This window comes from Rhipicephalus microplus, chromosome 10 (assembly GCF_043290135.1).
Source record: "Rhipicephalus microplus isolate Deutch F79 chromosome 10, USDA_Rmic, whole genome shotgun sequence".
In the NCBI taxonomy this organism is placed as follows: domain Eukaryota; kingdom Metazoa; phylum Arthropoda; class Arachnida; order Ixodida; family Ixodidae; genus Rhipicephalus; species Rhipicephalus microplus.
In genome coordinates this window covers 31874614-32003584 of record NC_134709.1, presented here as the reverse complement: position 1 = coordinate 32003584, position 128971 = coordinate 31874614, and the positions used below count along the sequence as shown (strand labels likewise).

At 45.1% G+C, this 128971-nt stretch overlaps 3 protein-coding genes and 1 long non-coding RNA gene across 8 annotated transcripts in view; 3 read left to right on the top strand and 1 right to left on the bottom strand.

Annotated features, from left to right (window-relative positions):
- Positions 1-7653: 7653 nt before the first annotated feature.
- Positions 7654-12014, bottom strand: LOC142774679 (uncharacterized). Of its 2 annotated transcripts, XM_075875382.1 has the most exons (4): positions 11867-12014; positions 9176-9361; positions 8558-8719; positions 7654-8346 (listed from the first exon to the last, which is right to left on the bottom strand). In XM_075875382.1, the coding sequence occupies exons 1-4, from the start codon at positions 11871-11873 to the stop codon at positions 8252-8254; spliced, it is 450 nt and encodes a 149-aa protein (XP_075731497.1). In that variant the 5' UTR covers positions 11874-12014; the 3' UTR covers positions 7654-8251. The 2 variants fall into 2 exon arrangements, 1 of the variants encoding a protein (XP_075731497.1); XR_012886493.1 differs by lacking the exon at positions 11867-12014 and adding an exon at positions 11251-11854 and having other exon boundaries at positions 7654-9361.
- Positions 12015-15234: 3220 nt separating this feature from the next.
- Positions 15235-87589, top strand: LOC119180908 (uncharacterized). 3 transcript variants are annotated; one of them, XM_075875380.1, is made up of 17 exons: positions 15235-15362; positions 17843-17965; positions 22592-22625; positions 25389-25459; positions 31853-31904; positions 34428-34477; positions 40365-40407; positions 41098-41147; positions 41822-41858; positions 49851-49915; positions 50805-50874; positions 51858-51922; positions 56469-56622; positions 69790-69870; positions 77960-78200; positions 87114-87222; positions 87310-87589. In XM_075875380.1, the coding sequence occupies exons 1-17, from the start codon at positions 15343-15345 to the stop codon at positions 87437-87439; spliced, it is 1395 nt and encodes a 464-aa protein (XP_075731495.1). In that variant the 5' UTR covers positions 15235-15342; the 3' UTR covers positions 87440-87589. The 3 variants fall into 3 exon arrangements, with proteins under 3 accessions (XP_075731495.1, XP_075731493.1, XP_075731496.1); XM_075875378.1 differs by having other exon boundaries at positions 87111-87222; XM_075875381.1 differs by lacking the exon at positions 15235-15362 and adding an exon at positions 15694-15831 and having other exon boundaries at positions 87111-87222.
- An 818-nt stretch (positions 87590-88407) lies between these two features.
- Positions 88408-89188, top strand: LOC142774202 (uncharacterized). The gene is made up of 2 exons (XR_012886355.1): positions 88408-88447; positions 89003-89188. It is a non-coding gene; the product is annotated as an uncharacterized LOC142774202 (long non-coding RNA).
- A 7341-nt stretch (positions 89189-96529) lies between these two features.
- Positions 96530-128971, top strand: part of LOC119181458 (putative RNA-binding protein 46) — a 39558-nt gene continuing 7116 nt past the window's right edge. The window contains exons 1-8 of one of the 2 annotated variants that reach the window (XM_075875377.1): positions 96530-96807; positions 101648-102611; positions 115814-115988; positions 117096-117327; positions 119961-120060; positions 121631-121756; positions 122655-122784; positions 127142-127358. In XM_075875377.1, the coding sequence (XP_075731492.1) occupies positions 96764-96807; positions 101648-102611; positions 115814-115988; positions 117096-117327; positions 119961-120060; positions 121631-121756; positions 122655-122784; positions 127142-127332 (1962 nt within the window). In that variant the 5' untranslated portion in view covers positions 96530-96763 and the 3' untranslated portion in view covers positions 127333-127358. The remainder of the gene's footprint in view (positions 96808-101647; positions 102612-115813; positions 115989-117095; positions 117328-119960; positions 120061-121630; positions 121757-122654; positions 122785-127141; positions 127359-128971) is intronic. The other variant, XM_037432713.2, reaches the window with a different exon arrangement.

Below are 128971 nucleotides of genomic sequence, written 5' to 3'. Positions count from 1 at the left end.
TCCCCGCATGTCTCTTGCAGCTATTCAGACTTGAATTTTTTAAATATGCTAGTGTTCCTCTGAATAGCTTTAACAGAATGTGAAGACAGCTTCAACTTGTGCATTGACTAAGGTGAACTAGGCTAATGTGCTTTGTTATATTAGATCATACACTCAGTCTTTCCTGTTGTATTACTTCTGAAATTTCTTATTCGCAAGCAATCTTTATAAACAAATCCATTTTCTATTTTTATAGGCCCCCATTTATGTTGATTGTGTACAGAATGAAACAAGCTTATCACACAATATACTGTGACATTTTACAATGATGTGATGCTTTCCTATTTAAATATTTATTATTCAGATTATGTTGTGATGGCAAATGTTTTCACTGGGATAATAGGACCACGGTGAAACATACAATGTGCTTAGCAAGCTAAATTAAATGGACATGGTTACGCACACTTTACTTTGTTGGCTGTTCAACAGTCGCTGAACTGGCTGAGTGTCCATTAAATGGATATCGATTGCATTTAGTGCATGCTCATTTGTTGTATTCTGTTTGTTACTTTAGTGCTAGTGAAACATTTACACAAGCCAAACCTGGATTTTTGAGACATTGGCCATATGTCATGGAATCCAAGTTACTTGGTACTTTGATTCCTTGATTTATTTACGATAGCCTATCAGTACTTCAAGCCTATTATTTGTCAGTACTTTAAGCCTATTAGCGTAGTGAGCCCATTCATATGCCGATCTTGTAAAGTGCAAACATGATATGGTGATAGGAGTTTGCAAGCTGTCCTTATTTAGCTTACATGTGTTAATTAGCAATTAATGGCATATCATACAATGAAGCATGTACAAAGTTAACTTTTATGGTGCCTGGTAACCTCACGTTTTGTGTCAGTGCTTTTTTTTGGTGGTGCGACGTAAGTGAGAAGCCTTAGTGTTCAAGCAACTCGAGCATTGCGACCAGAGTGTTCAGTTTAGCCACTGCTTTTCTACATTGAGCTTGTCTAACATTGCTGTTTTTTGGCTGAGTGAGAGTTTATCAGTTTATTTGCAGTTTACTTTGGCACATTATGGTTTATGCGTTTATGATGCAATCCAGACAGATCCCGGTGATGGTGAAGTATTAAAAATAGATCTGTGAGCGAGCTAGTCATGTAGGCAATCTGATGTGACTAGTTTGGAATGCCTCCACTAACACTAAGGGTGGGCGATTAAGTTTGGGAGTGGGGAAGGCAACGCGTATGTGTGTTATGTAACAGCTTTCCTTTTTCGAATCTATTTCCGAGGCTATAGTGTTATTAACTTCTAAAACTGCACCTCGAACCCCTTGATTTTTTTGTAAACGCGTGTTCATGTTTGACCTTTTACCCATTTCACATTTTATTTATATATACTGATATGAATGACTCCCCATTAGGCAACCACAAGATTGAAGGTATTTGAAAGAAAAGCTACAATCCTGTCACTGAAGCAGGCAAACTTGCTTTTGGCTTTACATAGAAAATTTAAGTCGATGAAGTTGTGTCGGAAGAAAAACCTCTTGAAGCTGTGAATTGTGCATAATTTCATCTGTGTTATGTTGAATACTTTCTAATCCCACAGCCTGTGATCATTTAAAGCTCAGTGGTGCATTTTTTTCCCTTGATGGATATGATGTTACTGCTTTATGACTTATTTCTTTCTACACTTTATTATAGTAGCACTTGCTTCATTTAAACAATAAGGAAGGGAAATGGTGAGCCACTGCAAGGCCTCACTGTTTTTTTTAGAAGAGTTACTGTGTCCAGTGCACACAGAGTGGTTGGGTTAGTGTTAAAGTGATGCTAAATAAAAGTTGAGTTACATTTATAGATTATATGTGTGCAACGCCAATGTGGCTAGCATCATGAGCACTGTTTGGCGGACTGGAAATGGTGAAAAACATGTGAAAATACAGATTATGACATCACATTGAACTCCCTGTCTGAGTTTTTTGTTGCCCACCGTTATCATCGATATTATTATTCTTTGAGGTTAAGTTACTACTCATCAGAGAAAATAATTATGATTCAAATTGGAAACACTTATCTGAAGGCCCTTGAGAATTTCTGCTGTTCATTAATTGCAGTTGTCACAAATGTTGCAATTTCTGCAATTACAGATTATGTGCGGGTGCACAGAATCCGAAAGGTGAAATCTGGGTGTCATTTTCCACTAATTTCAACGTTCTTCAAGCTGTGTTCTATAGTTATTGGACAGTGCTGACTTAATGTTCCCGGTCAGCGTAAAAGAGACTGATCTATTGACAGAATAAGTTATTGTTGAAGTGGTATTACTGGTGCATGGTGGCTTCAGTTTATGTGTATGCGAGGTGATGTGAAGTGTGCGTGTAGTGTTTTCATGTGCTATAGTATTTATTTTTACATGTAGCAATGGTGGAATGTTAGAAGTAATTTCCACAAACATTTGTTATCTGTAGCCAACAGATCTTTAGTCAAACACCAGCGCCTACTGAGGTGCTCGGTTACTTTTCAAGGAATGTTCTGACGAAATGGAATGAGCTAAGCACGTTAACCAGATACCTAATTGTGTCAGTTCAATTCACTCAGCTGCAAGCTATTCCAGGCCATATTTCATGAAGTAGTCACTAAATAGTTTTGTCTACAACAAGTTTGCAAGCTCCTAGCCAGCACAATTGTTGCTTTATGAAGCTGAAATTAATAACAAGATCATTATGCTATTGTAAAGAAATGCATTGTGCACCAAGCACTAGTAATTAAAGATCTCGTGGGTTGCCACGATTTCATATAGAAGCATCTTATGCAACAAATGAACTGCTAAGGTTTATACATTATCAAGCAAAATAAAGTGCAGCGCCTATAAAGTCGAGACCCCTTTGAGCATTGCTTTTAGTCGCATATCTGTGGAATTTATTTTTCAATTATAGAGGCTACAGATTATACAGTGAAGTATTGAATTAAGGCAAAACGATGCAGTGGATTCCCGAGCATATTCATACAAGATGTGACACAAAAGTGTTTTTGGCCATGTCGTCATGAGTGGGTGCTGCAAGGAACGATTCCCCTCGCCTACACTGCTTCTTTGGGAGGTTGCTGCAGCAGTTGTTGGTGCTAGCATGTTGCTGGCATGAAGCATCAGCTTCATGATTTTTGAACACTGTTCTGTTTTTGCCGACACTAGCCGGGTGCGCGCTTTTTTGCTGAGCTAGCAAAGAAACTGCTTTGTGTTTAAAAAGTCAAGCGGGAACTATATGACAAGTTCAAAATTTTGTGCTGTAGTACACGCAGATGTGCACAGGCTTCTTCATAATGAGGGTGAAGGTGAAAAATTACACCTTGGTGGCCCCACTCCCTGTTTCCAAGCCATTCCGCAGAGGCCCTTACATGCAGTACGCAGCCCAAAGGCAAGGTACTGGCCATGGAGGGCGACCGAACCCCCTGTTTATGGCTATTACATTTGCCATCTTTGGGTGTAGAAGGAGGAAGTGACCGAGCAGGCAAGTGACCGAGTAGCATGAATTGTTGGCCCAACAACAAACGCTTGCTTTGGGCGAGCTGTTTTATGCTGAGTATCGTAGCTACCTGTTTTCCTTGTTGCTTATGTTGCACTGTAGGCACGATATGTTGCCGCGGTGTTGCAAATGTAGCCATAATGATTCAACGTTATAGCATCATTCATGCTACTAGGGGAGTGTACAAGCAGTCGGAGCACCCATACAAGGTTTAATTCTCCCTGCTTTACTTTTCCGAAACAGAAAATTCCCCTTCTAAACTCAGCGGTGTGCTGGCAGAACACCCTTTTCTGTAAGCAAGCACCCATCCGAAAGACTCCAGCATAGATCTAGCTAGGGAGGTGGGAGTGACTTAGATATTTATGCCTTAGTTGTAAAACGATTGGCGATTAGCAGCCAACTTGTGCCACCGTGTTCTTTGCCAAAGCATGCACGCAAGCAGCCGGCTTGCAACTTGCAGTCGCTGCAGTCTCTGAGGCCCGAGTAAGTCTTCAGACCTGCACGCCGACTGCATTATGTTAAAAGAAATAGCAAGGCAAAATAAAGTCCAAGTTTCTCATCGAACACGAATAGTGACCTTCCACGTCTACCATCGTCCTGCAGCGTCGGCGTCAACACACTGATGGCGCCACTGATTGACGGAAATTGTGACATTATCATGGCCCGATGCGGTTACGTCGCCGTGTGATTGTCACTTGGTCAAATGCCGGCCGATCACAGAAGCAGTGCGATACCAAGTTAGGTGCAGAAATCTTGAAACGCCTCTAATGCTGGATGGAGGCCATGTGAAACCACATTACAAGCAAAAATCCTTCAAGGGGTATAGGTGTGCTCAGGGCGGAATGCGACGTTAGGTGAGTTGGGTTTATTCTAGTGCACACCACCGCTTCCTATGAGGTGAAAGTATGGGCAAACATTGCGCTCCTCCGCCCTTTTTAAGTGACATTGACCACCCCCCCTCCGCCGTGCGCACGCTTATGTTGGCAGGGGACATAGGCGTACACACCGTAGCGGCAGAGGGGGGGGCGCAAAGCCAGCACCTTACATTGACATAATAGAAAGGGGGCGCTGCGGATTGAAGAGAGGGGTCATGATGGACATTGATGGACATCTGCGGTAATGAGAGAGATAGGTTAGGTTTCAGATTCAGTAAAGAAAAATCAGCAGTCATGATTTTTAATGATAATGAAGGTTGTGAGCTTAGGATACAGGAAGTCAAGCAAGAGATAACAGATAAATACAAATATCTGGGTGTATGGATAAGCAATGGGACTGAGTACCTAAGGGAACACGAAATGTACGTGAACACTAAAGCTAACAGAAATGCAGCAGGGATGATAAATGGGGCACTGTGGAATTACAATAAGTATGATGTGAGAGGAATATGGAAAGGGGTCATGGTTCCTGGTCTAACGTTCGGCAATGCGGTCTTATGCATGAGATCAGAAGTTCAAGCAAGATTAGAAATTAAGCAACGTGGTATAGGTAGGCTTGCTTTAGTAGCTCACGGGAATACACCAAATCAGGGAGTACAAGGTGATGTGGGATGGACATCATTTGAGGGCAGGGAAGCTAGCAGCAAGATAAAATTTGAGAAGCGATTGAGAGAAATGGGGGAGGAGGGTTGGGCTAGGAAGGTATTCAGCTTCTTGTACATGAAGAATCTCGATACAAAATGTAGGTAGCGAACCATAAAATTGACTGGTAAATACTTGGAAAACAGCAAGGGGCCAAACCAAAAAGAATTATCAATTGAGAAGAAGGTGAAGGAAGCTGACACCGATATGTGGAGAATCGGCATGATTAAGAAGTCCGCACTAGAGATCTATTGAACTTTTAAGCAGGAAATTGCCAAGGAAAGGATCTATGATAATATTCGGGGTAGTTCTCTACTGTTTGAGGCGAGGACTGGAGTATTGCGAACCAAAACATATCGAGCCAAATACGAAGGGGTAGACACGGTATGCAGTGCATGTGGAGAGGAGGAGGAAACTGCCGAACACTTGATTATGTTCTGTAAAGGGCTTCACCCTATAGTTCAGGATGATGGCGCACAGTTTTTCAAAGCACTGGGGTTTAGGGACAGGGAGGGCAAAATAGACTTCAAGCGGGTAGAATTAACTAGAAGAAGGTAATCTGATTGGTGGCTAAAGTCAAGGCACGAGTGAAAATTAAACCCTTCAATGCAAAACACCAGTCCTGAACTTCACCATTTGAAGGGGCAAAAAAAGATAAATCTAGTTGTTAGTTCAATAAGTATACGGCTAGGTGGCGTTAGCCGCCGCCCGATCTAAAGGGTACAGCCACATCCATCCATCCATCCAGGGGATCGCGAAGTCAGCCCCCATACATCACGTGCCATACATCGACTTAATAGGGGAGGGGGGGCGCTGCGACTAACTGCCACCCCCCCTCATGAACAATTGTATCGGGCCAGTTGGTAAGGATCCATCTTGCTAGGAAGCGCAGCCACTATTACAACGAACACACAACCACCTGGGTAAGCGCTTGTGTTGTGTGTTCGTTGTAATAGTGGCTGCGCTTCCTAGCAAGATGCCCCCTCATGAGGTACTTTGCGCGCGCATATGGCCGAGGAGGATCAATATCAACTGAGAAGAAGGACTCGTCTTCGAGTCCTCTTAAACGAATGCATAAGGGCTTGTCCATACGCTACCCGCCCAGCCGCAACGCACGTGCCGGGGCACCTGCCACACCCACACGGAGGCTGAAAAAGCGTCGCCGATTCGCCCTTTGCACCCTGTCGTCGAATGGGGGCCACCGCTCTACGCAGTTTAGACCTCGGCCGTAAACGTGGGCAGTCCAGCAAGCTCGCGAGGATGCATTGATTGATTGATATGTGGTGTTTAACGTCCCAGAACCACCATATGATTATGAGAGACGCCGTAGTGGAGGGCTCCGGAAATTTAGACCACCTGGGGTTTTTTAACGTGCACCAAAATATGAGCACACGGGCCCACAACATTTCCGCCTACATCGGAAATGTAGAGGCTGCGTTGAGGCAAGACATTGACGTTTACCCGGGGAACACCTAAGCCCAGGTCGCATTAAAGCTTGCCGAACGTTCGTTAAAGTGTTATCCATCCATCCACATTTCCTAGATCTACTATAGAATATTCCTAAATGCAAGGCAGAACCATCCTCCTCTTTTAGGTAAATAGGCACGTTCGCACGCTATTATTTAAAAATATACGAATATAGCAAAGTAAAATACTAAGTGGTCAGAAAAAACAACTTCGAAACCAAAACTGAGAGTTAAATTTACATATTCAAAGTGTTTTCATACTCGCCCCATATTTTGTCAGTCACCCGGATTTCATTGGCGATAATAAGTACTGACACATCATGGACATCATGATGTTAATTTTTAACGAATGTATATTTAATATTCGACCAATTCAAACAAAAACGCCAGGCCTGTGCGGAAGGTGCAGCTCAGTCACAGCGAAAGCTAAAAAAGCAGCCTTTAATTTCTAAACACTCATTGGGTCACTGCTGCAAGCACACTCGCTTGATGCCCACTACGGCATCAATAATCAAAATTTTAGGGTTGTAGGCCGGCATTCGCTATGCTGTATTTTGCCATTCTTCTGAGAAGCATGGAATCTGCTAAACTATTGCGAGGAATTTTGTGCCAATTGTTCATGCAGTGGCTGACTACGATGAGCAATTATGCCTGAAGTGGGTATGCGCCACAGTTACTAGCTGAACAAAAACAAGCTTTTGTAATGGATTCGAGCATTGGACGACCCACTTGTTACGCTATTAGCATTGTGCAATGACTGCTTGTTCTTTCTCTGCTTTAAAACGCTTTATGAGTCGTATTACTGCGATTAATTTCCCGACATCAAGCATGCCTAAGGAAAGTTTGCCAACAAGTCCCAAGCACCGGAGTGGCTCAGTGTTAGAATACTGGGCTGGCAACCAGCGGACCCGTGGTCCCTATAGGGACCACGGGTCCCTAAATGATCAAGTTTGGTCATCTTTCCAACAGACCGGCGCAACCGAAAGGCCGCGCCGGACATCGGTCCGAAGACCTCACTAAATCATTCAATCGGTAGTAGCGACGGGCGGTGTGTACAAAGGGCAGGGACGTAATCAACGCGAGCTTATGACTCGCGCTTACTGGGAATTCCTCGTTCAAGGGGAACAATTGCAAGCCCCTATCCCAATCACGAAAGAAGTTCCACGGGTTACCCAGTCTTTTCAGACAGGGATAAAGACACGCTGCTTCCTTCAGTGTAGCGCGCGTGCGGCCCCGGACATCTAAGGGCATCACAGACCTGTTATTGCTCTGTTTCGTGCGGCTAGGAGCCGCTTGTCCCTCTAAGAAGGTTGTAAGGTGCTGGGAACCCCGCACCTATTTAATAGGCTAGAGTCTCGTTCGTTATCGGAATTAACCAGACAAATCGCTCCACCAACTAAGAACGGCCATGCACCACCATCCACCGAATCAAGAAAGAGCTCTCAATCTGTCAATCCTCCCAAGCGAGTACTTAAAGCGAGTACTTAAAGAAGCGAGTACTTAAATGCGTGCTGACATTCTCAGTTATCGCAGGTCAGAAGCATGTCATATGCTATTTGACATGACATTTTGGAAAGGAAAATGAAAAGTAAATAGAGGTTAACATGGAGTTATTAACCAGTTTGCCACCCTGCATAGGGGTGTAGAAAAAGGGGTTGTAAAGAGGAGAGATAAATAAAATAGCAAGAAAAAAAAACAGGATTTTATCCCAGAAGCATATCACCTTCATGTTCCAATGACCGTGGCTGGGTGGGCAGTGGCCGATTCTCTAAATTTCTTGGTCGCTTGTGTTTTCTCCCTAAGAAAGCAAGCCAGAATCAGCATTTCACAGCCCTAAAGCCAGATAACCCAGTGTTACTTTTGGCGGTAGATAACAGAAAACAGTGTGAGCAATTCCGTGGGGCTATCATTGTAAAATAGGCATTGCAGGATGTAAAAAGATTCAATACTATTAAAAAACATAAGTACAAGCAGTTCACTTTACGTAAAGTTCAAAAATGGTGTTATACGTCTTATCATTGAAGCTGGAGGTGATGGTGCCCCTTCATCATCTTCAGACTCATAGGATCTCTTATTTTTTTTTCTTCTGCCTTTCCCAAGTTCTGCCTCGCCGTCCAAGTTGGATCCATTTTCTACCCTTGGCAGATTTGCCCGTGCTTCGGCATATGTATCTGCAGAAAGAAGGGCAACAACTACTAATTAAATGATAAGCATGATCATTTCTCAGATCTGTCACACATAACAAGTAGAACTCCAATTCCTTTGCATAAGTCATTACCAAGCAGGTACTAAGAGTCACCCATGATATTAAAATGGATCATTTAAATTTTGCTGCAATGACAGCTGACATGCAAGTATTCACAAAATATGAGATACTTGATTTCGCATAATTGTTCTTTTTTTCCTGATATTCTCGAAGCTATCTTCTGATATTCTTCGAAGCCATCTTCTGATATCTTTTCCTGATATTCTCGAACCCATCTAAACTTTTAAGAAGTTACTTTGATCTAAAGTGGCAATTAGAGTTACAATGCTGAAATTGCAGTTTATTACATACCTTTTACTTCATTGCTGACCAAATCGCTGAAAAACGTGCAGTAAAACAGCATAAATAAGGAATAATTTACCAAATTCTCGGACAACAGTGCAAGGCACTTCTATCCAGTCAGCCCCTGGAGTCGCTTTCGCCTTCAACAAACTATGTACATATTTAGTTTGTCGAGGCCACAGGCAGCCGTCGCCTTTCAGCCAACTTTTGAGGATGATCCCAGATGTATCATCCTCTTCTGGGAAGAGAACGACAACGTATTGACCTTGCAAAAGAAAGAGAAGCCAAATTCAAATTCTGTATACATTCTGACACAGTTGTGAAAGTTTATTACATGTGCACTGTAGCATGCAAAAGAGGGAAAACAATGCTTTTCCTTTTCAAATACACTTTCAGGCATTTCTGTGAGATGTTCTTCAGAGGCCAATACCGCAGACTAGAAGGCTGAGACACTGAGTAAATTCCCAGTATGGAGGAAGGGCATGGCAGAGAATAAAAATCTTCACACTTGAGGAACTTCCTTCCAATTATGCATGGCTCACCGCACGGGAGATGAGCAAAATTGTCAATAACGACGATTGACCCATCACTTAGCCTACAGCACCCATTTCTCTTTTCAGCTCTAAGAATGACATTGCCAGGCAATGTTACTTTTTTAAACTCGGGGCCTCGGCATGGAGCAACAAGTGGCCCGTCAGCATGCTCTGCAGCAAATACGACATGGCTTTCAGTTTTCTTATGCCTCAGAGGACGGTGTGCCTGCTCAGCAAGCCTGTTGCAAAGTTGCTCCAAGGGAAGGTCTGGCTTTCTCAGCATTCTCTTTAACGAGGACATATGGTTTTCAAATGGGAAGGCACTCCATGAGTCCAAGGGGCCAAGGTGTGTAACATCATCTGCCAAATGACACAGGCCATGCACATTGTGTGAAACATGCTCTTTGCCATAAATGCTTATGAATGTCCGGATAAAAAACTTGAGCATGTTTCCGGCATACTCTATCTCACTTGCAGGTGCAGCTGGTGTGGAAAGAACAGAGATCCCCACATGTAAAGCTAAGAAGTTCTTGTACATGTGTGCAGGAATCAGTGATGACAAAACAACGGGTCCTCCATATAAAAGAAAAAAGCGAAACTCAGTCGCTTTCCACCGATCAAGTTCAGCAATGCTCCTCGGCTTTCGGCTAAAATCACATGGAACACACCGTGCAATTTGAGAATTTTTTTCCGACATCTCAAGACGCACTTTGCTTCCAAGTCTGGTCACTTTTGGGCCACGTACCCACAGTGTCAAGAGCTTGTTCATGACACCCAAGCACACAAGGTGCATGTAATCTAATGGTATATCTTTCACTAGGTCAAAAGGAAGTTCCTCAAGAATACTTTCGCCTGTGTGATGCTCCTCCTGGACTTTTAAGCGAAAGCTGTCATCTGTTCGCTTGCGAGCATTGACGTTTGGGAAGCACACCCTGCCCTCACAGTAGACACCTTTTACGTCACATTTGGTGCAGCTGTAATAGCCTGTGTGGCTTCTGACATATAATACAAATGCCTTTGCTGGTGCATCACATATGAGGGCATACAAGCTAACAGGAATTGCAGTTTCTCCAATGGTAATCCCTGTTGTGATAGCAGCATTTATGTCACAAACAAATGGTCGCAAAAAATCATTCGCGTTGTTGGGCTTGCTGCTTCCGAAAAAAACACCCACTATAAATGGTGCTTTGTCCTCCAAATTACTTATGCGTCCCAGTATGCACCAAAATTGGCCCCGTGAACTTTTTGAAACCGGCAGACCGTCAATGTTGAAGCTAAGCTTCAAAATTCTTGGTAGTTCTGCACAATCTTGCAGCACTCGCTGTAGGCCTGCACTGAGGCCGAAATGATGGTATTTCCCGCCGGCCAGCTGCAACACTTCCAGGCACTTCTTGGGCGTCTGTAACAATGCCCTTGCAGTTGAAGGGAGCGCGCTGAAGCATTCGTGGGACTGTAGTACTCTCAAGAGCGATGTAACTGAAGTGTGCGATGCGCGAGATTGTAAGGCCCACGCTTGCAGTCTCTCACGAAAGGCCAGCAAGCTGTCCACACTGCCGCGTTCACAAACTTGCTCTTCGTTACTCCCAGTCGGTGCCAATTCGAAAGAATCCCTCTGCCTCACCTGCGAGGTCGCCGAAGTCGAAGCCGCAGCGCTGCTGTCATGGAAGGCACGCCGTTCGAAGTCTGTGTGATCGTGAGGCACAGAAACACTGCAGCCGCTGGGGTAGCACGCGTCGCCAGAAATCAAAACGTGTCCTTGGGGCACATCCGTTTCTGGAACGATCGAGGAGTGTGCCGAAGGCCGTTCTCTGTCATGAACACAAAGGCGACGATGGCCGTCTTCGAGGTCGACCGCACAAGCCTCGGAGGGCAAGTCGCTCTCTCTTTCGGCGTTGCGGGAATCTCGGTCAACGTACCGCGTGTCATTTATGACATCGGCCTCACTGTCAATAAGCTGAAAACTAGCATTGACGCGCCGATTAATTTCACGCCGAAATTTGCGATCCGCGCTCTCAGCCATCTTGAACAGCACAGAGCACAGTAGAATGGTGGCTAGACCAAAGAACACCCACCACCAGAACACGTTGTTAGGCTAGTCAGTTGGTTTGTACATACATACATGAATAAGCAGTAAAGATATACAGCGCGAGGCTGAAAATCAACTGTCCTCTCTTTTTTTATTTATTTACCTTTGCGGCTTACAACTTCAATATGAAAATTTAACAGAAGACACTCACCTGGCATGCTTACGATTCTTTGAGGGCTTCTGCGAGAAGCTTCCTCTATGGCGAGAAGTGTTGTATTGGAATGTTGACTCGACCAATGACTCGACTTGACTTACTGCAGGCCCATAATGATGATGATGATAGTTGCGTCACTTTAAAATGGGTAAACAGTGTCGTAGACATCCAGATTTAAAAGCACCTTGACTGCGCATGGTGACCGCATTAAGGTACTGCTTTTTTTTTGTTAGCACCACCACAACTTCAGTCGCCCATTCGTTTTCCCACAGCGTTCTAGTTCCAATGCTGCTCTATTCACGATAACCTAGGCCAGCCCAGTCGTCAGCATGGTCAGTTGTCGTCTGCTCGATGGGACCGTGCGGCATTGCAACACTGGACACTCGAGAATAACGTGCTCGCTATTCACAGTTTTCACGCCTGCATTCATTTTGGAGCCGACACCGTTTATACTCGCACCAAACTTGGTCTGCCGCACGTGCGTTCATTGGGGAAACGGGTCAGACCACAGTCAGTGCGATATAATTCCGTATGCACGTCGGCGGTAGATCACGACCAACGAAAACGTGCAGGCAGAAAGTTTGGCCTACGATCACTTACAAAGTAAATAAATAAATAATAAATAAAAGAACACGTCTTTCTCGTGTTGGCTTGAAGTGCTTCCTCGTGTAACTATCTCATTTTAATGATCGAGAAGTACTTTACTATTATGACTCGAAAGTAGGCATACGAAATCCCGTGGACTTATTCGTTAACAGCCAGAAAATTAACCAAACACGAATTGCGAAAGCTGCATGCACCTACGAAACATGCATATCCTCAAAACGTCCTCGAGCAGACGATATCAGGACAATTCTTCGTCCTTAAAAAGGTCTCAAAGGGGCATTTTGGGGATAATCCTGCAAGTGTCGACTAGAGGACCAAATGAGGACGTCCTGAAACTGCCGAGGACGTTTGTACCATATGAGGACGACCTCAGGTCGTCGAGTGTTGTCTGGGTATTTAATTAATCCTTTCATACACTACAATACACTCGATTCAAGATTAATGGAGTGAGAGCAAACAATTAGAAATGGCGCGGGATACTCTGTTAATCGAAAGCAGGCAACTTTAATGGCTTCTATTAGTAGCATGAATAAGTGTCCCGATCGGCCGTCATATCTAACCCGTCATCGACCATTGGTCGGAGACCCATTATCGTTTCGAACGAACATTTTTCGCCATGTTGATGAGTTTCGGATTGACTGGTTGCGTCGCAACCTCCAAAACGTCTATTAGTGTCTTGGCCTGCAGCCCTTGGTTAGGAACGATGAACGCGTGCACCACACCTGGCACACCCGGACGCTTGAAGTGGGTCGACCTGTGCACGTGCACCTCGCAGGAGTCCGGGCAGTCGTAGTTCACCACAAGTCGCGCATTCTTGAATTTCAGTTCCTGCGAAACCGTGTCGGTCGTCACGAGCACGTTGTCCGCCCCGCTAGGAAAATATAGACACGACCCAGTCGCGCTCCTTCTGTAGCTGCTTGCCGTGAAGTCCAATAGCGGGACAGCCACGCTGTCGCAATTCGAAAGCGATCTCGCCGACCTTCCATTTAGTGTCCGTGAACACCACGGCTCTGTCTGTCTTGTCCTTGAGTACGTTTCCCAGAAGTTCGGCCAGTCTCTTTCTTATCCTCCTCACGGCACACGTCGACGGACATTTCCTTGGTTGGCCCAGGTTGGCGGTTCTCGCCTGGGCAAAACAACCAGGTGGGCCCTAATGGGAGCACATTGATAGAGGAACGCCCCCAGAGACGGGGCGTTCCTCCGTGCGTCCTGTCTTTTCCTATGCGAGTTCACGCGTTAACCCTCCTCCCGCAGCCATCTTGGATTGCACGGCGCGCCACACCTATTCCCCGTGGAGGGTTGAAGGAAATGTCGACGATATCCTTTATGCACGCGTTTGCACGATCTTGGCAATCGACACCGCGTGTTCGGAACACGACAACGGTGTCTGCAACTCAACGTTACTTCTGCTCAATTATTAGCAATTTTGAGAAGCAGTTCGAAGCAATGACGTGGCAGGGTTGCTCCAACACACCAGTTTTTAAACTTCGCATGCGTTTTATTTATCTCAATCAGCACACACACCATTAACCAAAATCGAAAAGGTGTGATCGTTGATACGCTGCTTTCAATCGGAAACACAACCTAATGAATTACATCCTTGGTGCGTTCTGCATTGCACAGGATCACTCGCAATGCCGAATAAAAACGTTCTTATTAAAGGGGCCCTGCAACTGCAGTGTGCCAGTACTGCAACAGTTTTTCAAGTAGCCATGGTATTATTGGATTCACTAAGGGAGCTTATTGCCTCACGAATTCACACACAAAAAAAATGACACTTCACATTCTCATACTGCACGTTAGCACTAATGAAATCTTGTAGCTAACGCGAAGTAGCACCTTCGGGCAACAACGGCGTCAACAATCACGCGCTTTCCCGCTCTAAACAAGTGCCGATCCGTCTGTTTACCCACGATGCCCCAGAAAAAGTCGCCAGCGACGAAGTTTGCCCTCAAGACTTTCATCGCCGGCGTAACGGGGACGACTGGTGACACCGGTGACACTCACACTTCGCGCGTCTGCGATAACAATATGGAGAAAAAAAAATACTTCCATGGATGACATCATGGATAGATGACACTACCAAAAAACAACCAAGACACTCATCATCATCATCAAGAATTGTTGGCGCTGCAATTTACCAGTTTTAGTAACGTTGATAGTGACGATAGTTATAGCGCGAGAACAAAACGACGACACAAAGACAAGAAGGACACGAAAGAGTCTCTGTGTCGTCGTTTTGTTCTCGAGCTATAACTAACGTCATGCCATACCAACTAGCCCAAGCTGCCACACTTCTAAGTTGATAGTGAGTTCCGTTTTCGTTGCATGCAGTGAGCATAAACATGGCCTCAAGATCTGGATAACTATAAGAGCAAAGTTATACTTTAGTTTACTATAGCAGAGTGCTGTCGACGCCAGAAACACGCAACTTCAAAAGAAAAGTCATAGCTTGAAAAAGTATAAATATTGTAAATAAAAAGTGTCAATTTTTTTTTAAATTGCGGAGCCGCATTTATAACTTTTACTCTTCAAAAGCAAGAAAAAAAGTGACCAATAAAACTCACTGTAGCAAATCATATGTCGTACTTGTTGTCAATTTTATTTCTAAACTAATCTTCAAGATTGGCTTTAGCGCCATTCATATGAGGAGGTCATCATCATAGAGTTAACAGACAGACTGTATATTACCTCTATAATCATCATCATCACATGTCTTACTCAACGCCAACGGCAAGGGCGGCAATCGCAAACTTGGGCAGGTATTCAGTGCTTAGGCTGCGAGTTCCGACCAAGGTGAGCGCATTGACTGCGGTGACTGCTTGTGGCTTGCGTAACTGAAAACACGTCTCGAGGTTAGCGGCCGGATGTGTGGGCTCAACAAATGGTAGTGTATGGGTGTTCTTTGGCTCAACCGTTGTGGAGCGTCTGTGTTCCTAAGCGTCTCATGTTACGTGACAGCGTGAAACACAGCGCGCGAACTTGAGAGAAAAAAAAAAAAAAAAGGTCGTCACGAACCAAAGCAAAGCCCTATCCCTAGCTTATACGAGAAGTAATGCGAAAAAAAAAACCGAAAAAATAGACCTAACACTTGGTGAATCCCTTGCATTGGGTAAGAGCCGTGAGAAGAGTAGAAGAAGAAGAACTCACCCAAGCCTCTTCGCTCGCGCGTCTCGTGCTACCCTGACTGTTCCTGCGACGTGCGATTTCCGTGTCCTCGGCGTTGAAAGACGGCCGCCAGAAAAACGTACGTCGTGTTAGCGAGAACCCACGCTTTCGTTTAGCAGTGACTTCCAAGCATTTTACAGCTCGGACACGTTTGGAACAGAGACGCCTCGCCCGATTCGAACTGCTAGGTACGTTCTCTTTACTTTTTCGTTGGCCGTGAATACAGTACAGGCATTCTACCGTTCGTAGATATTGTGCGGACAGTAGTAGCTGAAGTTGCGCCCGTAATGTGTTCCCTTGGCCCTCGTGATTTGTCGGTGTCCGTGGTTCGCTTGCGTCACTGGGACGTCAGTAACCTGCGCTGTGCTGCGTCGCGGTTCTCGCTATCTTATGTCCTACTACTGTCACGATCGGGAAAGTCGGCGAATATTGCATAGTTTTATACTTGGAAGCATAGATGCCTTCCCCTTTTGAGCCAATTAAACCTTCTTGCTTTGCAGCCTTTCTTGAAGCTAGAGGATTGCCTGTAAACCGAGATCAAATAATTCGAATCTTCTCCGATTAAGCTGCTTCTGTGTACTGAACCAGATTTAATGACCATGAATTGTTTTTGTTGAAATATTTCTTGATTCACTGAATATACTTATTCCCCGTATTATTAGCGTAAAAGATGTTATTCGTATAAATTAGCTGCATAACTGACCAAAAATTGTTTCACAATGCTATATGACCACAAGCTTTTTGTTGTCCCACTAAAGAGTACACGTGCTAATGTGCTCACGAAAACAAGGCAACAAAGTGAAACAAAAAAAAAACAATAAAAAAATCTGATACCATGCAGGATAAGTTTTTGCACCATGCTCGTAAATGCACTATGGACGACAAAATTGACGAGTCTTTTCGTTTTCCACCAATTTACACTCACAGTGTGTGTAACATGACATCGCACAATAGTAATTAGAACTAACAGACAATATTGCCAGGGTAAGTATAGAAGATGCTGTTATAAATGTAATGCAAATCAGAAGAAACAAAGTGGATGAAAAGACGGCTTGCCACTGGCAGGATCTGAACGTGCGGCCTTTGAATAATGCTGCTCCATCACTGAGCTACGGTAGCAGTTGTCCCGCCATCCACTTTATGGGGTCTATATGTGCATTTAAATGTGGGAGTGTGAGTCTGTGCCACCTGTTGCCATGGTGGCGAGTGCGGAACACTCTTTTTGCTTGTTTTGGTTTCGCGTAGTGTGTGATCTTATTACAAGAGGGTGCTGACCAATAATCCCTTGTATACCACCTCAAGGCATCAAGTCTGCCAAAACGAGCCCCCCGCTATGAATGAAAAAAAGGGTAGATTTAAGGGCTTGTTTTTCTTCGTGCACGACATACCAAGATGGTGACCACCGGTAGTGAATGAGGTTTATAGCCGGCGACTTCTAGGGCTCAATTTTTACAAAAAAAGATCAAATGAATCAATTTTAGTTGGAGCAGACATGCAGTCGGATTACGTTGGAAAATAATGCCATTCATGTGAGAAACCCATTGACGCTTTGAGATTTCTAACAAGCAGCCATTAGTAATATCTGTAAGCAAATATATCCGACAAGTTTCTCTGGTGAAACCGATATACCAGAATAGCTCAAAGCTGTGATAACATGACACAGTAAGGTGATGAGTTTAATTTGGAAGTTAGAATTTATTGGCATTTGTGTTGTCCTAATCTACTAATTCGTGCAGCATTCGTCTTCTTGTCCCTTTGTCGTCATTCGGAGCTCGCACTATAACAATCGTCATGGCCTGATAATGTGCATTAAGAATCCTTGCAAAAACAATAGTTAAATGTTCTGCCCGCCTTCAATCTTGCAGTAATAGTGTAGTATATGTGTAAGAACATCTGATAGGATGTCTGAATTTTTATTCCACTTATTTTCCTGCATTGCTTTATAGATGCTACTGTTCCAAGGCTTTGCAAATATGTGGTTTGGATTTGTTAGAGTTGAGGCCCATGGACTCAGATTTGGGCGCACGTTTAAGAACTCAAGGTGGTCTAAATTTCCAGACTTCTCCACTACGGTGCCTCTCATAATCATATGGTGGTTTTGGGATGTTAAACCTCACATATCAATTGTCATTCGTTAGAGTTATATAGAAGCAGTGCAGCTGTAATGAAATTGTGCTTATGTCAGTTTTCATGTTTCAGGATCTTCAAAATGGAGAAGTTTGAGAGTTTAGAAAGAAAGGTTGCTCTGCTGCAACGCTTCGACAACACAGCCAAAGCCCACACCAAAGCCGTGGAGGGTTTGAGAGATACCATTGTAAAAAGGTGACCCGGCCTATTTATTTAATTTGAGAAGCATTGTTGAAATAAGATTCCAGGATTCTCGCAGCAATTATTTTGTGTCAAGACAAGGTCCTGTATAAGAGAAAAGTTCATATGGAGAGTCTGCATACGTATAGTGCAATTAATATCGCCCGCATCAAGGGGAAAGAATGTCGGATAAGTCTTATACAGTCGTTGTTTACCGCTCAACAGATTGTGCTGTGGATTTTTGCTAAACATTTTTCAAGAATGTAAATGTGTTTGCAGAAATTGAGGCAACTTCACATGAACTAAGAGTTACCTTTTGTTTGCTGTTACACCCATGCAAAACGGGCACGGGTATGCCTTAAAATTTTGTGCCATTTGTCTGGTGCCTAAAGGCAAACCTAAGCCTTTATGGCCTACATGAGTATCGACATCAGGATCATCACGTTTATAAATGCATAAAATTTACATAATGTGATGTCATGTTCTAGAGGCACAATTTAAAGCTATTGGTAGTGCTAGAATAAATGGCATCGTGTGTTATAGCGACTTGCAGTTACAGCACAAATAATCATCTAACTATCGTTCAGTCAGTCATGCCATACTTCTTATAAAAGAAATTCAACTACCCACTCAAACTGCTTTCAATACTTGTCAGCTGGCAGAAAGCATTTCTAAATAAAAAATAAGGGAATTCCTGCCAAAATGCCCCTATTTTCGACATCTCATTGAATACCATGCTTCCTTCTTCTAAATAAATGTGTGTAACAAGATATTTCACTTAGAAGTAATGTGAAGGATCTTTGGTAACAAGAATGTAATACTGTAGTATTATTAGTTCAGTGTTTATGCTGTCTTCCTTTTGGATAACGCACCGTAATGGTAAAAGCAAGTCTCGTGTCATTACAAGAGTGCCAAGTCACGAAGGACCAATGTCGTTTGCAGGGCTTCTGGACCAACGTCTTTGAAGCCCTTGAAAACTTTTCAAGGGCTGTGAAAATGTACTTTTCAAAGTAAAAGTCCTGGAATTTTTTTCTTGCCTTGAAAACCCTTGAATTTTGATATCAGTGCAGTCCAAAGTTTACAATGCAATCTTCTTAGCTTAGTATTGATTCACCAAAACTTTTCATTTAGGAAGCAGTAGGCCAGCTTGATAGCCCACCTGTTTCGATTTGCAGGACATTGACATAAAATGAACTGTTAATGAAGCAAAAGATGCTTAATGGCACTTTGTGCTAGCTCCCTTACGGTGGTACACTGCTTTATTCAATTGTTATCCTATCGCTCGTCTCACTCCCATCTGTTTCTCTTTCTCTCTACTTACCTCTTGACTGCTTCACTCTGTCTCCTGCATCTATGCTGTATTTTTTTGCATATCAAGCAAGTGGTGTAGAGAGTGGTACACTGTAACGAGTGTAAGCCATGCTAATGCTAGACAATGCTCGGCAAATATTCTGAACATTTGCTTGTTGTGATCTACTTTAGAAGTGATCAAGGCTAGACATTAGTGGAGTGTAATAAGAGCAAATTGTAATGGAGAGTGCAAGAGACAATGCCTGCATTCCAGGCTTGCTGTTTTTTATCCACCTTCTTTCTCTGCCTCGCTCGAACTGCCCGCGCTAAAGCCCCGACGCCGCTGCTGTTAGTCATCACACTCTGCCATGACTGCGAGTGCGTGGAGGCGCCCACAGTTATTTAGGTGGTTGGGGTTGGCTGCATCGTGGTGGTTGGTCTTTACAACGCTGAGAATGGTCTTGTGATGCCGCCAGAGGGCTCTCTGGAGAGCGAAATTGGGAGTGACATAGGGGTCATCGGATGTCAATCTGACAAATATACCGCCTCGGTTTGGCGATATGATTTTGATTTGTGCTTTGCGAGTCGGTCTGCAAAAGACCTGGGCAACACGGTATGTGTGGCAGCTCTGACTGACTGCAAGATGAGGTCGTGATGCGACGCAGCAGTTTCTTCCATGCTGTCATTGTGCACTTTTGTCGTGCGGTCACGGGGACGAAATATGATCTCTCGTGACTTCACCTGGCGTGTGGATGCTTGAACACAATCTTTACTGGATTCTGCGCTGCAGCAGTTGTTCAATGGAACTTCGTTGCATTGGTCAAGCTGGACACTGCCCGAACTTAGAGCCTCGTAGTGACCTACGAGCTCACAGATCATGCAGCCAGAATTGTCTATACAGGCACCGTCTACCTGGGGTGCATCGATAGGCTCGGCCATGTTGGCGTCGGAAGATCTGGACGAAATGGGCGGATGTTGGACAATTATGACTTCAGTTGCACTGGCTTCTGAGGGTGAATTGCTTGCATACTCGGCCAATGACAGCGGTGAAGCTTGCACATGTGTCACCGACTGGCCAGACACGACTTTTTTGCTATCTGCAGGCAGGCCGTGTTTCTGGGATGGTAGTCGTACATCTGCTGGGAGCTCCACATCTCTGAGCAGTAATATGCGTGGCATCTGCGACTCTGACAGCTGTAACTCTGCGGTGGTGAAGGCTGTGGCGGTGGTGATTTCTGGCAAGAAAGTTCGGGAACCGAGTCCTGGCGCAAAACCACAGGCCTGAATCACAAGACCCACGTTGTGATCTGTTTCGGTGTCTTTGGCACGTCGTTCAGCCCAGATGTCTCTAGAAGTATTGCAGGTCACTTTTGTATTCCAGGCTGGCTGTTCTCTATCTATCTTCTTCTTCCTCTGCCTCTCTCGAACTGCCCACACTAGAGCACCGATTCCACTGCTGTTAATAATCACAATATCTATATATTAGGGGCAAAAAGACTGTCAGAATTTCGAAATGTTTTAAAAAAATTATTCTTGTGATGGCATTCATTAATCTCTGAAAAACCTGTGATGAAAGTCCTTGAATTTCCTTCCTTGAAACCTGTACGAGTTCTTTATTGGCCTGAATGCAAGTCACTGCTTATTGAATTTTTAATGGTGTACTTGGCTGCAAAATGTGTACTCTTAATGCCTCAGCTCATGCATTGCCCTACACTGGGAATATTTAAAATATCATCTATTGTATGAAAAAAATACTTTATGTATCACCTCTTAAAAATCTCATGATAATCGATAATTACTTAAGTTCATTTCGGAATTGCAAGGGCTCTGACACAACATGGGTCGTGTTTTAAGTAGGCTTCGAAATAAACATGCTGAATTGCTGTGTTCACTTTGCAACATTGTAAAAGATGGCAACAAAGTCAACCATAGTACGCTTAGCTTTACATCTCACCTGACTTTCATTGTGGGAAGCGCATGTTAATTTTTGTTTACGTGCTCATTTTTTTAGGCACTCTTATTCGCATTATTTGGTCTTAAATTTAGATCTGAAAAAGTGGTGTTTAGTAACTAAGGCATCATCCACTTGGTGTCATTTTTTTTTTGGTGGCCATTTGGCACGGCTACGAGTGTGAGCTTGTTGTTCAGGTGAAGCCAATGGATCTCAACATTTTAACAAAATTAGCGAAATAATGGGTGAAATTTGACCGCCTCTGTTTTCTGCATTACTGTAAATAAATTTTTTTTTAAGCGTGGTGGTCGTGTGTTCACAACTTCCCCTATTGAATTTGGCGCTCCCATTTCATAAAGACGTAGCCTTAGAGAGTGGTGTATGTTAGTCTGATTAAATCGCTGCAGGGTATCATGCTTTCACACAATCAGGCTCATGTCCGAAAGCCATTTTATTATCAGGGGCATAGCACCAGGGACTGCATGTATTGAGGATGCACTAAATCTTTGGGCTAGTGGTACAGTGTTGCACTGATGTTTCATTTCATGCCCGACATTCCCCTTTCTATGGTGCTTCAATTACTTATGTGCTAATTATTAATGTTGTACTGTCTAAAGTATTTGAGCGTAGCCTGAATTGAAATTTTCGTTTAAAGTTTCTCTAACTGTACTGAGATTTTACTTCTGTGCACAATGAAAAAGTGGATCAGCCAAAGAAAGTGTTTTGACGCACAGCAATAGTGCATCATTGTTTTCAGAAAACAGTTTATGTTGTTACCAGTGTTGGGCCTTAATTGGCCTATGAATTGATCGTGAGTGTAGCCAGATTGTGAGTTCAGCCCCTTACCCCCCCCCCCCCTTCCACAGATAATTTTCAGTTATTTATAGATGGCTTGCATGTGGCATCATGGACACGGCTTCTTAATGTACCGGCACTCCACAATGGTGGCTTCAATGACAAACGAGCTGCTCACAACCTACATTAAGGTGACGACACCGGAGGAATGCCTCTGTGCGTAAATAACGAACAAACCTGCGTGTGGATGCTTTGATAGCATTAATGTGGTATCGCAAACTTCGCGTTCCCCCATGCTGGTGCTCCAAAACAAAGTCAATTCAGTGGCATCAATGCAAGTCATCTACATGCACACTGCAACCTCGTAACGACTAATCCGGGCATAACAAAATATCGGTTTTAACGACGTGAGAAATAAAAAATAGTCTTCTAATAGATTAAGTGTTAGAAATATACCTTTATAAGGAATTATCAGATATAACAAACGTATATTGTGTAAGAAGGTTCGAGTGTAGCTATAGATATGTGCATGCACATACATATAGGGGCCCCCCATCCCGCTTCATGAATGCAATTGCAACAGCTGATTGTACTCTCTGTTTCAGAGTTGATGAATTCCTCCAGTTCAACCAGACACACGTGAGACCCTCTTCATTGTTTTTTAGCATAATGCATTTTAACATGACTGTGCGGCTAGCTGCAGTAAGGTATTTTGGAAACTAGCCAAGGCTGCGCACTGTCCGTACAAGAGAAGCCGACAACCTTTTAGTTGATGCAGTTCTTGACTGGCTGTGGAATGGAGACGTATATTTAAGGGAGGACGTGGCACTTGGAAGTCGAAAATCGGCCCGAAAATTGAATTTTTTCTCTCATCATCTTCGCGTTCCCGATGTCCTTCCGCACCTATCAGCAAAGTTTGCCTTCGAAAATCCACTTATTTCTCAAGTTATAACCCATAAAGAGAGCAGCTTTGCGCATGTGGACCTTTAAAATTGAAGTGTAAACTAGCTGTACTTCAATTGCCGACGGCATGCGAACTACGCACTCCATCAGCGCCATTTTGGTCTTGTTGGAAAGGTCGTGTTTCTAGCTTTTTTTCTTTTCCAGTACACAGCTATGTGCCCCTCGCAAAAGCAAAAAAAGTGAAGTCAAAATTACGCACAGCGCGTGATTCCATTAGTTGCTTGACACATGTGACCAAAATAGCGCTTCTCGATTGGCCAGGAAAACTCGCTGGCAGTGTTTGCTGCCATTTTTAAAAGGTATCACCCTTGCGAAGGTGTCGTGACTCATATCCCTAATGTGCTTGTGCATCTTGCTATGCCCGGCAGTGCAAAAAAAGTTCCAAACGCAGCATTATTTTCGTCGTTCACGGAAGAAAGGCGGAGAGCGCATTAGTGCTGGTACTGTGTCGCAGGAGCAAGCGCCGGCGTTGTTTGATAACGCCATCCTAACCGAAGACGATTCCTCATGCGTGCGTGGCGTAGATGCTGGCCTCCTGTGTACTGAAGATGCTATCAATGGAGTAGTGTGCGAGACAGCTTTTCCAGATAGCGGACGCTCTGTGAATTGGGGCGGCACCGATGCTATCGGCAACCACGGTGCTTGAGGGTCTTTCGTCGGTGTTGGCAACAGTGCGAAAATATGAGCGCTTTTGGGAGTCAAGTGGTGTGGCAGCGAGGCAAGATGCCAGCAAGGCAAAACTCAGAACGCACATGAAATCATCCAATTCGTCATTTGGAGTTTGGTATCAAATGAGCAGCAAGCTTCTCTCCTTGCTGTGCAAGCTGCTGCTGCAGAAGCTGTGCTGTGCTTCAACACAGGCATTGTCTATACATTCGCTGCAATTCTAGAACAGCTGGACATCACAATATTCAGCAGCACATCCCTGAGGGCTAGGGAGAAGGACTGTCGTCAGAGTGCAACCTCAGATAAATAGACAGAAGCGTCCCAAAGTCTCAGAAAGCTGGTCAAGAAGAAGCATAAGGATGGGATACATCCAGATTATGGCCCTGGTGCATTTTTATAAGATTTTATCAGTACTATTTTTTGAATAAAGGTGTTCTGAAACTTTTTTTTTGTTTTCTCAAAACATTAATTTTGGCACTTTTGCCAAGTTGGAGGGAGAATAACTTCTGTTTCGTTTGAGCTATCATTATAATTCTTTTTTTTGCCAGAAAGATAAATGCACGAAGTGCGCAATATGTCTATTTGGAAGGCAATATAGAGATAAAAAAATGTTTTTAATTAGCTCACATGGGTGACAGGTGAAGGTGGCTTATTTTTCTTTGAACATAGATGTCCTCTAACTTCTGTTGAAATTGGCCCAGCAAATTTATTTATAGCATATTGCACTCCCTAAACATCCTACATTGTTTCTACACCGTCACCGATGTTTTGGTGCTTCCTGCTTAGATGCTAATTAGGCTGCAAACAAAGGACCCAGGTGTTACATTGATTGTGGAGTGTCTTGAAAACTGCTTGGTCTATCAAAAAGTAATTGAATTTTTAGAATCTGCACATCTAAATACACAAACTGTAAAAATTTTGTTCAGATTTATACATAAATAAACAAGTTGCCCATTAAGTTTAGCCTTCTTCCTTAAAAGTGTGGCAGCTTGGGCTAGTGGGTATGGCATGACGATAGTTATAGCACTAGTGTCTATAGCGTTCATTTCGCCGCTGTTTTAGCGCTCGTGTCTTTCGTGTCCTTCTTGTGTCTGTGTCGTCGTTATGTTCTCGCGCTATAACTATCGTCTCCTTCCTTAAACATTTAAAATAACAAGAAAGCTCTGCTGAATTGAAATTCATCTTGCAAATTGGCAACATTGATAGGGTGTGGCTAGTGAGAACATTATAAACTACACTGAAGTAGATGTTAATTTATAGAAATTATCAGAAAAAATAACACAAGTTGTTGTTAAAAAAGTATAAAAATTACCAATTGTCACCACATTCATTTGTTTCAAGTTTGTGCGAGTTCTTTAATTGCTCATTCTAACAAGGTCACGAACGCGGGCATAGGTAAACCACTTGGCAAGCTTAACCGGTGAACATTGTCTGCTGCTACATTCTGGCTTTGCCAGTAAAGAAACTGGCCAAAGTGGCAGTCCTGTCTATATTCTCACTCTTCAGAGTACCTTCAGTTGGGTTCGAATCCCGGCTGCGGCGGCTGCATTTCCAATGGAGGCGGAAATGTTGTAGGCCCGTGTGCTCAGATTTGGGTGCACGTTAAAGAACCCCAGGTGGTCGAAATTTCCGGAGCCCTCCACTACGGCGTCTCTCATAATCATATGGTGGTTTTGGGACGTTAAACCCCACAAATCAATCAATCAGTACCTTCAGTTTGTTCGAATGCCATTGCATTAATGGTGCCGCTGTTGCTTTTCCTATTCATTACAGTCAGCAGACCTGCTGCGCAGTACGCAGAAGCTCTCTCAGGATAGCCCTCCTGACAGTGGGGAGCGACCCAGGTAAGCCTTCACTGATATATTGCTTCTTGGAATCCTTTTGAAGGGGATCTTTTGCTGTATGAATTATTTTAATTAACAGTGGTAAGGAAAAAGGAAGTCCTACCCAAAAAGCGAAGCCCTGCTGTGGATAGCAATGTGATGAGCAGTTGTGTAATTTATTGATCATAATTTTATTGGCTTTGTATTTTGTACCAAAGATTTTCATATTTCTCGGTGAAGCGCGTACACGTCACTCAAGGTGTGCAAGCACCGAAAGGGAACAAAGTGGCGCTTGCGACAGGAGAAGTTGAAATGATACATGACACCAACAAGGCTAGTCAAGCACACTGGTGTGAACGCTGGCTTTTCGTGCAGGTTTCATGAGCAGCCTAAAACAGGTGTGGAACAGCTGCGCCATTGTGCACCAAACTTGCTCATCTGCACCGAACCACCCCTGCTGTGTCAAACTCGTCTATCAGCGCCTTACTGCACCACAGCACCAGAATTTTAGCGCTAAGTGCGAAACCCATCAAGCTCTGTGCCCAGAAACGTAGCTGAAACGTTATATTTTCAATTTCATCGAAACGGTTCTAGTTTCGGTTTCGTAAGGGCTGTGGTCGTTCCAGGAGAAGCTGTGAACTTTGATCCTAAAGGTGTGGTTGCGATCACTTTGCATTTGCAATCACGGCAGAGTCAGCGGGAAATAGCTCGTGAACCCTCGTGTGCCGTGCTCTCAACGCATAGAGACTGCATGAAGAGAATCTCTCTCTGGCATTGTTACTCCAGCATTTTGTAGAGTTAGGCGATATTGGATTAAACAAAGCTGGCTGCCAGCCTTACAATTTGTTGCTATCGCATTCATTTTTTCGCCGGTTAAGTGAAACCGTCTTTTTCTTTATAACATGATGGCAGCGTACGAAAAAAAAAAATAAAGGATGACAGTAACAGTAACAATGTTCAAACAAGGGGGGGGGCTCCTGTTCTTGGAAAAGCCTAGCAAAGACTGGTGCACATGACCGTTCGTCCAGCATATGTGCATTCTCGTTCATTTCGCCGCTGTGTTGGAAAAGCCTAGCAAAGACTGGTGCACATGACCGTTCATCCAGCATATGTGCATTCTCGTTCATTTCGCCGCTGTGCTTCACGCTTATCAGACGCAGTCTCCTCGTGATGAGAGTGCAGCACATAGAAGTGTATGCGAGTCGCCTGATGGTGGCTGCCGAGCTAGTGTGGGCGCCAGCGATTGCAACTACGCCTTTAGAAGTGAAGTTCATAGTTTCTCGAGCGAAACCTTCCCCACCCTTCCTCTTTTTCTTTTTTTTCACGCTCTTCCAACAAGGGTGGTGTGCTTCCTCTCTTCTTCGTCTAGAGGCCTCCAGAGTCGAGGTATCGGATGGTAATGTACTCGCAGTCCAAGCGGCGGAGATGGGCCGGATCATTTCATTTCCGCTTCAATCTCGTTCTCGCCCCCGCTGTGCGCTTTCACCCACGGATAAAACATACAATGCACAGGGTTATATTATCAATTTGGAATTTATACAAGACATGACTGCAATGCAAAAACGCATCATGAAGGTCTGTTATTTTTATCGCAATAATGAGGCTATGCGCAATCCAGCTGAATGTTTGAAAAATGCAGAATTGAACAAATTTTTCTTCACAAGCGCTTTGAACGGGGCTGAATCTGCTCTAATATGTTTACTGTTCTAAACTTGCTCGAAAAAGCCCTTCTGGCTGCTCCAAGTCTGCTTCAAAACATCTTTCTGACTGCTCCAAGCCGGCTACAAAAAACACTTTTGCTTGCTCACAGGACTGCTCCCAAATCCATGTACCCTGTTCCACCCCTTCTTGAGAGGATGGGAGCAAATGCTTTGGGTTGCATCTTCTGAAATAATTTGAACTGCATCATGAGGCACGTAAATACAGTGCACACAAAATTGCCAGCCATCTTGGCTCACTCAGCTAATGGATCCACCGCACATTGTGCGCTCCGGCTTTCACAGCATTGCTGCTCGAGGAAGCTCCCCTTCCCCTGCACTCTTCCCGATGTGTTATGTTGCATTCCAACTGCAGAGCCAGAGAAAGTTTTTCTGCTCTTTTTGGAGCAAATGTGTTCCAACGGCAGAGTGAGGGCGGGTGTCAAGTGTTCCAATGAGAGAGTCTGAGGGGATTCAGAGTGGGAGTGACTCCGAGGAGCAGGAAAAGTTGCTCCGCCAAAATCGGCGGAGTGGAACTGAACCCTGCATGACCCACTTCCTTTTGACACGTTTGCCCACTTGGTGGCACCACAGAACACCTACATACGTTGGCACCGCCACCGTCGCGTGTTTCGCGACAGTTCCGAGTCGGGAAGCTGCAGTTCCTTCACGAGCAGTTGATCGGATCATGGCGCGACTGAAACTGCTATGTATGAGTGGTAGTCCAACAGAATTCGACAGCGGAGTCAGCGGATTGGAATAACTACACGGGAGGTATTCTGGGCAACTCGGGGACTTTCGCTTGCTCCTTGCTTCCATGCTTGCTCCGGCGGTGCGGACTGGGTTCCAAATGCGTATTTGGAGGCGATGCTCTATGCCAGAGTGGAGTGCTCACTCACAGAGTCTATCGGCTGCTCCGAATCTGCCATTTGAATTCAACATTATTTTGTCCTTTGTCTCCAGGTTGCACTATAGCTCTTGTCATGGCTATAGACTAGCCCAAGTCTCCATAATGGGTGGAAGCACAAGGCGGCGATGTCTGGTCGATGCAGCGCCGTGGGGCCTGAGAACAAGAAGGAAGGCTCAAGAACTTATTGCCTGTAGAGTTCCCACTAGATAGTTATTGCTCGTTATACTCAAGTGACGTCCTGGTGACTGAAGAGCCATCTATCCGCATCTTGCTTTCACCCGTAGACAGCTCACTGCATTCAAGTGTCACTGAATATGGGCATTGGTCTTCTCTGTGTCAAAGACACGTCGCAGATGACCTCGAGAAAGTGCAGCGAATTGGGAATGATTCGGCAGATCTCTCGGTGTGACCCTTTATGTTTGAGATTTCTGGCTACATCTCGCCAACTACACCATCATATTTCTGTGCGAGACCAATGTCTACCTTGCAGTAGTGGGTGTCACCTACTTTGGCTACCATTGGCTACTATTCATTCCAACTCCCAGCATGGTCGAGATTATCTACCAACTCAAGATAGTCGGTGCCACCTGCCAGAAACATTTCATAGCCGACCTTGACAAGCACCGTCTTGGGTGCTTGCATGGTGAGTGCCGCAGTAGAGTACTGTGTTGCAATGTTTGTATGCACGGAAGCAGTTGTCTTCCGTGCATACACGGAAGCATTGGTGGAGTGGTTCTGGCTGGTTCTGGTTTGGCAGAAGTGCGCGCAATCTTGTGGCCTCTGGAACGGCAAAGCAGAGCGAAGACACCCTGCTTTGCCGGAAGAAGGTGTCATTTCTTTTTACATTACCTATTTTTTCCAATCTATTACATAGCGACAGTTTATGGACTATAGTAGTGTTTCTTTCTATAAGGCAGAGTTACGTGATGGAATTGAAGCAAAAATGCATAAGGAACAGAGGTGCAGGCATGATTGCTGTACTAATTTTACAATGACTTGCATTAATGAAACAGGTCAAGACCAGCCAACAGCACTAAAAGGCTGGACAAAAGTAACTATTGTAGAGAGGATATCTGTATGGCAGATATGCTTATGTTACCTCGATGATGTTATCGTATTTTCTCCTGATTTCCCTACCCACGTCGACCGTCTGCGCACCATTCTTCAGCGTCTTACCAAGGCAAACCTCCAGCTTAACCTAAAGAAGTGCCGCTTTGGGGCTCGCCAACTTACTATACTTGGTCACGTTGTGTCAAAGGATGGAATTTGCCCCGACCCAGACAAACCTCGAGCCGTAGCCGACTTTCCAAAGCCGACTTCACTCAAAGAACTTAGGAGCTTCATCGGCTTGTGCTTCGTATTTTCGTCGTTTCGTCCACAACTTTGCAACAATAATAGCCCCACTTACACAACTACTGAACGGTCCAGCTAATCTTTCTAACTGGACCCCGGCATGCGACGAAGCTTTCCTTACACTGCGCCGCCTACTTACGTCCCCACCAATTCTACGCCATTACGACCCAAGTGCCCCCACTGAAGTGCACACAGATGCCAGTGGCGTTGGTCTGGGAGCAGTACTCGCGCAACAAAAGCCCGGTATTCCAAAGTACGTCGTCGCATACGCAAGCCGCGCACTCACAAAAGCGGAGATGAACTACTCCGTAACTGAAAAAGAATGCCTCGCAATTGTTTGGGCGTTAAGCAAGTTTCGTCCTTACTTGTACGGACAGAGTTTCGACGTTGTGACTGATCACCACGCACTTTGTTGGTTGGCGTCGCTAAAGATCCTTCAGGTCGCCTTGGACGTTGGGCTCTTCGCCTACAAGAATTCGACATTCGTGTCGTCTACCGCTCAGGACGAAAACACTGATGCGGACGCCCTCTCACGATCACCAGTGAGATCCACTGCAGACCTGCATTCGGACACCAACTTCTCCATCGCTCCCATTTCCGTCACAAGCATGTCGTCTGAACAGCGGAAAGACCCATGGATAACATCTCTCCTTAACATTCTTTCCAACTCTTCAACGTCTGCGTACCCACGCGCTCTTCGCCACCAAGCCACACATTTCGCGATACAGGACGGGCAACTATACCGCAGAAACTACCACGCGGATGGTTGTAAATGGCTCGTGGTTATACCACACCACATGCGATCTGATGTCTGTGCGTATTTTCATGCCGACCCACAACATGCTCACGCTGGTGTGTTAAAAACATATCAGTGGATCCGCCAGCGTTACTACTGGGGTGGTATGTACACTTTTGTATGGAAATACATTCGGTCTTGTTCATTATGCCAACGACGAAAAACAGCTGCCCATTCACTCGGATTATTACAACCTCTACCGTGTCCGGCGCGCCCTTTCGACCGCGTTGGAATCGATCTATATGGTCCCCTTCCTTACACTGCCACTGGAAATCGATGGATCATTGTCGCCGTCGACCATCTGACGAGGTATGCTGAAACAGCTCCACTACCTACGGCTGGTGCACGTGACGTAGCCAATTTCGTTTTGCGACGCTTCGTACTGCGTCACGGGGCACCACGTGAACTACTAAATGATCGAGGGCGTGTATTTTTATCCGAAGTTGTACAACAACTCCTTCAGGCATGCCGCACGGTGCACCGCACCTCTACAGCCTACCACCCGCAGACCAACGGTCTAACTGAGCGCTTCAACCGAACGCTAGGAGACATGCTCGCCATGTATGTCAATTCCGACCAATCAAACTGGGATGTCATTCTTCCATTTGTGACCTATGCGTACAACACCGCGACACAGTCAACCACAGGCTTCTCACCTTTCTTTCTTCTATATGGGCGTGAGCCATGCTCCACCCTTGACACCATTTTGCCGTATCGTCCCGACGTCTCAGAGTTCAGCCCTCTTTCTGAAATTTTGCACCACGCTGAAGAGCGTCGTCAGTTGGCCCGATCATTCACCTCGGACAAGCAAGCATTCGAAAAAGACCGCCACGACCGCGACCAGCAAGTCTAGACTTTTGCCGTGGGCTCGCTTGTCTAGCTCCGACTGCCCTTCCACTCCCCAGGTCTGTCCGCTAAGTTTGCCCCCAAGTTTCACGGTCCTTATCGCGTCGTCGAACGTCGATCTCCTGTCAGATACGTGATCGAGCCGGTCACGCCATCTACAAACAGGCGATGCCTTGGTCATGAGACTGTCCACGTGAGTCGTCTCAAGCCATATCACGACCCACTCCTAATCTCGTCACCTTGACTTGCCAGGATGGCTCGTCTTCGTCGCCGGGGTATTGTAGAGAGGAAGAAGAATATGTGCCGCAGTGGGTCACGCCTTTAGCAAGAGGAGCCGAGCGCGAGCTGTTCCCCCAAGCGTTGTGTTTCCTGCGTCGGTTGCTGCCGCCCACTTTCCGCATTATTAGACCTGCTGTGCAAGTACTGCTTGTGCCAATAAACCCCGTTTCACTATACAGACCGTGGCACTGTTTCTTTGTCGCGCTATATTTTAATGTAGCTCTCTTCTCGTAATTCTTGCAGAAGAACATGTCCACATTTATAGCCTTCTACATTTCAACAAACTAGTGTCGCATAACTTTTTTTTGTTAAAAGGGACTTGGTGTAACTATGCTGAGCAATTCCTTTTGTAGCTTAGATGTTGATACTTAGTCTGTTCACACTTTGAGCTAGATGGGTTTCTTCGTACTAGTGGATGATTCAAATGCAAGAGTAGCGAATGGTGCAGCACTGTTCTAGCTGATGTAGTCTAGCGGTTTTCTGGTGCTTCATTTTGTCCTCTCATGCATGTCTTTCTTCTGTTACCATTCCAGCGGGGAGCAGGGAGCGTGCTGCGGCGAAGGGACCCTCCCAGTGGTGGAAACCGTGAGTGGCTTAGAAAGAAATTTGATCAATACTTGTTCACTAGTTTCGACATTAGTTTTATTGATAATGCAGGTTTATGAGCATTATTAGAGGAGCATTGCCAAGAAAAGCAAGACCGACTGTGCAAAGTACTTAGTATCTAAAACATTTGCCTCTTGGTGCAATGGTCTAATAATCCAGCAAGAAATGTCAAAATTAAGACTATTGTGTGTTGTAAAAAGCCAGATGCACATGCTAGTGCAGCTGGATGATGATTGAGTATCGAAATTTAAAGACTCTCTTATACCTGTGCACACACACACACATGCACATACACACGCACACAGGGTGGGGGGCATATGCCCAAACGCCGATTCATTTCTGTGTGACCATTTCATTCTGGGTTGGAAAAACCACTAATTCTACAGCTGTGTGCTTCAGCTGGTGGGGAAAGAAGTTGAATTTTTCTTGAAGGTAAAGAGTATTGATCGCAAATGCAATAGACAACTGCACAAAGTAGGTTTCACAGTTCTAGCACCTCTAAATATTACTATAAGTGGTGACAATTTAATTTTTATGCATTGTATAGTGTGCACACTGACGAATATTAACATATTTAGCTCGATGACTTCAAACTGTGGCTGCAGTATCAAAACTAGCGTGATGAACGGTGCAAGCATAGCAGAGCTCATGAATTACATGCAGCTTCTATGAGATAATCCAACATTTGGCACACAGAGACCATGCACACAAGGTGGCCAGACATGTCTGGTTGTTCAATGTTCGCACCTTCTGGTGCTGGTGCCTTTTACAACCATCTCACAATCGTGGTGTTAGTCATCTTGTTGCTCCCACGACATTTACTAATCACCTATGCTCCTTCTAGTCCTTTCTCGTACATTTACCACATTTGTACTTTATATGTAACATTATAAGGGTGCTAACTGCAAATTTTTCTTACAAAGACTGCGCAATAAGTGGTAGCATGGATGCTTGGTGGTCAGCCTTTTCTAGGCAGTCACCTTTGGCGACACTCTTTCACTCTTTGCGTGACCTGGAGAACGGAATTTCAGAAACAAACCACACATTGTTTACATGCAAGTCATGACGGTCTAAAACATGTTAAGTGTCAGTACCACTGGAGCACTGTTTTCAGTCAATCGTAGTTCTCCCCATACATAATGGAGCTCATGAATGCAGGGAACCAAGTCATTGCAAAGGGCCAAGATGTTGCAGCTAAAGGTTTATGGTAACAGCATCATTTGTCCCGATCTATAACAACCCGTCATGTTTTTACATTATTAGAATAGCCTGATCAGTCTCAGCTGTATATGCATTTCTCTGTTGAAGTACCTTTGTGCTCATGCACATTCTTTAAAAAAGACACGAAGTCCTGAGGACAGGACACAATGTGCAGGTGTTTTGGCGGGATGCCACTGAACGTTGTTCAATGGTAATTGTGAGGGATTTCCGAAGGCCTGACAAATCTTGGTTGAAAGCAGAAATGGCCAAGATGGGAACAGTGCACACGAACTCAACTCTAAGAAGAGGAGACTCATTATGTACTTTTCTTAAAACACATTCATGTGCACTGATATTTGGGCTTCATCTTTCATTTGTTCAAAACCACCGGCTACTAGATTACCCAGGGATTGCTTAGCACACATTTATTTGTCAGTTTTGATCATATGGAGTCTTTAAAGTGCTGGTGGTGCCTGCCAGGGGGCATTTCCGTAGACATGTTAATCACATGACTTCTGAGCAGGTGTCCTTGTCAATATGTGTGCCCCCGATGTTATTGCATGTTTAAAGTATACGTTTTAAACAAAAGCAGGCTATTGTAACAGTTTGTGGAAGTTACCAGGGAAATCTCAAAGTTTGGGCAGCCCACGATTTCTTCGCATTTTTTCTTGAATTTCTTCACTAAACAAGTGATTATACAGTTAAGTGGGGAGCGAATTTACACTCGAGGCATTCTCCAACTAATCAGTTATCTACCTGGTAACCACGGAAGCACTTGAGTTTACTAATACAAATCTAATACAATACAAAAGTGAAGCCGTGAAAAAATGCAAAACATTTGGCTAGTGTTCACTTTTGACCAAGTGTAGTGTGGAAAGGACACGTTTTAGATTAAAATGTGAAAGGACTCACGCTTCTTGCAAGCTGTGGTCTGGGTGTATTCGCGTGTTTTTCCTATTCTGCAAATTGTTGAAGGTATCGGCTTTGTAGCTTTTAATGGGGAAATTGTGGTTGGTATAGCATAGCATTTAAGCTACGCAGTTCGATCAGCGTGTTGGCTGTCTAGCTATTACTATGTGATGGCCAATTTTCACTCTGTGCCGCTTCTCCTTTGCTTTGTCGTAGAATGTGAAGGAAAGGAGGCATGACTTTAGCAAAAGGCAGAGCGAGATACTCATGTCAAAGCCGTTCCTGCTTTTGACATGGCTGAAAAGTCGATGAAAAAGTAGAAGAGGTTATTACGTGGCCCTACTGTGTACTGTGTTTCTTTGTACGGGTACACAAAAAGTAGTCTTGTTTCAGTATGAAGACCTTGTGGAGTATTTGAGGTCCCTTGGTGCACCCTCAAAGTCGTGAGTGAATTTTTTTTAATGTTGGCTTGCTTCATGTTCACAATGTGCTTTGTTGTCATTGTATTAATGCGAACTTGCGGACAATGATGCCAAGAGAAAAGTACCTATAGGGGATGTTATTAGATGTAATTGTAATGAAAATGTGAAGAAAGACATGTGGAATGAAATAACAACTTGCTTCCGGCAGGATTTGAACCTGCGACTTTCAAATAGCACGTTCGATGCTCTACCACAGATGTGGTGGCAGTCTACCCCCCGTCCACTTTGCAGTGTATATATGTGCATTTAAACATGGATGGATGGATGGATGGATGGATATGGCTGTACCTTTTAGATCGGGCGGTGGCTAGCCCCACCACGCCGTAATACTTAATGAACGAAAAATTATATTTTTTTTTCTTTAAATAGTGAGGTTCAGGATTCGTACTTTGCAGTGAAGGTTTTAATTTTCACTCGTGCTTTGACTTTAGCCACCAATCGGATAACCTCCTTCTAGTTCATTCTACCTGCTTAAAGTCTATCTTGCCCTCCCTGTCCCTAAACCCCAGTGCTTTGAAAAACTCTGCGCCATCATCCTGAACTATAGGGTGAAGCCCTTTACCGAACATTATCAAGTGTTCGGCACTTTCCTCTTCCTCTCTACACGCACTGCATACCGTGTCTACCTCTTCGTATTTGGCTCGATATGTCTTGGCTCGCAATACTCCAGTCCTCGCCTCAAACAGTAGAGAACTACCCCAAGTATTATCATAGATCCTTTCCTTGGCAATTTCCTGCTTAAAAGTTCGATAGATATCTAGTGCGGACTTCTTAATCATGCCAATTCTCCACATATCGGTCTCAGCTTCCTTCACCTTCTTCTTAACCGATAATTCTTTTTGGTTTGGTCCCTTGCTGTTTTCCAAGTATTTATCAGTCAATTTTCTGGTTCGCTTCCTACATTTTGTATCGAGATTCTTCATGTACAAGTAGCTGAATACTTTCCTAGCCCAACGCTTCTCCCCCATTTCTCTCAATCGCTTCTCAAATTTTATCTTGTTGCTAGCTTCCCTGCCCTGAAATGTCCATCCCATATCACCTTGTACTCCCTTACTTGGTGTATTCCTGTGAGCTCCTAAGGCAAGCCTACCTATTCCACGTTGCTTAATTTCTAATCTTGCTTGAACTTCTGATCTCATGCACAAGACCGCATTGCCGAACGTCAGACCAGGAACCATGACCCCTTTTCATATTCCTCTCACAACATCACACCTATTGTAATTCCACAGTGCCCTGTTTTTCATCACCACTGCATTCCTGTTACCTTTAGTCGTCACGTATTTTCGTGTTCAATTAGGTACTCGGCCCAATTACTTATCCATACTCCCAGATATTTGTATTTATCTGTTATCTTTAGCGTGACCGCCTGTATTCTAAGCTCACTACCTTCATTGTCATTAAAAATCATGAGTGGAGATTTTTCTTTACTGAATCTGAAATCTAACCTATCCCCCATTACTGCAGATGTCCATTGTTACGACCGTCATCATTATTGAAGTTTTTCGGCCTTTATGAACGGGACAAAAATATTTTGACGCATTCCAAGCAAGAGTGTGCCGTCAAGACGGATCAATTTCCTGTCGGCAAAACCTGAACGAGTGGTTCGGGACTGGTTCGCGCCGAGAAAACGCACGAGCCAAGAGAGGCCATTTTGAGCTCGACTCAAGAAAGGCCATTGTGTTTGCTGCGAGCAAAGCTTTCGAGGCAGACAAGGAGGCAGCTGGGCCATTTTTGAGGTCACCGGGGATTTGGAAATCTCGGAACCAGCATTGTATTTGCAGTTCAGGCTGAAAGCTAAAGCCAAACTGGTTGTGGCTGCATCTTGTGAGGAGAAGCGGAGCCCCGGATATGCGCTGCTACGCCACAGCTTCTAGCAAACAATTGGGAATGGAATGTGGTGGTGAAGAAAAGGATAATGCACTATGTGCTGCAGCCCTTGCCGGAGCCCGCCTCAGCAACGAGGGATTAGTTGACTATTCCTTTTCCCCTTTCTCCATAGGATCGGCTGAATGGGGTGGCATATTTTGAAGATATGCTGGCCCACCACTATATTGTCCTACCCAAAGAGTCAGGCAAGTTTGACACGTGTACTGGCAGCCGGTTTTTTGAACCTCACCCAGCTGCCAGAAGAATCTTCGAAGCCAATATCATCGGACGTGCGCGAAACTTGGTGACATGTGCGAAAACGTCGGGGCAGTGCGTTTGTGACCATATTTGGGCATCGTGTAGACTGTGCCCTCTCCTCATGCATTGTGTGGTGCCTTTCCTCTCCTTCGTGGGTGGAGCATCTAGACCATGGAGCGCCCTAATGGTGGAAGCTGCGGACAATGTGCCCAGGGTTGGCAACAAGGTGCTGTAAGACTTTCGGGAATTCAAAGTTCTACAGTTCAACAGTTCTCATGTACAGTTTTTGACTTCTCATTCTCCTTCTCAGTTACTAACCATGTAAATAAATTGTAGTCGTTTTTACGAACGCCTCAACTGACTTGTTCGACGATGGGTCCTAGGACGGGGGCCCGCTACCAAACTGAGACCCGCAGGATCCAGGTCGCAACACCATCAATCTCTGCAAATATTCCTTGTTGCCGGCTATTAGCACTATATCATCTGCGTACATCAATGCTGGTAGTGCCTGTTCAATGAGTTTTTCTTGTTTGACGAAAGAGAGCTTGAAGCCCAGTCCACTTTCCTCTAATTTGGCCTCTAATCCTTATAGGTACATCATGAATAATAAGGGTGACAGAGGACACCCCTGCCTAAGCCCCCGTTTTACCTCTGCAGGCTTGGATACCCGTTTTTCCCACTTTATAACTGCCTTGTTACCTTTATAGATATCCTTTAAAAGATTAGTGACTCCATCTTCCACACATAGTGTGTCCAGTATTCCCCACAAGTCCTCTCGAACCGCGCTATCGTACGCTCTCTTGATATCCAAAAATGCTAGCCACAGAGGCCTGTGTTCCTTTTCTGCTATTTCGATGCACTGCGTCAGTGAGAACAGATTGTCTTCCAACCTCCTGTGTTTCCGAAACCCATTCTGCAGTTCCCCCAGCACCCTCTCATCCTCTATCCATGCCTGCAGTCTTTCCTTTATAATCTGCATCGCCAGCCTGTAGACCACTGATGTCACTGTTATAGGACGGTAGTTGTTTATGTCAGCTTTGTCCCCCTTTATAGATCATGCTCATCCTGCTAAGTTTCCATCCATCGGGGACTTCACCATCGATTATTATTTTACTCACTGCCTCTCTCAAAGCCTGCTTAGACTTCGGACCTAATGTCTTTATCAGCACAATTGGAATGCCATCTTGGCCTGTTGATGTACGACTAAGAATCCTCTTCTCAGCCCTTTCCCACTACTCTCCTGAAAATGGAGCCATTGCGCCACTTGATTCATCCTTGTCTATTGTGGTGCATAAAGCACTTCTTTGTTGAAAATTTTCTGACACCCTTGCTCTTACATATACAATAGCTTCGTTCCCTTCTAGCCTAGCACCTTGGGCTGTAGTTATAAACCTTCGCTCTAGGCTCGTCTCATTTCTTAGGGAGTTTAGATGGTTCCAAAATTTCTCAGTTGTTTTTCTATCTTTTTTATGTATTTCTGCCAGCCACTGAGCTCCCTTTCTTCTAATCTTTTCATTGAGAGCGTTAGTCTAATCTTTCATTGAGAACGTTGGTCTAACCTTTTCATTGAGAGCGTTGGTCAACATGAGAGCGTTGGTCAGCGCCACTTGTTGCCATTGCGGCGAGTTTGGTACACTCTCTTTGTGTGTTGTCGTCACGTAGCACGTAATGTTGTTATGAGCTGGCAGCTGACAAGTAATCCCTTGTATTCTACCTGAAGGCATCAAGTCTGAGTCTGCCACAATGAGACCCTCATCATTAAGGAAGGAAAGAAGTGAAAGTCTTCTTCGAAGGTTGCAGGTTTGGATCCCACTGGCAGCAAGTTATCATTTCGTCCACTTTTCTTTCTTCATATTTTCATTATAATTACTTCTTATAACATCTGCTTTACTTCTGTTGGCATCATTGTGTGTTAGTTCTCATCAATATTGGGTATAACAAAGAAAAAGAGCCCTTATACTTACACTTCTTTCCCTCATTTGTTGTCATTTGCAATTCTGTGCCACTGCATTATATAGGGCCCTATTGGCCACCTTAACTGCACTTCTGCTGTGTTCTGGCCCATTTAATTTTATACATTAAGATAAAAACAAAGGTGAGATATTATGGACTTTATGAAGTGTTAGCCCCAAATACAGTAGTACTAAACATTGTGGAAGGGTTTGGTCAAGTCAGTCTTGTAGGTAGCAAAATATGGACAATTGTATATCTCTATTACTTGCTTAATTTTTCTACCTGGTAATATAGTGTAATTTAATCATTTTTTTGCCATTTACTTTGACAAGAAGTTTGAATAGCTACAACTGTGCAGTAACTGCTCTAGAACATGTGAGGATTGAAGCTGGCCCGTCGCCATTGCGCAGGCTTCTTCGCCTATTTCTGCCGTCCACATGCCCTAACATGACTCTCCCCCTCCTCCATGGTCGTTGGCACCAGGGGAACGGGAGTAACATTAACCCTTCTCACTCGGTAGCAGATGTTGACTGTGGTGTCGTGCGAAGTCTCCTGAGACGTTTCGCACATGTGGCGGAAGTAGGAAACTTTTTGTACATGGAAGCGTGAGCACGAATTTCCTTCTGGTCCGTCGGTTCTCTTTGTTTGGAGTTCGTTCGGACTCGCCAACAGTGCCTTGTGCCCACGACGAACGCTAGGCCGAAAAGTGGTGCAGTGTGTTCGCGCGTGGTCGTACTACGTCGACCCGTACCTCTCAAAGCTAACGTGAGCGAAGTTTTCCTTTGCTCGAGCGATCGGGCCCTCTTGTCTTTTATTATGAGAGTGCGCAGCATTGTTGTGAGAGCCCATTTCTCCCAGCGTCGTATTACCGTGAACCCTTTTGCCCATGGAGATGTGCTCGCGGCACCCTTTGGGTTGTACTCTTCGCACATGGCATAGATAAGTCTCATTTGTTTTCCTGCCTCCTTTTGCAACGGGCGGTGCACTGCGTTTTTCCGTGTTGCCATAGGCAATAAAGTGTTGTGACTTGTTTGAGAGCAGTACTGTGTACTTGCCACGTGGCGCTCGGTGCCTTAGCTGTCTGATAGCACGTGTGCAGGGGCGTTAGTCACGCAAGGTGATGGTGAACGCAGTCGTATTGCTCGCTAAGACCGAACCCACGCTGGTTGCCGTACTCCTTCGGGATATGTGTACACTACAAACGTGAAAGGTAAAATAGCTATCCACCAATTCATAGCCAAAAACTACAAGGAAGTCCATGTGAATATCTTGGGGAAATTCCAAAAAACACTTGAGTTGGCTGAATACTAGCCGTAGTTTCGGATTTGTACTTCAGTCTAAGAGAAATTTTTTGTGAAGAAGCTTTTCTTTCGGAGTAACTTTTATTAAGTTGTTCAATTGTTTTCAGCTGAAAATGGGTGAATGGCTTTTTTTCCTTTACTAAAATGTTCTTCTACCTTGTGGGTGTAGCCATGTTGTGTTTATTTGGCAGATTGTTGTTTCTTAATCTTATGGCTTCATCGTATATTAACCCACATTGCTGTGACCCTATAGCAATGGGCACTACACTTTTTTATTGGTTCTACTAGCAGTGCTTCTGAGCCCTAGCAACTGCAAAGCACAGTGCTTCTGTAACGTTCAGAAGCTATCATTTGAGACAATGTAACTACAGTCTTGTGTGTGAGATGCTTGTATGTTACAACACCACCCTTGCGTCCGGCGATGACTGAGAGTTTTGAAAAACACTTTTCACTCGGTTGTCTACGTGCAGAAAACTGAACTTGGCAGCCGCTGATGATGCAGAGGAGACTTTGGTGAGTGTGAAATGGGCATTTTAAGGATTCAATTTTTCAAATACGGACCCTAGTGCACCATGTGAAGCTTTCCAGTTTCGTGCACGATAAGGTTGTGCACTAAGAGACTAAGCTTCAATGTGACTTTTAAGTCTTGTATTTTGCTGTTGGCTGCTGGACGCACCCATTGCGAGTGTAGTTGTTTCGCACATACGACAGACTGGAAGGATAGCTTCTGTACTTTGTACACCACCGATGCGGCAATTTCCTGTTCAGCTATGCGTGCTGTAGTACAGGATCACAACTGTTGCAGGTTTTCACCGTCTGTCGTGTCTTAAGAGGAGGCATTTCACTTAAGAGGAGGCGTTTCATTTCACTACCTTAATTTTGTTATTTAGTGGAATTTTCTTAATTTATACAGATTAATTGCTTTAGTTGATCCATAGATTTTCAGTCCACTGCCAGTTCATCTCTTTTGTCAAATAGAAATACAGGAACCGTATAAAGTGTCTGTACTTCCATGTATTCCTGCTATATCACTTCCGATGTTACAAATTTCGAGTGTACCGTGTTTTAATGAAATGGGATATAATGATACAATGCTTATAACGAGAATGATGCAATAATATAATTCAATAATAGAAGTTTTTGTTTTGTTTTAACGAAGTCTTACAGGCATCATTGTAGGAGTGTCTTTTCTTTATTTTTCAGCTGTCATGGTCTACTGATTTTGACTCTTTCGATGACCTCGAGGAGACATTGTGAGTTTTTTATTTATATTTGGCAACAATGCTAAAAAAGGCAAATGCAATTAAATTAACTGAGGATCAAGTGCAATAAGATTAGTAAGCCGATCACCAACATAACCACGTCATCTCCACATCTTTTTGTTTAATTAAGGTGCTGCGAGGTCAAAATAGTAGTTGCCAGCCTGTTACAGACACCACTACTGCTTATTCGAGTCTGCCGTGATGGTGTAGCGGTTAAGGTGCTCGGCCGCTGACCTGAAGGTCGTAGGTTTGATCCCCACCGCGGCAGTTGCATTTTGATAGAGCATAAACGCTAGAGGCTCGTGCACTGTGGGATATCGGTGCAGGTTACACCAGATGGTCGAAATTTCCGGAGCCCTCGACCACGGCGTATCTCATAATATTGTGGTTTTGAGACCTTAAATCCCACGTATTATCATTTTACTGCTCACGCAACTTTATCTGATGCTGTTGCGGATAAAGTTACTCATGGAGCTTAGCTGTTTTTGATGTACGAACGACTTCGATTTGTTTGATGTACAAGCTTCATTTTGTTTCATTTTGTTTGATGTACAAGCTACTTGTATTTGCACATATCTTCGATGGTATCAAACGGAATGTGAAAGTTGGCAGTAGTGAGCAGTACTGAATGCAGTCATTTCTGCTTCATCATTTACTCTGTGTAGGAAACCAGGCATGGCTGCTGGAGGCAGAAACGAATTGGTGAGTTCTAAAGGGACGTGGGTTTGTAATCTTATGAATCTACTGCAGGGGCTTATATTGGGTTGCGAGTTTCAATGTGAGTATACCAGTGCAAGTAGAGTTTTAAGGAATCTGAATCCGAGTGAGATATGAAAAGCATACACTTTTTCGGGTGGGAGCCGAAGTGAGTTAAGTTTTACTCTGTTAATTTTTCCAACTAATAGAACGCTGATGACAGAATCAATGCAAGGTAGCAGCACGAGTGAGCAACTGTTGCTTGTTTTCATCGAGCTCTGCGCCACAATGAATGTGCAGCGGGGTGGTGGAAGCCTCGTCAGCTCGCCTAATGTCTCCTTTGGTCTGTCGCACTGCAAAAATTATGCATTTTTTAACGAATAAAAAATTGTGATGCGCACACACGCACATCCCCTTGAGCAAATGTACGTCTGTGTACTTCCATAGTGCAGAAACACTGCACCTTTTTCCCATCCCTGTCTTTCCTGCCCTTCTTATTTTTCTGTGCCTCGTCTCTGAGGTTGGGGAATGAAAGTGGGAAAATGCCCACTGAGAAGCTCAAAACATTCGATCATGTGCGCCTAGGGTATGGTATGTCCTTACCTATGCTTCCAAGGTCGTACGATGCTCCAGTGTTGCGAGAAAAGAACAAGATCGGCGCCTGCCATGACGACATTTTTCTCTAATTTCTCTCAACCTCAGTTTAAGAGATGAAAAGTGATTGCTTGGGCGGTTTCTCTGTCACTTGGGGGGCACGGGGTTTTCGGTTTAGTAACTGTGCTGCAAGGAGCCCTTCCATTAAATTTCAGAGACACATTTTGGAGAGACAACTACTCTACTAGTCTTGAGATTAGATCGGAGGCTGAAGCTCGTGAATCTGTAAACAGCGGTTCAATTTTTTCTGCGTGCGAGGGCTGCTTGTTGTTTCCTCGAGCACACTTGGGCCTCCAATGCACGAGGGAACTGCGATTGCTTGAAATTTTTTTTTGCAATTCGGGGAGTGGCATGTCGCTGCCCACGCTCACCTTCACCTTTTGTATCACCTCCCTTCTGCGTTTCACGCATATTCACTGCCGTCGCATGGCCTTGCTGCTCATCAACAGTTGTCGAACCTTGAGTGGCATTCTTTGTGCTTACCAGCACAACTGACTGTACCGACCAAATGTTCAAAATAGGCAGCCCAACCTTCACTAATGATGGGACGATCCAGATTTTAGCAATTGATTTTAGCAATTACATGGCATGGGTACTCGTGCGTACCCATGCCATGTAATGAGGAAGAAAAGAAGTCTAGGAAGAAACATGGTGTTAGGCAGCTAGCTTTGTCAAGCCAGCCTCCTCGGCCACCACCAGCACTGCTGCTGCTGATCTGGTGTCAAGGCATCTGTGAACATGAGTGCCGAATATTACTGCACTGCAAGCAGCAAGACATAGTGGCACCTGGAGATGGCTGGGCAGGTAACCAGACAACACATAAGGCACTATCACGAAAAAGTCTGGCCAAGCCCTGCGGGCAAGCACCTGATGTACTCTGGCTTTGTTATTGCTCGCACAAAGTGTTGCAGGACAATTCTTGGTAGCGCATAGGTATTGCTGCGAATTCAATCAGCTAAACACCAAGCAATTTCTGGTGGGGTGTCTTGCTCATGAGGTGCGCGAAAGAGCTCTGGAGATGGCAAGCGTATTTGGAATCGATTGCTTTAGTCTCCAGACCACAGGTATTTGTTCATTTAGAGCAATCTGAAGCAGTCAGTTTCGTGATCTGCGAAACCTCACAGCACTCGTCAGTATTGCCTTTTTAATTTAATTTAATTTAATTGCTCTGGATTCAAATTTACTCTTTAGTGACCAAATCAAGATAAATTGTGAAGATCTAGTTTTTCCATGTTATTTTAAATTTCTGTATCATCTATAATTCAGTCTGTGTGAGGGATGTCGTAAATTCTGGGTATCTGCTTTGGTTCTTTTTTTCTTTGTCTATACTCATTTACTATTTTCCCCGCAGGGGTGTCTGCGCAAGTAGGCGTTTGGTGTGTAGCGACACCGCGGACCCGAGCTAACGGGGGGGGGGGGGTCTACTCTCTCCCACGCTTAGCCATGCTTAGCCATACGTGGCTTTGCCGTGTCCGGGGAAAGGGGATCCTGGGGATTGAGCCGACGCCGGGTGTTTGGACCTTTAAGGCCCCCCCGGCGGAGGCAACACACCCCTTTGGCCCCGGCTTCACGTAGACGGTACTCCTGGGCTGACCCACCCAGGGGAAATCGGCAGTCGCCTTTTCTTATCTCTCTCTACCTACATCTTCATCTTTATCTCTAATTTTTTTATCTTTCCTGTCGTCTTCTCTTTTTCGTTTACTTCTAAATTTTCTGGCTTCGAGGGTTAACCCTGTGTAGTTACCCAACCTTGGGTAGTTATATTCGGTTATAAGCAGGCACCATCCGCCACCTCAGAAGAGGTGATGGACACAAGCCATACTCCTCCGGCGCCCCAGACGCCGAAGGAAAAGCGCAGCTCTTTGGAGCGAAGCAAGAAAGAGAAACCCCGTATTACAGGGACCCAACAGGCCCTGTAACTTAAGGCAACGTTTCCGTACACACAGCACTTAACTACATTAAAAATGGAGACACAAATTTTACAGTGGAACGTCAGAGGACTCCTGAGAAACCTTGACGATGTTCAAGAACTTTTACATGAACAGTCACCAAAAGTGCTGTGTGTACAAGAAACACACCTAAAACCCAAGATCACTAATTTTCTACACCATCATATCATTTTTCGAAAGGACAGAAATGAAGCCGTCACGTCATCTGAGGGTGTATCCATTATAGTCAATCAAGGGATTGCATGTACTCATCTACCACTCGAAACATCTCTTGAGGCAGTGGCTATTCGTGTAGTTCTTTTGAACAAACTCGTCACCATCTGCTCTGTCTACATACCTCCACACTACCATCTTGAAAAAAGTGAATTCCAGTCCCTAATAGATAAACTTCCAGAACCTTATATCCTCCTTGAAGATTTCAATGCACATAGCAATCTATGGTGCGACTCTCGTTGCGATGCTCGGGGTCGCCTGATTGAACAGCCCACATACTACTGCCTCGCTAGCAATACCTACTCGTCAATAGACGTCAGTATGGTCTCACCATCCCTCCTTCCTTTACTGACATGGAATGTCATCAATAATCCTTATGGAAGTAACCCCTTTCCCGTAACGCTAAGCACACCCATATCAAATGAATATCGCCCACAGGTCCCTGGATGGATCACTGACAAAGCTGATTGGGAACAGTTCTCGCAGATTACTCACTTGGGTTGGACTGACCTATCTGGTTTAAACATAGATGCAGCTGTACAATACTTTTCTGCTTTTCTGACCGACGCTGCGATGAAATGCATCCCGCAAACTTCTGGACTGCCTGGCAGGCAACGTGTCCCATGGTGGAACACTGAGTGTCGCAATGCACGCAAACAACAAAACAAAGCGTGGAGATTGCTACGGGACTCGCCGACAGCAGAAAACCCTGAAAGCTTTAAGAAAATCAAGTCCCAAGGCAGGAGAACGTGACGGCAGGCTAGGAGAGAAAGCTGGCATAAATTTTCATCAGGCATCACATCATATACAAAAGAAAGTAAAGTCTGGAACATGGTTCGCAAGGTAGCAGGACGACACGCATCTTCACTACCTCTCGTAGACACACAAGGGGACACCTTAGAAGACCAGGCAAACTTCCTCGGTGCCCACTTCGAAGAGGTGTCCAGTTCGTCGCATTACACTGCAGTTTTTCAACGACACATAACAAAAATCGAAAAAGAGAAACTACAGCGAAAATCCTCTAAACATGAGTCGTACAACTACCCTTTCAGTTTGGCCGAGTTACAAGCATCGCTACATGTTTGCAATAAATCAACTCCAGGTTCGGACCGTATAGTATACGAAATACGAAAACAACTGCTTTCTGAAACACAAAAAACCCTGCTTTCCCTGTATAACTCTATCTGGTTTTCCAGTGAAATCCCCTCTGCCTGGAAAGAAGCCATTATTGTTTCGATTTAAAAGCAAAGCAAAGATCCATCTTCCGTTAGTAGTTACAGGCCAATCGCACTTACAAGTTGCATGTGTACACTTTTTGAAACAATGATAAATCGCAGACTTGTGCATTACCTGGAAACGAACAATCTGCTCGACCCATTCCAATGCGGGTTTCGGGAGGGTAGATCCACCACCGACCACCTCGTACGTATCGAGGCACAGATCCGAGACGCCTTCGTTCACAAACAATACTTTCTTTCTGTGTTCCACGACATCAAAAAAGCCTACGATACGACATGAAGATTCGGAATATTAAGAGACCTGTCCAATCTTGGTGTGCGTGGCAGGATGTTTACTATTATCGAAAGCTACTTGCCCAAACGTACATTCCGTGTCAAAGTCGGTAGCGTTCTTTCTCGAACATTTGTCCAAGAAACAGGAGTGCCACAAGGTGGTGTACTTAGCTGTACTCTTTTTATTGTCATAATGAATTCTTTGCGTCCTTCCATCCCATAAATATGTTTTACTGTATATATGTCGATGACGTCCAGCTTGCCCCGCCGCGGTGGTCTAGTGGCTAAGGTACTCGGCTGCTGACCCGCAGGTCGCGGGTTCGAATCCCGGCTGCGGCGGCTGCATTTCCGATGGAGGCGGAAATGTTGTAGGCCCGTGTGCTCAGATTTGGGTGCACGTTAAAGAACCCCAGGTGGTCGAAATTTCCGGAGCCCTCCACTACGGCGTCTCTCATAATCATATGGTGGTTTTGGGACGTCAAAACCTCACATATCTATCTGACGTCCAGCTTGGATTTAAGTCTTGTAATCTAGCAGTTTGTGAGCGGCAGGTTCAGCTTGGCTTGAACAAGGCCTCCCAAGGGCAAAGGAAAAGGGATTCCGATTAAACCCCCAAAAAAGCATGTGTGTCTTGTTCTCTACAAAGCGAGGCACTCACCCCGACCCTGACATTCAAATACATGGTCAACGCCTGTCTGTTAATGCTGAATACAAATTCTTAGGCTTAATTCTGGTCACCAAGCTAACCTTCGTACCACACATTAAGTATCTAAAAAACAAGTGCATCAGAACCACGAATGTTCTAAAAGTGCTGTCACGCACTACGTGGGGGAGTGACAAGAAGTGTCTCATGAATTTGTACAGGAGCCTCGTACGCACTCGCTTGGATTATGGAGCAATAATCTATCAGTCTGTGACACCTACCGCCCTAAAAATGCTTGACCCTATTCACCACCTAGGCATCCGCCTCTCTACGGGTGCCTTTCGCACCAGCCCCGTTGAAAGCCTGTACGTGAAATCAAACGAATGGTCACTCCACCTACAGAGATGTTATATGTCTTTTCTATAATATCTCAAAGCAAATGCGGACAAGGAACACCCTTTACACTTCACAATTTATGACATGTCTACTTCTGTTTTGTTTGAAAACCGGCCATCTTTGAGACAGCCCTATTCACTTCGTGTGAGGGGTCTTTCTGAGGAAACCGGTGTGTCACTCGAATATCGTTTGATGGCTCCCGCAGCATGTCTGCCACCATAGCGGTGGCAATTGATAGATTGTGATGTGTCCTTTTTAGAGATTACAAAGCACACACCCATTGTACATATCTGCACATACTTCCTAGAACTACAACAAAAGTACACATGCCCTGAGTTCTTTACAGGTGCCTCAAAAACCAACACTTGTTTCATACGCAGCCATTGGCCCATCCTTCTCAGATACTGGTGTCCTGCATCCTGATGCTAGCATTTTCACAAAAGAAGCCTACGCAATACTTGCAGCTGTTAAACACATTGCACATATAAAACTACAAATAGCGGTAATTTACACGGATTCTCTGAGTGTGGTGAAAGCCTTGAAAACACTTAAAAAACACAAAAACCCAGTTCTTGACTCCCTTTATTCACTCTTATGCACAGTATACTCATCCAAACAGCACGTTGTAGTCTGCTGGGTGCCGGGGCACCGTGAGATACAGGGAAACGTTTTGGCAGATCAGCAGACTGCATTCGCCAGCAACGATGCCGCTAATGCATCAATACCAATCCCTGCACTTGACATGAACCCTTTCCTGAAACGAAAACTCGGAGGTTATTGGCAAAACTTGTGGGATAGACACAAAAGTAATAGACTACATGTTATTAAGCCACAACTTGGTCATTGGCCACCCCTATCAAAATCGCGACATACAGAAGTGACACTCACAAGGCTAAGAACAGGGCATACATACTCTACACATTCATATATTCTGTCTGCCAGCGATCCACCATTGCGTGCGAGATGTGGAGAACCACTTACGGTTTTCCACATCCTCGTCCCATGTAATGAGTTGTACGCTCTAAGGAAAAAGCACTTTTTACTGCCCTACCGACAGCAGCTCCCACTACACCCTGGGATGCTTATCGGCAGGGATCCGATTTTTAAAATTCACTCATTGTTCACGTTTTTAAATGATGTACGCAGTTTTCACTGCATATTTCAAGGTGATCTGTAGCAGGACCTGTGGTGACTACATCTCCTCCATAGTCTTATTATCATGACCTTTTGACAATCACTCTCACTGCACATATTTCACGCCACTGTCATGTTTTTAATACTTGAGTTTTTACCCGCATTAGCACGAGGAATTTTAAGGCCCCTCTACAGTCACTCATCATTTACAATAACATTGTTCATATCTCTTGTCTATCGAAATGGCGCTCTTTGGCCATCAATTGGTCCTTGCGCCATAAAGCGCCACACATCATCATCATCATTTACTATTTTACGGTATGATGACATTAGACACATCTGTTTGAAATATCACTCATGGATTTAATCAAACTTTCATCACGAGGGCCCATAGCGCGACAATCCAGTAATTTTGTGAAGGATAAGAACTACACTACTGTTGCGGCTTCATGTACTTAGTAGAAACTCAAATCTCGATATAACGAAATGTCGGTTATAGTATGGTTAAAGTATAGTATGAAAAATAGTCTTGCAATAGATATAGTGTTAAGACTATGTCTTTATAACGAGTTTTTGGATATAACAAACTTGCTTTTGCATAAGTTGCAACTTTTTTCCAATGAAGTTCGAGTGTATATCATTCGTAACCTATTTTGCCATTTTAATTAGCTGACAGAATTTAAACATGGCTTGGTTGGTTATGCATGGTGTAACTGTGGTTTTAGCGCATGAAGAAACATAAAGGAACACAGGGACAAGCACTTGTCCTGTGTTTTTTTGTGTGTGTGCATTTCTTTATTAAAAAAACACAGTTAACTAATTATGTAGCTTAGGCTTGTATATTACCATTCATTTGTTTTTACTTGTCTTAAGACGAAGAGTTCAGAATAGCTGGGGCAATTTATTCATAGTGATATAGTAGGGACGTATTACCCTGAAAATAATGGCATTTGCTTCTGCAGTAATTAAGGTACGAAAAATGATTTACTTACACATCACAGTAGAATCCTCCCTGCCTTAAAGAAAAAAAAAACATTCCAAACAGGCATAAAGGATATGTATTTTGTGTTATTTTGCTCCTTTCTTTCTTTTTAAGAGAGATAAAGGGTCATCACATCAAACCTTGTTGCGGTCTATTAATACTTAGGTGGAAGAATAGAAAGAGATGAGGGTATAAACCGTTGTCTGTGTTTTCATTTTGCTCCTTCTGTTCAAGGTGTTTTCTTTCTTTTTTTTTTTAAGATAAAGGGTTACCACATCAACTGAACCTCGTTGCACTAAATGATTACTTGCTTGCTCAAGCAATCGAAGTTGCCTGCCATGATTGTTCACAGCATAGCGGAAAGCAGAAAATTAAAAATTAAGGAAAGCATTTCTATGAACACTCTTTAGTACAGCTACTGTTGGGGCAGTTTTGTGGGCACTAATACAGTCTTGCCTGTTGCTGTAGTTCGTGTGACCTGACACTTGAAAGTTGGCGTGCTGTGCTATATTCCAGGACGAAACCCTTATTGCACTCGAGAATACTGTAGACCAGTTTCATAGGGACTTTGCAGAATTTCGGTAAGCATTATTCTAGTTCCTACTTTCACAGCGATAGCTGTACGAAATCGCAACCCTTTTTTGGTGCCATAGTAGTCTGCCACCACTAGTTCCCGAAAATTTTTAAAAATGAGTAAGAAAAAATAGCCTGGATAGAACAGGGTTCGAACCTGGGCTCTCTCCGTGGCAGCCCAGTAATATACCACAAAGCCATGCAGGTACATGAAACTTTAAAGGGGGAAGGGGGGGGGGGGGGTCCTTAAGCTTCTCCATCAATAGTTGAACGCCGTTGGGATAATCTGTTCCTAGTGCGTACTTCAAACACTCGGTGTATGAAATCTCCAACTTGCTATGCACCCTCCTCTACGTGGCAGTAAGGATGTAGTAGCATGTGTGCCTTTTGTAGTGAGTAACTGGCTTTAAACTATGAAATCATTGTGATAATCCCATGTTCTGATGCCGGATGACAATGCACGTTTGTACCACGCATTATTACGGCAATATTTCATGTTTTATAGTGAAGCACGTGTACAGGACACATGTGTCTGTAAAGCATGAATTTTTTTTTTATTTTCTGACTGTATTCACAAGCAGAGGCGTGGATGCGTGGCAGAACACCCGCTTGGCACGCAAACGACCCGGTATCAATCCCACTCAGACTCGGAATGTCTTATTTATTTTATTTGCATCTTTCTCAATTTTTCGGTCACGCAAAGATGATTTCTTGCTCTCAACCAACGACACGGACATCGGTATTTCTACGACACGAGCTTTTCAACTCTATCGTGTGAAAAGTTTTTTCTCTCTCTTGTCAATGTCTGTAATATAATTCAACCTCTATATAAACCTGATAATTATGAAATAGCAATCAATATCTATAAAGAGGTCATTCATGTGTTTACTCTTACAGGAAAGTGTTTCGGAAGAACAAAAAAGGCGGCAATATGAAATCGGAAAATCCCGTGGAACAGTGCACTAAAGTGAGTGTCCAGTTTGGCTGATATAAGTTGAATCAATCTTCTAGATGTGTTATGAAGTGTTTCACAGTTTGTTAAACATTTGTTGTTGGTCACACTGTTAGTTGCACAATGTTAGTCGCATATGAGAACCATTGAAGCTGTTAAGTGAAAATAATAAGCTTGTGGTACTTTGTTTTAAATTTAGCTTTCTTTGAGTCTTGCCTTAAAAAAACTGCTTATTTTTTCAGTGTGTGGTGTAATTAGGTTGTTGCAAATTTACCTATTGTTGTTCTTATATGGGTAGTACTAGTACATGTATAATGCCTTGTCTATCCCTTTCTCTTAGGTTTTCATTTCTGCTATTAGAAGTAACACCATAATAGCGAAGAAGTATCTCTTCCATCAATCTTGCACAACTTGTATATAGCTTATTGTTCTGACTGTAACAATCAAACAGATAGTGAAGGAAAGGAAAGCATAGAGGGAAGTTATCGGTAAATATTTGATTTGAAGCAATGGTAAAGAGAATTAAAGTTTAAAAAAAAAACATGCTGCTAGTGTGATACAAATGCTCAACTGCCACATTAAATATGTGGTGCACTGCCAGGTGTGTTACAACGTACTAGTCGTGTTTAAAGAAAAAAAATGGCTTTAAGATATGGAATACAAATAAGAAATGAAAAAAAAAAAGCTTTCTTCTACTGCAACTTGTTGCCGCAAGTTCAGACAAAGGTGCCACGTGTCAACAGTGTACGCAACGAAATTTTCTTATGTATATGTATTGAACACGTTTACAAGTATTTTGGACTTCTGCCACATTTTCCAAGTATTTGTTAGTGATTCATGCTCACACACTATGCAGCAATATCGCATTTGACTTCCGTAGTAGACTAGTTTGTCTCAAAGTTTCCCGTAATTTGTCCTGTATCGCTGTCATTTGTTTCCAAAAATTTTCACATTCAGTTTTTCATTTGCTTGAAGTGTCGATGCATTCATCTCTGCAGTACTGGATGAAACTTGTCGAAACACTTCAGGCTTCCTGCAGCGCAAATGCAAATGCAAAAGCAAGGTGAGGAGACGTTTAACTCCTGTTCAGTGCCTCATAATTAAGCTTGTGTGAATATTCGAATGCTTCGAATATTCGAACGAATAGTAGAGTATTCGAATTCGCTTCGATTGGAATTTAAATGATTGAACATTTCGAAGTATTCGACATGAACAAATAAATGTGTGCTAAACCGCATGTAACTGCTTGTAAAGGTGGCTTCACTGCAGTATAGCAAGGATAAGCCGCGAAAACACCTATTTAAGAGAAATTTGCTTTGCCGCGAAGCCCTACTTCAAATTTAAAAGGGGCCCTGCAACACTTTTTGAGCATGGTCAGCAAACGCTGTCGATCGGTAGTCGAGGCTACCAAGAACACGCGAGCTAGGTATTATGGCGCAGCACGTGACCTGAAATGCACAGTAGATTCTCAACGCCAGATAAAAATTGCTCTATTCTCTCGGCAAATGGCGCCACAGTGTCAAAAAATGCTCGTCACAGCGATTGTAACAGCTATCCGCTGATTTGAGCACGGGGCACTCGGTCGTTACTGGAGCCGCTGCGTGTGGCCGCGACATGTCCCTGCGTACATGCATGATTGCACTGAAAATTCGTGAATTCAAAGTAAAAAAGAAAAGAGAGAGAAAGAGTGCTCAGGGTCACAACACGCAAGTGACGTATTTTCCTTCCCTATGCTATTCCTTGCTGCTTTGCTTCTAGCTCTTTCGTCTGGACAAGAAGAGAGAATGCAATTGCAGGATGTAGCTAATCTTTGTGCCTCTGCTCACGCTGGACAGATTCGAAAAATTTTTGCAGTGGTTAATTCATAAGTTAATAATCTTCTTTGGTGAATACATTCCATGACAACTTGAAAAACTGTTGCAGGATTCCTTTAAATAAACATGAGGTTGCCGCTACCATCGTACGCGTCGGTCCCTGCCGCTTCTCCCCTCAATATTATCCTTAATTCGATTGATCATTTTCTAATCTTAAAAGCTTGTTTTGCTGGCTTATACACTCTAGCTGTAATGAATAATATTACGTATTTTACAGGTTATCACTTGCATCCTATTGAAAGTCAAATCGTGCTACTTCTCAAAGTTTTTCTCAAACTTTTTTTGAATGGAAAAAAATAAAGCTCTTGCATAGAGGTCTTGTTGAATAATATATATATGGTGCAGGTTAGTTTTTTGCACAACATATATTCTAGTCAAATTCGATTCGAAATTGTACGACCAAAATCACTATTTGCTTTGAATGCGATTCGAAGCTAAAATTCACTATTCGCACAAGCCTACTCATAATGCCATTGCTAATGCGGTAACAAAAGTGCTGCTCCAATGCGTAATACTTGCTAGTAAATATGCAGCTGGTGTGCATGCTGTACACTACCAGCACATTGACAATGCTGCATGTACCGGCATCATCTATATATATATTTGTACCTTACAAGTAGACTATTATGGTGACATGTGAGGTTAGTTTGATATCATACCGATCACTAACTGCTGTGATGACTTTGATGTGTGATTTATTGATTTATTGCTTAGCACTTTGTCAGCTTTGACCTTGTTATTCCACATGAATGAGCATTTCAAGTGAGTAGTTCATCTAGCTTTTCATTTATGAAAATTTCAATGCTGGCTGTTTTGGCAAAATGTTAAAATAATTTATTGCTTCGATCTTGTACCGCTTATAAGCTCCTCTTTGACAATAATTACATGTTATTGTGGGTACTTTTGTAGTTTGGTGCTCAGCTTTGATGCTTTTATATAATTTATGCCATGCCCGCTGATATTTTAAATATGTTTCTCATTTTACTTCGAGTCCAGTGAGCATCCATTTGCTAAATGTTTCTTATAATTTGATGCAATTATTGTATCTGCAATATGTTTAATATGTACTAATATTATTTATAAGAGGCTCAAGTAATATAATAAACTCAAAGGAGTTGTTTGGAATATTTTGCCATCTGCTCTGAAAACATTAATACCTGCTCCAAGCTAGCATTTTTTCTGCTCCAGAATCTGCTCCAAAAGTTGATCTCTTCCATCGCTGCTAATGTCTTCTTTGTGTTCAACTGCACAGACTAGTAGCAGAACAGGTCGTGATTATGCAGCAGCCGAATTATATGTCTAGGGATTTTCTCAGAAAATGGTTTTCTGAAAATGAAGTAAAAAATATGTATGTGGATGTGCATGTTAGTGAATCAGTGGTAACTGTACGAGTGATACCGCATATATTTAATAATGTACTGCCAGAGGAGAATGCACTGCCAGACTTGGGGTCACAGGTTCAATTCCTACCATGACTGTGGCATTTTTGTGGGAAAAAGAAATGCAGAACACTTGTGCACGCAATTTCATGCACCTTAAATGGCCCCTGCAACACTTCTTCATCGTGGTCGGAAAACGCCGCCAACCTGTGCACTTTGGCCACTCTCTGTGCTCTGTGGCCACTCTGTTTAGCACCAGCACGTGCAGCGTGACTGCGATTCGAAGCGAAGTGGCACGACGCGCGGAGGCTTGAAGGGGGCGCTTCGTGGCCTCCCAAACGGCAAGAGCGTGCTGGGCTTGCTCTGCTGTGAAACGCTCTTGAGCGCATGTAGTGTTTGAGCCCATCGCTATTGTGTTCCATGAAAGCCTACTGCATTGGCGTTGCATGAAAGCGCACTTCACTCACTGCAGCGGGCTGGGAAGTTTCCGTGCACTACTACCAAGTGGTCACTCTTTGCAGCAGTGAGTTCATTTAAATGGGATTGCTGCACTGCAAACTTCTGAGCATTGATTCATGGTGCTCAACACTACAAAACCATTTGCCTGTGACAACGTAGGAGAGGACAGTGGTTAATTTTGTCTGCACAGGGTTTCTTGATGGTGATTGATGTTACGCAACACACAGGCATCCTTGCGTACCGCCTCCGTCGAAATTCAGCACCTGGCACAGAGATTCTTGTCTCCTGGCTCAGTATGTACACCCAAACCTCGTTATAACGAAGTTGAAGAAGAGCCACAATTATTTCGTTATATCCATTACTTCATTATATCGATTATAACAGTTTGTGGTAATGTATGCTCAGATGGCTGCACACCTATAAGCATGCAAAGAAGGAGACCGCCTCGCGGTTTGATGTACCGCGACGCGACCACGCGTGTCGCGCAAAATAATCTCGGTCGAATCTCATTAATTCGAACTTTCGAGTAATTCGAGCTCATGCTGAGGTCCCGTCAAAGCGTCATGTGTATTGCAATGAGCGAAAACGCCCTGTAGTTTGTACGCGCAAGCACTTGCGATGGTTAATTCGAACATACCGCGCTCCGAAAATGCTCTCAGCGCCATGCCCAATCCCGCAGCGGCACCTCTCAACACTGCGCGCGAAGAAGGAAAAGAAGAAAAGGGAAGAAAAGACTGTGGCGGATTGTTTGCTTTCTCTCAAATGCCGACATGCGACGTGCCTGTGCTACGGTTCTCTCTTTTCCGTCTCTGCACATAAAAACCCTTCTCCTTTCAAGGCCCGCGTGTGGAGAGAGAGGAAAAAAAAAAAAAAGGCTGTCGCGGAGAGTTCTTTTTTCTCGGTGCAGAGGGTAGCAACCATGTAGCAGCGGAGACGCATTCATTGCCGTCGTGAGAGAGGAATTGCTTTGCACCGCGGTGCCGCTTCTCAATCATGTGACCCACTGAGCGCTTCCTCAATCCTCTCCGCTGGCTGTGCTAGAAGAACGGCTCTCTCGGCCGCGCGGGGCGTGGCTGTAAGGTCGGCGTTTTGAAAGAGTTGTGCCAAACGAGCGTCAAACTCCGCAAAAAACGGTATACTCAACGCACTACGGTCGGTTTTTTTTATAGACTATTTGATAGACTAATTTAGTTTGTTATGTTCATTTACCGGTCACATTTACTTCGTTAAAACGAAGTTTAAAATGCATGGTTCTCAATGGAGCTTTCAAGGTGAATTTCATTTACTTTTTTATATCCATTATTTTGTTACATCCCGTTACGGTATAACGAGGTTTGAGTGTAGTGAAGCATCCTAATCACCAAGCCATCACAACACGTGTTCGCAAGACTCAACCACACCCTGGCAACGACAGTTGCAGAGCAAAGCTTCATTTTGTGCGTGCATTCAAGTGTTTTATGCTGGGATCCATCTAGAATCGACGCACAAAATTTCCGTGTTACGTTAAAGAACACTCATAGGAAGCTCACATGCTTTCTTTTTTTCTTTGAATTTCTTTAACTCGGATGCCTGACCGGTGAATCCAAGTCTTTGACTCCACAACTTTCCAGTGCAGAAGCCTGATGCACTGACCGCTGTGCCACTTCTCGTTTCAAGTTGGTGGCGAACACGCCTAGTAAACCTAAGTTCCTGCTTTTCTTTCTGGCTTTCATCTGCAATTGAAAAGGGCTGTTGATGTCCCGCATGTTTTTCTCTGGCCTCATTGTCTGTTGGCTTCATCTGGTTGTAACAAACGGAGGAATATGTTTCCCTATTTCCTCATGCTTTCCTATATGATTTCCTACTTGCTTTATTTGGCAACTGGGCTCATAACATAGAGGATTCACATCTCTTGCAGACCAAAGAGGCCGAGTGCAGAGTGGACATTTGAGAAGCCTTGTTTTAAAGAAGTAATGCTGTTACTCAGGGATGGGATTCACGATCAGATAGAGCACCAGAGGCAGAGTCTCCATCAACAGAAACAGCTGAAAAAAGAGTTGAAGGAAGACATTGTAAGTGCAGTCTCTTCAGCTGATACTTCGATTCCCTTGAAATGCGTGCTTTTTATGTCTTGAAATTTCACGTTTTCGCAGCATGCATTAGTAATCTTTATAGTTGTCAAAATGTTCCCTATGATGGGCACATGTATATTTCGGGGGTAAAAGTAGCTTGTGGACAGTCAACTGCCCAAGAAAATTGCTAAAGCTGGATCATTTACTGCATGTCAAATAATTCATTTCATTTTCATTTCATTTATTTATACTGTTAGCCCAGAAGTGGGCCGTTACAGGGTGGAAGTACAAACAATTATTTGCAAAAAAGAAGTACCGTACAGGTCTCGAGATAATTTCTCGGTACTATTGTGACCAGCAACTCGAAGTTATACATAACATACATAAATGGAACACACATACGATGCAATACATACGCGCAGAACAGCACATGACGCATTTGAGGCGGCACTTTTGTACCGCGCTGAAGATTTGAAAGACAACTACTGCAGGATCATGCAACCAACAAAAAGTACACACACACGCAAAAAAAACATATGTCACTGTTATTCGGAAAATAAACGTTTTAGATTCTGTTCAAATGATGTAAGCGAGGAACAACCAATTATAGACTCTGGCAGCATATTCCAATCTTCAATAGCACGTGGAAAGTAACTGAACTTAAAGCAATCGTTACGTGGGACTAGGGGTGGTATATACATATTATGGCGATGTCTGGAGTGTTCTTGTGTGTTGACCTGGAAGTAATCTGAATAGTTTAGTTTAAATTGATTATGAATTAACTGGAAGAGGAATTTCAGACGCTCAATCCTCGTCCTAAGTTCAGGACTATCCAGTCCAGCTTTTTTACAGAGTTCAGTAGGAGAATGATGTCGGCTATATTTATTAAAAATAAATCTCGCACCAAGTCGCTGTATTTTTGTTATTTTATTGCAGTTTGTCTTTGTGTAAGGGTCCCAGACAATTTTAGAATATTCGATAATGGGTCTGACAAGAGTTTTGTAAGCAAGACACTTTATATCAGATGGGGCGGTATAAAGGTTACGTCTAAGGCTATACAATGCCTTGGTAGCCCTGGAGCATACATTATCAATATGAGTGTTCCACCGGAGGTCGGGCGTGAACCATAACCCAAGATATTTATAGTTTTGTACACGCTTGAGGAAAGCATTGCCAATCTGGTAGTTGTAATCTAGAGGTGCTTTCTTTCTAGTTATAGTCATAAAGACTGTTTTTTCTGTGTTCAAACTCATTTGCCATTCTTCGCACCAATCCTTTATTCTTTGAAGATTGTTGTTTAGATTAACTTGGTCATGTTCAGTCTCGATTCTACTATAAACAACACAGTCATCGGCAAACAACCTTATCGGGACCGTAACGCAGTTTGGTAGGTCATTTATATATAACAAAAATAAAAGGGGACCCAGCACGCTCCCCTGGGGAACTCCAGAATTCACTGCAACTGCTCTAGACTGTTTATTTTTTATTTGAACAAACTGCTGACGGCAGCTGAGATAGGATGAAAACCATTTTGTCAAGTGACTATTTTGAAACGTTTTGTCAATTTTAAACAGGAGCTTTGAGTGCGACACTTTATCAAATGCCTTTGCGAAATCCAAATATACCACATCAGTTTGACCACGCAAATTGATTGTTTTTGAAAGATCATGAACAAATCCGATTAACTGAGTTGTTGTAGATAAGCCTCGGCGGAAGCCATGCTGCTTCGAAGATAATAGATTGTGCGTATCAAGATAGGACATCAAGTGTTTGTTAATAATGTGCTCGAGTATCTTTGAACATGTACTGATAAGCGAAATAGGACGGTAGTTGCGCTCGTCTCGAGAGGAGCCACTTTTGTGAACAGGGGTAATTTTAGCCTGCTTCCACGCTAGTGGGAAAGAGCCACTGCGCAGGGACGACTGAAATATTTTTGTAAGGAAGCGAGCCGCCCATTCAGCGTATCTGTACAGAAATTCGTTTGGTATACCATCAGGGCCGGGGGTTTTTCTTGTATTTATATTAAGTAAAAGATTTAGGACACCCTCTTCGCTAATTACCACATCATCGATCGGCCGCTGCAATGGTGACGTAGAAAACTCGGGCAAAATGCCATTATCATGAGTAAACACAGAAGCAAAAAAAGAATTGAAATCATCAACACGTTGTTGAGTAATTTCAGGTGGCCTCGGAGAGCTTGCTGGGGGAGTTACAAAGCGCCAAAACCTTGAGGGGGCTTCCTTCAAGTATTTCGTCAATGTCACATTGAAAAACCGATCCTTGGACTGCTTGATCAGACGTTTCAGTTCTTGTCTCATTGAAGAAATGCAAGCTGTTCCTTCAGGGGTACAATTTTTTGCACAAGATTTCTGTTTCCGTTTTAGTTTTCTTTTTGTGTGAATGATTTCTCTGGTGATCCAGGGATTGGTTTTACAAATGCGTTTTCTAATCCTAGGTACATAGCTGTCTATGCACTTCCCTACAACAGTTGAAAAGAAATGCCATAGCCTATCAGTGCTGCAGTCAGTGTTGTAAAGGACCTGAAATTCATCAAAGGACCTTTCAAGATAGTCCAGAATAGACACATCATCAGCCGCCATAAAATTCAATACAGTGCTAAGTGTGGGTTTACCCAAGGTGTCTGGGGACAATGCTAGGTGAGTTACTACCATTCTGTGGTCGGATAGGCCTTCTACAACTTCACAACGGCTGAGTAACGGCAACAGCTTTGGGGACACAAAAACCAAATCAAGGATAGATGACCTTGTAGTCCCTATCCGAGTAAGTTCAGTGACAGTTTGCGTTAGCCCATAGCAGAATGCCAGCTCCAGTAGTTGCTCAGCACTTGCAACCTGTTCCGATCCAGGAGACTGGGATAGCCAATTAATATCCGGAAGATTGAAGTCCCCTAATAATAATACGTTATCTTGGAGACTAAAATTAGAATCCATAAAATTTCTTAGCTTTGCGATTATATCAAGAGAGGAATTTGGCGCTCTATAAATCCCTCCAATATACACAGTTCGCTCGCTGAACCCACACCTAATCCACAACATTTCTATGTCATATTTATCATCCAACACTGAAAACCTAATGTTGTCTTTAATAAGAAACGCAACTCCACCACCTCTTCCTTGCCGGTCTTTTCTAACAATTGTGTAACCTGTAGGTGTTACTTCAAAATCTGCTACATCCGTGTGTAACCAAGTCTCTGTTACGACCATTATATCCGGTTCATGCTCCAGGATTGCGGCTTCAACTGCATCAGCTTTATTCAGCAAACTTCTGGCGTTTACATTAATAACCTTAACAGATGCGGTCGGTCTCGATTGGCGTCAGTCAGAGCTGGTAATACCTGGGCTAGCATACCTGAATCGCTCGTTGGTAACCTCATTCCAGCCATAGAGAACGTTGTTTACTTTCAATTTATCGATGATTAGTTTAACCTTTGCTCCCTTTGCTCTTTCATCCGCTGATGAAATCCATAGTTGTTTTCTGATTTCAACTACTCGTTTAGAGTAATCTTCGCTGATACTGAATTGTGTCCCCTTGAGGTTGCGGCAGTTTTTTTAATTCGTCATATGACAATGAGAATTTAAACTCCTAACAGGCAAAAGTAAAGTAACTTCAGTGAACGCCTGTTGTTCCTTCGAAGGACCCATTGTAGAGATCTTTGAGCAGCAGTGAGCTAGCGACGGAAGCCATTGCCAGCTTGCTATCAACTGTGAGCAAAGGCCGATGGCGAAAACTTGTCGTTCCACAACACAACTTATAACAAACTACAGGCGATTTCCATCTTTCCAAGTTACAGTTAAAGGCTTATGCAGCGCGTTATATTATCCTGGCGGCAAACTTCGAAGGTGCGTGACAATATAACGTCTGTTGTTCTCTGGCAGAGAGCTTGCTCTGTTCCTTCGCTGGGGCGCACAGGCACGGGCGCGCCAACTTTTACGCGAAGATGTGTGTGCAATTGCGGGCCGCCGCCACCGGCCATGCTCATAAGTCATTCTCTGTAACTTAACAAACGGCTGTTGCGTCGGCTTTTGTAACTGAGTGGCACACGAGGAACCGACATAAAGCAGGAATATTGTAATGCCCATTAATGCTATTGAAACCCGCCACGGTGGTCTAGTGGCTAAGGCACTCGGATGCTGACCCGCAAGTCGCGCAGGGTTGAATACCGGCCTCGGTGGCCAAAATGCTTGAGGTCTGTGAGCTTGGGTTAGATTTGGCGCACGTTAACAAAAAACAACAACAACAACAAAAAACCCCGAGGTCGAAATTACCGGAGCCTTACCTACGCAGTCCCCCATAATCACATGATAGCGGCCCAGTCGTGTGGTGCGTGTACACTCCAACCTCAATATAACGAACCCGGGTATAATGAAATGTTGGTTATTACGAAGTAAATGACACAGTCTTGCAATGGCTGTGGTGTTACAAACATCTTTATAACGAATTGTCGGGTATAACGAACTTATTTTCGTGTCGGATGTAATTGCATGTATACGTAATTCAGCTATTTTACCCCGGGCACCTTCCATAGTCTCCACTCATTGCCTCAGTGAAACTTGTGTATTGAAATCGTAGCTAAGCATGCTTCATTAGGTTTAACTTTGAAATGTTCTTGATTTTCTGCTGAGCTGACGTTATCTAAAGTTAAATTGTTTTTATTTAGAAAATTGAACAACATACAAGCCTCATAAAACAAAGTTGCACCCTGCTTGAAAATAAGTTCTTTATATCCGAAAATTTGTTATACGGGTATATTTCCGACATTATATTCATTGCAAGACTGTTTTTTATTTACTTCATTATAACCGATATTCCATTATGTCCGGCTTCATTATATGGTGGTATGAGTGTGCACTGAAAGGTATCGAGATGTTGAAACAATTCAGCTCTCCTATTAGTCAATAAATTCTCTTGCATCGCGTTTATCAATTCAGAGGTTTGATTTTAACTAATGCAGTCAACTCTCGTTAATTTGAACTCGAAGGGACATCTGAATTTTTGTTTGAATTATCAGAAGTTTTCAGATGCAGCATGACTGTGGGTGAAGTGACATCACACATTATGATTAGGCATTGATTTTATCAGATTTAAAAATTTTTCAAGCGATTGCAAAACCTAACCGCATGAAATGAACAGAAAGCAGAGGTGTAAGGTCCACAAGTTTATCGGCCATTTATTGTTGATCACACCTTTTAAAAAAATCTTGAATTGCTAACTGCTTCTTTGCTATATGTGCCTTCAGCACAAAGCTCTTTATACCAGTTGAGAAGCATCACGGTTTACCATGCGTGTGCTTCGTTTCAAACATATGTTTACAAGCGCCTCAGGTCTTCAAGGCCTGAGGCGCTTATTTTTCATTTTTAAACTGTTAGGATTATATAAGCATGCAAATATTTAGTAGTGGGAAAACGGTTATTTTGTGGTATGGAACCGCAAAAGGAATTAATCAAACGAGTGGCGGAGTTTGAATTAAGAGGCCTTTAAATGCATTGAAAAATTGAGATTACAGGGCCAACCAAAAAATTTAATTTTATTTGAATTAACCGAAAGTTTAAATTGTCGCGAGTGCTGTATTTGGCTGCTAATCCAGAGGTCACGGGTTCGATCCCGTTTATGGTGGTCGCATTTCGATGGAGGTGAAATGTTCGAGGCCAGTGTGCTATGCTGTGTCAGTGCACGTTAAAAAACACCAGGTGGTAGAAGTTTCCAAAAGCCCTCGACTACGGCGTCTCTCACTATCATATTGTGGTTTTGGGCCATAAAATCCCAGATGATTTTGCATAACAAACCTAGGGATGTGAGAATAGTGAGCTTTAAGTTCGAAGCGAAGAGCGATTCGGCCAATAATATATATCGTATAAACAGAAATGAACGTATTTGTACAACATAATCTGTACAATATGTAGTATAATGTAAATGCAAGGTAAACAGCGGTAGCGGCGTCGGTACCGAAGCAGCAAGAGCAGGCCGAGTATACGGGCAGCGTCGCAGCAGCAATCAGGCAGTCCTAGCTCGTGCCTCGCGCCCACGTGTCGATGTCGCTGCAGTAGTGGGCATTCCTCTTCACTACATTTCGTCCCCCGTCGGAAAAGGAGCCATCCTGGCGACTCACGGTGAACAGAGTACGAGCGGGTCGTAATAAGGTTTCAGCCGCTGTACGTGAACAATTTCACGTCCCCGAAAGCGCTGGTCTGTGGATGGCGTAACGGGTTCGACGATGTAGTTAACTGGTGAAGTCTGCGAGACAATGCGGTAGGGTCCCTGGTATTTTGAAAAAAACTTCGAGGAAAGCCCTGTAGGCACAGCGGGAACCCAAAGCCACACAAGAGTGTCCGGAACAAAGCTGGGGTACGGGTGGTTATCGTCACGCCGAGATTTTTGTCTCCATTAGTCGATTGTTGTGAACGACTGGGCGAGCTTACGGCATTCCTCGGCACGGCGGGCAGCTTCAGAGATGGGCGTAGACTCGGAGGAATCGGGGTGGTAGGGCAGAATGGTATGTAGTGTGGTGGAAGGGTCTCTGCCATATAACAGGAAAAATGGTGAAAAGCCCGTAGTCGCTTGTGGAGCATTATTGTAGGTGTACGTCACAAAAGGCAGAGTGAGGTCCTAGTCGGGGTGGTCTGAGGCAACATACTTTGATATCATATCCCCTAGGGTACGGTTGAATCTTTCCGTCAATCCATTCGTCTGCGGATGGTAGGCGGTGGTAGTCCGGTGAATGATACGGCATTCGGCAAGGAGTGCGTTGACGACTTCAAAGAGGAATACACGTCCTCTGTCGCTGAGAAGTTCACGTGGTGCGTTGTGACGCAGAATGAAGTTCCGCAGAAGAAAAGATGAGACGTCCCGTGCTGTGGCAGCAGGCAAAGCGGCTGTTTCCGCATATCGCGTCAAGTAGTCGACAACGACAACGATCCAACTGTTTCCGGAAGCCGTGAATGGTAGAGGCCCATACAGATCAATTCCAACGCGGTCGAAAGGGCTGGCTGGGCAAGGGATCGGCTGGATCGGACCAGAGGCATGATGAGGGAGAGCTTTGCGTCATTGGCACTGAGGGCATGACTGAATGTATTTGCGCACAAAGGTGTACATGCCTCGCCAATAAAACCGGGAGGAAAGCCGAGCGTATGTTTTGAAGACGCCCGCATGTGCGCACTGAGGGTCAGTGTGGAAAGCTGAACATATTGCAGCACGAAGATGGCGAGGTATGACGAGTAACCACTTTCGGCCGTCGGACTTGTAGTTCCTGCGATAAAGGAGGCCATCGCGGACCTCAAAGTGAGCCGCTTGACGGCGCAACGTTCGAGAAGATGGAGAAGTCGATGGGTCTGAAAGGAATCGCAGAAGAGTGCTGATCCAGTCATCCTTACGTTGCTCAGACGCCATGTCGCAGTTTTCTGGGAACGACACCATTTCGTCCACGGCAGATAGACATGCAGAGCTTTCGGAGGACACAGGTGAACGTGATAGGGCGTCGGCATCAGTGTGACGTCGACCAGACCTGTAGACAACACGCATGTCGAACTCTTGCAACCGCAAAGCCCAGCGAGCTAAACGGCGGGAGGGGTCTTTCAATGTGGATAACCAGCAAAGCGCATGGTGATCGGTGACTACGTCGAAGGGGTGACCATATAGGTATGGTCTAAATTTACCTAGAGCCCAAATAATTGCCAGACACTCCTTCTCTGTTACAGAATAATTCTTCTCTGCTTTGGTGAGGGTACGGCTTGCGTAAGCGACTACGTACTCCTGGAATCCCACTTTGCGCTGCGCGAGAACGGCGCCGAGTCCAACACCGCTTGCATCGGTGTGCACCTCAATCGGAGCAGTCGGGTCAAAGTGACGCAAGATTGGCGGCGAGGTTAACAGGTAGCGCAACTTTTCGAAAGCATCGTCACAGGCGGGTGACCAAGCGTAACTTCGAGTCACTGCGCAGAAGTTCAGTCAGGGGGGCGGTGATCATCGCAAAATTCCGAATAAAGCGACGGAAATAGGAGCAGAGGCTAAGAAAGCTGCGCAGATCCTTCAGAGACGCAGGTTTAGGAAACTCTGCAACTGCCCGAAGCTTGGCAGTGTCAGGAAGGATTCCGTCTTTAGAGACAACATGGCCGAGGATGGTGAGCTGATTTGCGCCGAAGCGGCATTTCTTCAGGTTGAGCTGAAGGCCAGCGTCAGTTAGGCACTGCAGTATTTTATCTACCCTGCGGAGATGCGTTGGAAAATCTGGTGAAAATATAACTACGTCATCCAAGTAGCACAAGCATATTTTCCACTTCAGCCCACGCAAAAGATTGTCCATCATCCGCTCGAATGTTGCGGGGGCGTTGCAAAGACCAAAAGGCATGACACAGAATTCGTAAAGGCCATCAGGTGTGACAAAGGCCGTCTTAGGCTGATATTCAGGGGCCAGAGGGACTTGCCAGTAGCCACTCCGTAGGTCAATAGAAGAGAAGTACTCCGCACCTTGGAGGCAGTCAAGGGCATCGTCGATTGTCGGTAAGGGATAAACGTCTTTTCGAGTTATTTTGTTAAGACGACGGTAGTCAACACAGAAGCGAATTGACCCATCCTTCTTCTTAACGAGAACGACTGGAGATGCCCAGGGGCTATTCGAAGGCTGGATGACGCCACGCTTGAGCATGTCAGCTACTTGGTCATCGATAACCTGGCGCTCGGCTGCGGACACGCGATAAGGTCTTTGACGCAATGGCGCATTGGTACCCGTATCGATGCAGTGACACACAGCGGACGTGCGGCCAAGGGTAGTATGCTGGCAGTCAAAGGAAGAACGGAACTTCTCCAGCAGTCGTAGCAGCTGAGCACGTTGCGAAATGGTTAACGTGTCGGCGATGGAGCTGCTGAGTACGTCAGGCCTAGTAGTCTGCGGCGAAGAGGCACAAGTCACTCCGGCGACTTCGTGTTTGGCGGAAGGACCAGTCGACATGTCAAAAATTGCAGAAAGGTCGAGACTGTAAACCCGCCCGACGCACTCACCCCGAAGTAGTGTTACAGGACATGACAAGAGGTTCGAGATGAGCAGTCTGCTGACGCCGTCATGAAGTTCTAGAAGGGCATAAGGTAGCGGCGAACACTTGCGGCGAACGAAAAGGGCAGATGGCGTGAAAAGGGCACTCGACTCGGCGAGCGAGTTGCAGGATACCATGGTAAGGGCGAAAGAGTGCGGCGGTATGATGACGTCTTCAGCAACAAATAGTTTGTCCCCGGTTTCAAGTGCATCATTTAACGGAGCGTCGCCAAACACTTCAAATTCAACCTCAGCGCGAGAGCAGTCGATGACGGCCTTATTAGCCGAAAGAAAGTCCCAACCCAAAATGACATCATGGGAACAGGAATCTAAAACTAGTAATTCGACGACATAGATGAGGCCATCAATCGCCATTCGAGCAGTACAGGCAGCGGCTGGCGTGACGTGCTCTGCGCTGGCTGTACAAAGTGATATACTTGCTATTGGCGTCATAACTTTTTTGAGCAAGCGGCAGAGTCTGGCACTGATCACTGAAACTGCGGCACCAGTGTCGACAAGAGCGAGTGCAGCGACGCCGTCCACATATACGTCGAGAACATTCGTTGGGGAAGAGAGAGGCCTTGGTCTCTTCGCGGACGACGCAGTTCCTGCCTCTGGAACTGCGGCAATCAGTTTTCCCGCTCCGGCGATGGACGACGGCGCATCGGGGATGGCGAGCGGCGTCGAAGTGATGGTGACCGACGGTTAACTGGAGGGCGGTAGTCGGCGTACGATGACATCTGGTCAGGAGGCTGAGATCCTGTGAACGATGGGCGCGGTGACACATAAGGGGCAGGTTCGAAGCTCTGGTGGTAGCTCTGGTGGTGGTAGATAGGGACGTGTCGACGTCAGTATCGCGCTATGTGGCCAGGTAGGCCACAGGCAAAGCATATTGGCCGATTGTCGACTGTACGCCATTGTCCACTACTCTGGAGAGACCTTGGCTGAGCGAACCGCGGAGTAGGTCGTGGTGGCATGGCTGATGGCAGTGACGTAAAAGTCTTAAGAGGTGGTCGAGCGGCCACTTCAGCATAGCTTAGAGGTGCAGTTACCTCGGCACAGGCAACGGGGGTCAGCAACGATGAAGCGTCACGGGCAGATGGCAGAGCCGCGCAAACTTGCTCCTGGATGGCCTGGCGAAGGTTTGCTGGAAGAGGTGACTGTGGTTGGCCGACTGTCGATAGCAGCGATAGCTGACGAGCGACTTCAGCACGAACAAACTTCTTCATCTGCGATAGCAGAAACTCAAGGTCAGAGGTGGTGGTTAGGCTTGAGAGTGTGTCATCCGCGACGTTAGGGCGTCGCGTGAGGAGACGCTGTCGTCGGAGCTCGTCGAAACTCTGACACAACTCGATGAGCTCAGAGACAGTGACAGGGTTCTTCGAGAGCAGCATTTGAAAGGCGTCGTCGGTAATGCCTTTCATGATGTGTTGTACCTTGTCAGTTTCCGCCATCTTCGGGTCGACACGCCGGCAGAGGTCGAGGACGTCCTCGATGTAGCTAGTGAATGTTTCACCAGTTTGTTGGGACCGGCTTTGTAGACGTTGTTCTGCGCGAAGTTTCCGCACACCAGCGCGTCCAAAAACATCTGTGATGCAGGCTTTGAAGGCCGTCCAAGTGGGGAAATCCGCCTCATGGTTTCTGTACCATAGCTTGGCAACATCCGGTAAATAAAACATCACGGTACCAAGCTTCGCGGGATCGTCCCATTTGTTAGTAGCACTGACTCGTTCATAAGATTCCAGCCAATCCTCAACGTCTTTCTCATCGGTGCCGCTGAAGATGTCTGGTTCTCGCAAAAGCTGGGCACCGGGACAGCCCCTGCGTGACGAAGCCAGTGGGGGTGTGAAGACAGCGTCGTCAGGCATGACGGACGGCAGCTTTCGGCTACGAAGTTCCAGGACTGGGGAAGACCGCAGCACTCTCCACCAAAATATAATGTAAATGCAAGGTAAACAGCGGTAGCAGCGTCGGTACCGAAGCAGCAAGAGCAGGCCGAGTATACGGGCAGCGTCGCAGCAGCAACCAGGCAGTCTCAGCTCGTGCCTCGGGCCAACGTGTCGATGTCGCTGCAGTAGTGGGCATTCCTCTTCACTACAGTAGATATACTTTTTCATTGGAACAAGGCATGTGTGGATGTCATTCTTCTAACAGGGTGTGTACAGGTCCTTGAAATCCCTGAAACCCGTGAATTAGAAAAACTGCTTTTCAAAGCCGTTGAAAATTTTTGAATTTCTCGAGCAGTGCACTCCCAGGTTAGCATTTCAACCTCCTTAGTGTGGTAGATTGCTGTCGATCTGACAAACTCCCCAGTTCATGAACAGTAATTTACCACGAGCGCACATGGTCGTTTTGGGGGAAAAAAATCTGTCTGTCTGTCGGTGTGCCATAGCAACGAATGCCATCTCTAATTCTTATAAACTCAACCACTATTGTAAACATTCAGTGCGTCTTGGGCTCTTGAGAACATATCAAAGACTACTAAATGTTTTTTTTTATAAGTGTGATGTCCACTTAATTAATGATGTCCATTTACATAAGGATAAAACAAGCCAAATTCCAAAAAATTCCAAGTTTGCGTGCCGCTTTGAGACCGTGAAAAACCTACAACAGGTCCTAGAAAGTGCTTGAATATCCTTGAAGTTTTCACGTCGAAAACCTGTACAAACCCTGTTCTAAGTTAAAATTTTCTTTTATAATTTCTCAGGTAATTTACATAGTGCAAATAAATGTTCATTTGTCACTAGTAGAAAAAAATGGCGCTGCTTTCGAGTGGCTTATCGAAAGAACCCTCTGTCCAGTCCTTACTGCAATAACTGTGAGCACTGCATTCATCCATTGAAACATTTTGGTTCATTGCATTTTGGGTAGACTTAGGTTGTGCTCTTTTAGTTTTGCAAAATTTGAAATACTGAATGACTGAGCCATGTGACCGTGTGTTTTTGAAGGTGAGTGCACTGAAATTGAGTGTGATGCTACCACCCCATTGGTCCAGCAATGCGGTTTCGTTTTATATAAATTGGCTTTGCTTGTCTGTCTCCAGAATAAGGGCACGGAGGCAGCCATACGTCGGTGCAAGCTAGGCTATAGACGTGATGCCCCAGTATTCGCTTTTTTGTGGACAGATCTCTGCTGTACTTTTGCTAACATCATGTGCCAAAAACATTTCGAAAGCCCAAAGGGTGTCACTTTTAACATTTCATGCTAGATATTATCTCTTGGGAGAAATATGAGGAGGTTGGAATTTCGAAAGTGTACATCAACACGTGTTTATTACAGCGAAAGTGGTCATAAGATCACGACAGCCGATTCTGGTGCTGTAGTTGACCGCCGCCGCTGCTCTCTTTAAGCACTGTTGTGTGAAGTATAAAATGCAAAATAAATGAAAAACGCTGAAGGCCGAATCGAACTTGGTCACTCTGTCCAGCACTCTATTACTAACCTATGCCAGTGCTTGACTTTGTTGCAAACGGACTTTGTGCAGTCTTTATGTCGCTTAAGGAATAGCAATAACGTGTAATAAAGTGTCTTAGTTTAGTAAAGTAACAACTAGACGTCACCCAATGCGAATGATGTAACGAGTGGGTTGTTGAATGCTCCAACCCATTACAAAAGCTTCAGGCATAATTCTTCATCGTCGTCGTTCACAGTGTCAGCAAACTGTACGTCATACAAATCTGTAGCGGGTGCCACGCTTTTCCAAAGAATGAAGGATGAGTGGATGCTTTCCCACTACAAAAAAAAAAATGGTTTTATGGCGTAGTGGGTGTCATGCAAGTCTACCTGTAATAGTTTCCCCAAGAGTGTTAAAAAACATTTTAAAAAAGCCACTCTTCCCGTTTTAGCTGTTACTGTGCTGTGCCTTCTGTGCAGGCCTGGCATTTTCTTTTTCTCAGCAGCTTTTCATATTAAAAAGTGGCTGAATGGTGGATTGTCCGTGAAAGTTTCAATTCTGTGTGAGCCACCCGTCTCTGCTTTCTCATTTTGCAAGATGGGCTGAGGGATTTATTTCTCTTGCTGCTCAGTATTGCTGGAGTCAGGACTTTGGTGCTCTTAGAAATTGTTTCATGCCAAAGTTTGCGAGTGCTCACTGGTTACTGATCTGTGATTATACAAACATGCAGAAAAGCCTTTACCTGCTAAGCAGAGAGCTTGAGAACAGAAACCTGAAGACCATCGAGGAAATTCAGAAGAAGCACGTGAATGTGAGTGAAGTGTTTTATACATATGCTATCTATCGAAGCGATTCACAATTCATAGCTCTTGCCATGAATTGTGAATGATTGAATTGTGGATCAATTTTTTTTCATGTCTTTAACTTACTTTTTGTCTAAGCCTTCATCATTTTTTCCCCCTTCATTTTCCTATCTTGTTCCACTCACATCTTCCTCTTCCCTGTCTCGTCTCTCCTATTGAAAGAGTGCACAGGCATTGCGTCTCTCTTGGGGGCAGTTGTCAGTCATGCCACCCACAAAGTGCTATCAGAGCACGTGGTTTTCATCCAGCAGGATGGATATGCGTAGCTCATCACAGCATGTGGTGGCAAGGGAGCTAGGTCTTGTCGAAAAGGTTCATTGTATAATGGACATGCAATGTTGGTGAAAGGAGGGACGAGAGACAGGCCGACGACAGGCGAGTAATATATAGGTCATAATGTGCCCCATCAAGGTGTTGTAAATTTGTCCTGTCTTTATCACTTAGTAGTGTGTAGAGTGTGCATGTCTGTCAATGCTAGAAGGCATAGGCATTAGCGACACTAACCACATTCCCCTCTTGCGGCTTGCACATTGATGGCTGCACAGTTATCTTGTTTTCGTTCATTAATGTACATTCCAAATTCCTGTCTGCCCTAGGCATACCTGCTCATGCTTTTGGCTAACAAAAACTCCAGACTTTAATCTTTTTTTATATACCTCCTCGCATAGTATTCTTTGTCTGAACACTTTTTCTTGCACAAAGTGGATGTCTGAAAGATCAGAGGGGATTGGCAGCAACACTGGCTTGTGCCAAGCAGTTCTGTTCTGAGCATCTAGGAGGTGGAAGCAGCAACAGTCTGTCGCAGCATTACAGCATCTTAAAGGGACACTGAAGACAGCTATTAAGTCGACGTTGATTGTTGAAATAGTGGTCTAGAAACCTCGCAGTGTTACTTTTGTGCCAAGGAAAGGCTTATTTTTAAATGAGATCGCATTTAGTGGCCCGTATCAAGCTAGCGCACTTCAAATTACCTGCCTCTGAAAGCGGACTGACTAACATCACTGTTAATTGCCGTGCACAATGTTGCTCGGCTTTACTGCGTGGCCGCCAATACTAGTAGAAGCAGAACGAAAGCTGCGGGAGCCACAGCAGCAACAACGGCCATTGATCAATTTTCTGCCATTGGCTCAGAGATGGCAGACATGTTATCGCTCAACTGGGCCCCGCTAGATGGCACCATCATTCCAGTTTTACTATGCGAAAATTGAATTTTCAAACCACTTGTGCCATTCCCCATAGTAACATCTGGCGGTTCTTTTTTCCCTTAATCAAACAAAAACGAACAAGCAGCATTTTATTGCGCCTCTTGATGCACCGAAGGTTCTTTATTTAGTGCAGCTCGATCGATTACTAGTGATAAATTATGGGCGGTTCGTCTGACATCATAGGATAATTTTGAGAATGTCGTACTGTGGCACATGTATTCTTGTGTATTTGGTAGCTGAATTTCTCGGTAAGTAGGGCACTGCTGTTGATAATATTGTCGTTCTAGATGTTGCCATACATTGAGCTTTCAGTCTGATGTAAATTGTTATTTGACTTTAGTGTCCCTTTAAGGGGGGACATGGGTCTTGGCGACGAAAAAAAACCGCCAAAAAAGCCAAAAAAATTGATTTTTCATTTTGGTGATTTTCGTTCTCTTCATATCATCCCGCACCTGCCAGCAAAAAATGAACTCATAATGACGCGTCGTTGAGCCAAAAAATGTCGCGTTTATTCATCCCAGCACTTGGTTTCGCTTACGAAATCGCCGAAAACAGCCCCCTTTTGCGTTGTTCGGATCGCGCCAACCACTCATCGCATCGCGGCCATCTTAGTCTCGTTTGAAAGGGCTTATGTTGAGCTCGCTTTCCCGCCAGGAATGAACCTTCAATGCTGCAGCCAGTCTGCGTTATCAGGCAAAAACAAGCGACAAAACGGTACGGTATCATTGGTTCATAGCAGTCACATGAGTGAACAGCGGCTTGTGATTGGAGCGCGGGGACTGACAACACAGGTGATCATGCGCGTGCGGCCACAAACACGCCCGTTGTCACCACCATTTCGAAAGTTTTGGAGTTTTGCGATCAAAATCGAGATGCCAAACCGTGCTCGAAAATTCCGCACACTTCACAAATTCGGCAAGCGACGGAAAAAATGTGCTGGGCAACCCAAGGAGTCATCGCAGCCAGCGCAGGCTACCTCGGCAGAGCCGAGAGGGACAGAAGACCGGCAGTCGCCGCGATGCAGCAGCCTGACACAAAGACAGCCTTCGATCGCTACAATTTCTACCAGCGGCGACACGCGCTCAGAATGCCATAAATCATCCCAACTGCCGACAACGATATCTGCAGATCTCGGCGGAAGAGCGCAACAGATTCCGCGACGAAGTGGCGTTGCTACACAAGCGATTGCGAGGCGTCGGAATCAGCTGATTGCGGTGATACTTCAACAAGACGCCAGGAAACAACGCCACTGCTTGTGATTAAGACAGCAGAGAATGCTGCTGCAACAGATCTCGCAGCCGGAGAAAGCGTGGCGGTGACTGCGACCGCTGCCTGCAGTACTTCAAGTATGCGCGATCGAGCTGCGAGGATAGACACGACATTTTTGACATCGGCTGACTGAGAACTCATTTAGCGTCGCGCCCAGCAAAAAGCCGTGAAACTTTCTTCGGTCTCGGCAACCGATCGCAAAATCAGTGTTCTCGCGAGTCAGCACGGCACCGAAAGTTCGTCGACCCCGACGTATATTACGGTTGACATCGACATGGTGAACAGTTTACCAAACGAACATTTTGCTTGCCGAGTGTGCTGTGGTCAGTTGACCATCGACTGCGACGCACGTGAGTACGGTGTAGCCGTTAATCTGAAACTTCACTGCAGCAACTGCGGAGAAGTTGGTTCGAAATGGAGCTCACGGCGGGGTGGTGGCAGCAATAACTGCAACCCGTTCGAAATCAACGTTTGCACTGCGCGTGCGGTTCAGAGCACTGGGAATTGTCAGACAGCTCTGAATGACATCTTTGCTGCTATCGGTGTTTCACATCGGGGCCTTCACACGAAAACATACCGAGAGTACTTGAAAATGAAGCTTCAGTTAGCAGCAACGAGAGCTTGTGCTGAACGTTTGAATAAGTGTGCCACAGTGGTAAAGTGCCTCTACAAGAGCCTCAATTTCGGCCACCCCGGAAATATTGCCGTCTCTTTTGATGGAAGCTGGCACACTAGAGGACACACCTTTCTCATTGGAATAGCTACTGTGATAGAAGTTTTTTCAGGATATCTGCTAGACTATGTTGTGCTTTCTAATTTTTGCCTCGGCTGGGAATGTGGTCCGAAACCCGAGAGCCCGGAATACTCTGAATGGAAAGCCAAACATTCATGCCTGAAAAATACCTCATGCAAGGCTGGCTAAATGGAAGTAGAGGCAGCAATGATTTTATTTCAGCGGTCCCTTTCGCTTTATGGCCTCAGGTACACCACCATGCTTTTTGATGGTGACAGCCGGTCGTACAGTGCTGTCAAAGAAGCTAAGGTGTACGGCTTCATAAATGTTGAAAAAGAAGACTGCTCAAACCATGTGCAGAAGCGCATGGGAACTGCGCTTCGGAACCTTGTGCAGAAGCACCAAGGAGACAGCAACGAGCGCATCAGTGGCAAGGGCCACCACACGGGTGACCTCATCACAAAATTGACGAGTTATTACGGCTGGGCTTTGAAATTCCATTCTGGGAATGTGGATGAGATGCACAAGGCTGTGTGGGCTATGTATCATCATGTGACATCCACTGACGAGAAATTACACCACAATTTCTGTCCACACGGCCCCGAGTCTAGGTGCAAGCATAATGCAGCCATGGCAAGGAATGAGCCCATCCCAAAAAGCAAGTACAATTTGCCAGAGGCTGTGAGCAATGCACTGCATCCTGTTTATGAACGCTTGTCCGACAAGAAGCTCCTGCAGAGATGCACCAGGGGAAGACGCAGAATGCGAATGAGGCCTTGCATTCGGTCATTTGGAGCCTCTCACTGAAGGACAAAAACGCGTCATTGTTTGCCGTTGAGACTGCCATGGCAGCTGCTCTTATGCATTTCAAAATAGGGAACAAGAAATCTAGTTCGCTTATTTTGTGTGAAATGCACCTAGATTAAACATGCGCAGGTAACCAGCGGGCAGTTGAGAAAGACTTTCGCCGGGCTGTCGGCTCGGAGAGAAAACGTGCATCTTCAGAGGCGTTCCAGGCAGTCGCAAAGAAGCACAAGCAAAAGCCTGCTTCAGACTACTCCGCTGGGGCTTTCTGATTGATTGTGAATACAAGTGCTGTGGCTTTCATGCATGAAATTTTCATTTTCCCAACTTTTTCAGTTTTTTTCGTTTTTCTCAAATACAGATTTTTGCATGTTTTGAATTTAGGGATGAGCACTGTGTCGCTAATAATGATTAGATTTTTTTATCTTTTTTTGGTTTGAATGCTAGGTTATTCAAGTATGCAAGAAAACTTTGATAAAATGTTTAAGGACTTTGTAAATTTTTGCAATTTTCGAGAAATCACCAGTGAAAATTTAGAGCTAGGAGACTGCAATATAAAAACTTCATAACTTTTGGTAAAATTTAGGAACTAGCATGAAATTGCATATTTGCACTATTTGAATATTCAACAATATACAGGTTCAATTATAGCTCTTTTGATGCATTACTTTAAATGAAAGTCACATCCCAAATTTATAAAATAAGAATAGTTGTAACTTTTTTTTGGAATGATGTAAAGAAAATGTAATTACATATTTTCAATCAGTGTACAAAGCTGAATATTCCCCCAAAAAATTATGTTTTTAGGCCTAATACTAACATATTGCACTATCGGGTCCCATGTCCCCCCTTAAGTGAGGACGTGTGACATATTGTGCAAGGTTTAACGTGTATATATATATATGTATATATATATATATATATATATATATGTGCCTCCTACTTCTAAATTCACATATAAACCCCAACAAGAGGATGGAGGGACGGCCACTGTGATAGCTCAGTGGTTAGAGCATCGAACGCGTTATTCGAAGGTTGTGGGTTCGATTCCTGCTCACAGCTGGTAATTTTTTCATCCACTTTTCTTTCTTCTTATTTACATTCCATTGGTTCTAATAACTTCCCCTATACATTCCTTGGCATTACTGTCTGTTATATCTCATTAATATTGTGTTAAACCACGGAAATACGAGCCCTTAGGTATACACTTCTCTCCCTTATATATATACATATATATATATATGAGGAAACGGAGGAAGCGTCAAAGCAGTGAAGAGGAAACTTGGGATAGGCAAAAGTCGGATGTATGCACTAAGGGACAAAGAAGGCAAAATAACTACCAATATGGATAGGATAGTTAAAATAGCGGAGGAGTCTTACAGAGATCTGTACAGTAGCCGAGACAACCACGACCTTAATACTATAAGAACTAGCAGTAACCCAGATGACACCCCACCAGTAATGATAGAAGAAGTCAGAAAAGCTTTGGAGAGCATGCAAAGAGGCAAAGCTGCCGGTGAGGATCAGGTAACATCAGACCTGCTGAAAGATGGAGGACAGATTGTGTTAGTAAACTAGCCACCCTGTTTACGAGGTGTCTCCTGACGGGAAGGGTACCAGAGTCTTGGAAGAACGCTAACATCATCTTAATACATAAGAAAGGAGATGACAAGGACTTGAAGAATTGCAGGCCGATCAGCTTGCTCTCTGTAGTATACAAGCTATTTACAAAGGTAATTGCTAACAGAGTTAAGAAATCATTAGAATTAAATCAACCAACAGAACAAGCAGGATTTCGAACAGGCTACTCAACAATCGACCACATTCATACTATAAATCAGGTAATAGAGCAATGCTCAGAATATAACCAACCACTATACATAGCCTTCATAGATTACGAGAAGGCGTTTGATTCAGTAGAAATATCAGCCGTCATGCAGACACTGCGGAATCAGGGCGTAGATGAAGTATATATAAACATTCTGGAAGAAATCTACAGGGGATCAACTGCTACCATAGTGCTTCATAAAGAAAGCAACAGAATACCAATCAAGAAGGGTGTAAGGCAGGGGGACACAATCTCCCCAATGCTATTTACCGCGTGCTTACAGGAGGTTTTCAGAAGCCTAGAATGGGAACAGTTAGGGATAAGAGTTAATGGAGAATACCTTAGTAACTTGCTCTTCGCCGATGACATTTCATTGCTGAGTAACTCAGGGGACGAATTGCAACTCATGATTACGGAGTTAGACAAGGAGAGCAGAAAGGTGGGTCTTAAAATTAATCTGCAGAAAACGAAAGTAATGTACAACGACCTCGGAAAGGAGCAGCGCTTCGAGATAGGTAATAGTGCACTTGAAGTTGTAAAAGACTATGTCTACTTAGGGCAGGTAATAACCGCAGAGCCTAACCACGAGATTGAAGTAACTAGAAGAATAAGAATGGGGTGGAGCACATTCGGCAAGCACTCTCAAATTATGACAAGTAGATTGCCACTATCCCTCAAGAGGAAGGTATATAACAGCTGTATCTTGCCGGTACTTAGCTACGGAGTAGAAACCTGGAGGCTTACAAAGAGGGTTCAGCTTAAATTGAGGACGACGTAGCGAGCAATGGAAAGAAAAATGGTAGTTGTAACCTTAAGAGACAAGAAGAGAACAGAGTGGATTAGGGGACAAACGGGGGTTAAGGATATCATAGTTGAAATAAAGAAGAGGAAATGGACATGGGCCGGGCATGTAGCGCGTAGACAGGATAACCGCTGGTCATTAAGGGTAACTAACTGGATTTCCAGAGAAGGGAAGCGGGTTAGGGGGAGACAGAAGGTTAGGTGGGCAGATGAGATTAAGAAGTTTGCGGGTATAAATTGGCAGCAGCAAGCACAGGACTGGGTTAACTGGCGGAACATGGGAGAGGCCTTTGTCCTGCAGTGGACGTAGTCGGGCTGATGATGATGATGATATATTTATATAGATATATATATGAACGCGTTATTCGAAGGTCGTAGGTTCGATTCCTGCTCACGGCAAGTTATTTTTTCATCCACTTTTCTTTCTTCTTATTTACATTACATTAGTTTCGATAACTTCCCCTATACATTCCTTGGCATTATTGTCTGTTAGATCTCATTATATTGTGTCAAACACAATGACCAGAAGGGGGCTGCCCCTTCTGGTCAGCATAGAGTGGTGACCACAAAAGTCAACCCCATACATTAACATAATAGGGAGGGGCTCTGAGATGTGCCTTTGCCCCTCCCCCTCCCCTGGAGAGGGACCCTGTGCACGCCTGCGTCATGTGTTCAGTGTTAACCCATATATGCCCAGTGTCCTACATGTAGGGCGGTGAAACTTTTCAGTGTAACTAGAATGTTATTTCTGTAAAAAGAGCACCACCTAAGATGTGTTCATGATTCCCTGTCATCATCACATGGAAGTCTAGGTGACTGCTGCGCTGCAAATAGCCATCTGCTTGCAGTCACAAAATGGCTATTTCACGTGAATGTAGCTGAGTGCCATACCGAGAAAAAAAATGTAAGTAATATAGAGTTTAGTTGTTCTCGATGCTGCTGATATTTTTGATGATTGTTCATCAGTTATTGGGTGTGCAGTAACTTTCGTATGACAGTGACAGGCGCTAATGTTTTTTGTTTGTAGTGTGTCAAATATAGGTGTCCTACATACAGGACGGCTCCAAAATCATTGTTTGAAAGAGTTTTTTTGTGAAGCCTTATTCTGTTTTTGAGGTCGTAGAAGCAATAATTTTGGGGAATTAAATTAGTTTTGCTAATTTTCCTAAGTTTGGGCATACATGGGTTAACACCGCAGTGGTGGCTTTTCAGTGGGGGCAAGATGTAAACACTTGCATGCTCTGATTCTGCACGGTTTGCAGCATTGTGCCAGGTGTTGATAATAGCCCTTGCAGCCACAAAGTTGCTGCACAATGTCTAATCTTGCAGCACAATGGCAGTGTAATACCGACAATGGTGGCAGCATTTACATGCCTGTGTGTGTAACCTGTGCACAGGCCAAAACATCCGCTGCCAAGGAGTGCCAGCAGCTGATCTTGGAAGTGCAACACCTTCATAAGAAACTGCAAGTGGAGGACATGAAAGCACGGGACGCTCTCATGTCTTACAGTGCACGCTCTACTGATGCGAGGCCACCAGTCTACACTGGTGACTCTATAATCTACAATCAGATCCTCCAGGCAGCTCTCGACTCTCTCAATGAGATCCAGTCACAAAAGAGTGATGCTCTCATTTCAGGTGAGGCACAACCTATACCCTATTTGATACTTGGCAATGCTGAGGATGTTTCACAAGGGGAACGTTTTCAGTGGAGGCTAAATTTATAGGCACTAAAAAACCTGGCTTGCGGCGAAAATAGGCGTGCAAAACAGCCGTTTAGACCCCCCCAAGATCGTAAATATAGGCACAATAAACTTTGACAAAATTATAATTTTTGAAGAAATACGTGTGGGGTCTGTGTCTATGACAGGAAAGGAAACAGAAGTGTGAAGTTTATGATTGTACAAAGGCACCAGCAGTTTAGCCTAGTCATGCAATTTTTCTTTCCTGCAGGGTTTGCAGAATATTGTCTCTCCTTTTCTACTTTGGCATGGTGAGTTACGTGTCCACCATGAGATAAACATGCTCCCGGGTCTCTCCCTTTTGGCATGGATGAGAAGGGCAACACAGGGACAAGTAGCCGGAGCGCTAAAGGGTCAGAAGGGTCTTTTTGCCTCCTACTAGCTCAGTCTAAACGCACAGGGTCGATTTCTCTTTTGCCTTTGTACACCTTAAAGGGCCCTCCATCAGTTTTTAGAATTTCAAACAGGCAACTGGAATGCAAGCACTGGGCTCTCGCGATCGCATCTGCCGAGATTGGCAATGCTATGTGCCCCGGAAAGAGGTGAAACGTCATTTTGAATTCCAATAGCAGAGTCAGAGCAGCCGATAGCCACTGCCGGCAAGCACTTCACCCTGTTGTAAAGCAACCCCTCCAAATCCACATTTGGAAGACAATCGACGCTGCCGGAGCAAGTATGGGGAGCAAAGTTGACATGGAAGCTTTTGACTTACACAGAATACCTTGCGTGTAGTACAGTCGAGCTCGCTTATAGCGAATCTGAGCGTGACTCGGCATCTGTTCGCTGTAACCCGAAGTTTAGTGTAAATAAAACGCAGCATTGAAAGAAGTTGCGGGTGAAAACACAATTTTTTTTTCCCCAAAAAAGTTCGCAATGCACATGTTTTGAAGAGCACAAGCGATAAGGATGGTCTCGATTTTGTTTAAAACGGCAGCGTGCGCTTCCCCAAGGCTCATGTCATATATACAAGTTGCCCGAGGCTATTGAGTTGCTACAAGCACGCTTGTAGACATTGGCTCCAAAGTTTCGTCATCCTCGCCATTCATTTCCTTCAAATCGCTCTTGTTGGGCACTTCATTCAGAATTCCCTTATCCTCGCACAGTTTCGCAGTGTCTGCATAATTATCGGCCAAAATGAAATCATTGCAATGGATGTCTCACACACCTTCCCATGTCGGAGTTGACGATGCGCCACCACAAATCTCCACGAGAGTGGTCCTGTGCAGAAGCTTCAGGCTCAGCATCGGGTCCGACGTCGACGAAGTGAGCCTCATGAAAATAGTTTCGCATACACATCGCCGTCACCGCTGCCCACGAAACCTCCACAATCTCCACAGCTGAATACAGGGACACTTGAAGCGACAACACGGCACCTATAAGTGTTTAACACGCAGATTACGCCCGAGCCAAGCGGTCACACTTTCGACATTTTGTTGAGCGGCATAAAAAGGCGTGGAAGGCCTCCCGTCCGCCATTCTAACTACACACGCACTCCAACAGCGAGCAAGATGCGCATGTGTGTCGTAGAAGCCAGCACGCTTGGAAATAATGAAACTTCTTTGGGCCAGTTTCTAGTCCGAAAAAGAAACTGCTGAATTTGAGCCAGCATGACTGGCGTTGGCAATGGATGAAGGAGTTGCGATAAAGAGGGGAGAATATACTTGCAAGAGACATGCGAAGGAGTTGTGATAGAGTGAAGAGAGGGGAGAATACGGTGGGAAGGTGACCTTCAAAACCAAAGCACTCGGAAATGAGCAGGATGGGTTGCTTACTTGCAGGATCCTTGAAATGAGCAACTGACATGTAGGAAAACTTGGGAGAGTGGTCTGCGTGTGCAGAGGTCAAAGTATTGCACTGTGGCACCGGCGGACTTGCGCGGCCCCGCCGACTTCAATAATTCGCGATTGGTTCCATATCAAAGTTGATTTTAGGCTTATGAGCGTTTGCGGAGGGCATGCTAAGCCGAGTGCGAAGTGATCGAGAACAGGTTTTAAACACGGAAGGAATTGCAAATTGACAAAGTTGGTGGGCTAGCACGAGGGCATGTACTGGAACGATATGACACCGATTGACAAGATGCAAATGAATGGGTACAATCAATGGCCGACAATGTTGGCGAATGATCTGGTCACTCCGGGCTGGTGAGGCCAACGACAAAACTAACAATTAAACACTGAGGGGAGACTGGTTGGCCGACCAGTCTTCAAAAGATTAGTGGCAGCGTGAAAATACGGGCCTCGTCTGGCGAATCGGGGTTCTCCGAGTAGCTGGGAACGAAGGACGGAGGGGTGCGTAACAAAAACGATCAGGGAGAGCGACATCTAGAGGGGTGCAGAGGCAGGGTCAGTGTTTAACGAGAAGAGTCTATAGGCACCTCACCGATTGCTCACCAGTCGTCAAAAGTGGTTTCTCTGAAAGTCGCCAGAGTGCCGACTCCGTTCGTTGCAAGTGCAATTTTGTGCCATTGAAATAATGTAGATTATCATGATCACGCGGGTATCGTTCATTTCAAGGGAAAGTTCGTTTTATGTGGGGCCGTTATATGTGGGCTCGATTGTATTTCATTCCGCTAATTCTTCTGTCGAGTTCTGTTAAATTATTGCTCGTACGCCATTGTTTGCCGTTACTCTGCGATGAATTGATTTGTCCAGTCAACCATGTCGTCCATCATTACTGCCTAAAGATGCGACAACGGCGGCACCCCCAAGCGAGCGAACGTATCGGGTGTCACTCACACAGCGGTCAAGCACCCGGTCCCCTCATTGTCAAGGGGGTACGGCATGTAGAGTTCCAGTTCATTCCACTGATTTCGGTGGAATGAACTTTTCCTGCTCCTCGAAGTCGCACCCGCTCTGAATCCACTGAGTTTCTGATTGGAACACTTAACTCCCGCGCTCACTTTGCCATTAGAACACACTTGCTCGAAAAGAAGCAGAAAAATTTGCTCATACTCTACCGTTGGAATTCAACATCAGACTGAACACCGCTTAACCTTCATTTTACTGGCGCGCCCCCCAACGTAGTGGAGAGGACGTATAAAACAAAGAATGGTATTGCAAATGTCGAAATGGTACGTGACACTGTGAGAATTATTCGAGGTGGCGTGTGTAATTCGTGCTATCTGTTGCCTGAATACAAGTATTTTTCATTTAATACCGAGTAGATGCGAGACTAAGTTTCTTCCATTTCGTTTGCGTTGGTGTTCTCACCAATATCTCATCGGGCTGTTGTCAGCATTCACAACGCTTGGCCTGTTTTTGGTGCGTCGTCTCTTATAGCAGTTCCAGTGGTGCCAGCCTTCCCAAACGTGCACTTGGAGGGATTCAATCCAAGGAAGACGCAGCACGATAAAGATAATGTCGAAATGACACAACACCACTTGCGTGCACGACCTGGCATGGGCATGCATGAGCATGACGTGTTGATGCCCCTGTGTCAAGTGATCTTCCGGCTCCGAGTTCTTTCGATACCAGAGAGGGCAGGGAAGGAATTTGGGACCAAGTTTCTTCTATTTCGTTTGCGTTGGTGTTCTCACCAATATCTCATCAGGCTGTTGCCAGCATTCACAACGCTTAGCCTGTTCTTGGTGCATCGTCCCTTATAGCAGTTCCAGTGGTGCCAGCCTCTCCAAACGTGCACCTGGAGGGATTCAACCCAGGAAGACGCAGTACAATACAGATAATGTCGAAATGACACAACACTGCTTGTGTGCACGGCTTGGCATGGGCATGTCATGCCAATGTAACCTTGGTGTGCATGACGTGTTGTTGCGCCTGTGTCAAGTGATCTTCCGGCTCCGAGATCCTTCGATACCAGAGAGGGCAGGGAAGGAATTTGGGCCCCTCGCAGTGGTCTAGTGGCTGAGGTACACGGCTGCTGACCCGCAGGTCGCGGGATCGAATCTCGGCTGCGGCGGCTGTATTCTCAATGAAGGTTAAAGTGCTCTAGGTTTGTGTGCTCAGATTTGGGTGCATGTATAATAACCCAGGTGGTCGAAATTTTTGGAGCCCTCCACTACGGCGTCTCTCATAATCATATTGTGGTTGTGGAACATTAAACCCCACATACGAATGTATCAAATCAGGGAAGGAATTTGGCTTACGAAGTCTATACTGGGCAAGTGACAAGGTTTTTAAGCTCACAACCTCACATCGCGCTTTCGCGGCTTGTTATGAATGAATTAAAAAATATTATGGTACGAAGCTTTTCATCGGGCACGCGATAAGTTCCAGTATCTAGGTAAAATTTCTCGTGCGACCTGGTGAAACGCCGTTTAAGAAGTAAATGGCGGACAAAACTAGGACCACATGGAAATTTTTTTTTTAATCTACCCTCTACTTTCTCCTGATGACACTCCACGGTTTCGTATTCGTTCTTCAATGTCCTGCGGCTGCACAGAAGCCCTGTGCCTTGTTCCCTACGCATGCGACCAGACGCCGGGGAGAGGCCGAGCAGATGACGCAGTGTGGATGAATACATATGTAGAGGCTGATTGGCCTTCCTGTTGTCTAAGACAGTGCTTCTCAAACGGGGGTCTGCGAACCCCCTAGGGTCCGCAAAGCCATTTTTATGATCCGCCAAACTCTCACCCACATTTTTCTTTAAGCGTGACTGGGCCACGTATTGATGAACTTTCCAAAATGAAGTGATGTGGCACGTTTGTTTGATGTTTTTGGTAGCAATAAAAGGCACCTGTTTTACGCTCCAGTTGTGTTAATTTACCTACGTACCCCTCCCCCTCTCTCTCACCTCCGCTGCAAAGGGTTCCCCATCACTTCCACCAGTCCACAAGGAGTCCCTGACAAATCCATGGCTGAGAACAGCTGGTCTAAAAGGCCTGTGATGGTGCTAAAAGGAACTTATGAGATGGAGTTTGTAGGTTGCACCCCATAGAATTCCGAAAGCTCAATTTTGTCCGGTAACATGAATACCGGTCTCCAACTGTACTCAAAAGCAAAATATGAGGTTAAGGGGAGGTGAGGGTCGAAAAACGCGAGCTTTTTTTCAAAACTACTGATTTTTTTATTTTTGCCTGTTTTGATAAGATTAGTACCTCTACTGTTATGAAAAAAAAAAGTAGATATTGAGACTTAGCTGGAAATGCTTCAAAATTGCATCTAAAGAGCACAAGGTGCCTGTTAAAAGGTATAAAGCGTGCAGTCTTCGAGCACCTTGCCGCTCGCCATTGTTGATCGCATGGGTCGAAGAGTCTAGCCTCACTCTTCAAATAACAACGGTTTCTCTCGCTGATGCAGAGCTAGAAATAATAAAAAGAAGCACGCTTCTGCGCGTTTCTCGAGCGCCGCAACTGGCTTATCACGTGGTACGGATCGGGGACCGTAATTGGCCGCTGCGCGTCTGTATGTGCTGTTTGCGGGGTCCATCTCTTGTCGAGCAGTGCAGCTGAACAATGCTTTTCTCGTGTAATTATCTCTGTTATGAATGAAAAAAGGAATTGCTCGCAAGTGAAAGCCGTTGTGCGGCGTGCTCTGTAGGAATAGGCTACGAGCAGCTGGTCCCATTTGCGGCAGTTAATTTGTTGGCTTGCAAAAGCCAATGCGTCAAAAGTTATTCACACCCATCAGCCCGAAAGTTCGTGATGCGTCAATGGATGACGTCAGCGCCAATCTTGCGAGGTCGAAAGAGCTCGCAGTGAGAGAACTTAGCAGGAACGACATTGCCAATATGTACGATCGTATGTGGCACAAACTTGGCCACAAAATGGCATGACACTTGACTTAGTTTGGATTTCGCAGTCCTGTCGAACTTCTTCCTAGCTTGCAGTTGGCACAAGGCTCTGCCAGATAGAGTGGAAGTTTTCATGGCCCTCTCTGTGAGCGAAATGTCTGTGAGGAGTCTCCTCGAAGATGATGAGAAGGACAAACTCTTGGTGCTGGCGCATTTTAGTCGCAGTGGCCACTACAAGAAGGATTGTTCTTTTAGGTGTGCAAATTTCATCAGATATAATGATATCTTTCATAAATAAAAACTCAATTTTAACTTTAAAACTCGTTTTTCTCGAAACGCCCATTTTTCCATTTTTTCCAAAGTGCCCTTCCTTTTTTGGGCACTTCTAGTGCTCGGATCTGCATGAAATATTGTTCACATTTTTTTTTCAAAGTATGACAAATGCAAATATCTAGTTTAAATTCTAATATTTTATTGTATAATAAAAAATTGTATGTAAACCTTTACTAGAGCTGGTCAAATGTGGACTTTTTACGTCTATTATTTTTCACGTGTATTACATATTGGCGCTGTGTAAATATATTTACACAGCGCCAACGCGCAAGCCAAGATGGCGAACGAGAGAGAGCGCGCGCACACACAAAATCACCTCGTCTTCCTCAGCGCCTATCTCACTGTTTAAGTGGGGCATTGTCTCGTAACAATATTTTGTATCTGCTTCCTAATTAGTTATTTGCATTCTACACTTTATTTGAAACATCATGAACTATGAGTAGTAAAAATTTGCAGAAGTTTAGGGATGAAAAGAGGGGGGCAAAAGGGTTAAGGTTCTCAACTTGTCATGTTGCAGAGCTAAAGGTGTGCAACGTACAAGAAAACTAAGCATATATTTGAAATCAGCATAAAAAGTTTCATAAACAGCTCAAGTTTCATTGCTCTAGGGTGAATATTTAAAAAAAAAGTGTCTTCGAGTACCATGTCCCCTTAAATAGTGTTCATTTAGGCACGGATCTTCAAAATAAGCATTTATGAGCACCTATAAGATTTAGGCACAAACGTCAAAAATAGGCACTAGAAAAGCTTTTTCCACCCTCTAATTCATACTCATATATCAAAGTGGCATGATAGGAACGAAACAAACAATATAGGCATTCGCCTATAATCTGGTCTTTGGTTGTTAGTCTTGTTTTGCACATTTGTGGCATTTTTTATACTCTCAAACCTCTTTATAACAAGGTCACAATCTATGGAAATACATCATTATATCCAAAAATTTGTTATAAGCAATTTTTTAGCCCCGTACGACAAAGCTATTGTTCACTTACATCGCTATAACAGATACTCCGTTATATCACAATTCCTCATGTCGAGGTTTGAGTGAGGTACTTATCCTGTATTGCAGTGCATACATACGTTACTTTTATGATTTACAGTACTTGTTCTGTACAAAGCACTATACTATCTGGTGTGAAGGGTGCAAACAACGTATGCCTTTTTTTTCCCCCACAAGCATTACAAACTACATGTGGCTGTAGTTTGTAAGACTGGTGTGCGGAGCATCCGTCGTAGTAGTCTAGTGGCTAAGGTACTTGGCTGCTTACCCGCAGGTCACAGGATCGAATCCCGGCAGTGGCGGCCGCATTTTCGATGGAGGCGAAAATGCTTAAGGCTCGTGTGCTCAGATTTCGGTGCTCGTTAAAGAACCCCAGGTGGTCGAAATTTTCGGTACCCTCTATTACGGCATCTCGCATGATCATATGATGGTTTTGGAACGTTAAACCCCAACAATTATTATTAATATTGATGTCATGAATCGAGCAAAGTGCTATGAACCGGTATTGCTTTTTTTCCCTTCTGTAATAACCGCTTGTATTCTTGAGTGTTTCCTATAGTAGCATCCTTATAAGCAGTGATCACCATCTAAACACCTTTTGAGAAAATTTTCTTGGAGCAAGAAACAAATTCACAAAGATACCCTGTTTACCTGCATCTGCTATCACAAAAAAACTAAAAGCTCCTAAATCATTTCGTTCGAAAATGTCTCTGCATCCGGCACCTTTTTTAAGATTGGTTCTCTCTGAGAAAAAAAAAATAAACTCAAGAGAAAATGCGCAGTGTTTAACTAGCTGTCAAACTGTGCATTGTGGTAGCTCCACCCAGCACTATTCTGGCTCCTTCTGGGTGCCCCATAATATATTCTTGCCTTCTTATTGGGACCACCGTGAAGTACACTCAAACCTCATTATAAAAAAGTTGCATCTCTTGCCCCGCCGCGGTGGTCTAGTGGCTAAGGTACTCGGCTGCTGACCCGCAGGTCGCGGGTTCGATTCCCGGCTGCGGCGGCTGCATTTCCGATGGAGGCGGAAATGTTGTAGGCCCGTGTACTCAGATTTGGGTGCACGTTAAAGAACCCCAGGTGGTCAAAATTTCCGGAGCCCTCCACTACGGCGTCTCTCATAATCATATGATGGTTTTGGGACGTTAAACCCCACAAATCAATCAAAAGTTGCATCTTACACATAAGTATGTTCGTTTCATACGAAAATTTCTTATAATGGTATATTCCTAATGATATATCTATTGCAAGAATACTTTTCACGTACTTCGTTACAACCTAAATTGTTATATCAGGGTTCGTTATATCAAGGTATTAGTTACAATAATGTATATCATATATATACTCAAACCAACACATTATCACCCCAGATATAACGAAATGTCTGTTATAACAAAGTAAATCAAGTACAGTTTTGACATGTTAGAGATATACCTTTATAACGAATTTCTTGATATACTTAATGAGCTTGTTTTAGAGTAAGGTGCAATTTTGTTATTATAAAGTTTGAGAGTGCTTGCACACGACTGTGTTATGATCTTTATATCGCACCATATAGTTATTTACTAAAATGCACATTTAAAAATATTTTTTGCAAACACTTTTGAAGGTTTTGTACAGTCTACAGTACCAAATTCTTTGGGTCACAGCTAAGTCTCTATCAATGTGTTGAAATTTCAAAGATAATGTTTAGCCATGATGGTTAATGTCCTTACTGTACAGCATTATTTCTGCACCAAATACATGCTCTGTCTAAGCACAATTTTTTTCATTTCTTCCCAGAAGTTGCCAACAAGCTCGCAGTGGCTGAAGCAGCTGTCGACAGTTTAAAGTCTTTTGTGGAGAGCGACCCTGTCTCACGGCTATCCGAAGTTTCAAATTCTCTGGATGTTCTGTACGTAGCTACTACTCTTGATTTTTTTAAAAGCTCTTGTTTAAAAAGATAGCACGCATGCACGGTTTTGTTTCTTCTCTCTCTCAGGTTGGATCAAGACAAGCTTTTTGAAGTACTCGAAACAAAAGTTGAAGGTCGAACCTTTAAGGAGTGGTTGCCAGAAATCGATCAGCTACTTTCGGAGAGGCCTCCTGAAAAAGGCATTTCAGAAAAGTGATCGCTCTGCAAAAAGGAAAAGCAGCGGCCCCTCAGTTTTTGTTTTTAATGCGATGGTGTAAGAAAGCTCACTTCGCAGTTATTTTGGTGTTGGGGTCGCTCGTTGTGGGCAAAAAATTGAGAGAAATGCAAATAAAATAAATAATAAGAATTTTCGTGTCTGCGTGTGTCAAACCCAGGCCATCTGCTTTTGTGGGAAGCAGGTATTTATGGTATGAACAAATATTGTTTTACTACAGAACAATATTTGTGAAAACTGCTTTGAAAGAAAAAAAGTGCATGTTATGTAGTGAAAGGAGTCTCCTTAATGTATCATATTATTGCGTGGCAGAGGCTTTGAATAACGCCAGGTGTGTGTTTAAAAGGCCTACCCATCACAAAGTCCTCATATTTAATATTCGGCAGCAGCAGCAAAGCAACAAAGAGCACATCTGCGTTGGTTTGAGCGTTGCCCTAAAGATTGTTGCCCTAAAGGGCCCTGCGCTTGATTGCAAACAGAACAATTATGGTGCAATATAAGTATGTTGCCTTTACTTTCCCAGCTCCTGCTTGGCTGTGCACCTTTTTTTTTTATTAAGTAGGATCCTTTCAATAAAGCTGTTTATTATGTTTATTCTTTGTTGCTTTCCAAGAAGAACAAATACGAACAATAATGTATGGTGCCCACTTTGCACATGGGCTTGAACAGCTGGCATCAGCGCTTAAGAGTGCGCTAATTATTCGTTTTTTTCTATGCTGCATATTCATTAGTATCTCAAGGCTTGTCATAGCTTTCAATTGAAGCTATATATAACCTGTATTTTATAGCACTATTTTAGAAATACCACAAACCTAGTACGTTCGTGTGAAAGCGTACTCTAGATGTCGGCCATGGGCAGAAGCTCTGCCCATATGCTACCTATCTAGGCTTCATGTCTACGGAATCGCGCTAATATTTTTGCACATTAAAATGTTTCAGGCGAGTAAACTACCAGGTGTTGCATGGACATTTCGAACATATGCTTTACAGGTATGTAGTGGGTACCACTTGTCCATTCTTCACGAAAGTTGTTTTATGGTGTAGTGGGTATCATGTAAGCGTACCTTTAGTAGTATACATTCCCAAGAGTACTTAAAAGGACGCTAAAGAGCAAAACTTCTTTTTTTTTTTACGCATATTAGTAAAGTACAATTTCACGACCTCGAAAACGCCACTCTTACCACGGCACGACACTTGGTTAAGCGAGAAAACGGGCGAAAAGAAACTGCGGATGGAGACGTCCTCTCAAGATTCCCTCTCCAAACACTGCGGCGTCATAAAAGTGAAGTAAATTGTAATCTTTGGGTGTCAGAGACTTAGAATATGAAGTCTCAGAAAATTTTATCAAGCCAACGTGGCGAAAATACAAAAAATACATTGTGGAATTACATCGTGCGTGGAGATTACGGTGCAAAATTTAAAAGTGAAACTCTCCCCGCTAATAATTTTTTTCGCTAATAATGACTTTATGACTGTGAAAATTGTGACATTAGAGTTCCTTTAGGGTAGTTTATCAATTTAAAACAACTCATTGTTTCTCTTCAGTTTTCCTTAGAAAAGCTCCAGAGAGGCTGCCCTTCCACCTTTCGCTGTGCCTGTGCTGCGGGTTCCGTGCAGGGATTTTTTTTATCTTCCTAGCCGGACCTAGTCGAGCAGCGTCAACTCGTTGCTCGAGCCTGGTGGGCTATCCTGGCTAAAGGGTTTCTGGAATAAAAGACCCTCCCACCTTAACTCACAAGCTTCATTCAATAAATGTTTTCTCTCTCTCACTTTTCTTGCAGGAGTCGACAATTCTGCCAAGAAAAGTTCACAATCTAGGAGTTATTACATATGCAAAGGCTCCTGCAGATATGTCCCTTAACACAGAATATACAGTGCAAACGTTCGCATGAATTCCACACGATATTTGAGATTGGCAAACAAGACTGGTGTTAAGAACACAAAATGTGACGGCGCTAGGTCATCCTGGCAATAACTGGATCAGGATCCAGTGGACGTTCGGCTATAATTCGGATGTCCAGCCCATTGTGTAATAGCGGTGCTACTATGAAGGCACTGAAAGCCTTAGGTCGAGAGACACCGTTCTCGAACAGAAGGCACACCCGCCATTGGTGCTTCCGCTGATCAGCCTTCTTTTGTTGTTGTTTATTAGTTTTTTTCAGGTTCAAAGTTTCTTACGCCATAGGTCGTACGTCCCGTGTTTATAGTAGTAGGCACCTCTTGTTTAGTCCTTAGAATGTCCGCTGGATGGCGGTACTTTTATATGATGAAGATTTGACGAAAAGATATGAGATGGTGGTACTTGGACTGTTCACTAGATGGAGGGACGTACGGATCGATTGTCGCACGGATGGACAGACAAACGTACGGATGAATGGTCGCACGGGCAGATGAACGCACGGAAGCAAGAACTGACGGACGAACTGATGGACGCTTCGCCCCACTCATTGTCATTCACTCCGTGGATATGCTGCGATTTTTTTTTTCGCTTTTAGTTTTCTCTGTAGCCTAGCTTCTTCGGTGCCGCAGCTCCCAAGTAAATGATGCACAAGCAGGATATGTGAGTAACATTACTAAGTGGCAGTGCGAAATTATTTTTAAGGCTTGCTGTGCACGTGCATATGCATGCGCTCTTACCAGTGGCGTAGCCAGGGGGGGGGGGGGGGGCGCAGCAAACCCATCCGCCCCCCCCCACCACCACCACCAAAAAAATCCTGCCGGATTTCACAGTGAACAGCCTTCCTCCATGGTCGACAGCCAGTGGTGGATTCAGAAGGAGGGCGGTAGAGGCGATCGCACCCCCCCCCCCCCCAAAGCCTGTAAGTACCCCCTCCCCCTCTCGCTTGCCGCCCACCTGCCATCATCTATTAGGACAAATGAGTGCGATCTCTTTGAACACACATTAATGGTATTTATGGTATGATAAAGTTTTTGTTCTAGTAAGAAAAAAGTAATGACCACGCCCCTCTCTCCGGTGTTCTTTAAGCGACCCCCCCCCCCCCCCAACAAATGAGTGGCTAAGTCCGCCCCTAGCTGCCGACAGAGTTGAAACAATAGAACGTGGACATTTTGGTTGAAAAGTGATTTTGAATTAGCGCATGTCACGAAAACAAGCCCGATTTTGCAGGACTGCGGCGGTTATGCTGCATCGATCGGGAGGGGCCAAACGGGAACTGACGTCGATGTTGAGGCAAAGTTCAATTTGGATATGTAACGTTATCATCGCCTGTAAACGTAGGTGCAATATGTTCCTTAACATCGTTGAATGTTGGGCAACATTTGGCAACATTCCCTGCCGCAACGAGCCAAGGTAGTATCTCTACTATCCCAGATGTTTCCCAGATGTTTCCTTGTGCACAATAACCAGGTTTTTCGATCGCGCTAACCCAGCTGCCCTTTTTTTTCCTTCTTTAACTCTCTCTACCGTTCGTGTTTCGTTTTTTTTTTTTTTTGAAGTGCCTGCATTTATGGGTCGGGTACAATGCATAACTAGCAGTCGAAGTTACAAGTGTGTCACGGTGTCATTTCCTTGTTGGTATCCTCTATGCCTCTAACACACGTACTAAAGGGGAAAACAAGCAAGCCCAAGTAGAAACCCTATAAGAGTCGTTAATAATAAATGGAAGAGGCACTATATGGACATTTGGGGGGGGGGGGGGGAGGGGTAACCCAGATGAAAATCTGAATTTGGGACCATAATCGCAAATTTAATTTGTGTATCTCACTCTCAATGTTCAAAGTCAGGCTTGGCTATTCTCCCCTATTACAGCGCAAGCTGTTATAAGATCAAAACTATGGTCACGCTCGGCGCCGTAGTTGTCCGCCGCCGCCGGTGTCCGTAACCACTATCGCAGAAATATAAAAAGAATCTATCAAGGGCACAGTGGGGCTCGAACCTGGTTCCGCTGCGTGCTAGCCCGTTATTCTGCCACTGAGCCACGCTGGTTTTTTTTCTTTATTACCGGTTTTGCACTAGGTACACACTGTAAACAATAACATACGCAAAAGAAGCGATGACAGAACAGTCGCGGAGCTATTAGTGGTTACAGTGCTAAAGTTCCTTCAGGTTCACCAGGGGTTCAACCCTGGAGAGCCATTCAGGAACAAAATCTTGTTTGAGTATATCAATGTACTGAGCAATGCATTCGTGGAAAAGCACGCGCGCCGGACGCCTGTCAGGGTCACAGTAGTAACCGGCCATTCTTGCCCGCCATAGAAAATGGAGGCCAAAGCATTATGAGATCAAAAGGCAGTCCCTCCCCTTTTTCTACTGTTAAAAACCTGATACCCAGTGAATGTAAGGGAAGTTCCTTTCTTAGGGTTCTCTGTAACACATCCCAGCAGTAAACCCCTTCCCAACAATGGGAAAAAAACGTGATCTATTGTATCCGGCTTTCGGCAGACCGAACAGTTCAAACCCCATGGCGTATAAAGTCCTCTATCTTCTAGAAAAGTCTTAACCGGTAGCGTTCCGGAGTGTAATTTAAAGAAAAAAGCTTTTTGCACTAGGCTGAATTTGCATTTCCTTAACACGCTCACTGAGCCACGCCGGTGCTTGGGACTTGTTCTCAAACTTGTCTTAGGCAGGCTTGATGTCGGGAAAGTAATCGCGTCAATATGAGCAATAAAGCGTTTCAGAACAGCAAAAGAACAACCAGACGTCAGACAATGCGAATAGTGTAACCACAGTGGGTCGTCCAATGCTTCAAGCTTGTTCTTGATCACCTAATAACTGTGGCGCATACCCCACTTCAGGCATAATTCCTCGTCGTCGTCAGCCATTGCCTGAACAATTGTCAGAAAAATTAAGTGTTTAGCGGACACCACGCTTCTAAAAATAATGACGAATGATCGCATGTAGTGAATGCCGGCCTGCCACCCGGAAGTTATTATTATTAATGCCGTAGTCGGTACCCAGCAAGTGTGCTTGTAACAGATACCCAATGAGTGCTTTGAAAAGGCTCTGAAAGGCCGCTCTTCTAGCTTTCGCTGTGACTGTGCTGCACCTTTGCAAGCATCTGAATGCCCATATGAACGCCAATGTTTTTAAATCTGTTGTGTGCACAAAGCTTCCCATGCATGACAGCAGCGAAAGGCGAATTAACACTGGCTGTTCCACCGAGCGAACTGAGCTGATTATGGACGAAGATCGTACGTTTACTTCAATTTGTCTCATGCACGGCTAACGCGCACTATGAAAACCCGCCGCTTTCGGGCACGGGCAGCGCGGGTGCCAGTGATAAGTGGGACAGCACGGCAACGGCCACACCAATAACAACGCACCTCGAGCGCCCGCACAAGTGCAATCTCAATAAAAAATTATATACAGGTGCCTAACTTCATACACCGGAGCTTCGTCTCAGAAAACAAGTGATATAGTCAAGACAATGTAGTAAGTCTTGTCCGACTGGTTCCTGAAGAAGCATCCTATTTGTGGGCAGCACTTGATGTATGCAGCAAGTACAACCAGAGAAAACGTTCTAAAGCAAGCAAACAAACAAACAAGCAAACAAACGATTTCGGGATCTCGAGCGCGTGAGGCCATATTGCAACGCCCACGTTTAGAGAATAGCTACATCTTGGTGCTTCTATCTCTAACGTTTACGCAAATATTGAAGTTATATAGTATTGAAACATAGGCTTCCGTTGGAACGAGCTGGGTTCTTATCCAGAATTTTTTTTTTCGGGTGTTGGTAACTACACTTTATTATGTTCGTTCGTAAATGTGTTTATGTAATACACATGCTTGCGCACATGTGTGCGTTTATATACATACACATGCAAATTGAAGTATACCTGACTACGCCAATTAATGGTTCATCATCATCATCATCAGCCTGACTACGTCCACTGCAGGACAAAGGCCTCTCCCATGTTCCGCCAGTTAACCCGGTCATGCGCTTGCTGCTGCCAATTTATACCCGCAAACTTTTTAATCTCATCTGCCCACCTAACCTTCTGTCTCCCCCTAACCCGCTTGCCTTCTCTGGGAATCCAGTTAGTTACCCTTAACGAACAGCGGTTATCCTGTCTACGCGCTATGTCAATTTCTTCTTCTTGATATCAGCAATGATATCATTAACCCCCGTTTGTTCCCTAATCCACTCTGCTCTCTTCTTGTCTCTTAAGGTTACACCTACCATTTTTCGTTCCATTGCTCGCTGCGTCGTCCTCAATTTAAGCTGAACCCTCTTTGTAAGTCTCCAGGTTTCTGCTCCGTAGCTGAGTACCGACAAGATACAGCTGTTATATACCTTCCTCTTGAGGGATAGTGGCAATATACCTGTCATAATTTGAGAGTGCTTGCCAAATGTGTTCCACCCCATTCTTATTCTTCTAGTTAATTCAATCTCGTGGTTCGGCTCCACGGTTATTACCTGCCCTGAGTAGACATGGTCTTTTACAACTTGTAGTGCACTATTACCTATCTCGAAGCGCTGCTCTTTTCCGAGGTTGTTGCACATTACTTTCGTTTTCTGCAGATTCATTTTAAGACCCACCTTTCTGCTCTCCTTGGTCAACTCCGTAATCATGAGTTGCAATTCGTCCCCTGAGTTACTCAGCAATGCAATGTCATAGGCGAAGCGCAGGTTACTGAGGTAGTCTCCATTAACTCTTATCCCTAACTGTTCCCATTCTAGGCTTCTGAAAGCCTCCTGTAAGCACGCGGTAAATAGCATTGGGGACATTGTGTCCCCCTGCCTTACACCCTTCTTGATTGGTATTCTGTGGTTATAGTTAATGGTTATAACGAGTCTATTTTGACCCGAAATTTGTATTTTTAAGACAAAAGAACAGCAAGGCTTCAAAGTTTTGACGATCTGCTAAAAATGAATTAAGGTATAGATATGTCAAGGATATCATGGTTGAGCAGTTGCGTCAACACAAACACCCGTGCACTTAGATTTAGGTGCACTTTTAAAAGAACCATTTTCGGTGAAAAGTAATATCCGGTGTACACGGCCTCTACGATGCGCCATATAATCACATCGAGGTTTCAGCACGTAAAAGCTCAGATTAATCTTTTATTTTTTTACAGTATAAATATTGATGGTAATGGTCCGCTCCTCGCCAAACCAAGACGCTAATGAGAACAAAAAATGTGCTGTTAATAACGTGTCACGCAAGACCTAATGAATCCTTTCAGATGAATCCTTTCAAGCGGCAGGGCTCAAAGGTGCATTACTGAATGCGTATGATAAACTAACGTAGCTGCGTGAAAAATAAATAACATTGACCTCTATTAGGTTAGACTGCCTCAACTATTAAGCGATTGAGTCACAGTTCTGAATCTGTATTTGTTTTTTCCTGGGCCACCAATATCCATGATATGCGACCTCATGAAGCAAGAAAAAAGCTGGCTGCTATGTGTGCGCGCAAACACACACACACACACACACACACACACACACACACACACACACACACACACACACACACACACACACACACACACACACACACACACACACACACACACACACACACACACACACACACACACACACACACACACACACACACACACACACACACACACACACACACACACACACACACACACACACACACACACACACACACACACACACACACACACACACACACACACACACACACACACACACACACACACACACACACACACACACACACAACATACGCATGCACGCACGCACGCACACACACACACCAGCACAATTCAAATGGGTAGTTTCGAAAACGACTGAAGGGCTTATGGTTGCTCTGCATACGCTGAAAGTGTACGTCTAATTTTTTCTTGAACATGCGTTTGGAATTGTCGCAGTACCGCAGCTTTAGCATTTTTTTTTTCGAGTATTGGAGTGACGCGTGAACCAAGAACACACACAACCTATCATTATATTATATTCAATTAATGTTCAGTCAAGGGGTAGGCTCTAGGAGGATATATATATCCTCCTAGGGTAGGCTACGTATTCATTTCAATTAAATGCTTTCCCTGCCTCGCTGTCCCAGTGCTGCGCACAACGCGAAAACGAAACAAGAGCAAAAACACATGAGCAGGTGGATAGATGTTCCATCTTATTTGGAAACGAGTAACGACGCCCCTTAGTCACTCCTGGATATATAGCACCCCCTCCGTCACGCTGGAAAACTAATTTGTGGTCTTCGCGCGATTTCTACACGCTACAAGTGTGTTATTGCACATCCTGGGCTACTTAGAAATGATTGATCTTTCTCGAAAATCTCTACTTCATTCTTTAAAGGCTTTGTTTTGCCGACCGTGGTTCCAACCATGACCTACTACACTCCTGACCTGTTCAGATAGCGGGGTTCCTATGGGAGCGCGTGTCCCCGCTCTCGTTCAATCGCTCGCCGTAGGTGGCGCTACCTATAACCTGTTCGTCTGCTTCTTTACGGTTGTTTTGTAGGCGCTGGTATAAGAATGCCTGCTTTCTGTGGTGAACTGTCGGCATATATGTGACTATTTCTTCCCATACATTGCTGGTCAAGTAAGCTGTTCAGTGCGCTTAAGAATTTATAGCACACTGGTTGACAAACGTGGAAACCCGTGGATTTACATGATTTTGGACAGCCTATGCGTTGTCGCGTGCATTTTATTGCAAAAAAAATTCTGAATGTCTTTTAGTATTATTATTTCTGGATATTTCTAAATTGTGGATCATAAATTCGCACTACGAGTGCTTTGTTGGTTAAAATTTGACTACAAAGAGTGAAGGTGACGTCAGCGAACAGGTGCTGCCTAGCGCCACGCCGCTCGTAGGTGACGGCCCTAGCGGCAGAAGGTATGAACTAGAACGTGGGCGCTGGAAGAGGTGCTCTCTGGGCAGGTCAGGAGTGTAGTAGGTCATGGTTCCAACGGCCGCCCCGGCAGACGCGGTTTAACGCGGCTTTGTTTTACCTCTATGTATGTGCTGCCTCTGGCGGTGATTCATTAAATTACTTCAGTCAAACCACAAATTTAAATATTTTTTAAACAAGTGACCATTTACCGTGAACAAGTTATGTATCGTGGCTGCATTTATTAATAAATTCGCAGGGACACATATTTCGCTCTTGTGAGATTGACGCAGAAGAAAACTGCCGTCGCAGACGTACAGTCTGTTACAGTTGCGTGCGTTGAGTTACTTGCGTGTTGTATGCGGACGTTCATCGCCCGTTATCAGCTCGGGATCGCCAGTGTTAAGAAGATTGCGCGTAATCTTAATCCGTGCACGAACTGCAAGTTTCGTTTGAATCGTTGCACGAGGCTGAGCGTGGTCGCGCTTGCTGCAGCAGGTTCAGCGATTCGCTTTTGGCGCCATGGAGGCGGCGGGCGACTTCGTGGGAGACTTTCCCCAGTGGCAGTGAGTTCGTTTTTTCGGTATTTTTCTTGCAGCCGGCGGGCGTTACAAAGTCACACTCGTCGCAAACTATCTCCGGTCACTCAGGTACGCGACGAAGCGCTGCGTGCCGTGAAATTGGTGAGCTTAGCGGCGACGGGAAAGGTTACAAAAAAAAAAAAAAAAGGCGGGTGCCGCCGAGTCGTCGGAATCAAAAACTACGATTTCCTTGCGTGGCGCGCCCATAACCGACGCAGGAATTTGAAATTAAAGCTAAACGCGCACTGGGCGTTGTTTGCCTGTGCCTCTGCTGTTAATTAACGACGTTGTCCGGTATTTTTTTTTTCTACTAGTGCGCTTTTTGTCAATGGCGATAAGCGAGTCGTTCGATTCGCGCAATTTGTCCTGTGTGTGCCCGTGTGTGTTTCGCATGTACGTTATGTGAACGCAGTGTTCATCGGTGTGGAGTCGTGCAGCAAAGGTTAATGTTCAGCGCTTGCCCGATAACGGTTGTGCGGTTTGAACGTCCCAAAATACCCGATAACACGATTGCATGACTGGTTGGGCCTTCATACGTCTCTCAATCCTTCATATGCGCCACGGCGCCTCACCACGTTATTTGTAGTCACATTTTTTTCTTTCTTTCTTTTTTTTTTTGCCTTGCGTGAGCGCTTTGGAAACCGCCTTCGAGGGTTGTAAGCCGACACCTTTTTTTTTTTTTTTTGCTCGCGTATGGTTGAAGTGACGCCATTTTGTTCTCCCTGTATTAATCGGCGCATGCGCAGTTTAAATGTGAGAATTGTGAAAGTGAACACAAGGTAGTTCGTAGCCGAATATGACGCGTTTGCGGTGGTGTTTGTGTTGCATCGGGTAGGGTTGGCCCGGTATAGATAGACAACTGTTCTGCTTCAGGGATGTGTCACCAGGTCTTGAACACTTGCGTACATTGTGTTGATGTGACGTGATAAATTTTGTGATGACTTTATATGACGATTCATCATGTGAAGGTGTTTTTTTTTTGGTCTATAGTTAGGGGTGTGCTGACACTGCAATTTCATCTCGAATTGAGTAGTACCGAACAGGGGTAAGAAGTATCGACTCGAATATAGAATACAAATAACTTCGAAGAAAATTTAATGAAAGAAAGAATGAAGGAACGAAATCTGTTGATCTCCAGCCCGTAAAGGCTACGTGGCATATTTGTGTGTTCGCCCCGCCGCGGTGGTCTAGTGGCTAAGGTGCTCGGCCGCTGACCCGCAGGTCGCGGGTTCGAATCCCGGCTGCGGCGGCTGCATTTCCGATGGAGGCGGAAATGTTGCAGGCCCGTGTGCTCAGATTTTGGCGCACGTTGAAGAACTCTAGGTGGTCGAAATTTCCGGAGCCCTCCACTACGGCGTCTCTCATAATCATGTGGTGGTTTCGGGACGTTAAACCCCACATATCAATCATCATATTTGTGCGTTTGCTTGTCTGTTTATGTGTTTGCTTGAGTAGAAAGCGCGAGATATATTTCTTGAGTGAGTTCCACTTTATGATTGGCGACTTATGGTCCTATCTACTCATCTTCAGCATTACTATGCAGCCTTACCTAGATTAAAGTTTATACTGTTCGTTTACTCACGAACATTTCAAAATAGTATCGTTCCTACAACGTTCCATTATTTATTAATTAGATGCGTCAATCCCGTATGGGGATGCCTTGCACTCCCCCCTCCATCAACTCTTCCGGGAAAGTTCGTGATAAATATGCCTTATAATTTCATCTTTCAAAAAAAAAAAGTCCCTGCTGGTTCGAAACCACTCATAACTCGTATTCGAAGGTACTATATCAAAAGGCGCCAAAAACAGCACCGATTACGCGAGATATTGGTGTTAAAGAACATTGACACTACGATTGAAAAAAGCTGACTCTAGGCTTATGGACTCACCGAGTCGACTTACTCGGGCTCACTCAGACTTAGATTGAGCCGCGAATCTGAGTCTGAGTGAGTCCTGCGGGTGAGTAATATCTTGGTGAGTTTTGAGTCCGAGTGAGACCGGCTCAGCAAAATTTCGGTGAGTCTCGAGTCCGAGCGAGAGGTGGTAAATATATTTCGTGTGTCTGAGCGAGCTCCACAATTTTGGCCGACCTATGATGCATGATGGGCTCATCTGTTTCGAGTCCCCCCCCCCCCCCCTTTTTTTTTGGCTTTATCACTACGGCTGTTTTTTTTGCCTCCTTCATTTTTTTTCAAATGTTTACACAATAACATGGTTAATATACTCTGACCGTGGTTGTTTATTGTTATTACTGTTAAAACGGAAATATGTTATTACAGTTATTACGGAAGTATTCATCATCGGTTATGCCCCCCCCCCCCCCGTCCCCGCCGCGGTAGTCTAGTGGCTAAGTTACTCGGCTGCTGACCCGCAGGTCGCGGGATCGAATCCCGGCTGCGGCGGCTGCATTTCCGATGGAGGCGGAAATGTCGTATCTACTCTGACCGTGGTTGTTTATTGTTATTACTGTTAAAACGGAAATATGTTATTACAGTTATTACGGAAGTATTCATCATCGGTTATGCCCCCCCCCCCCCCGTCCCCGCCGCGGTAGTCTAGTGGCTAAGTTACTCGGCTGCTGACCCGCAGGTCGCGGGATCGAATCCCGGCTGCGGCGGCTGCATTTCCGATGGAGGCGGAAATGTCGTAGTCCCGGGTGCTCAGATTTGGGCGCACGTCAAAGGACCCCAGGTGGTCGAAATTTCCGGAGCCCTCCACTACGGCGTCTCTCAATCATGTGGTGGTTTTGGGACGTTAAACCCCACAAATCAATCAATCGGTTATGTCCTACCGTTATTACAAGTTTATGCCAAGATCGCGCCCACACCCATTCCTCTCGCGGCACTCACAAAGGCTTACGTTCTTCCTCCATAGCGCGGTCGGGACTTCCCTTTTTGCGGTGTCCCGTGGAAGTTGTTTAGCGGGACGAGGGAGTCACGAGACGTCGCATGCCGTCGTCCGCCACCCGTCTTTGATTAGGCCGGCACTGACGCGGCTGTTAGCTGCGGTGCGGTGGGTCTTTGTCGGCATTTCTCTTTTTTCTCTCTCCCTCGTTTCGAAGTTCGGCCACAGCGGCCTTGAGGGAAGTACAACTTCCAACTAGCACCGCTCCGCCACTCTTTTCGTTTACCGTCTCTTCAATACGTACCGCACTGGGGTGGCTGCAATCACTTACCGCACGCCAACGAACCGGTGGGGAAGTGTGTCGGGACGGTGTTGTTGGCTGATAATCGAAGCTTCCGGTGAGTTACAAATTTCGCTTGCGGCGACGGCATGATTCGCGAAAATCGCGGTGCGGGCGAATGTACAAAAATGCGCATGGGTACACAAATGTGTTTGTGTTTGTGTGTGTGTGTGTGTGTGCGTGTGTGTGTGTGCGTGTGTGTGTGTGAGTGAGTGAGTGAGTGAGTGTGTGAGTGAGTGAGTGTGTGTGTGTGTGTGTGTGTGTGTGAGAGTGAGTGTGTGTGTGTGTGTGTGTGTTTTGAGGATGCCGGTTGGGCCAGGAGTAAAACGAGAATTCCGCCTACTTGTTGGATCTTTTGTGATGTAAAGTGCGAGTGAACTAGATGGATCTTTTTATCTCCGGTCACACATCGTACTGAAGGACGCGAGGGTGCTTATCGATGGAAGTAGCACACGCTATAACTGTTAGGAGCAGAGCTATAGAACATCCATCAATCGAAAAAAAAATAGTAATCGATTACGAGTATTCCGGGAAAATGTAGCTTTTTTTCTTCTTTCTTTCCCTCTTTTTTTCGTGGAACTCGTTTCTTTTTTAGACACAACCAAGCGAAACCAACGGGCAATTCAACAAATGTGGGCCTAGGGGGATATAATTTGGTGTTCGTGACTGTTGTGTAGTGTAGCAATTATGAGACATGAATCGATATAAGTTAAAGTTGGTGAAAAAGCACCCATTTCCGCTGGTGGGATCCGAAATCGAGAACGTCGGTAGCTTAATTTGGGTTGCGGCAGCGAACGCGTAAATGCGACGCGCATTATTGGAACATTTATCGAGAAACGGAGACACAATTCAGCGAACGGCGATAGCTCCACGTCAAACGATATGTGTACTGCTCAATCTCATCTCTTCCCTTCCTATTGTCTCCTCTTTTTTTCTCATTTTTTCCGTGGTCCGACCCTCCCCTATAGACTCCTTTGTCGAAACTGTTTATCTACGGCCGCTTATCGGTGACCGCAGGCTACAGAAAAAAAAAAAAAAAGAACGCCACACGCGCACCTCCGCGCGTAATCGCGTTCGTTCCTACTCTTTTTTCCCCCTTGCCATCGTGTCCGTTATCTCTTTTACCCGACTTGCGTACCGTTGGCCAACCACGGCGGCGGAAGGGTCGAAGTCTCATATGCACCGCTCCCCCACATCACAAACACGCACACACTGCAAGCTTTCGTATACGCAAGTCGGAGAATCGCGTTGGCTCGTGTATCGCGGAGGAGGGAAAGGAGGAGGGAGGGTAAGGGTGACGTAACTGTACGCACGTCGCGAGAGAGGGACGAGACTGCTGGTCGACTCTTTTTTTTTTTGACGTAGAGTGGTGACCGGTGTTCACGGTGCAACATCGCGCGCGCGTGTTCCGTCAGCAACACTCGTGAGTAAGGAAATAGTCGCGCGTTTCTCGCCTGCGCAACGCGGCGAACTTCGTCGGTTTTTTTGAGCTTATTCCCGAAATGTTGCCGACCGGCGGCGAGCAGTTTGTGGAAGCCCCGACGCCGCTCTTGTTGCGCCCGACTCGTGGCATCCGCTGACCAGAAAATAACGCGCGGGAGTCAACATTTACACACACCCTCTCTGCGACGCCGCTTGCAGGGGCGCCTTCGAGCGCGGCTACGACAACCGACGGTCCCGCCGAAGAAGACCGCGACCGCCGCCTCGCCTTCAACGGCAGCAGTTCGTCGACGCCCCGGTCCCGCTGGACTACTACTATCGCCACGAAGACGTCGGCTACTACCCCGAGCCCTGGACCATGCCGGAGTCCGGGATTGGCGACTTCGCGACCGAAGTCTGCGCTGGCAACGGCCGGGCTCCCAGAACCGGACACGGGAGAGCGGGCGGCGGTTCGCGCGGTTCGTCCTCCAGCTCTTCGTCGTCTTGCGCCACCGACGTCGTCGCGTCCATTCCGACGACAGCCCGGGAGAGACGCATTCTGGCGCTCTTGAACCGCACGGGTTACCCCATGGTCCAGGACAACGGACAGCGGCGCTACGGGCCGCCGCTCACTTGGCAGGGCGAGCCGCCTCCCAAGGGCTGCGAGGTGTTCGTCGGCAAGCTGCCCCGGGACCTGTTCGAAGACGAGCTGGTGCCGTTCCTGGAGCAGGCCGGCCGGCTGTACGAGGTGCGGCTCATGATGGACTTTGCCGGCTCGAACCGGGGCTTTGCCTTCGCCACGTACGGGACGCGGAGCGAGGCGCAGCGCGCCGTGCGCTGCCTGGACGAGCGCGAGATCCGGCGCGGCCGACGGGTGGGCGTGTGCGAGTCGCTGGACAACTGCCGCCTGTTCGTGGGCGGCATACCGCGCGACAAGAACCGCGACGACGTGCTGGAGGAGATGCGGCGCGTCACCGAGGGCGTGGTGGACGTCATCCTCTACCCCAACGTGGCGGACAAGACGCGCAACAGGGGCTTCGCCTTCGTCGAGTACGTGGACCACAAGGCGGCCGCCGTGGCGCGCCGGCGCATGATCCCGGGCAAGATGACCCTCTGGGGAGGCTACGAGGTGGCCGTCGACTGGGCCGAGCCCGAACCCATCGTGGACGACGAGACCATGAATGCGGTGAGCAGTCGTTTTCGTTTTTTTTTTCCTTTTCGCGCGCTGTTGCTTGCCCTTTGCTAGTCATGCTATTCTTCACCACCGTAAGTGACCTACAGTTCTACGCCACTTCCCCCCTCCCCCCCTTTTTTTTCTTTAAATTTACATCCGTCAGTGAGGCCGCTCTGTATCTGCGGATGCGTGTGGTCTGAACATTGAAACTGCGGTGACGTGTTCGCGTGCCGTCTAGACATATAATATAAACAGTGTCTTCTCTTTCTGGTTTTATTATTATTTTTTTCTCTGTTGCCCGCGAATACATTGCTGCAGTTTCAGAAGCTCCTTGTGCACAGTCTGCAAAAAAAGAAAAAAAAAAGAGAGAGAAATACCTACGCTTATGAGGGCATTAATTTAAACCACCAAGTCAGTTAGTTCACCTGTATATAGAATAAGTCTTCTTGTACCACTTTGTTTAGCCACCGGCTGATAAAAAAAAAATATTAAGCACCGCCTCCCCCCCCCCCCCTTTCCTCTTATGTCCACAATAACTCTTCACTGTGTTGACCTCTTATGCATGGGTTGATTCTGCATGGCCGCATTGATGTTTCTTTCCCATCTTCTAATGACGACCTTCGCAGCCCTGTGACACCTTTGGCGGCCTACAAGCATTGCAATAAGCCGGAATCAATCACGATAAATAGAACATAATAATCTGGCTGATATGCAGCTTCGTTTTTGGAGCAACGCGCGACTGGCACGCCTTTGTTGAAATAGGATATGACGTGGTTACCGCAAGATAAGATAGCGTGCCAACTCTGATTGACAAGTCCGAATTTGTGGGCGCGTTATCAGAAGGAATAGGAGTGTAGTGTGCTTTTAATTAGCTTTGCAGGAAGAGCGGGGACGAATTCCACGCATTAGTTCATACTTTTCGAATCTGTGCAAGATGTTTTCTTTGTTTAATCAATCAATCATTTAACATGCCCTGGAACAACCATAAGGTCTGAGTGCAGGTGCACGCGAAAATAAAACAATGAAAATAGAACAATAAAAATGAACAATACAATACAAACTACATAAAAAAGTAAGAAATAGAAAACAATTCAGAAGAGAGAAAACACAAATAGAAATCGGCTCAAAATGGAAAGGCGAGAATCATGGAATGGTTGTGAAAAATAAAGGGGGGAATATACACAACTATGGGGAAGACTTCCTGAAAAAAGGAAAAGGGAAGAATCTGTACATTATGAAAAAAAACTATCTTAACACAGTGCAAAGATGAGACAAGAACAATGGCAGTGGGCTGTGAAAAAGCATCAAGATCACGAAAGTTAACTTTATATAGACTTTGTATTCTGGGAACGGTATAGTGTTGAAAGAAGTTTGCAGCTACATGAAATGGTAGATTCTCTCTGGTTAGCTTACGCGGAATCCGAAAATTTACACATCCCAGAAGCAAAGGGCAATACTGTGAACTATATACTGTGAACTAGTTTTGTACTAATAATAATAATAATAATAACGATGACAACAACAATAATAATAATGTTGTGCACGCCCTAAGGACAAGATTGTTATGGAGACGCCGTACTCAGGTAATTTCGGCCACCCAGGGCTCTTTTAACATGATCGCAAATCTAAGCACAAGGGAATTTGGTTTGAGGGGTTGTTTACCTGCAGAGCGGCCAAGATTGGCAAGTGGTGGTCAATGTGAAGGCTTGTAGATACGTTAGTATCACTCGAAAAGTTACAGAATGAGAAAAAAAAAAAAATTCCGGGGTGTTAAAACCTCCTAAACTCTCCCTTAGTTATTGCCCTGACCTATGTTATATTTTCTTCATAAAAACACGATGTCAGCGGCCAGGATTCAATCTCGCTATGGTCTGGTGAGTAGTCGCTCTCAATAATCGCTAGTTGAAGAGGATAACCGTGTGTGTGTGGGTGCCTCCAATTGTGTCCGAGATTATCCGCCTGAAAGATGACTGCATCAGTATGGCTTCTTTGGCACTGACGCAGAAAGAATTGATGTATCTTGACCCGTAATTCAAGATGTGTGATAGGTGCGTGTTACCTCAGCATAACTGGTCATTTGAATTGGACTGTTTAAAAATTTTTGTAATTCATTTTTGTAAACCTTTTTTTTTTGTAACCATGAAACACAATTGCATGAAAGTATCGTGTGTCTGTCTAACAAACTCTGTTGAAAGTTAGCGCTTGCAATCCTCTAGTTCATCTCAAGTGTTCGTCTCTTAAGCAGTGCCCAACAACATAAAAATTAACAGCTACCAGCTCGCCCAAACAAGCAACCTTATAGATTATACTGTCCAACTGTTGTCTGTCCCACGCATTATGTGGTCAGCACAAGTTCATTTCTTTAGCTTGAAGTCAATCAAATATCGGCAACCCCCGTTTGTTCCCTGACCCATGTTTCGGTCTTCTGATCCCTTATGCCCCGCCGCGGTGGTCTATCGGCTAAGGGACTCGGCTGCTGACCCGCAGGTCGCGGGATCTAATACCAGCTGCGGCAGCTGCATTTTCGATGAAGGCGAAAAAGCTGTAGGCCCGTTTGCTCAGATTTGGGTGTGCGTTAATGAACTCTATGTGGTCGAAATTTCCGGAGCCCTCCACTACGGCGTTTCTCATAATCATATGGTGGTTCAGGGACGTTAAACCACACATAATCAATAAATCAATCATTGTCTATCTTATCGTCCGTGTTTTCTACCGCGTAGTACACATCGATCATGAATCGCAGCCAACTGACGCAGTTGTCCACTTCGTGCCGACGGGCACGCTTGCAAGACGATTCCGGCGTATAAGGCGAACAGATGACTGTGTTTGTAATAAACACAAATCGTTGAAAAATAAATTTAAACCTTTGGTAGTGGTTAGCTGTCGTCCATATTCTGTATCGTTTATTCTGCCTTTCTTTTTTGAATGCGCTCTAATTGGTTAATATATCCCATCAATAGGTCCGAAACGTCGCAATATGCTCAGAGTCGGCTAGCTCAACGCTCATACCCCCATATTCTCAGAGAAGAGTACAAACGTGCCCAGGATCATCGCTATCAATTTATATCGGCGAAAGTGGGGGAGGGGGGGGGGTGTTGATATCAACCAATTCAGATCTCTTAATGCTACTCCTGTCATTGCTGCAATCGTGAATATGTCGTGCTTGGTGTTTCTTTTTTCCTCCGACCTTATCATATCGCGGTAAACTATATAAGAAAGCAATAAATACAGCGCGCAAGCTCTCCCCTTCTCTGGATTGGAGAGAGTCGCCGTGTCACGTTGAGCTAAGAACGCGGAACGGGTTGACGCTCGGTCCTCGGCGTAACTTGTTGGGATTACAGGCGCGCCCTTATCTCGCGCGCCGTACAGTTTTATGACCGCGTGTATGTACAGACCTGCGGCTTTGTCGATAAAGTCAGACGGGCGGGGTCAACCGCGCATCGATGATTTCCACGCTCTTATAAGTGACTGGCGCAGTTCTCGATTACCGGCGTGGACCCTTGCACTGACAGATCCGCGTGCACGTACTTCGGTGATTATACGGGTTATCAAGTTGCGCGTTCTGGGTGTTTTATCAGCTCGAAATATAAAGATAAACTAGTGCAAAAAATATATCAGATGCTCTTCACGGACACTGATGACAGAGCGATGCCTGCCGGTGGTCCTCCTTTCATCAGGCTATCTGTGTTTCTGCGGTTTCGCAAGTCTTCCGGATATGTTGTATCACTGCTCTTTATTAAACATTCTTTGTGAAGATTTTGAGGTGGTAGTATATACCCGTCGCCCCTTTTATAACCACAAAGCATCGCCGGACATTGGTGTGGCTATGACAACGCGCACGCTATTTTATTTGTTGGGCTATAGCTGCTGCCTTGTTCCGTTTGAGTGAGAGGCTGACCCGCAGGTCGCGGGATCGAATCCGGGCTGTGGCGGCTGCATTTCCGATGGAGGCGGAAATGTTGTAGGCCAGTGTACTCAGATTTGGGTGCACGTTAAAGAACCCCAGGCGGTCGAAATTTCCGGAGCCCTCCACTACGGTGTCTCTCATAATCATATGGTGGTTTTGGGATGTTAAACCCCACATATCAATCAACCGTTTGAGTGGGAGTTGCGTGCAGTGGGATTGGCCCGATTTCTGTGACACATACGCAATTTATGGTGGTGATAGTTTTCTTGATAGTCCGCACAGATTTCTGCGGCGCATACTCGTTTGTTGGGCTAACCGTCATCTTAGCTGCACCAGCATGGTCCTTCAATACTTATTTTTTTTTTTCTGGCCACGTAATTCCCGCGAATGTTTCATGTAGGGACAAAAGTGGACCGTGGTCCAAGTTACCCAATCTTAGTGGGATTCATCCCGTATCTGTCGTGCATATATATATACCCGTTTATGGCGCCCACCTGCGTTACCGCGGATCCCTTATACTGTGTACATGAAAGCCTCGACCGAGAACTTCGCTTTTAAAGAGATTTTTTTCTTTCTAGTATTAGTACATTAAAATTTCGTAACACCGAAATCGCCACGCTTAACGCGGGGAAACTTTTAAAAAAGTAAGCGGAGACGCTCGGTGGCCTTCACGGCTGACGGTTGTCCTGTCCCGTCGCCCCGCCGCGGTGGTCTAGTGGCTAAGGTACTCGGCTGCTGACCCGCAGGTCGCGGGTTCGAATCCCGGCTGCGGCGGCTGCATTTCCGATGGAGGCGGAAATGTTGTAGGCCCGTGTGCTCAGATTTGGGTGCACTTTAAAGAACCCCAGGTGGTCAAAATTTCCGGAGGGCGGCGTCTCGCATAATCGGGCCGCTTCCAGTCTTTCGGCTTTTCTCACTATCTGTTTTAATCCCTCCGTATTCTAGAACGTCCCTTCACTCAACAACGCTTCACCTTCACTCGAGAAAGCCGACGGGAGCGCCCTCTCTAGGCACGGCAAGTCACTGCATATCAGCGATAATCTGTCGCGAATCTTGAGTAGCCCAGTGTCGTTTTCGGCCGAGTGGTGGCGCATACGGCGGTGAATCCCTCCGTCCGCCCGGTTGGTGGCTACGGTGCTCTGCTGCTGACACGATATGGTCGTGGGTGTGATCCCGGCCGCGGCGTTGTCGTTTCGGTGGAGGCGAAACGTTTGAAGCCCGTGCGCTTTGCGATGTCAGCGCACGTTAAAAAAAAAAAACAGAACAAAAACAAACACGAGATGATCGAAATTTTCGGAGCCCTCCACCACGGCGTCTCTCGTAATCATATCGTGGTTTTGGGACGTTAGTTCCTTTTTTTTTATACCGGGTGCGTTGCGTTTTTGTCCGTTGGCCGCCAACTTTGCGTGGTCAGATTGTGAAACTTCGACGCGTCTGTCGGCAATCTCGTAATTGGAAGCTTACGAATTCATACGAATAAAATACACAGCGAAAAGATGGACGATCGCATCGATTTCGACCACGCCCAGGGTCGTCGACGCGGAAGGTGTAGCTGTTCTTAGAACCCGCGCTTATCCAAACACCACCCGGAAAATATTAACCGCCCAACTGAAACCTTACCGGGTGTATACATGCACGGTCTACAGAACCAGCGGGGGAAAACACGCACGCACACACACACACACACGCACGCACACACACACACACGCACACACACACACACACACACGCACACACACACACACGCACACACACACACACACACACGCACGCGCGCGCACTCACGCACGCACACGCACACTCACTGTAGCAACAAGAAGGATGATGTAGAGGGGGAAACCACCAAATTTCAAAACTTTCTTGCTTAATGGCCGGCCGAACAGTCACCCCCCACAAGAAGAGACCGAATCGCTCCCGAAACGTCGGGTCAGTTTATAGCCATTGAAGTTTAACTTTAGAAACTTTGGACTATAAGTGGCTGGAGAGTGTTATTTTACTCGTACAATGCAGCGTCACATCCGTATGATGCCGGCGAGGCGGCGCTTTGTTGTACGCGACACTTCCAACTGCGGTAGACCCATTCCGGTGTCAATTCGCGTTCTCTTGGCGCCGGGCCAAGAGGCGAAACGTGCTCGGCGCGGATGCTCGCTCCGGTGGCACCTGGGCGACCGCTTCTCGTGTTACGCCGCCGCCGTCGCGAACTTGACGCGGTTTGGTTGCGCGCGAGCAGCGCATAGCCTTTGCCGTGCGCGGTCGGTGGGCGACTCTTTTTTGTAAACGGAAGCGGTGGGCTGCATATGCCGGTTCGCGTGGACGTGCGTTCGGATACCGGACGCCCGTCGCGTGGCGTCAGCATAGCGCGTCTCATCACTCGTGTCTCGTTTCCCTCTACACACTCACACACACACACACACACACACACACACACACACACACACACACACACACACACACACACACACACACACACACACACACACACGCACACGCACACTTAAAAAGCGCACTGAACAAAAACTAAAAAAAAACTGTTGTATTTTTGATGGATTGTCAACCCGCTGCGGCCTCCCGCGAGCTCCCGAGCCTTCACGTCAGATTCGCCGAGGCACGGTGCAAGAGTTGGTGTCCTCTTCCTTTTCTGCAGCTCTCGTTTCATTCCACTCTCCCCCTTCCACAAAAGCGCTGATGCTTTGTCTCAGCCTAGAGCACTGGGAACCAGGTGGTGGGGAAATGAGCGAGTCGGAGAGACGCAAGCGACGGGACTCGCTCGCTGGATTTCGTTGATTGATTGATTGATTGATATGTGGGATTTAACGTCCCAAAACCACCATATGATTATGAGAGACGCCGTAGTGGAGGGCTCCGGAAATTTCGACCACCTGGGGTTCTTTACCGTGCGCCCAAATCTGAGCACACGGGCCTACAACATTTCCGCCTCCATTGGAAATGCAGCCGCCGCAGCCGGGAATCGAACCCGCGACCTGCGTGTCAGCAGCCGAGTACCTTAGCCACGAGACCACCGCGGCGGGGCTCGCTGGATTTCGTGCCGACCGGTTGTGCCCCCCGCGATCTGCGACGACAGCGCTGCTCTGGCCGACTGGGCTCGCCCTACGCTATCGGCTGACGCCGACAAGAGCTCTCGCCGAGTGGTGCCCCCTCCTCCAACCGTGTCCATCTTCCCTATCTCCTCCTTGCTTCCGTCGTTTGTTGTTGAGTGATTCTAGAAAGAGAAAGAAGGCACCTAATTTCTGTCAGCCCCTTGGGCGACGCGGCGCAGTGCCTGTCCTGTCGTTCGCTGTCCCGGTGCCTGGCTCTCTCCTTCCGCTCTATCTCTTTACCGTTTAATCCTATCCTTTTAACCCCTCCTTTCACACACCTTCGCGAGCTACTGTTGAGGGCTCCTCCCCCTGAGAGTCAGTTAAGGGGCTCACTTTTTTCTTCTTTTCATTTAAAAAATCACACGCAAGCGACGACTGGCATTGTTGGCTGGACCGCTTCTTGTGGGCTCGACGTCACCAAACGTCGCCTCCTGCAGTTCACGGCGCGGCCGCTTGACGCGGAAGTTTGTGAAAAACGTGTTAAACTTATTATTTTCCTGTAGATCTTTTCAATTTCGTTGAAAGTCTTGGCGGCAAAAAAAAAAAAAAAGTTCAGTGTCCCTTTGAATGGCAATGGACAAGTGTTCTGTGACGCTGGGTAGGCTCCTCTGACACCCCACCACCGCACCTTTCCCTCTTGGGATGAATAAAGTTTTTCTCCTCCTCCTCCTCCTGTGTTCGTTGGAAAACTCCTACTGCGCCTTAATTCTGTGTCCCGGTAGTGTATATGCGGCGCTCTGGAGGTGGATCAAAATATTTGCGTCTTCATCGCCTATACATCCTCAAAGCATGCTCGTTGTGTCAATCATGCGATTAGCGCGAGCAGTAGTGAGTTCTGAGGTGTATCGCCAGGAAGCAAAAATGTGCACTTGCACTATTGTTAAGCAAACGCAGCCGATAGTAAAACGAGGAATTGCTCGATCTTGTGAGGACAGATTTGAAGAGTTAGGAACGCAATAATCCATTTGTCTACTGTGTGTGTTAGACAGATACATATATAGATAGACAGACTAGATAGATAGATATAAGATCACATGAAGTGCACTAAACATAACCTGTTTGCCACCTACTTTGTCATGGAAGAGGGCAGACAGCCAACAGAGCGTTTTCTACGCAATTTATGTTAAAGTTTAGCGCTGTGTGGAAAACCGGCCTGTGTAGGGTTGAACCGGTGGCCTTTCACGTCCGTGTAAAGTAGGTTGCCGGTCAGCTGGCAATCTGGAGACTTTAGTGCACTCCAATATCGGACAACCTGTTGCTCTGGAGCGTGGTGCCAATCAATCAATAAATAAATCAGTTGTACATTGAAGGAACTGTCGTAGTTGTGCCCTTGACAGATCGCCGGGCGTTGCGCGATTGCGAGTCACCCAACGTGGCGTCGCCGTCGGATAGGAGTCTGTGTCAAAAGGGAGCGGCGATATATCTGGCGTAATCGCCCACGTGTGCGCTCTGTACGTTTGGTTTTTGAGATAAGCCGCATAGCGCGCGTGCGGTGTGACAGGCAATTGGTTCTCAATTCTAATCGTTATAGCCTCACAGCCCGTACCGTCGGGTATATATATAGGGAGTTTTATAATAGCGCACCGCGAGCCTTTGCGGTGCGGTCGCTGCCACTGCGCATGCGTCGTAATGCGAGTCGGCGTTCGCGGACCGCACGCCAAAAAATCCGAAATTGCGTGCGGTAATGGCGGCCCGCAAGCGCTGGTTTCGAGGCTGCGGGCAGTGATGGCGGCCCGCAACTCCCTATTATCCCGCGCCGTGTTGCGGTCCACCTCAATCGCTTGCAGTGTTTGCCGATGCCCGCGGTGCAGCGTTGCGGCGCTCTTACTAAGGAGTTTTAGAAAACCGTTTGCAAGCGCCGCGGGCGTTCCGGGCACCACATGAGCTTTAGAATAGCGTTTGCCTTACTGCACCGCAACGCACGATCGCAGCGACACCGTAGCCTCGAAACCAGCGGTTGCGGGCCACATGCGGGCCGCGATCGCCGCGCGCAATTTCGTATTTTCTGCTTGCGGTCCGCGAACGCCAACTCGCGTTACGACGCATGCGCAGTGGCAGCGACCGCAAAGGCTCGCGGTGCGATATTCTAAAACTCCCTACTAAACCCGCTATCGCGTGGCTCACATCACTGCTTATCAGGCAGCGCTCCGCTGTGTGCGTGCCTCTGAGCGGGGCGGTGGCCGCGCGAAGTGCGCTTGCCTTTGTATTCGGTAATTGCCGCGAGTCGGATGTTGCGCAACTCGCGATACGCTCACATATCGATCTAAAAAAAGAAAAAAAAAGAAAAGGAAGAGGAGGGCGATCGAGGCGGCCTACATCAAAAGAACCATTTATCGCTTTATCACTTCCTTTACAGCACGTGGCGCAGTTTTGGCGCCAACGGGGCCGAATAGAGGTAGGGCTGCAGCGCCCCTTCCCGCTCCCCGAATTTTCGGGGAGAAAGGGAGGGGGGGCTGCAGCCACTTTCCACAAGTTGACTTGTCTTTCTCAAGGCTTAATGGCGGCTCGACACAACCCCTGTTTAGACGGATTTCTTCATCGCAAGCTGCCATCTTCCCCTTCCTGCCAATGATAATTAATGAAGTTTAATGGACGCGCGTAGCAGAGGGTCCCGGAAATTTTGACTGTCAGTGATTCTTAACGTGCGCCCGAATGTACATACTGCGGGCCTCTAGCATTAAATTGTCGCCCCCATCGGAAATGCGGCCGCCGCGGCCGGGATTCGATCCCCTGACCTGCGGGCCAGCAGTCGAGCACTATTAGACCGCCGCGGTGGGTTACTCTAAAACTCCCTACAGACATGAGGAAGTTTTAGAATAGCGCATCGCGAGCGCTTGCGGTGCGGTCGCTGCCACTGCGCACGCGTCGTAACGCGAGTCGGCGTTCGCGTTCGTGGACCGCATGCAAAAAATTCGAAATTGCGTGCGGTAATGGCGGCCCGCATGTGGCCCGCAAACGCTGGTTTCGAGGCTACGGTGCCGCTGCAATCGTGCGTTGTGGATCGCAGCAGGGCAAACGCTATTCTAAAACTCATATGGCGCCCGCAGCGCTTGCAAACGGTATTCTAAAACTCCCTATTCAGCCTGAACACGTTTGCGTCACCTGCAGCGCATTACCAAAGATAACATTATCTTATACGAACCCCATTAGAAGCGGCGCGACTTTCTTTAGGAAGCTTGAGAAATGCAGAAATTTGACAAATCTTCTCATTCTTCGAAATATTCCGGATGAAAACAATAGGAATCACTCAATTACGAAGGGAAGTTGAAGAAAAGAGCTTATTTTGTACAGTGGAAATATGGGCAACTGTGAACGAACACAGATATTCCTTTTTTTAACGTTTGTCGCCAGGGTTGTATTCGGTTGAAGGCACATTTATTTGGCAGTGCATAATAAACGTTACTTGTTTTTCACCTCAGAGTGTGTTTGATTGCCACACCCAATTACATTTAGTGAAATACAAATGCGCTTTTAATGAACGGGATGATTGCTAATATAACTGTATATTTGATGGGAAAATGCAAATATGCAAAAACAAATGAACGCAAGTGACTGAAACATTCTAGAAGCGACTCGGCGAAGTGAGACGCCCAAATCCACTTATTATAAATGGAACCGGCAACTCCAATCATAAACAGCACTTACCACGCTTGTGCCATGCTCCTATCTCACCGTTACCGCCTTGCGCTCTGGCATAGATAGATTTTTGCCTATTGTACCATGATTGTACTGCTGGCCAGATAACACGCGGAGTGATGTTTGCATGGCTCCGCGTCTTTCGATTGTCCGTGAAATTAAACGGAAGCGACGGGTGTTGTAGGTGTTGATTAAGCGGTAGATAAGACAGACATTCAATACTGTTCCCGTCGCAGTAGTGTAGCTCATATATATATTTATATCGGGCTGCTCGAATGCCGACCCGAAGATGGCGGGTTCGATCCTGGCCGCAGCGGTCGCATTTCTTTTGATGGAGGCGAAATGGTAGAGAGGTCCGTGTACTGTGCGGTGTGAGTGCACATTAAGGAACGCAAACATGGTCGAAATTTCCGGCATCCTCCACTACGGCGTCCGTCATAATCATATCGTGGTTTTGGGACGTGATACCGGCATATATTATTAATGTCACTGTTCTCGTTAGTTCTGACTAATATTGTAACAAAAAAAAAAGCCTTACATGTACACTGCTTTCCTCCTTGTTTTTGTATTTCTATGAGTTTCGTGCATTTTATCTGGTCAAGCAAGCGCACCTTGAAAGGGGGCCGCGAAGTAGTGCCTGAAACCCCACCTTGGGGGGGGGGGGGGTTGAAGAGTGGGAGTGGTGTAGTGGTTAGAAAATTGCTTGACCTTTTTCTAACCCGTGGAAATTGCCGCCTAAGCCACCTTCGACGCAGTACACCTGTGACCCGCGTAAAAGTGTGTTTTGATTCGGAAGAGGCTGTTAGCGCTATTCATGTGACACAGCATATTTTTTTTTTCAATTATTCATGTGTGTATCCGCCACATAATCTTGATTACAAATATGATCACTTGCTTCTAAAAAAAGTTACTGGCAATCATTTGGAGCAGTGAATAATTTCTGTGGCCCTAAAAAAAAAGGAAAAAAAAAAAGGAATCTTGTACACCAGTTTCTTTTTTGCCACCCCTACACCCCGTTTTTACGAATCTCCCGAATTTCAAGGCCTCCAGTTTGGCAGTACCACATTCGAATTCGAAGTCTGTCGAAGGATTTGACAGGCGGGACAAATGCTAATGTGGACTTCATTGTTTGCTTAGTGTACTACTATTATTGAAATCGCAGTGCTCATGTTGACTCTGCATGATTTAGGTGGGCTGAATGTTTTATACATGTCTTTTTTTCCTAACATATGTTCTTTTGTTTTTAAACTGCTTCAAATTTCATCTTTCATGAAGAAATTCTTTTTTTTCTCATAACCTGTTCCTAATTGGGGTATTAGTGTTTAAAAGTAACATTTTGTGCTCCCAAAATTCTCCAAGTTGCTCCGACCCCTGTGTAGGCCATACTTAGAGGCGCGTTAAAGAAAACCAGGTGGTAGACATTTACAGAGCCCTCCACCACGGCCTGCCCCCTATAATCATATTGTGATTTTGGAGGTGAATGCCCATTTTTCCTAGCTTATTATATTTTGTTTTTATTAGTTATAACATCCAGTATGCGTTATAATAAATCGCATATGCAATGAGAGGCACTGGTTATATTGTGATAAAAATTAAAAGGGCATTGAAGTGCCCTGTTGGCATTGGCGGCTGTTGCCGTATGGTTACGTATAAGTTTAGTCCATCACCTTGTATGTTGTGTGCCTTATGGCGAGTCAAAGCCTGCGAGGTTTTGCGAGGGGCTGTTAGTGCTATTCACGTCACGCAGCACATTTCAAGCAAAGCGGAACCTTGCGCGCGCGCCATTCCTGGGGTGTGCTAAAGCAGTGGTGTTAACTTAGTCGCTAAATTCAGCATCTTTTCAGCCGACAACCTCATCTCTTTTCGATTCTTAGCAACTTTTTTATATACTTTCAAAATTTGAGCTAGTGTTTCAAAACAGATACAGAAAATTGGGAAACCCTGAGGACTGCGGAATGCTCTATAAAGAGGCTAAAGCATACAGGATAAACCTGCTTGTCGTTCTGAGATATTCAGCGTGCAATGTGATCGTAATATCTATAGAAGTTGCAACATACGGTGCTCCAGCCAACAAGGGAAGGATCAGTGGTACTCAAATTTGTCTAATCCTCTTACTTCCGGATGGGTTTGCTTTCGCGTGACTCGAGGCTCCAGTCAGCAAATGTTCAGCAGTTGCACTTCGCCATCTAAACCTTTTTTAGGCTCACCAATTCAAATCGGGTCACGAAGTTGACGCAGGTTCGTTCTGTTATTTGAAACAAAACCAAAACACAACAATAAACGAAGCCACAAGTGCGTTTGAAGCCCGCAAGCACAAAGACTTGGTAAACTTATGTATTAACCATTATTTCCATGTATTAACCATTATTTCTATGGTGGCTGAATGATCGCAATGCCGGAGTCCCTTCTAGTTAATTTTAGGAAACTCAATGGCTTGTTGTGTGCTCCACTGTACCAGTGAAATGTTAGTATGTCTTTGTGTTATTTGGTTACCCTTGCGCAGCATCTGTCAATGAAAGAATGCAAGGTAAAACTGAGAGCGCAGTTGTTTGTTTTGCTGTCTGGTCCTCCAGGTCACAGTACTGTACGTTCGCAACCTGATGCTGAGCACATCGGAGGACGTGATTCGTGAAGCCTTCACCCTCGAGGGCCAGCTCACCGTGGCCAAGATCAAAAAGATTCGGGACTTTGCTTTCGTCCATTACTTGAACAGAGAAGATGCAAAGCTAGCCCTGGAAAGTATGAGAGGTAACGTCTTTTATACCATTCAAGGCACATTTCTTCGTGCCTGTGATTAGACTCTCGTGGATAGTTTCTTTCGCTGGTCTTGTACTCTAGCGTACATTGTGGAGTTTGCATAATAACTGGGTTACCAGGGGTTTGTAGCGACTGCTGTGTTTTGCAATGTCTCTCCTACACCATTTTTCTTTCATGATTGCTACTGCCGACAAAAAATTGTGAAAAGCAACACATATCGCAGTTATACTGCTGCTTAATATTTACAGCAGCCTTAAAATAGCATGTGCATGTCTACCGCAATAAACGTCGTGCGATTGCCTGATTGTACACCAACAGGTGGTTGCACCAATCAGGCCACTTGCGTTTATGCCTCCAGTAACGTGGTAAAAAAGTCTTGAGAATTTTGTCAACCATGAAGTCAGTGAAGCTACTTGGACATAAGTAACTATGCGTCGCAGAGCATTTGATATTACTTACAATGATTCATGGCTTAATTTGAGGCTGTACATGCAATTCTTTTGAATTTGATTTAAATCGGTAACTCTTCAGTTGCGGTGACACACCTTATACTGCTTCCAAAGTGTGTAGCACTGAGTTTGCAATTTGGGTCTGTTGGTTTGCCATTAGAATGAACTAAGTTCAGCAAATGAAACATAGCCAAAAGGGAGCCTATTTGTGTCTAAGCGTGACTGATAGAGTCCAATTATTTCTCTCTTCCGCACATGTTTCTGCCACACACTGTGCCTGTGCATTCTAATGTTTCTATAAGCTTGGAAAGTTTGCAAGCAACTAGAAAGAGAGAACGGAACTCTTAAAAGAACCCAGGCTAATGAGCCAACGAATGTGCTTCGCAATGGGGATGAAACGGAGAACTTTCGTGAAATCTTGTAATTCTTGAGTGACACTGGATTGATGTTCATTACATTGGATTTCTTTAAAGTGCAGCTAAACCTAGGCACACAGGCCCTCTTGCATTTTGTTTGCACCGAAGCCCGGCTGCCATTGATGTAAATTGAACCGGTTCTCTCATGCTTGGACATCCTACTTCTTAGCTGTTAAAGTTCTTCAAAGACAAAGGAAAGTAGTTTGATAGTTTGGTGTGCCTTTGTACTTCAGGTGCCGAGATTGAAGGGTCTCCCATTGAGGTTGCATGGGCAAAACCAGTGAATCGAGGGAAACATCTCGACCGCAAGCCCAATTATGGAAAGAAAAACAAAGAGTTCGTTCACGGCAGCCACAGCAACTTCCGTGGAGATCCTGTGGTGATGCCATCGCCTGTGGGAGGTGTTGGCTTCGGGCTCTACAGCCTGGCATCCCATCCTGTCCCGCTACCAATTGGATCTGGCAGGTTCGTTTTTGCAGACTCAGCTTTTGGAGATAAAACCTGGGCTATGCACAAGTGTATGGGTGTTACCTCTTGTTGTGCATAGCTTGTAGAATGTTTTGAAAATGCTTTGGTTTAGTGCAAGATTGGTGGCTTCTTCAAGGTGTATACGTACATTGCCGATTATACGTTGTCGTTTTTTCATAAAACTGCCTTCCGAAGTTCGGGGGTTGACCTATACCCCGAATTGTAAAGTAGAGTTGGAATCATTAAGTCGGTTTTTCCGAGGAGTTCGATAAACGGTCGTCGCCCTTGGATCTATTGCTATTTGACGCATCGATAACATCATCCGCAGAGGCAACGGATTCGCAAGAGCTGCTATCTCCCAATGCATGGGCGTTGCTTCCAGAGCCAGACATTTTTATGATCTGCCGCAACGATTGCGAAACTACGGTATAGCTATGGTAGCTAGAAGAGGAGGTGTCAGCAACGGCACGTCGGATATACAGCATTTTTTCCTGATATGTCGCGACGGCATCACGGTTTCAATAGTAGCCCCACTGCATCGGCGGGTCTGTTAGGCGATATCGGCAACAGCACCGGCACTCGCCGCATATAGTGACAGAGCATTTGGCTTGCGAAGATAGGCAACATGCGTTAATCGCTCCCTATCAATGCGACATACGTTTATCTGTCGTGAAAAACACTATATGCATCTCTAGCTCGCAAAAAACGGGATGTTAATTATTCGCAAAAGACATGACATGCGTTTCTCGCTTTAGTAGACGGCGTGTCCTAACAGTGCTTGCTGTCAGATTTCCCGTGAAGCATCATGGATGTTGCACAAAAAAACTGGCAGCGCCGTGTGGCCTGGCAACACTTCCCAGGGAACTAAACCCCATGACCAGTCACATGCACCCCAGGGCACGCATGTGCTTACAAGTGTCTTCACGCCCTTTTGTCCTCACTCCTATTCGCCATTTCTGCATTTCGCTTTGCTTGTGAACAGTGGAGTGCGCAATTCGCGAAGCTGCTCACCGGACGCCAAGATCCGCTACGCTGGCAAAAGTACAGCGCTGCTTTCAAGCGGCAAGCAATCCTCTATGCAGAGTCGGAAAACAGCGTTGCAGCAGGGCGGAATGTGGATGTGTCAAAAAAGTGCGTGAGGGAATGGAGAAAAGAAAGGATCAAGGTTTTCATGTTCACTACGACATGCCGTTCTTTTCGTTGATGCGATTCGAGATTGGGTTCACGACCACAGAAGCGAAATCCTGAGCGTTTGATGCGATGATATTGAAGCAAAAGCACGTACTCTCGCGAAGCATGTGTGAATTTTGCTAACCGAGTTCAAAGTATCAAAAAAATAGGTTACAAACTCTATAAAACGCATTGGTCTGAGCTTAAGACTATGCGCAACTATATGTTAATGGTTGCCCAAAGCATGCGAAGAAAATCGGCGAGCGTCTCTTCGCTACATGAGTGACCTGAAGGCGAAGCATTCATTTCTCTTAATGATGCCTGGTATGGACTGCCAACCGACATGGTCTGCGCGGCGTTTTCCACGTGCGACATTTCAGTGCCACCAGCACCCCTGCCGATGGCGAGAGCAGTAGTGGCTCACACGATGTCGATGACCGGGACTGCTGCATCCCTCTCTCGAGCGACAACGAGTCATAAGCGATGTTTAATTTCATCACTCCTTCTTCTGAAAGACATACTGGTGTGCTATCGCCGCAGCATGAGGCTGTGGAGTCAACCTTTTTAGCCTAAAAGGGGTCGCAAGTTGGGGATCGACTTAAAAGTGGCAACATATGGTATTATACGACTTACATATGATGCATTTCTTGATTTTGATAAAAGTGTGAAATGCCATGCGGTTAGCTGGTCTCTGTGATCGCTTGTAGACTTGAATGTGCTCCTCCAAGTGTGCACATGATCATCTCTCTCTCTTATTCTATTCTAGTTTTTGCTATTTACTAGTTTCCACAGTGCAGTGTAGCAAACCAGACACACGCTCGGTTAACATGTCTACCTTTCCTCGCTTCTCTCTCTCGCACTGTACGGAAATACAAGGGGTTTATTGCTTCTATTCATGCTATTCTTTTCTTTTTTGTCTACGTGTTCTTGTTTGCTGTCCTTGATTTCCAGAGTGCGATCCCGCCATGTACAGAAACACAAGCAAACATTAGTCATTACATACTGACCGGCTCCTGTGTAATACAGCTGCATTGCCATGAGCTGCTAAGCACATTCCACTTCCATGATAATTGTCTCGGAAGATGTTTTGCTTCCACCAGCCACCTCTGTAAAGAGCTCTTTCAAAGGCATTGCAGGAGTAAATGCACTTGTGTAATGCTCTCCCGCAGATGACATTGTGGAGCTCAGTGTGCTTCTTTCACTGCAATGGGGTTGTTCTCTTCCCTACCACCATGCACTTTCCACTTACTGTACTTGTTTTTCTTGTGGAGAAGCACGTAGACATAGTTTTAGAGGTGAGTTATCATGCTTGTGTGTAAGGAACATATGCTTTCACACAGTTTATATATGACGATAACTATTGTTTTGGGGTCCATGAAAAGATGATTTTTTGCATTTTTAGTGTGCTGTCCAATGTTTGGGAAAGCTTTCCACTGACAAAACTCTTCTTTTGTGTCCAGACCTGGCCGTGCGGAGGGCCTCATGCAAGACCACAATGGCGTGGCTCCCTTGCCCCATCAAAACACTGCAAGAGAATTGCGCTGTCAACAAATAATACAGGTTTGGTCTTGATACACTAGATGTGCTGCACTTACACATTTATTACAGCAAAAGTTGTCATGTGATCACAACACGGGTCACGTGCGGCGCCGTAGTTGTCCGCCACCGCCGCTGCAGCTGGTGTTAGTAACGCTATGGTATTCGAACGCGGGTCCATTGCATAGCAGTACAGTATTGTATCACTGAGCCACATCGGTGCTTGGAGCTCGCTTGCAAACTTGCCTTAGGCAGGCTTGATGTCGAGAAAGAAATCGTGTTAATATGAGTAATAAAGCGTTTTAGATCAGCAAAGGAACAACTGCTCGCAAAATGCGAATGGCATTATGAGTGGGTCTTCCAATGCTCCAACCCATTACAAAAGCTTGTTCTTCATCGTGGCGCATGCTAACTTCAGGCCTAATTCTTCATCATCAGCTGCTGCATGAAAAAGTGTCACAAAATTAATTCCTTGCATATGTGTAGCAGATACCACGCTTCTCCAAAGAATGATGAAGGATTGCCCTTGGGAATTCCGGCCTACTACACAGAAATGGAGATTAATATTTTCGGTGCAGTGGGTACCGAGCAAATGTGCTTGTAGCAGTTACCAAAGTGTTCGGAAAAGGCTCTGAAAAGCCGCTCTTCCAGCTTTTGCTGTGACTGTGCTGTGTGTTCTGCACAGGTCTGGTGTTTTTTAAAAACACAATTTCTTTTTGAGGCTCCCACATTAATTTTGCAACCTTGGCAGGCACAAAAAGATTTCACAGCACTTCTGCATAGTTTTCGATAAAATTTTGAATCAGTATAAAAGGGGGGGGGGGAAGAGGGGCACAGAAACGCATAAGTATGATTTAAAAAAAATAATTTTTTATGCTCCTGTTGAAAGTAAATTCATTTAAAACTAGTCATTCTCTCTGGTTAAAACAGACCCATTGAGTGTTTACGTAAAAGTTTGTTGTTACAGCACTTGGATTTTACATACTCTTTTTACAACAGACCAAAGTCCTCTTCACTTTGAAGGTCTGTTGTAATAAGGTTATACGGCACCATAAAATGCCGAGCAAGTGCCTCCACCTAAGCAAGCACCCCCTCCCTCTTTCAGAAGATTTGAAATAAGAGCCGAATACGCGATAATGACCGGTTCGGGACCAAGCAAGCGCCCCGCTCCAAAATCTGGTTGGAGTACCAGTCTCCGTAAAGAGGAGGGGGGGGGGGGGAGTGCTTGTTCGGCATTTTACAGGAAAGCATTACGTTGGGCTGAGCAGCGATGTCTGAATCCCTGATGAAATTGACGAGTACATTCAAGTTTCCGGCTCAAAACAAGTGACACAAACATGGGCCTGTATGAAAAAGTTGGCCATCTTGATCACTCGAGAATCGCTCGATGTCACAAAAATGAGTAGGAGCTCTTGGACGAAGCACAAATTTTTTGTGGGAGGGGACTGCGATGGCTGTGGGTGGAGCTTACATTTTTTTCTGAGGTTATTACCGGGTATGGGATAGTTATTCGATACGTTTGGTGCATTACAAGCAGCAAAAGCAGCTATTCCAAGTGTGCTGTGCTAAGGTATTGCCTGCGTCTGTCTTCTAGGTTCTGAATGACGTGTGTGAAAGGCAAGGATGGGGTGTGCCTCAGTTCCAGCTCTTCACAGTGGCGAGCTCCGAACGCAGCCCTGAGAGGAACGGTGAACCGCAGATGCCGCTTTGCTTTTTCAAGGTTCGTGTGCTCTTAAGAGGTTGGTGTAGGGGTGTAGGAATTTGAAAGACTCTTGAGCCTCAAGTTAAAATTTATTATAACGTTAAATTTATTATTATTTATATATTTATTATAATTTATTATAATTTATTAACAGTCTAGTCGCGTAACTTAGCTGGTGGCTTCTGGTAGGCTTGTGAATGTGATTACGTAACATTGTCTTCAGGAGTTCCTCTGTGATATGTCCTGTGCAATCACATTGCGTAGGTGTACATTTACGTAACAATATATCATTGCATAGGAAAAGGTCCTGAAGGAAACATGATATGGTTCACTGTTTTGTTTTGTTACTTTGCATTATTTGTAAGGCTTTGTCTAACCGCTGGGGAAAATAAAATTAGAAAAAAAAAGGACGTCAGTAATGTTTCAAAATGTGGAAAAACGAATGTGTAAAGTTGTCTTTGGATAGTTTCCCTAAAAATATAAGGAATTCTCGAACAGGCAGATTATACTAGCATCGTTATGACCACATGACATTATGAGCATTAGCTTTTTTGTAGCTATAGTGGCAAATAATGTATGGTCGAGTTCCATAATGGGCAGTGGTTACTTGAGCATCGTGTGTAATATTCAGTGGAATATCATAACTATGTGTGAAAATAAGAGAAGCAGTTGGCCCCATAGGCATCGCCAGGGGTGTGCAAAAAGGGCACTTCCCTTCCCCCCCCAGCCGCAGTACGATGTGCTCCCTTAGCATCATGTACCCACCACCCCCCCTAAAGTGAAGATCCTGCCAGTGCCTTTGGTTGGCCCCAGTGGAACAGGTTTTAATCATAATGCAGGTATAACTTTCTTTTGAAACTTGTGTACTCTTACGACAGGAAAAAAAGGAAATTAAATCGAGAAAACACTATTGCAGGTGACAGTGCCAAACATCTCTCCACCAATGTACAATACCATCACACCAAACAAATTCTCTCGCACTGTTGAAGAAGCTCGAGAGTACGCTGCTGAGTACACCCTCCACCATCTGCTTCAGAGACTTGACAGTGAGTGTTCCAGTGTTTTTTTTTTTTTTTCTCATTTGGCTCTCTGTACTAATGTTGTCCAGACACTACATTGAAGCAGTCTTAATGGTTGTACTTGTAGTTTATTTTTTTCAAACTGTTTAAAACTTTTACAGTGTGTGATACACAGAGCCTTCAATAACTGATACACACAAGTTTCAAGGACTCTTCCTTGCAAACCTTTTCAGTGTTGGAGATACAGTCGAACCCCGCTACAACAAAACTCATGGGGCGGGGAGAATATTTCGTTGAAGCGAAAATTTCGTTGTAGAGAAATTGAAGAAGTTTATAGCTGACCTGAACTAGCATAACAAAGGAACGTTTATTTTCAAAATTTAAAAAGGTGTCCGTTGCTCCCTATTCTTTCCCAGCATTTCCCAGCAGTGTCACGAAGTGATTCTCAGTCATAGCGAGGCCATGGTGAAAAGCATGCTGAAACAATGCCTACAACCGCTTTCATGAACTTGCCAAACAGTTGAATAAACACGTTAGAACCAGCAGCTGTCCGCCGTCAAAGTGTATCGAACAACGCCGATAAGGAGGCAGGGTATCCTGGAGCGGTGACTTTTGCCTTATTATATGCCATTCTTATCATCCATCACTTGCGGCTAGCTGATTTTGTGGATAATGCGAAGAACAGCTGCTTTGATTAGGTACCACACTGGCGTAGCGCGAATAAAATAAGCTAGCATTGGAATCGATAAAAGGCATCGTTCCACGGTTGCACCCAGCAGCTGCGGCAGCTGCATGGAGGAAACCATGAACTGAGCGTCTGAGTTTCAGCTTCGGATCGTCTGCGGCTCAAAAGCAAGCCAGTGGCAAAAGCAGGGCAGTCTCATTGCTATCGCTATCTCATTGCCATCGCTATTCGATGCTTATCATTATGTTCGCGCTTGACCAGTGTGCTAATTAATCAGAGCGGCTGTTCGTCTGCATTATCAATAAAATCGGCTAGCCGCGAGTGATGGATGATAAGAATGGCACAAAATACTGCAAAAGTTGCCGCTCCACGATACCGTGCCTCCATCTCGCCGTTGTCAGATACTTTTGACGGCGAATAGGTGCTGGTTTTAACGTGTTAATGCAGGTGTTCGGTTCGTTTACGAAGGCGGTTTTAGGAGTTGTTTCAGCGTGCTTTTCACTGTGGCCTCGCTATGCATGGGTGAGAATGACGTTGTGACGCTGCTGAGAAAGAATAGGAAGCGGCGGACATTTCTTGAATTTTGAGAATAAACGCTCTTTTGTTTTGCTTGCTCAGATCAGCTATATTTTTTCGATTTCGCTACAACGAAATTTTCGCTTCAATTAAATTTGTTCCGCGCCCCGTCAATTTCATTGTAGCGAGGTTTGACTGTATTAGAGGTTCGATAATTTCAACAAATAAGCTATACAAAGATGCACAAATAGTCAGTTTAGGCAGCACACTGCAACTGTTGATTTGGTTTTCCTGCTATATGTTTAAGGTGCGGGCTCAGGATTTTTTTTTTTTTTTTACCTCACTATAAAGAATGTTAATTTGGTTGATCACTGCTGATGCTGTTCCCTAAGTTGTCACTTTTTAGGGAAAACGCAGTTTTATATTTTGTGTATTTTTGTCCACTCTTTGTAAACATTTCGGAAATACTATACCTTGTTTGCAGCTACAATGAATAAACTGCTTTTAATTAAAATGAATTCATATTTTGCTGCTTGGCTGGAACAAACACATGTAAGCTATCAGCTTGTAAGAATTGGCCTTTTTTGGAAGAATTTTTCGATGAAATGACTGCATTCCAACGTTCACGGCCGGTGCTCACATATATTCAGAAAGGTATTACATTGTAGCCGGCTTTCAGTCTTTCGTGCTTCTAAGAGAGATTGTAAAAGCGTGTGAGAAATGAGGTAGATAAAAAATTTTGTGTGAATTTTTTCGCTGCTCTCAATTGTAAGGTTGCCTCAGTCACATCAAAAGAAGTTTAAAGGTGTGCCATTGCAGCTGTTAAGCGTCTCATTGCTTGCATTGTGACAGGAGAATTATGCATGGGTGGATAAGAAACGTGTTGTGCACCGAAACAGTGGCTGTTTTTCTATTTCGTTTTTTGTATGGTTCATTGGGTATGTTGTGCATGCATTGCTCTGAAGCTGACTTTCAGTTGATCGGAACATGAGCGTTGTGCTTGGCTCAAGGCTGTTAGGTCAACATTGGTGCTAGTACCTCCAATTGATGCTGTTTAGGACCACAAATTGTCACACAGTCTAGTAAACTTTGAACTGTGAAGGGGTTTCAGTGTCCAGTTTCAAGACACCCTGATGCGTTGGCTACATTGAACGTGTAATGCACAGCATTCAGCACGGTTGCTCCGCCGCGGTGGTCTAGTGGCTAAGGTACTCGGCTGCTGACCCGCAGGGCGCGGGTTCGAATCCCGGCTGCGGCGGCTGCATTTCCGATGGAGGCGGAAATGTTGTAGGCCCGTGTGCTCAGATTTGGGTGCACGTTAAAGAACCCCAGGTGGTCTAAATTTCCGGAGCCCTCCACTACGGCGTCTCTCATAATCATATAGTGGTTTTGGGACGTTAAACCCCACATATCAATCATCAATCAGCATTCAGCACGGTTAACACGAACGGTCCGACACGTGGTTTCTTTCTGCTTCAACTGACGTCAGCGCCACCAAGGGTTGGATGCGGTATGTTTGTTGCAACTTAACGATAACTGGAGCAAAGTATCAATCTTGCTAGTAAATTCTTGTTTCACTTTTACCTGGCCGGCGGGTTGGACGCACTCACTTGGCTGGTATGTTTTCACCAGTTTGTGGCGTGGCTATGCTGTAGCATGTGCTTGTTGAATTGTGTGTTGTATGCTTATCTCAGCAATGAAGTATCGCATGAGATATCTCCTGTATTTTCTTCACATTTCAAGTTTTCTGCCCAAAAGAAATGTGTGGAAGATGTTGCACGCAATAGTTCATAGCTGTAATAAGCATACGACACATAATTTAACAGGCACGTGATACAGCGTAGCCACGCCAGAACGTGGTGAGAACGGACCCACCAAGAGAGCGCATTCGACCCGCCGGTCAAGCAAAAGTGAAACAAAAATTTACTATTAAAATCAGCATGCGCTCCATTCATCGTTAGTTGCAACAAACATACCGCATCCAACGCTTGGTGGAGCTGACGTCAGTCAAAACGAGGAGAGGCAACACGTTGGACCGTTCGAGTCAACCGTGCTGACGGCTGTACCATGTAAGCAGATGGCTGTACCATGTAAGCAGATGGCTGTACCATAGAAGCAGCCGAATAATCAATTATGTGTGAAAAATTTGGTGCTGAAAAAGAATTGTGTGCATGATCTTTTTAGACCAGGTAATTAACGGGAAGAGTTGACCTATTAGGCACTGATGCATTTGGTAGTGCTCTGTCATTTTTCAACCTTTTTTTTGTGTGATATTTTCTGAAGTAAACTTTCGTCACAGTGACTGGACAGGACTATTTTTTATGTTGGTGACAATAATGTAAGATGTTCAAGTGCAATGCGCAGAGCAATGGCCTAGTGACAGTGATGACCCGGTAAAAAAAAGTTGCCTGGGAAACTTGAAAAAAGGAGTTGTGATTTACCCCCACGATAATTTCCACTGCGATTTTTAGAAGCAACACTGTACACTGCAGCTATTGAGACACTATAAATGAGGTTTAGTAGGTGGGGTTGTTGTTCAAGTACTGCATGAAAGACTGGCCATAAGTATTTGTAGTTGGAGGTTTTAACTTGTGCACTTTCAAACATGAAGAGTTAAATATGTCTGCATAGCTGTTATAAAAGGTCACTAGAGAGAAACAAGCAGTTTAGAATGATAAATTTTTTGAGAAATTTTCATCATTGGAGTCACGATTTTAAGTTAGTGTTTAGAACACAAAATGAAGGTCACAGTTGCATTTTCAAATTCTGCAAAAATTGCTCATATCCTTAGTGTCAGTGTAAAGTTGCTGATTTTAGTCTTTTTTTCACATTTTGGCCAGGTTAGGTAAGTAAATCTTGGGAAGCTTAACAGTGTTCAGTTGCTGGCTCTCTAAAAGTGCAATGTATTTTATATTTACTGATTAAAAATCTTGTAGGGCCTGGCAGGTGTTGTCAAAGGTAACTACATGGCCAGTTCGTGCGTATTTTAAGTTGTTGCTGCCCCGTGTACTTCAGGATTTTCTGGTTTATGAAGCAATCTTTTTTATAAAGAGAGGAGATTGTTGATATCTTAGTAACTATATTACAAGAGCATTTTTTTGTTTGCTGTCCTGTAGAGAACGACATTTTCCACTTCTGTAGTAATACACATTCCTGAATGCTTGTCTTGTGTTCTCCCCACAGTGGCCACCCCTGCCCAGCACCCGCACCCCACGAGCCCGGTTTTCGTAGCTACCCAGACACTTCCGACCATCGGCATTGGCCAAGGCTACCCTCAGTACGCCGCTGTGCTACCCGGAGCAGGTAGCCCTGCCATTACTGGGCTTCCTTGGCAGCATCGCCAGGGCAATCCTCCACCGCCTCCGCAGCCGTAGCTCCGCTGTGTGCTTTGCTGTCTTGCGTAAGCGCCATGTTGTTTGTCTGCTTTGTCCAGTCTGGTTTGCCCAGCTTGTGCTTGCATCCTCGCTTTCTGGCTTCGGCATTTTTGTGATTCTTGAGCAGTGTTGCAGAAAAAGGTATCACGATTTCTGACAGGTAACTGTATAACTGAAGGGGTTTGAACTTTGAAAAAGTACAGTACAGGCGATTCCCGTTAATATGAAGTTCACAGGATTTGCAAGAAAGTTACAGTTAAACGAACTTCCAGTTAAGAAAAACTAACAAAAAAAGCTGCACTTTTATTGCTTCAAACCTGGCAGTTCTCTGAAAAATAGTTTCTCATGTTCTTCTCTTGCCGAATATGGCAGCTGCTAGCAAGTTTTCCAAGCACTACACATGTTGAAGTGCTTCTTCAGCATTGTCTTCTTCTAGAAAAGAGAAAGGTAGGATTATGTTAGGTGTTGCATAAGTCGGTTGCCAGCTGCGCAAGAACAAGACTTGCAGGAACATCAGTAGCCCTCGGCGCCGATTCGTTTCTGATGTTGTCGTTGTCGTCCACTAGCCAAACCATCTACACAACTTTGCTGTCGGTTGGTGGACTGCATGTATCGACGTTGCTGTCCATGGTGACAAATTCCACAGAACGGACGTCACTAAGAATGACCCCAAAACTACTGTCGTTGAGCTCACCTGTTTGCACTTGATGAAATTAGGGAGCGTATATGCTTAAGGCCGTACTTTCATGCAATGTCTTGCTTGGCAGTACCTTCCTGGTCAACGTCTTTCAAAACTTCCGGCTTTCGTTGCCAAGTCAAGCATTCGGTAGAGGCCACGAATCGCCATTATCAAACGTCGCCATCACGAGACTCAAAATCGGATGTGGAAACACATGAGGAATTGGCCTACGTTGCGTTGGCGGGCTAGTTGGTTTGTTATGCTAAGTTTGAACAGCACAACTGGACGCGGACGAAGCAAAACTTGCGAACACACACACACACAGCACTGTGTGTGTCTGCGCGTTTTTTTCCGCCCGTGTCCTGTAGCACTGTTCATCATCGTCATTCACTTTGTGGATATGCTGCAATTTGTTTTTTCATTATAAAACTATATGCGAAATTCACCAGTCACTGCCAAAAGTACAGCTCGGCATGTGCCTTGCACGTCAACTGATCCACTATCTGGATGTCTATCATGAGTATTCTGATACTATAATTTTCAAACCTTCATCCAATAAACAGTGATATAAAATATATGGTGTTACAAGCCAGTTGTAAATTTAATAGGTCATGCTTTATTGTAATGGAGTGTTGTTCTATGATAGTGACAGCATTGGTGCAAGATATAACACTGTATTGGTAATAGTAAGGCAAATACTGCTGGAATAGCACTTGTAGCAACACTTTATAGTCCAGGCCGATTCTCACCATCAGTGTCATTGTCTCTTGACATGATAAAAATTAATTTATAGCAAAAGCTGATAAAAATTGATTTACAGCAAAAGCTGTTATGGAACTACAACAACTGCAGTTTCTGGTGCTGTAGCTGTTTGCTGCCTCGTCTGCCACCGCCATTGTCCATAACCGCTATCGTGTGAAATAGGAAAATAAAATCTATAGAAGTTGAAAAAAAAATATC

What these genes read in the sequence shown, in the direction of transcription:
- LOC119180908 (XM_075875378.1), top strand. Translation starts at nt 15,343, where the DNA reads ATGTGTGGGCTCAACAAATG. An exon ending in AAGAGTTGAAGGAAGACATT is followed by an intron (nt 56,623 to 69,789) that starts GTAAGTGCAGTC and finishes ACAAACATGCAG; the next exon opens with AAAAGCCTTTACCTGCTAAG. An exon ending in TTCAGAAGAAGCACGTGAAT is followed by an intron (nt 69,871 to 77,959) that starts GTGAGTGAAGTG and finishes ACCTGTGCACAG; the next exon opens with GCCAAAACATCCGCTGCCAA.
- LOC142774679 (XM_075875382.1), bottom strand. An exon ending in CACTGTTGTCCGAGAATTTG is followed by an intron (nt 8,720 to 9,175) that starts GTAAATTATTCC and finishes TTCTTTCTGCAG; the next exon opens with ATACATATGCCGAAGCACGG. An exon ending in TCCAGCTTCAATGATAAGAC is followed by an intron (nt 8,347 to 8,557) that starts GTATAACACCAT and finishes TTGCTTTCTTAG; the next exon opens with GGAGAAAACACAAGCGACCA.